This window comes from Lynx canadensis, chromosome D1 (assembly GCF_007474595.2).
Source record: "Lynx canadensis isolate LIC74 chromosome D1, mLynCan4.pri.v2, whole genome shotgun sequence".
NCBI classification, from domain to species: Eukaryota; Metazoa; Chordata; class Mammalia; order Carnivora; family Felidae; genus Lynx; species Lynx canadensis.
The window spans coordinates 16,096,960-16,229,288 of NC_044312.2; the positions used below are offsets into that span (position 1 = coordinate 16,096,960).

The 132,329-nt window shown below is 51.4% G+C and overlaps 4 protein-coding genes, 1 long non-coding RNA gene, 1 other non-coding gene and 1 pseudogene across 18 annotated transcripts in view; 3 read left to right on the forward strand and 4 right to left on the reverse strand.

Annotated features, from left to right (window-relative positions):
• IFT46 (intraflagellar transport 46) overlaps positions 1–1,520 on the reverse strand; it is a 17,449-nt gene extending 15,929 nt beyond the window's left edge. Inside the window, exons 1-2 of one of the 2 annotated variants that reach the window (XM_030330831.2) lie at positions 1,380–1,520; positions 579–675 (exon numbers count right to left, since the gene is read on the reverse strand). The gene's annotated coding sequence lies outside the window, so the exon portion shown is untranslated. The remainder of the gene's footprint in view (positions 1–578; positions 676–1,379) is intronic. The other variant, XM_030330832.1, reaches the window with a different exon arrangement.
• A 2,670-nt stretch (positions 1,521–4,190) lies between these two features.
• On the reverse strand, positions 4,191–5,217 carry LOC115525435 (annotated as a pseudogene).
• A 2,561-nt stretch (positions 5,218–7,778) lies between these two features.
• ARCN1 (archain 1) lies at positions 7,779–34,801 on the forward strand. 2 transcript variants are annotated; one of them, XM_030330823.2, is made up of 10 exons: positions 7,779–7,926; positions 20,724–20,987; positions 21,804–21,983; positions 22,094–22,299; positions 22,962–23,126; positions 25,841–26,006; positions 27,400–27,547; positions 27,869–27,977; positions 31,131–31,335; positions 33,026–34,801. In XM_030330823.2, the coding sequence occupies exons 1-10, from the start codon at positions 7,924–7,926 to the stop codon at positions 33,113–33,115; spliced, it is 1,536 nt and encodes a 511-aa protein (XP_030186683.1). In that variant the 5' UTR covers positions 7,779–7,923; the 3' UTR covers positions 33,116–34,801. The 2 variants fall into 2 exon arrangements, with proteins under 2 accessions (XP_030186683.1, XP_030186684.1); XM_030330824.1 differs by lacking the exons at positions 31,131–31,335; positions 33,026–34,801 and adding an exon at positions 30,770–31,124 and having other exon boundaries at positions 7,783–7,926.
• On the forward strand, positions 23,925–24,031 carry LOC115526568. Its single transcript, XR_003972632.1, has one exon. It is a non-coding gene; the product is annotated as a U6 spliceosomal RNA (small nuclear RNA).
• Positions 34,802–38,175: 3,374 nt separating the features above from the next.
• On the forward strand, positions 38,176–83,659 carry PHLDB1 (pleckstrin homology like domain family B member 1). Of its 11 annotated transcripts, none has more exons than XM_032594986.1 (24): positions 38,176–38,247; positions 44,892–44,972; positions 45,622–45,745; positions 46,693–46,863; positions 54,153–54,278; positions 55,720–57,065; positions 59,699–59,980; positions 60,392–60,532; positions 60,664–60,801; positions 63,389–63,517; positions 63,883–64,038; positions 67,123–67,233; positions 67,412–67,501; positions 69,826–69,999; positions 70,509–70,649; positions 72,054–72,194; positions 72,372–72,474; positions 73,523–73,817; positions 73,898–73,988; positions 75,579–75,725; positions 77,196–77,312; positions 77,572–77,674; positions 81,355–81,440; positions 82,293–83,659. In XM_032594986.1, exons 2-24 carry the CDS (start codon positions 44,913–44,915, stop codon positions 82,431–82,433), a joined length of 4,413 nt encoding a protein of 1,470 aa, XP_032450877.1. In that variant the 5' UTR covers positions 38,176–38,247; positions 44,892–44,912; the 3' UTR covers positions 82,434–83,659. The 11 variants fall into 11 exon arrangements, with proteins under 11 accessions (XP_032450877.1, XP_032450878.1, XP_032450876.1 ...); XM_032594987.1 differs by lacking the exons at positions 38,176–38,247; positions 82,293–83,659 and adding exons at positions 39,319–39,431; positions 81,563–82,032; XM_032594985.1 differs by lacking the exon at positions 38,176–38,247 and adding an exon at positions 39,320–39,431.
• Positions 83,660–83,797: 138 nt separating this feature from the next.
• TREH (trehalase) lies at positions 83,798–91,663 on the reverse strand. Its single transcript, XM_032595058.1, is given in 17 exon segments — positions 83,798–83,999; positions 84,247–84,300; positions 84,545–84,657; positions 85,025–85,136; positions 85,403–85,527; positions 85,530–85,619; positions 86,130–86,425; positions 86,640–86,692; positions 86,694–86,775; positions 86,885–87,001; positions 87,086–87,184; positions 87,337–87,437; positions 88,967–89,054; positions 89,140–89,266; positions 89,386–89,490; positions 89,766–89,821; positions 91,617–91,663. Coding segments are annotated over 17 exon segments (1,815 nt in total). The 3' UTR covers positions 83,798–83,849.
• Positions 91,664–104,842: 13,179 nt separating this feature from the next.
• LOC115525189 lies at positions 104,843–109,608 on the reverse strand. The gene is made up of 4 exons (XR_004344176.1): positions 108,246–109,608; positions 107,948–108,001; positions 107,538–107,700; positions 104,843–105,350 (listed from the first exon to the last, which is right to left on the reverse strand). It is a non-coding gene; the product is annotated as an uncharacterized LOC115525189 (long non-coding RNA).
• Positions 109,609–132,329: the final 22,721 nt, after the last annotated feature.

The following is a 132,329-nucleotide window of genomic DNA, read 5'->3' on the forward strand; positions in this document are numbered from 1 at the left end:
TCTTTGCCTCCAACAGTGCACTCACCACATTTGTCATTATGTTTGTCCATTTGTCATCTGTCTCCCGTGATTACGAGCATCGAATGGCAGGGTCAGTGTCTCTTTTAATACTGTATACCTAGTGCCAGGCAGAAGGCTGACACACAGTAGGCATTCAAAACATGTGTGCTGACTAAATGAGGGGGTCAAGTCCTGTTAACACGTTCCACTGAGATTTTGACTGGGATCGCAAGTTAAGGGCAGTTTACTGAAGCATCTTCAAAACTGTGCAAAAACAGTTCTGAGAAGTTAAAGCAAACAGACAAACGTGAATCCCTGGCCGACTGTGAGCAGAGCCGCAGCACCAAGCCACCGGAGATAGGGAACACTGGTCAGGTTGGAGGAAGACCCTGCGTCTGGGGGGCTGGGTTTTCTCCTCCCTTAACTAGTTGGAAATGACGGCCGATTGTTCGCCAAACTGGACTCTGAAAGCCAACATTTGCTATTACAGTAAAACAGGAACTTCTTGGAGACATTCATGAATCCATCCTGCTCTTTTGTTCTGAGAGCTATTTCCTTCCTCTCCCGTCCTCTCTTACCTTTGGGTCTGGGGGTTGGAGGATGAATACTTGCAACCTCTTCAGAGTCGTTAATCTCTAGACGCTCATCGTAGGTCTGGTTTTCTACAATTTTGGTCTAGGTAAAAGGAGACATAATTACATAGCTCGTATCACCGGATATGAGCTGATTCCAAACCAGTAGTGGTTCCTCTTCCTTACCCAAGACACCAGTTTTACGTGAAACCTTTACCCCCATTCAAATTTTCCTTGGCTTCTTGGCCCAAGTCAAGCAGTTAAATCATTCTGCTGCAGCTCTTGTTTAGGAACTGCTGGCAGGCTGGCTGAGGATCGAGGGAATCGTGGAGGGAAACGACAGCCAACTGAGGGGACCAGCTCCCCAAAGCTGTAAGATGCACGCACAGGGGCACAACAGTATTTGTCTTAAGAGGCAGCTCTCTCCTTATGGTCACCTTCCCCCAAGGCTGTTGGGGTGTCGGGGCTGGGGGGAGGGAGCTAGGGGGCTGTAGAGGTTCTAAAAAGAATTCTGTCTCTGGAGTCCCCTTGTTTACCGACAGAGAGGGTAAACTCCAGTTTCTCAGTCCCATCCAATAATCCCAAGCGCATCACCCCCATCTCTACCCCCTGTCTTGAAGGTCGGACCCCACTGAAGTTTCTTGGGGAAGTAAAGGAAGCCGAATGATAGCTGGCGGCGTGAAGGAAGAGAAGTAACGGTTGTCACGGAGATGGGAAGAGATGGGGGGGATGGAGGGAAGGGGAGTGGAGATTCCTCCCGGGAGGGAGAAAGGGACTTCTCTTTCTGCTAAGGTGAGTACGAATTACCTGTAGCCCCTCTGAATCCGTCTCCTCTATATGGAAAGAACCCCAGCCTACGGCCGGAGTCTCACTCCAATATCAGACGAGGCCACTTTCGGGCTTCGACTTGGAGCTGCCTGCCTTGTTGCCAGTCGCTAGGAGGCAAAAAAAAAAAAAAAAAAAAAAAAAAATCGCGAGACTTGCTTCCGCTCTCGTGAGACCTACTCCCCTCGCGCTTTGCATCTCTCCCAGCAGCGGAGGTTCCGAGGAGGATCTGGAGGGTTTTGCATGAAGCCTCTCTGGGCGGGCTAGTCGCCTGTTTTTCTATGGTTTCAGTAAATGCGTCTGTGGCGGCATCTAGCGACCACGGCTGGCAGAGCCGGCTGATGAGTATCGGTTCGTACAGTTAGCCCTCCAATCTGGAAACGCTGTGTACGTTTCTCCCGCTAGAACAAGGCAATTCGTTCTAAATCGGTCTAATCGGAATTGAGGCTGACTCTCGAGGCAGTATTCCTCGAAGCACCTTGAATGTGCTTTTATAGCACTTGTACTACATTATAGTCCGTCCCCTCCACAGTGTCTCATTGCATGGGACATGCTTATATCAAGAAATCGTTATTTATATGCGATTCAAATTGAACCTAGTTTCCTATATTTTTATTTGCTGACGACTGAGCTTCGTTAGGGCATTGCATAACTTAGGCACTTTTATTTTATTTTAACGTTTATTTATTTTTGAGACAGAGAGAGACAGAGCATGAACGGGGGAGGGGCAGAGAGAGAGGGAGACACAGAATCCCAAGCAGGCTCCAGGCTCCGAGCCATCAGCCCAGAGCCCGAGGCGGGGCTCAAACTCACAGACCGCGAGATCGTGACCTGAGTTGAAGTCGGACGCTTAACCGACTGAGCCACCCAGGCGCCCCACTTAGGCACTTTTAAAATGCGCGTTGGATGGGTGAATGAGGAATGATGAACGAAGACGTAAGGGATAAATATTTCATAACCATGGACATAGTTAATTTGGGTAATCAGTGGGGTGCCTGGGTGGCTCAGTCGGTTAAGCTGTAACTTCGGTTAAGTGGGACTTCGGCTCAGGTCACGATCTCTCCGTTAGTGGGTTCAAGGCCCCCTTAGGGCTCTGTGCTGACAGCTCAGAGCCTGCTTCAGATTCTGTGTCTCTCTCTCTCTCTGCCCCTCCCCTGCTCGTGCGTGCGCGCTCTCTCTCTGAAAAATAAATAAACATTAAAAAAAATTAATTTGGGAAGTCAGAGAAAGGGTGAGAAAAAACAGAGAAAAGAATATTGGAAACTGACCCTGAAAACCTGCCAGACAAAAGCAGGAAAGTGGCTTTAAAAAGGAAAATGAGAGACACTTCTGGCCAAAAATGGAACTGCAAAATACTTAAAAATTTTTGTGTCCTCTGTTATTGCTAATAATAACGCATATGTATTATTGAGCACTCCCCACGCAGGAGCACTCAGATTATATAGTCTTATTTATTAATGGATTATCTAACTTCACAACCTTTTGAAACAGATGTTCGTGCCAATTGAGAGATTAGATCATCGAAGTTTAGGAGAGTTAAAATTATTTGCCTAGACCCAGCTGGTAAGTGGTCAAAATGGGAGTCAAACGCGGGTCAGTCCGACTTCTAAATCCCTGCTGTGAACCATTAAGACATACTGCCCCTAAGGCACTCCTCAGAAAGCGTGTTTGCAAGGGTGCTTTTCTTATGCAGTTTAATTTAGCTGATGTTGTATTTCCAAAGAACTTGTCAGTTTGTCTTTGCCGCACTGCCCTTTTGCACTGCACTTCGGTGGTCAGTATGGAACATCCCCAGAAGTGGCCACAAGAAAACAATAATTCCAGGCAAGATTTTTTCCTATTTTTAAATTAAGAATTTGCCTTTTTAAAAATATGGTTTTTATAACCAAAATTAAAAAATACAGTTTGACTTACATCCCTCCAGGGATGTAAAATAAGTTTTAAAAAACTTTTTTTTTAAAAAAACTTTTTTTAAAAAACTTAAAAAAAAAAAACTTTAAAAAAAAACTTTTTTTTTTTTTTTTAAGTTTTAAAATATGTGAGCTTTGGGGCGCCTGGGTGGCTCAGTCGGTTAAGCATCCGACTTCAGCTCAGGTCATGATTTCACAGTCTGTGAGTTCAAGCCCCGCGTCAGGCTCTATGCTGACAGCTCAGAGCCTGGAGCCTGCTTCGGATTCTGTGTCTCCCTCTCTCTCTGTCCCTCCCCTGCCCATGCTCTGTCTCTGTCTCAAAAATAAATAAAAAAAACTTAAAAAAAAATAAAATATGTGAGCTTTGTAAAGATTCTGCCAGAAAGCCACTATCGATGAAACTGCAGTAAGAGTGAGTATTCTATAATGCAGGGTTTAAGGGCACAGGTTCTGAAGTTGAGCAGCCTTTGTTCGAATCCTGGCTTTGCTACTCTCTAGACCCAACACCTGTGGTAGAATAGTTTTCCTCTTTGCACCTTGTAAAAGAGATTATTAGAGATCCTCTTTCACAGAATTCTTGTGAGGATTATTATTATTTTTAAGATTACTTATTTATTTTGAGAGAAAGAGAGTGAGCACATGAGCATGAGCAGGGGAGGGGCAGAGAGAGAGAGAGAGGGAGAGAGAGAATCCCAAGCAGGCTCTGAGCTGCCAGCACAGAGCCTGACATGGGGCTCGATCCCATAAACCGTGAGATCACTGCCTAAGCCAAAATCAAGAGTCAGATACCTACCCACCCAGGTGCCCCTTATTATTATTTTTGACACTGGCTGAAAGAGAACTTGTTATTACTTTTCTGTACAGAAAGTTCAACAACGTCCACTTAGTCCAGTTTGGTGGCCAATTCTTTAGCCTTTGCCTTTTCCAACTTGGCAATGGGAGCCACTGACTTTGGACCCATGATGTTACCTCCCCAGTGACAGTGGATCTCATCGTATCTGTTGTTGTAATGGGTCCTGATGGCTTCCACCAGCTTAGCCGGAGCTCCTTGGTCTTCCAAGTTACCTGGCGTGAAGGTGACAGTGGTGCAGGCCTTCCTGTAGACCGGATGCCTCAGCCTGGCCTTGCCCTTGATAATGCAGTAGGGAACCCCTGTCTTACAACACAGGGCTGGCAGGAAGAAGACCAGCTCAATGGAATCCACATCATGTGCTATCACTAGCAGCTTGTTTTCCACCAAGGTGGTGACACTATTTTTTTTTAATTTTTCAGTGTTTTTATTCATTTTTGAGAGCAGAGTGTGACTAGGGGAGGGGCAGAGAGAGAGGGAGACACAGAATCCGAAGCAGGCTCCAGGTTCTGAGCTGTCAGCCCAGAGCCCGACGTGGGGCTCCAACTCACGAACTGTGAGATCGTGACCTGAGCCAAAGTCAGACGCTTAACCAGCTGAGCCACCCAGGCGCCCCCAAGATGGTGACATTATTAACCCCAGCCTGAAGGACAGGAGGCCTCTTAGTGGGGAAATCTCCTTTGCCTGAAGCTCTCTTCTCAGCCTGAGCTGACAATCTCTGCTTCTTTTCTTGCTTTGTCTCTGGTCTGTATTTGTGAGCCAGCTTAAGCAGTTGAATAGCTAGCTGTTTGGCGGTCCAAGGCCTGAGTGAACTGGTTAGTCTCAGGAGGCACTTTTAGATGTTGATATTTAATAGCCCTTTGCTACTGCAGCCAGATGTATGAGGGCCATTGGACAAAGCAGGTGAGGTCCCTTTGGGGCTGGATGTCCTGTCCAGTGCCAAAGTCCTGGGACCTTTTCTCAAACAGGGGACCACCTTCTTGGCCTCCTGTTTCTCCACAACAGCAGGGGCCAGGGCCACCTTCTTCCTCTTAGCCTTCTTTCCTTTCGGCATCTTGGATGACTGGGGGAAAGAGACTCTCTTGAGGATGAAATGAGATAATTTGTGTGAAGAATTTAGAGTAAAACCTGGCTCATTGTAAGTGTTCAGTAAGTATTAAGGAATAAACAAGAGGTAAAAAGGGGGCAGTGTCATCATGAGGAAACCGGGGGTTTCAATCCTGGCTCTATCACTTATAGGCTGTTTGATTTTGGGCAAGTGTTTAACTTCTTTGATCCTCAGTGTCCTTATCTGGATTGTCGTAAAGGACTAGAGATAATGTGCAAAGTACCTGACACAAAATAAACACTCAATAAAAGAATGCTGTTTTTCCACTGCTGCAGTGGATGAGTGCTGCAGAGTTGAGCTAGTAGTGTGGGACAAAATGATAAAGGACGCAGGGAACAACTGCTGAATCAGGTATACTCTGAGTCTGACCCTTGGCATGGGAGAAATGCCAACAGAATCAGAAGACTGGATTTGAGTTTTATTTCCATTACGTACTGGCTTAGAACTTTGTGTAAATTTCCTAAACTTGTCGTCATTTTCTTCATCTATAAGATGGGCATAAGCCCTGCTTCTCACACACTTTTTTCCCCTGCACACTTAAAAAATTTTTTTTCAATGTCTATTTTATTTTTGAGAGGGAGAGAGAGAGAGAGAGAGCGAGCAGGTTAGGGGCAGGGAGAGAGAGACACACAGAATCTGAAGCAGGCTCCAGGCTCTGTGATGTCAGCACAGAGCCCGATATGGGGGATCAAACCCACAAATTGTGAGATCATGACCTGAGCCAAAGTCGACACAACACTTTTTAAAAGATATGATTTGGGGGTACATGTCTAGTTCAGTCGGTAAAGCATATGACTCTTGATCTCTTGGTCTTGGGGTTGTAAGTTCAAACCCCATGTTTATTTAAAAATAAAATCTCAGGGCGACCTGGGTGGCTCAGTCAGTTGAGTGTCTGACTTCGGCTCAGGTCATGATCTCACAGTTCATGAGTTTGAGCCCTGCATCAGGCTCTGTGCTCAGATGCTCTGTCTCCCTCTGTCTCTGCCCCTCCTCTGCTCGTGCTCTCTCTCTCAAAAATAAATAAACATTAAAAAATAAAAATAAACAAAGATACAACTTACAAACCATAAAAATTCACCCTTTTAAAGTGTACAATCTAGTTTTTAGTATCGTCACAAGATTGTGTAACCACCATCTCTAAATCCAAAACATTTTCATCACTTTAAAGAACAAACCTCCCTCCCCATTTCTTCCCTCTCCTAATCCCTTGGAACACTACTTTCTACCTCTATGGACTTGCCGACCCTGAACATTTCCTATAAATGGAATGGACAGGTTCAGAGCAAGTCTTCCAACATAAGCTATGGTGTTTTGTTACTGGTTTCCTTTACTTAACAGGTTCATCCATGTTGTATCATGTATCATTATCTTTTTATGACTAATATGACACATTTTGTTATTCATTCATTTATTGATGGACATTTGCATTGTTTCCACTTTTTGGATATTACGAATGATGCTTCTAGGAACATCGGTGTACAAAGTTTTGTATGAACATATGTTTTTAATTTTCTTGGGTATGTACCAAGGAGTGAAATTGATGGATCATATGGTAACTCTGTTTAATTTTTGAGAAACCGCCAAACTCTTTTTCCAAAGCATCTGCACTATTTTACATTTCCACCAGCATTGGGAGAGGGTTTTAATTTCTTCACATTCTCACCAACACTTATTGTTATAGCCATCTTAGTGGGTGTGAAGTGGTATCTCATTGTGATTTTGATTTGCATTTTCCTAAGAACTAAGGATGTTGAGCATCTTTTTGTGTGCTTATTGGTCATTTGTATATCTTTTTTACTTTTTTTTAAAGTTTATTTTTGAGACAGAGAGAGAGAGAGAGAGAGAGAGAGAGAGAAAGAGAACACAAGCAGGGGAGGGGTGGAGGAAGAGAATCCTAAGCAGGCCCTGTACTGTCAGTACAGAGCCTGACATGGGGCTCGATCCCACCATCCTGAGATCATGACTTGAGCCGAAATCAAGAGTCAGAAGCTCAACTGACTGAGCCACCCAGGCACCCCTTTTTGTCTTCTGTGGAGACTTGTCTAGTTCGCCCATTTTTATTTATTTATCTTATTTATTTATTTTTAACTCATTTCTACACCCAGTGTGGGGCTCCTGCTCACAACCCCAGGATCAAGAACCGCATGCTCTTTGCACTGAGCCAGTCAGGTACCCGGATTGTCCCCATTTTTAAATGAGCTCATATTTTTATTACTGAGTTCTAAGAGTTCTTTATATATTCTGAATACTAGTCCCTTATGCACACCAGTTAGTTTGTATATTAAATAATACGGTGGCTGCGAGAGCTTTATAAACTGTAAGAGGTGTTGCTAATTAAGCGAACGCGCTGACAATCTGTGAAAGCACAGAAACAGGAGCTTTCGGAGCTGTAGCGTGAGCCTCCTATACCTCCTTGGCAAAACCTGCCCAGCAGCCGGGTACTGCACATCCCCACCCCACGGCGCCCCGCCCTCCGCCCTTTGACCCGCGCCATTTCCGGTTGGAGACGTGGCTCGAGGCCGCCATCTTGGCAAGAGGCGAAGCGGCAGCGGCTCCTGACAGGGGGGCGGCAGGTCCGGAGCGGCCGGTGCTCCCCTTCCCCTGACCCCAGCCCCAGTGGAGCCGGAAGCGCGAGTGAGCCCCATCACCGTCCTCACCATGGTAAGATCCGAGCCGGTCCGGGTTGCCGGGGTCTGCTTCCCTTGCCCGTTGTCCCTGCCAGACGGCCTGGTGCTGGGGCCAGAGGAGTCCCGCCCAGAGGGCCTGGAGCCGGACACTTCCCTCGGGGCTCGGGGAGCCGTGTGGACTTCCCTGCCCTGTGCCCGACCTCCCAGGAGATCCGACGGACCTGCCTGCAGTCCCTTTCCCGTTGCGCCCACACCCCTTCTCCCTGCCCAGCTGGGCACCCTCCTCTTCTGGGCCCGGGGTGTTGCTGTTCGAGAACCGCGTAGTGGAGTGGCTTAGACCGTCTCGCTGCAGACCTCGGTGCTAGTGTCCAGAGGGTTCCCTGGGGGCCGTGCTCTGCAGGCTGGTCTCCTCTTGGGGGGGGCGGGGGCTCCCTTTCTTCGGTAACCGGCTCTCCTCTCATCCCCGGGGTTTGGTAGGCCCTTGATACTCGGAATCCAAACCCATTGGTGTTCAGGACTTCTTTTGTTTGTTCGGAAGGGGGAAATAGAGGAAAGTTCGAAAGGAAGATGGAACAGGAAGGAGGAACTTGTGACGTTAGTTTGTAGGACCCAGGTGTCCCTGAAACCTTTCGCTACTTCTACAGAATTTAGGTGTGTCCGTTTGTCAGTGTTACCCAGTACATGCCGTGTATGGGGCGTTAGGGAGATGTGAGCGAGTAATAGAGAACACAGGCTTTCTGTTTTCAAGGAACTTACCGAAGTAAAATGTGTAGGTGGCACATCGTAATCGGAACTCTCACGGGGGGGGGGGGGGGAAGGGGTTGGACCCTTCTTCAGATGTTCCTTGCCTTCACTTCAGATGCGTGATCTTCATGTTCTCATCTATTGTAGAGACGGGGAAGATTAATGTGTTTGAGGATGGGACAAAACAGTGCTGACAGCACGAAATCTTGGCTTTATCAGTTTGTGGATATTTATGAAGTAGGAGAAATTCTTTGGTTCCAGATGAGCTAGTGACTTAGTGTACTTTATGCTCTTAAATCTTTTGAAGGATTTTTTTTATTCCGTTAATTCATTAATTGATTTAAAGCATCTTCCTACACACTTGAGAGGTGACAGTATAGTTTGGTGCCAATCCTATTCAGTTCTGTTGACAGCGTTTTTAGATGAGAACTTGGATGGTGCAGGGGTAGGATTCATGCTTGGTTTTTAAACCACTGAAGGATTTTTGTTTTCAGCTTCAGGCAAATAAATCGCACCCAGAAGGTTTGCCTCATAAACTTTACTGTTGGACATAAATGTTTCAAAAACTCCCGTTTTTCATTTCCACTAGGAGGCTCAATATTGGGATAGGGATTCTTAAATTCCTTGGCTGTTTACATCCTGGGTGTACTTAGTGCATTTTAGAGCATATTATAATTTTAATAGCAAAATTAAAGTCTTGTAGTACATAAACCAAATACAGATAGTCTTTACAAAATTGTGTTTGTTGAAAAGTTCTTGGAACTTAATATATGAGAGAGCACAAGCAGGTGAGGGGCAAAGGGGAGGAGAGACCAGATTCCAAGCAGGCACCACACCATCAGCGAAGAGCCCGATGTGGGGCTCAAACTCATGAATCGTGAGATGGTGACCCGAGCCAATACCATGAGTTGGATGCTCAACCGACTGAGACACCCAGTCGCCCTGGAACTTAATATTTTTAATTCATTGATAACTGAGAGATGATAAAGCCTTAGGTATTGAATGATAAACATAAAAATAAATTTTGCTTGTTATTTGAATATGTGCATATACATACAGTTGTGTCATATTTAAATATGCATATTTTAAAAAATTATATGGGACTTGGCAAGAGCCAGATACCCACAGATTGGTGTACTCTGGAGAAAAACTTATCTCAGTATATTCTGCTCTGCTGAGTGTTAAGAAATTATTAAGTATTATTTCTGTATAATGTTTTTGGGTCTTATTCTTTTACTAAAAGATTCCTAGATAGTAGAAATGTCCAAATAGGTCACGTTTTGTAAGATTTATTCTGTCTAAAAGTTGTATCAGAACTTCTGAAAGATGATTTTTCCTCAGCATTTTATTATAAAACTTTCAAACATCTAGGAAAGTTGAAATAACTTCACAGTTATTTCACCCACTTTTTTTTTTTTAAGATTTTATTTTTAAGTAATTTCTACAGCCAGTGCAGGCTTGAACTTACAACCCCAAGATCAAGAGTCTCATGCTCCACTGACTGAGCCAGCCAGGCGCCCCATCAGCAGCTAGATTCTATAATTAACATTTCTCTATGTTTATTTTATTGCTCATTTAATCATCCATCCATCCCTCTCTCCACCTTTTTTTTTTAATTTTTAATTTTTTAAGTGCATTTCAGAGTAAGTTGAAGATATCAGTACATAAATGTTGGTGGGAGGGTTGTAGGTATGTCATTTTCCTGTTTTTCTTTTTTTCAAAGTTTTAAAGTTGACACACAGTATTGACAGTTTTAGGTATAATAAATGTTGATTTTTGAAAAATAAATTTCCTTTGTTAATGCAAAGAAGTTAATGCAAAATGTCCCATATTAGGAAGTCCTAGTAGGGGAAATAAATGAACAAATGCAGAAACAAATGGCTTATGATGACTTTGTCATGAAGTGAAGTACAAAAAAGGGCATCTTTTGATTAGATCTTCTTTCTAGTTTTCTGCAAATTAATGAGAACATGTTCTTATTTTCTTAACATTTGTTAGATAGTATGGTCCGTTCTTTGTCTTAATAAATTTAGAATTGGCATAAACTTGATATGAAGTCTCATGGTAGCAACAGTCTGTAAAATCTTTGGTTACTTACAGAATGCTGTTTTATTCACTGAGGATAGCAATGAGTAAACTAGACTGGACACACTGAATATAAATGATGACATTCCGTTCCAAAAGTCATTAGTTATTAGAAAGCTAGATTTGGGTTCCTGTGAATGATCTGCACATAATGAGGGAGAAACTGAAATCCTACATAGTAATAACAGTCCCCAACTAGGGTGTTATTATTGCTTTTATTTACCTTTGTATATAACATAGCAGCTGCACAGCTTTTGTTTTCTTTATGTATCTTTTTGATTGTTGTTTGAGAGTACAGCAAAGAAGAAAAAAGTTCTTGAGTTTCTGTTGATTTGTCAACTGTTTATTCTTCAAGTAGAAAGTTTTTACTGCCGAAAGTGAGAACAATGTCCTTTTATTTTCATTCTCTACAAGAAACTTGGGATGAGCTTAAAACTCTCACTGAGTAACTTTCAAGTTTTAGGTTTTGTATGAGGTGTAGATTTTATTGTAATCATCCCTCTGATTCTCTCTGTAATTACCTCATGCAAACAGGAAAGACAAAGTGATCCTCTCTGACAGTTGTAGAAACTAGCCTTAATATGATCATGAATCACGGATATGTGTATATGACATCATTGCAGTCATTTACAAAGGAAAAAGTGACTGCCTAGTTCTGGGAGTGAGGAATATGGAACATCTAGAGGTTCGAGGAAATCTTCAGCTTTTTTTCTTTAGGGAATTGTGCGTGTTTATGGTGGATCACTACCTGTTATTCTCAGACCTTTATCACTAGTGGGGATGAAGACATGGTATGGCAGCTTATCTCAGACACAGCTCTGTCTGCACACACATGATTTGTTTTGATGAGGCAGTTTGCCTTTTAGCAGCTTAATATTAATGTAAAATACTGTTCCAAAGTAATTGCTACTGGAGTAGTGGGTGTAAAGTGGGGGTATTGTACACTTTTAGTTGCTATAAAATTTTCATATGCTTAACTTTAGAATTGTAAAGATGCAAAGGCACTGTAGATTTCATACAAACCTCTATTTTGGGGAAGCAATTAAGTGACTTATGCAATATATAATTAGTGACAGAGGCAGAACAGAAACTAATTCTTTAGGTTTCTTTACTCCAAGAACTTTCTGATCCATGTAGTTAAATCTGGGTAGAAGAGAGTTGTTATTTAATCCAAACACAAATGGTAATATACTCAAACCGTCTTAAGTATTATTAAGAGAAAGTTGTTTGACGAAGCTCAACTTAATAGTTTTTTGTTGTTTTGTTTTCAGCAATCCTGGAGATGTCATCTAACTTTTGGGCCCTCGGTTTTTACATCTATAAAACCACCACGGTCTCTTGAAAGGTCCTTTTAGGTCTAAATGTTCTTTTCCAAAAATGTAATAAATAAATAAAGCAACTTTATAGAGAATCATATTTATTCATTCTTCCCCAAAGAAAATCAGATCAAATTACAGTCAGAAAAATTAACTTACCTTGTTGTGTATACTGTATTTTATTTAAAAAAAATTTTTTTAACTTTTATTTTTTTTTTAATTTTTTTTTTTTACATCTATTTATTTTTGAGGCAGAGAGAGACAGAGCATGAAGAGGGGAGGGGCAGAGAGAGGGGGGGGACACAGAATCAGAAGCAGGCTCCAGGCTCCGAGCCATCAGCCTAGAGCCTGACGCGGGGCTCGAACTCATGGACGGCGAGATCGTGACCTGAGCTGAAGTCGGACACTTAACCGACTGAGCCACCCAGGCGCCCCAACTTTTATTTATTTTTGAGACAGAGACAGAGCATGAACAGGGGAGGGGCAGAGAGAGAGGGAGACACAGAATCAGAAGCAGACTCCAGGCTCTGAGCTGTCAGCCCAGAGCCTGACGCGGGGCTCGAACTCACGGACCGCGAGATCGTGACCTGAGCCGAAGTCGGATGCTCAACCGACTGAGCCACCCAGGCGCCCGTGTATACTGTATTTTAATAAATGTTAAACGTTGGGGCTCCTGGGTGGCTCCAGTCATTTAAGCGTCTTGACTGTTGGTTTTGGCCTAGGTCATCATTTCATGGTTTGTGAGACTGAGCCCTGTATTGAGCTCTGTCTACACTTACGGCGTGGAGCCTGCTTGGGATTCTGTCTGTCCCCCCCCCCCCCCCGCTCTCTCTGTCTTGCTTTCACAAAAAATATATAAACATTGAAAAAAAAATAAGTAAATGTTTGACATTGGTGAACACAGATAAGAAGGGGAAGCTTTATTATGTCAAGGCACTTAAGAAGACGAATGCTAATTTAGAACAGGTTAAATTTATCTTGTTTAGAGGTGACCATACCTTCCAGAGGTGACATGAATAACATAGTGAATAGAAACCTGTGTCAGCTTCATGGTCCCTCTGATTGTGGTGTCTTGGGTATTTCAAGGTTTAGAGCCATACTTAGTGTGGGGCACTTTGGTACTACTTCAGAAGCCTTATTTTGCTTGTATCTGTATAATGGAATGACTCAAAGAGAGTCTCAGAGTAGAGCTCTTCTGCTTAGGTCCTACCTACTGTTTTACTCTACTGTTTGTTCATATTTACACACTCAACTTCCCCCAATTAATCAAAGCATGATTTAAGCGCTGTTTCTTTCACCAAGTCATCCCTGATCTTACCAACTAGAAGTAATCTCTTTGAAATCCCAGAGTATGTTACTTAACACATTCTGCCCAGTATTACACTTATTTGTGTCTTATCCCTTGTAGGCTTTTTTCTGAAATTGAGGTATAATAGGGCGCCTGGGTGGCTCAGTCGGCTAAGCGTCCGACTTTGGTTCAGGTCACGATTTCATGGTTCATGGGGTCGAGCCCTGTGTCAGGCTCTGTGCTGACAGCTTGGAGCATGGAGCCTGCTTTAGATTCTATGTCTCCCTCTCTCTCTGCCCCTCCCCCACTCACGTTCTGTCCCTCTGTGTCTCAAAAATAAACAAACATTAAAAATATAAAATAAAATTGAGGTATAATTGATATATAACATTATATCAGTTTCAGGTGTACAGCATGATGATTCAATATTTGTATATGTTGTGAAATGATCATTACAATAAGTCTAGTTAACGTCCTTCACCATACTTACTTACAAAATGGTTTTTCTTGTGATGTGACCTTTTAAGATCCTACTAGGCTTTTGGAAGGAAGAATGCTAATCGGTTTCCTCTTAGTATTCCTGGAGAACATCTGGTGTGTATAGTAGGTGTTCAATAAATAATTATTTAGTTATTTTTATAATAATGTTAACATGGAGACCACCAATCTATAAATAGCCTTTGACAAGCCCAATTAATAAAGCAAAGTAGATGGGGGTTCCTGGGGGGCTCTGTTGGTTAAACAGCCCACTCTTGATTTATGCTCAGGTCAAGACCTCACAGTGGTGAGATAGAGCCCTGTGTTGGGCTCCGGGCTCACAGCACGGAGCCTGCTTGGGATTCTCTCCCCCCCTCTCTCTTTCTCTGCTCCTCCCCTGCTCCTGTGTCTCTCTTTTTTCAAAGTAAATAAACACTTAAAAAAAATAAAGGAGGGGCGCCTGGGTGGCGCAGTCGGTTAAGTGTCCGACTTCAGCCAGGTCACGATCTCGCAGTCCGTGAGTTCGAGCCCCGCGTCAGGCTCTGGGCCGATGGCTCGGAGACTGGAGCCTGTTTCCGATTCTGTGTCTCCCTCTCTCTCTGCCCCTCCCCCGTTCATGCTCTGTCTCTCTCTGTTCCAAAAATAAATAAACGTTGAAAAAAAAAATTAAATTAAAAAAAATAATAAAGGAGGTGACTTGCTCCTCTTCACAGCATATACCTTTCTGGTTACAAGTTGCCTTTTGTTTCTTTGTGTCTTTGTCCCTTTTGTGTTGACTTTGGTGTTAGTTTTTACCTAAGTTCTATCTGTGTGGAATGGATGCATTTTTTTTTAAATTTTATTTAAGTAATCTGTACACCTGATGTGGCCTCAAACTCACAACTCTGAGATGAAGAGTCACACACTCTTCTGACTGAGCCAACCAGGCACTCTGTATAATATTTTAATTGATATATCACACCTTTAAAATTATCAATAATTCCTTATTATCATTCACTATTCTTTTACTGTTCAAATTTTCCTGTTGTCTTACATTTTTTAACAGTTGTTTGAATCAGGAGTCACATAAGATTTATATATTATGATTGGTTGACAGGTTTCTTCAGTCTCTCTTAATCTGTGGGTTTGCTCTCCTTTTTGTTTTATTAATTAAAACAAATTTTTTAAATTTTTAAATTTTAATTTAAGTAGGCTCCATACCCAACATGGGGCTTGAACTCATGACACTGAGATCAAGAGCTGCATCCTCTATCTACTGAGCCAACCAGGCGCCCCTGCCCTTCTTTTTATTTTTAATTGAGATATAAATCACATACCATAAAATTTAGCCTTTTAAATTTATATCATTCAGTAGATGTTTTAGTATGTTCACTAAGTTGTACAACCATCACCACTATCTAAACTTAGAACATTTTCATAACCCCAAAGAGAAACCCTGTACTCATTTGCAGTCACTCATTTCCCCTTTCCCAGCCCCTGGCAACCACTAATCAACTTTCTGTTTCTGGTTTTGCCAATTGTGGATGTTTCATATAAATGGAAGCATGTAAGATGTGGCCTTTTATGTTTGGTTTCTTTCACTTAGCACAATATTTTCAAAGTTCATCCATGTTGTAGCATGTTCTTCATTTCTTTTTATGACTAATATTCTATTGTATGGATATACACTTTGTTTATCCATTCATCAGTTGATAGACTTTTGGGTTTTCGCTTTTTAGCTTACTTTCATCATTATGAATGATGCTGCTATGAACATTGATGTACAAGTTTTTTTATGCAGTACAGCTCTTTTCTGAGGGACATTTTGGAGCAAAAAATATTATTTGGACATATGTGGCATGTAAACCAATAGTGAACCAGTACAGAGATTTACCTGCTTGTCCTTATTAGTAAGCTGAAACAGTGACTAAATTTTTATCTTTTTAATTATTTTGCCAGGGGCGCCTGGGTGTCTCAGTTGGTAGAGTGTCAGACTCTTTTTTCCTTAATGTTTATTTTATTTTGAGAGAGAGAAAGCATGAGTAGGATGAGGGGGGAGGAGGAGGGGGGGAGAGAGAGAGAGAGAGGAAAGAGAGAGAGAGAGAGAGAGAGAGAGAGAGAAAGAGAGAAAGAAAGAAAGAAAGAAAGAAAGAAAGAAAAGAAAGAGAAGGAAGGAAGGAAGGAAGGAAGGAAGGAAGGAAGGAAGAAAGAAAGAATGAAAGAATGAATCCCAAGCAGGTTCCGAGCTGCCAATGCAGAACCCAACTCGAGACTCAATCCTACCAACAGTGAGATCATGACTTGAGCCAAAATCAAAAGTCAAACGCTTAACCGACTGAGTCACCCAGGTGCCCCAAGTGTCCATCTCTTGATTTCGGCTCAGGTCAGGATCCAGGTAACTTATGGGATTGAGCCCTGGGTTGGGCTCTGTGCACAGCATGGAACTTGCTTAAGATTCTCTTTCTCTCCCTCTGCCCTTCTACCCTACTTGTGCACGCTCTCTCTCTCTCCCTCTAAAATTAAAAAAGGAAAAAGAAAAAAGTAATTTTGTTTTGCCAGAAATCTGTAGATGGTTGAAATATGAACCTATGATAAAAATTAATGTGAAATCACGGGCACCTGGGTGGCTCAGTTGGTTGAGCCACTGACTTTGGCTCAGGTCATGATCTCATGGCTCTGTACTGACAGCTCAGAGCCTGGAGTTTGCTTCGGATTCTGTGTCTCCCTCTTGCTGTGCCCCTCCCTCATTCATGCTCTGTCTCTCTTTCTCTCAAGAATAAATAAGACATTTAAAAAAATTTTTAAAAATGTGAAATCAAATTTCTTGAGTACATTTAGTTTTGGCCTTCTGTACAAATATAACTCTTGACCTGGTAATAATTTTAGGTCAGTTTCATCTACAAAGAGATTAAAATATTAGCATTATTTGTGTACCAAAAATTACCCTTCCGTTTATTTAAAGAAATCTTTATTTCACACGATTAATGTAAAGACATGGAATTGCCACGATATACACTTTAAATATCTTTACAATTTTATACGTTAATCATACCTTAATAAAACCAAATTAAAAAGTAAAAATCTATAGCCAAAATAAATAAATAAAGTTAAAGACATGGAATGGATAATTGCCTTTGAGAAATGTGTCATAATCATTTTGCATTTTTTTTCTTTTTCTGGTATCCTTTACTATCTTCAGTATATCTTTTTGCCTCATATGTAGGTGATGACAAAAACCTCCCAAGGCCAAGGGGTCAGTGTTGGTGAAAGATAGATTTTTTTGAGTGCAAAACTATTTATTTTAAAATATATAAATATTTAGGGAAAAATAACTGTTTTTGGACTTTTAAGCTAGATTATTTGTCATTTAAAAAAAATTTAATGCTTGTTTTATTTTAGAGAGGGGGGTGAGGGGGGGAGGAGCAGAGAGAGAGAGAGGGAGACACAGGATCCGAAGCAGGCTCCAGGCTCTGAGCTGTCAGCACCCGACTGTCAGCCTTGACTCAGGGCTCGAACTCTTGAACCGTGAGATGATGCCTGAGCCTAAGTTGGACGCTTAACCGACTGGGCCAGCCAGGCACCCCTGCCATTCTTAAAGTAATCAACTGGAAATTTTTATACTCTGTGACTCTCTATCTAAAATATTTTTTTGAAATGGGCAGAAAACATGAATAGACACTTCTCTAAAGACATCCGGATGGCCAACAAGCACATGAAAAGATGCTCAACATCACTCCTCACCAGGGAAATACAAATCAAAACCACACTCAGATATCACCTCACACCAGTCAGAGTGGCCAAAATGAACAAATCAGGAGACTATAGACGCTGCAGAGGATGTGGAGAAACGGGAACCCTCTTGCACTGTTGGGGGGAATGCAAATTGGTGCGGCCACTCTGGAAAACAGTGTGGAGGTTCCTCAGAAAATTAAAAATAGACCTACCCTATGACCCAGCAGTAGCACTGCTAGGAATTTACCCAAGGGATACAGGAGTACTGATGCATAGGGGCACTTGTATCCCAATGTTTGTAGCAGCACTCTCAACAATAGCCAAATTATGGAAAGAGCCTAAATGTCCATCAACTGATGAATGGATAAGGAAATTGTGGTTTATGTACACAATGGAGTACTACGTGGCAATGAGAAAGAACAAAATATGGCCCTTTGTAGCAACGTGGATGGAACTGGAGAGTGTGATGCTAAGTGAAATAAGCCATACAGAGAAAGACAGATACCATATGTTTTCACTCTTATGTGGATCCTGAGAAACTTAACAGAAACCCATGGGGGAGGGGAAGGGAAAAAAAAAAAAAAAAGAGGTTAGAGTGGGAGAGAGCCAAAGCATAAGAGACTCTTAAAAACTGAGAACAAACTGAGGGTTGATGGGGGGTGGGAGAGAGGGGAGAGTGGGTGATGGGTATTGAGGAGGGCACCTTTTGGGATGAGCACTGGGTGTTGTATGGAAACCAATTTGACGATAAATTTCATATATTGAGAAAAATAAATAAAAATAAAAATCCCTGGAAAAAAATATTTTCTTGATCCTTTTAAAAGTAATTTACAAAACAAGATTTTTTTCTGAGGGTATTTATGATTTAGGACATTTTTTAAAAAAATTTTTTCCCTACTTTAAATTTTATTTACATTTATTTTAAAATATATGTGTATGTTTTTAATGTTTATTTTTGAAGGGGAGAGAGAGAGAGAGATAGCATGAGTGGGGGAGGGGCAGAGAGAGAGAGAGGGAGATACAGAATCCAAAACAGGCTCCAGGCTCCCAGCTGTCAGCTCAGAGCCTGATGTGGGGCTTGAACTCAAAAATTGTGAGATAATGACCTGAGCTGAAGTCGGAGGCTCAACCGACTGAGCCACCAGGCACACCATATTTGCACTTATTTTATACGGAATTGACTCCCAGGCCATCAGTCTTTGTTTCTTCAGTTTCTTCTGGGTTTTTTTTTTTTCTTCTGTGCAATCTCCTCTTCTGGTTTAGGAACAGTCTCCTCTTTTTCAGTAAGTATCATCTCAGTGTGGCAGAGAGAGCTCATGTATGGGTAGATCTGACCATGAGCTCTGTAAGTTCTCCCCATCTTGGGGGCTTTGTTCACCTGGATGTGCTCAGTGATCAGAGAATCTACGTCTAAACCCTTAAGTTCAGCATTTCTCTGTGCATTTTTAAGCATGTACAGTAAAAATTCAGTATTCTTTTTGGGCCACCAACCCTTGTCCAGCCCCACTGGTTGGCCTTGGGCACACCTACCAACTCTACCTTTGTGGTGACAGAGTGGTACAGATTGCTTCTGTAAATGACATCATTCAGATACTTAGTGGCTTTTCCAGTGCATACCCTGATGGCCCGGGCAGTTTCTTAAAGAGAACATGAAGATTTGAAGCCCCCCCCCCCCACCTTTTTTTTTTTAGTGTTTACTTACTTATTTTGAGAGAGAGCTCGTGTGTGTGTGCAGGGGAGGGACAGAGAGAGAAAAGAATCTCATGCAGGCTCCATGCTCAGCAGCCCTGAGCCCAGCACGGGGCTCAATCTCATGACCTGAGATGAAATCAAGAGTTTGTCGCTCAACTGACTGAGCCACCCAGGAGCCCCTGAACCTCTATAGACGAAACACTTCTCTAATATAAATTGTTTTCACCTAGCTGCTTGGAAATAAACATGATGGTAATTATCTCCCAAATAACCTAATTACCTAGTCTTGGTGCATAAGGACATTGTGTTCTCATCTAATTGTTATAGAACCCTATTGATGTACTGAGACTATAGGAATATTTGAATTGACTAAATTGTTTTTTCTTCAAGTTGCTCGCTTATTCGGCAGTTTCTGTAAAGCTGCGAAGTCTGATTAGTGGGATACTGCTATTTCAGATGTTGTATTCCAGCGTTGAGGCTTCTGAAATGTGTAAATAGTCCTTTTGTTACTTGTATTTGTGAATTCTTGGGTTCCTGGACTGTAGAGACGGTTAATACTGTACTTAATTTTCTTACTCCCCTGCTAATGGCTTTTGAGGCCTCTTCGTCGTCTTTTGGTGCTGTTTTGTTTAATGAATGCCAGACTGTGAGAAAAGGCTGTAGGTCTTGATCATTGATTGGTGTCACAACCTGTGTAAAACATTGAGTCATTCAGTTTCTCATTTTACAGATTGTTTACATATCTGGAGGTAAGATAGTGTGGGATGGGAACGTTATTAATCAAAGAGCAAAAGATCAACTTAGACTCACTAGATTGGATCCATGTTCTAGGTAAAAATGAAAGGAAAGGTCAAGGGGCTTCCTTTAAACCTTTAATCCTGGTCAGACCTGTTTTGCTGTGGAGATTTCTGTTCTTAGAAAAAGTTTTTAACTATTCTTCATGGGTCTGCCAAAGCAAAGAGCAGTCCGTTTCTGAGTTCTAGGGAATCTGTTAACAAATGTATTTGTAGACTTGGAAAAAGGTGTTTTGTTTTTTTTAACTAAGTTTTTCTTAAGCTATGGTATTGAAAAATAGGAATGATAGTTTCATTTTCCTCTATTGTAGCTTTACTTTATGAATTACATACTAGAATGAAAAGAACAATGAAGTAGAGTTTGAAGGTCACGTCACTGAATAACTGAGTGTGGCATTCTGTGTAAGATCTGAGGATGCTAAGAAAACAGATTTGAGGGGCGCCTGGGTGGCGCAGTCGGTTGAGCGTCCGACTTCAGCCAGGTCACGATCTCGCGGTCCGGGAGTTCGAGCCCCGAGTCAGGCTCTGGGCTGATGGCTCAGAGCCTGGAGCCTGTTTCCGATTCTGTGTCTCCCTCTCTCTCTGCCCCTCCCCCGTTCATGCTCTGTCTCTCTCTGTCCCAAAAATAAATAAACGTTGAAAAAAAAAAAAAGTTGAAAAAAAAAAAAAAAGAAAACAGATTTGAAGAAATAATTTGTATTTACTTCATGTATGTTCCTGGTAGGTGCTGTTGGCAGCAGCGGTCTGCACGAAAGCAGGAAAGGCTATTGTTTCTCGACAGTTTGTGGAGATGACCCGAACTCGTATTGAGGGCTTGTTAGCAGCGTTTCCAAAGCTCATGAACACTGGAAAACAGCATACATTTGTTGAAACAGAGAGTGTAAGATATGTCTACCAGCCTATGGAGAAACTGTATATGGTGCTGATCACTACCAAAAACAGTAACATCCTAGAAGATCTGGAGACCCTAAGGCTTTTCTCAAGAGTGGTAAGAGTCCTTTTGTAATGGTGGGTTATAGTTTTCTGCTTTAAATTTTCCCTATGAAACTGTTTATCCCCCAAAGCAGCTGCTACTTATCAGTTTGCATGCCGCATGCCTCCCACCCCTACCCCAGCAGTTTATTGCTACAGCTTCTTCCCTATTCATTCAGCAAACACTTTGTGCCCTCCTAGACTAAGTATCCCAAAAGAGAATGTGCAAACTGACCTTTCTTTTCACAGACCTTAAGTGGTTGCTTCGATCTGTTTTTGTGGTTCTGACACTTGTGTGTCCATATTTTTAGATCATGTTTATCAGATAAGATTTATTTATCTATTTAAATATTTATTTTAAGAGAGAGTGTGCACACACACTCTATAAAAATAAACATTAAAAAAAAAGGTTAGCTGCTTAATTCACCTAAGCCACCCAGGCGCCCCTATTTATTTTTTAAGATTTTATTTTTAAGTTATCTCTACATCCACCATGGGGCTCAAACTTAACAACCCTAAGATCGAGTTGCATGCTCTATCTACTGAACCAGCCAGGTGCCCCAGATAAGACTTATTGATATAACACAATACAACACAACATGTGCGCGCGCGCGCGCACACACACACACACACACACACACACACACACACACTTTATGCCAAAGTCTTGCTTAAAAGAAAGGGTAGAGGATCTAACAGAGGGATTCAGGATTATTGAAATCTGTGTATTTTATTTTACTTTTTTTTAATTTGTGTACTTTAAAGAATAAGAATTGGGAAACATAAATGCTGATAGATCTTAAATCTCTTTTCCATTGCTGTCCACTATTAGATACCTGAGTATTGCCGAGCCTTAGAGGAGAATGAAATATCTGAGCACTGTTTTGATTTAATTTTTGCTTTTGATGAAATCGTTGCCCTGGGATACCGGGAGAATGTTAACCTGGCACAGATTAGAACCTTCACGGAAATGGATTCTCATGAGGAGAAGGTGTTCAGAGCAGTTAGAGAGGTAAATAGGGTCTTCTTTGGGAGTTCTTGTTCGTGTATCTTTCTTTTAGGCTTTTAGTATTTTGATTTTCCTATATTCAAAGCCACATCCATGGATGTCTCTTTGTGTAGACTCAAGAACGTGAAGCCAAGGCTGAGATGCGGCGTAAAGCAAAGGAATTACAACAGGCCCGAAGAGATGCAGAGAGGCAGGGCAAAAAAGCACCAGGATTTGGAGGATTTGGAAGCTCTGCAGTATCTGGAGGCAGCACAGCTGCCATGATCACAGAGACCATCATTGAAACCGATAAACCAAAAGTGGCACCTGCACCAGCCAGGTATAGTCCAGTGTATCACCAGCAACCCTAGAATGGCAGATGAAGGCTGTATGTGTGTGTTGTGGAGTGATAACTGATTTCTGGCAAGTTGAAATTATGAATGACTTGATGAAGTAAGATGTAATATTAAATTTGGCCACATTGGCTACATAATAAAGGGATAAAGGAGAAATCTGAAGGTAGAGAATTTTTGTGTTAAAGAGTTCTTTTACAAATTATACCATGAGAGTTGCCTTATTTTGGGAAAGAAGGGGCTATTTAACTGTTCATGGAGCATTTTTTAATCTAAGTGTGAATGGCTTTCAGGGAGAATCTGAACTACCTGAAAGTACTATGTGCAACAGTTTATGCACAGGTGTAGTTATCCGGACGAAAAGTACAAAGTTTTCATCTGATCATGCATGCTTACATAAATGTACCTTTGCTCTTTAGGTACTTGAAGCTTACGTATTAATAGTGACTCGGCTGCCAGTTTGGGCAGGGAATAGTCTAATTCTCCACTAAACCCTAGGATACTTTGATTTTTCCCTTGAGATCTGCACATGCCTCTTAAAGAACAGCTTTAGGGAAAGCTTCAATGATATGGGGTTACTAATTCACTAATTTTTAAAAATCATGTGTATGTTTTTTCTTACTTTGTTATTTCTTATTCTTCCACTTAGGCCTTCAGGCCCCAGCAAGGCTTTGAAACTTGGAGCCAAAGGGAAGGAAGTAGATAATTTTGTAGACAAATTGAAATCTGAAGGTGAAACTATCATGTCCTCCAATATGGGCAAGCGTACTTCTGATGCAACCAAAGTGCATGCTCCACCCATTAATATGGAAAGGTGAGTAGTAACTTTTTCAGTAAGAACAGACCATATATTTAAAAATGTTTATTTTAGCGCATTACAAATTCTTTATGTGACTTTTAGTTTTTCTAGAATTTAAAAGACTTAGGATATATTTTAGGGACACCTGGTTGGCTCAGTTGGTTAAACTTCTGACTCTTGATTTTGGCTCGGGTCCTGATCTCATGGTTCGTGAGATTGAGCTCCGGGTTGGGTTCTGTGACGACAGCGTGGACCCTGCTTGGGATTCTTTCTCTCTCCCTCTCTCTCTGCCCCTCCCTTGCTCATGCTCACTTGCTCTCTCTCTCCTTCTCTCTCAAGATAATGATAAAATCAAAGTGTTAAAAAAAAAAAGACTTACGGGGCGCCTGGGTGGCTCAGTCGGTTAAGCGGCCGACTTCGGCTCAGGTCATGATCTCGCGGTCCGTGAGTTCGAGCCCCGCGTCGGGCTCTGTGCTGACAGCTCAGAGCCTGGAGCCCGTTTCAGATTCTGTGTCTCCCTCTCTCTGACCCTCCCCCATTCATGCTCTGTCTCTCTCTGTCTCAAAAATAAATAAACATTAAAAAAAAAAAAAATTAAAAAAAAAAAAAAGACTTAGAATATATTCCAGATTTTAGCACGGGGTCTTTTTTTTTTTTTTTTTCTTTTTTAACCGTGATTTTAACTGTGGCTCTCAGCTATTTATTTCCTATGAAGTTTAGAACTTACCTTTTATCAACTCTGCTGGCTAAATTTATAAGTAACTTGTCTTCATGCCTAGTGTGTGCCTTGTCTCTTAAAGTGGAGTTGAATTAGTGCTCTCTTGGGCAGCACATAAACTAAAATAGGAACGGTACAGAGAAGATGAGCATGGCCTCTGTGCAAGGATGACACGCAAATTTGAGAAGCTTCCATATTTAAAAAAAAAAGTGGACTTGAATTAGAGAGCTAGAGGTGTAGCAGCCCTACACTGTATTTTGGCATGTCTTCTTCTAATTAAACTTTCAGGAGAACCAATCTTTAATACGAAATGTATAAATATCTTTAATAGCAAATTAACTTCGTTTGCCTTTTCAGTAGTTAAACTCAGTATAGAATATTTCAGTACTTAAACTCAGTATAGAATATTTCTGATCTAAGGATTGGTTGGTAACATTTTTAGTTACCAAGTTCACATATTCATGACTCAGATTTCTTGTCTTGAAGCCCAGACCTTCTACTGTTGCTGATGGTTTTGGGGTCAAGTGAAAGATGAGTCTGGGAGGATACTTTTATCAGGTGTGCATAAAAGAGGAGTGTTTTGTATATCCTTTTCTGTAATGAAATGAACAGGGATACATTGGGATAAATCTCTTAAATCGCTAAAGCTCCTTTGCTATTCCTGGTGGTTGCTTAGTGTATGACACTATTTTAAAAAGATGCTGGAAACTGTCATGTATTAGAGAGGGCTCGAGGTTCTTTGCTAAATGATGAAATACTTGCTGAGCACAGAGCAGACTCTTGTGAAGACGCATGGGCCCCTGCGCTATTTGAAGATGCACTCCTTTGTGGTCTTGAGTCTCATTCCTCTGTTTCTGGGAAGACTTCTGTGGTAGAACAGAGAACAAAATAGGATGCCAGAATATTCTTCTTAGCTTCTGCAGTTCACCCAGTTAAAAATAGTTGTAGTAAAGGATATGGATAGTTTGTACTTCGTAATTGCCCAGAGAGGCAGCACTTTTTGTTTCACTTATTTTTTTGTGTTAGGTTATACATTCATATAGTTCAAAATTCAAAAGGTTCAAAGAGTGTTACAATTAAAAGTCTTTCTCCCACCCAGCCAGGCAAGTTTGTCTTTTCGGAGGCAACTAGTATCAATTAGTTTCTTCTTGTATTCTTCTGAGGAGTATAGTCTATATGTAGATGAATAAAAATATATGTATTTTTTTTCTTTTTATTTGTAAGTGGTAATAACATACTAGGTACATTTTCCAGTTGCTTTTTTCACTAACTTATTTTGGAGATGAGAATATCCTTATTTGAAGCTATAAAGATGTGACATCTAAATGTAAGACTTTATCCTAAACTGGATCTTGTACAACTTTAAGGGACATTATTAGGTCAGCTGACAAAATTGGCATATGGTTGGTAGATTAAACAAAGTATCAATGTTCATTTACGAAGTTAATGTGTACTTTGGTTATGTAAGAGAATATCCTATTCTTGCAATACTCTGAAGTGTTTAGGGCTAAAGGGCCATGGTATGTATAATCTGCCTCTAAATGGTTCAGGAAAAGAAATCAAATAATAGTTGTAGAGAGTATGCAAATGATAAAACAGACGGTGGGGCAAAACGTTAACAGCATTTAAAAAGTGTATAAATGTATTTCTGGTATAATTTTGATTTTTTTCATTGTTGAAATTATTTTCAAATGAAAAGCATTTTCAGTTGTTGCCCCCTTTCTTCACAGCAGTGTTCATTTTTGTGGACGTACCTTTATGTGTTTAAGCAGTTCCCTCCTGATAGACACTTGAGTTATTTCCATACTTCTGCCATTATAACCCTTTCTTTAGTGAATGACATTGTTTGCACAGCTGAGACTTTGTGGGCTGAATCTAGTGCTTTAAATTTTGTACGTACAGCAGTAGCACCTTAAAATAAGTTGTTGATGGCTCATTACCATTAAACCCTGGAGAAAGGGAATTCTGGTTCCTGCTTTTATGAACAGATTTTATTACTTTTTCCCTACAGTGTGCACATGAAGATTGAGGAAAAGATCACACTCACCTGTGGCCGAGATGGAGGATTGCAGAATATGGAGTTGCATGGCATGATCATGCTTAGGATCTCAGATGATAAGTTTGGCCGAATTCGTCTTCATGTAGAGAATGAAGATAAGAAGGGGGTGCAGCTACAGGTGTGGAGAGGTTTTGGATAAGGGAGTCAACTGGAGTTTCTCCTTTGAACCATAGAACACAGAAAACATTTCTTTTTTCTTTTTTTTTATATTATATATTTATTTATTTGGGGGGGAGGGGCAGAGAGAGAGGGAGACACAGAATCCGAAGCAGGCTCCAGGCTCTGAGCTGTCAGCACAGAACCCGACGTGGGGCTCGAACCCACAAATTGAGATCGTGACCTGAGCTGATGTCGGACACTTAACCGACTGAGCCACCCAGGTGCCCCTGATTTCTTTTTAAAGTTTATTTATTTATTTTTTGAGAGAGAGACTGAGAGTGTGAGCCGGGGAGGGGCGAGAAAGAGGGAGAATCTCAAGCAGGCTCTGGCACTGTCAGCACAGAGCCCATGAGGGGCATCAAACTCTGCAAACTCTGAGATCATGACCTGAGCCAGAATCAAGAGTTGGATGTTTAACTGACTGTGCTATTCAGGCGCCCCATTAATATGATTTCTGTAGTCCATCTTACATGGCCTGAATTTTAACAACTTGAGTGCTCTTGGCAAGATTGCAGCTAACCTTTCAACAGAACTTTTCCTTCTCCTGCCTGCTGACTATAAGGCCAGGACTCATATCTGACCCTGGCAACTGATCAGCATCTAACCTTAGTCTTCTACTTGGCTTGCCTGGCTCTCCCATGATGTTGCTTCCTGTGAAGTATTTTTAGAAAGGACTTGGTTGAATGTATTTAACTTTTTTCAATTACAAAGTTATTAACTTGTTCAATTACAAACAAAATAGTTTAGACTTGAAATTATTTTAATTATTACTTTTAAAATGTCTTAAATCTTTTTAAAATTCTTCAAAGAAGGGAAATTTTTCTTCAAATCAAAAGGAATTGGCGTTGTTTAGGTACTCCTCTTCTCTTCTATTTATTTATTTATAAGATTTTATTTTTAAGTAATTTCTATACCCAACATGGGCTTGAACTCACAACCCTGAGATCAAGAGTTGCATGCTCCACCAACTGGCCTGGCCAGGTGCCCCATGGTATTCTATCTTAGATATTTAGATTATGGGCCATGTAAGACCAGAAGGAATTTCTTTTCTTTTTTTTTTTTTTAACATAAATTTCTGGGTTTTTTTTTTTTTTTATGTTTATTATTTTGAAAGAGAGAATGAGCATGAGTGGGGGAGGGGCAGAAAGAGAGGGAGAGAGAGGATCCCAAGCAGGCTCTGGCTGAAAGCAGAGACACAGGCTCTGGCTGAAAGCTCAGTCTCAAGAACTGTGAGATCATGACCTGAGTTGAAATCGAGAGTTGGACGCTTAACTGACTAAGCCACCAGGCACCCCTATTTCCTGTCTCATAATGCCTGAAACTCAGAAGTTTTCTTTTCCTTCTTATTTTAGACCCATCCAAATGTGGATAAAAAACTTTTCACTGCAGAATCTCTAATTGGCTTGAAGAATCCAGAGAAGTCGTTCCCAGTCAACAGTGACGTAGGGGTACTAAAGTGGAGGCTACAAACCACAGAAGAATCTTTTATTCCACTGACAAGTAAGTGCTTCTGGTCAGTCCCACTAAACTAGTCCACACTGAGAACCACAAATAGCCCTGGCTTGTACACTCTACATTCATTGCCACAGCAGAATGCTTTTTTGACAAAATGACCTTCTTTCAAAATGGACTTAGTGCTGGGTTTTGTGTATGTTAATCATGAGCTTTCATTTTTTAATAGCTTTACTTTTGAAACTGTTATTTATAATAGTTTATGTTAGGATATTTAAGGCCTGCAGCTGTCAGTTTTGATTTGCTGTCTTAACTTTTCTCCACTCTCCTTTTAGTATTTGAGTATTCCTGGTTTGCTTTTCTTCTCAGTTAATTGCTGGCCCTCAGAGAGTGGAAATGGCTGTGATGTCAACATAGAATATGAGCTGCAAGAAGATCATTTAGAACTGAATGATGTGATTATCACCATCCCACTCCCGTAAGTGGTGTCCCCGACATAATCAGTTTTTTTCTGTGCTGGGCTTCTAGAACTAACCTTTTGGAACTTGTTTTGGAGGCAGCACTCAGTTGGCTATCCATCATAAAAATCTGCTTCCTAAAAAGATCAGTTGTAAAAGAAACCAGATACAAAAGGCTTCGATACTATATGGTTCCACTTATCGGACATTGTGAAAATGTGTCATACTCCTAGAACAGAAGTCAGGAGATAGAGAGGAAGGCAGTTGACTAACAGGGCACAAGAGAACTTTTGAGGATGATGGAAATGTTCTCTGACTTGATTGTGATAGTGCTTACGAGATTACATAGTCAAAGTGCACGGAGCTGTACACGTTAAAAGGAGTGGATTTACGGTTTTAAAACCAACTCAAACAGCCAGTTGTAGTTCTAGAGCTGTGTTTTCAGATGTTGGGCCTGTTTGTTCCTGTAGTAATGAAGACTTCCAGAAGGAGGAGCCAGTTCTCTGTCAAAAACCATTCTCAGTTTTGTTTGCTACTCAAAGAAATTGAATCTGACTGAATCTTTCACTTTGCTCTCTAAACTTTCAGCTAAAGATGAAAGTACATTTTTTCTTTTTTCTTCCTTCCTTTCTTTCTTTTTTTTTTAACGTTTATTTACTTTTGAGGGAGAGAGAGACAGAGACAGAGACAGAGCATGGGAGGGGGCAGGGAGGGCAGAGAGAGATGGAGACACAGAATCTGAAGGAGGCTTCAGGCTCTGAGCTGTCAGCACAGAGCCCGACATGGGACTTGAACTCAACAAGCTGTGAAATCATGACCTGAGCTGAAGTCGGACGCTTAACCGACTGAGCCACTCAGGTGCCCTGAGAGTACATTTTCAAGGGAACTATTCTTGCTGGAATACATATCTACATTAGTTTTAGTGAATTTCCTAACAGTTTTATTGTGGTTTAGTTGACCTACCACAAACTACACATATTTAAATTGTACAATTTGATAAGTTTTGACACATAGACACCTGTGAAACCATCACCACAATAAAGATAATGATAATATCCATCACCCCTAGAAAATCAGTTCCAATAAGTTTTTGTTCTGTGCTTAAATGGCCTACTTTCCAGGATCATCTAGAAATATTCTCTCCCTCAAGTTAATCTCACTAGCACTCACTTCCATTGAGTGTGCGCTATTATATCACCAATGAATTCCTAGCCCCTCTCCTCTTCCTCTCAGTACCTACCTCCCGTGATTAAGCATTGGGTGTCATTATACCTAATAAGCATATTCTTAATGTATTTTTATTGTTATATTGTTATTATTGCAGAGAAAATGGTACTAATTTAATTTGTAGTTTTGTTTCCTTTTTGATGTCTTTCAGACATTTATGTGGCCAGGTCAGGTTTTTAATCATTTTTTTAAATGGAAGGATTTAAAAAAAAATTTTTTTTTAATATTTATTTTTGAGAGAGAGGCAGAGCACAAGTGGTAGAGGGACAGAGAGAGAGGGAGACACAGAATCTGAAGCAGTCTCCAGGCTCTGAGCTGTCAGCCCAAACCTGATGCAGGGCTCAAACCTAAGAACTGTGAGATCATGACCTGAGCCAAAGTTGGACATTCAACTGACTCAGCTATCCAGGCGCCCCTGGTTTTTAGTCATTCTTATTTTTCCATTAAAAAAAATATGCTTGGGGCACCTGAGTGGCTCAGTAGGTTAAGTGTCCAACTCTTGACTTTGGCTCAGGTCATGACCTCTCAGTTCATGGGATCGAGCCCTGAATGGGGCTCTGTGCTAACAATGTGGAAACTGCTTGGGATTCTCTGTCTCCCTGTCTCTCTGCCCTTCCCCCACTCCTTCTCATCTTCTCTCTCTCAAACATTTTTTTAAAAATTTAAAAAATAAAAAGTATGCTTTATTACCAATCTCTTCTTTATTGGAGTAACTATCTTATTCTTCACACCATGGTTATTCTTTTAGAACAATAGATGGCTACCTTGAACCATTGTAGGGGTTGGGCGTTGGTGACAGGTGTGGGTTTTGTTTTGTCAAGATTTGTTTTACTACGCTATTTTTAGGATGCCACAATTTTTAGGCCTCTCCATCTACCCTATAATTGTGGTTATGGTGGTTTCCTGTGTCTTAGTTCAGTTTTGCAGTAGTCTCCAGAAAAGACCCTTACACAACATTTCACTCTGTTGTCTAGAACTGATTCGATTTTAGAGATCGGAATCGGAATCGGAACAAGAGCAGAGGAAGAAACATATATACAACTGGGACCATAAAATGGATAGGGAAGAGCTGATCATGTTGTATCGCCCTTAAAATGTTTGTCTTCCTTATTTACTGTGTCCCTAATACAAGCATTTAATGTCATTGGCGAATTAAAAGATGGTAAATTTAGAATGTGTAGGAGGGGTGACACTGCCGATCAGCCACATTTGGGGGTACAGAGTACATCCTAACTAGCCCTGGTTCTCTTGCAGACTAAAGAACAGCTGTGTGTCTTTTCTCCCGTCATGTTCACATTCTGGGCAGAGGAAATTGTGTTTTCACTTATCAAATAAAAGTCCGCTTACTGGATTGTAAATCAGACCCGTTGGCGTCAAGTACAAGTTTTGAAATGTTCTAAGGTCTTTTTTTTTTTTTTTTTTTTTGTTCTAAGGTCTTTTGAAAACTCTTCTCAAAGACAATTTATTTCCATTCTAAATAACCACGTAATGGTGTGTAAGGTTTCCCACCACTACAATCACCCTCTGTTCCCCCCATTGTCACCTATAAAGAGAGCTGCATTATGTTAAAATTCTTTCTTGACAGGGCAACAGACCCTTGGTGCAGGACTTTTGGAAATACATCCCCCTTCACATGTTCGTCAGTCTCAGTCCCCTGCTAGCTTCAGATCTGATCCACAAGTTGGAGCAGCCCACGGATATATCTGCCAATTACCCATGGTTGCATGTATCCATATCTATCAAAGGCAGTGAGTGGGACCCTTTGGCCAAGGTGCTAAGACTGTTTGATCCTTGCAGTTATTAGGGAACCTCGTTTTTTTTTTTTTTCAAGGATCATATAAAGTGGGCAGAATTTGAGGAGCATAATCAAATTCGGGGCTGGTTTTCCTTGGCAGAATTCTTCCAGCTCTGGACAGCTAATGTGACACAGGTGTTTCTCATGACAGATCCGGTGTCGGCGCACCGGTGATTGGCGAGATTGATGGCGAGTATCGACATGACAGTCGACGAAATACCTTGGAGTGGTGCCTGCCAGTGATTGATGCCAAAAATAAGAGTGGCAGCCTCGAATTCAGCATTGCTGGGCAGCCCAATGATTTCTTCCCTGTTCAAGTCTCTTTCATCTCCAAAAGAAACTACTGTAACATACAGGTACCACCTTTTAATAGCACGTAACGGGGAAAGTGGTGGGACAGATGCCAGATAGGCAGCATGGGATCAAAAATCAGAAAAGTTGGGCGCCTGCCTGGCTGGCTTAGTCAGTAGAGCATGCGACTGTTGATCTTGGGGTTGTGAGTTCAAGTCTTACATTGGACCTAGAACTTACGTTAAAAAAAAAAAATCAGAAGAGCTGGTATTACTGCAGATTACATTATTGACTCTCATTGAATGGTCTTGGTCAAATTCTTCTCCTGTTTTAACTCAGTTTTCCTCTCTAGATTGGACAAGGTCAAGGAATTGAATATGAATATATATAAAAGCATTTATGGATTGTGCACGATTTAGATCTCTTAGTTTCCTGCTTTTCTAAATAATCTCATATATTTTTAAAACCTTTTACCAAAACATGCAACCCAAGGTTTTCTTATCCCTTTTATATGCCACTCAGTTTGAACACAAGGAAGGAAAGTTTATTTGGAAGGCAATATTACTTCCTCTCAAAAGTGATTCTAATACAAATGGATACAATATTTGGATTTTTTGTGTTACTGCATCCCTTCATTAGTACAGATAATCATCAACCAATTCTGTTACCAACTTTGCCCTTTAGATAGGCAAAGCAAAGGAAATTTTCGAGCTGTTTCTTTAGATCGTTATTTTTAACTCCTTGTTACTCCAGTTTTTGAAGTTGCATTACAAGGGCCCGGTTCATATTGTCATTGTTCCCTCTGACTTGGTGATTTGCTTGCTATTGTGGCACTATCTTATCTTCCCAGATGGTCTCTGGCTCTCCTCTAAGTATTTGGGAGATTACAGTTTCCTTCCTGTGTTGGATCATTTTAAAAAGCAGTTCTCTCTCCACTCTTAATTATAGGCATAAGGCTATCAATATTGGGAGCATGTGGTTGAACCCAAGACATTAAATAGAAATGGTACATTTTCAGGCCTCCTGACTGGCTCAGTCGGAGGAGGAGCATGCGACTCTTGATTTTGGGGTCGTGAGTTTGAGCTCCACGCTGGGTATAGAGATTATACTTAAATTAAAACAAAAAAACAACAACAAAACAACTTAAAAAAAAAAAAGATACATTTTCCTGTTTGGGAACTTTTGAAAAACTTCATTAGAAAATATGAATCAGTGGTTCAGGCATCATGTTGATGCCATTACAGGCACTATTGTTACAGGTAATTCATTAAACTAGACATTTATAATTAAAAGGAAAAGACGAGATGTCACAGAAGGACACAGCCATGTCTAGAAAATACGTGTGATACAGCCACTTACACTTTGACAGCAAGTCAAGCAAATAAAGTTGAAGTGTTAGAATTTTGCATTTGGGGTCAAAATATTAATTGATCAACCTGATAAAATGTCTGTGAACTTCATAGGATTTATGGGGCAGGACCTGGGTAATGGCCACTCATTCTAGATCTTTTACTTGATAACCACTCACTCTAATCTCATCCCATCAGTTGTCTTTTCTGTGTGGGAAGCCGGTTAATCATGTCAGTGGGGACGGGTGCCGCTGTGAGATCCAATTGTGAATTGAACTTTGTTAGTATTTTTGAGTTATTTTTAATGCTGCTTTAAGGGAATTTGATCCATTCTGTCCTGAGAATTTAGTCGGCATCTTGGAGACTTGCCCTCCTGCTTTACCTTATTCTTTGTTTGTTTCCCTAGGTTACCAAAGTGACCCAGGTAGATGGAAACAGCCCTGTAAGGTTTTCCACAGAGACCACTTTCCTAGTGGATAAGTATGAAATCCTGTAATACCAAGGAGAGGGAACCAGAAAGGAAAAATTTCAAATTAATAAAGAAGAAGCCAACAGTGGCTGAAGAGTTTTTTCCAAATCTACAAGCCATTGGAGACCCTTTTTTTCTGGTACAATGCACGATTCTCTGCGCGCAAGGACCCTCAACTCACCCTCAGTGTTTAAGTGTCACAGAGACGTTCTTTGGCAAAGAAAGACACAAACATAAAGGGAAAGGCTGCTGATTTCTTTGGCAGATTTCACTGGCCAGCAGGAAAGCACGCTCTCCAGAGAATACCCCCAGTTAAACAGCTTCTCTGCCTTCACCTCAGTCATTGCTCCTTTGTTTTAATCCCTGAATATAGTTACATTTCGTACTTTGTTTAAAAAGTTTTCTTTCACATTTTATTTTTATTTTTTTCCCTCTTTTTCTCCACATTTTGATCTTTCAGACTCTTTAACCCTCATTTTTTTTCTTTCTGTACTTTCAATCAAGTGCTGGGATCATCTGTATATAGGCATTATATTCGGCACTCTTGGAAACAGTTGATCTAACCAGTTCTCGATCTTCAGGCTATTCAGGCGAACTGCTTAAGGGGCATGAGGTCTAGAAGTTAAAAGATAAGGACATCCTTTGTCATTTTCCTATATCCGCTCATCCCTCCGTTCCTCTGCCAAGTTGTTTTCCTTCCAGTCCTGTCCCTCCAGTTTAGAACAGTACTGTGAAGCCTACCTGTGTCACTATTACAGATAGCTGAGAAGCACCTTTCAAATGGCATAGCCCCGCTTCAAGATGCCTGAGAGGAGAATGGTTATGTCCGGTTAGGGATTTCACATCCACAGGTAATCATGTCTGCTGCTGGTGCTACCCAAGCTTCTAGTTCTTTACATTTTGAGTACTTCAGCTGAAACGTGAGAGCTCATGGTCTCTGTGATCTACTCACATTGCCTCGATTTCACCACCTCCTTCCTCTTGGCTGTTCTGTGCGTTACCCGGTCCTTTCCAACTCTCCCTGTCTGTGAAATCCTTCCTTTTCCTCCCTTGAGCCTTTTCTCTTGCGTGTCCTCGCGCCCATCTCACCCATTACTCTTGCAGTGAAGAAGACTCCATCAGCCAGCCCCACTTGGGCTTTTTAACCCAGGATTGCACTTCGTATGCTGGCTGAGCTGCTGGGCTGTAGCCCCAGGAAGGGGGCGAGGTGGGTGACTAGGTGACCTGCTGCGCTTCCAGCTGGCTGGAGAGTACCACTCCCACTGGGGACAACATCTGGCCTCCCCTGCAAAGAGTGTGCTGTCCTCGAAGCAGAGCAGCCACACACAGATGGCCATGGATGGAATTGATTGCCAAAGAAATTTCTGGCCTTTCCCTTTCCCTTAACTGCATCAGGGAAGAATCCTTATCTCTGGCTTGGTTTCCACACGAGGTTTTTCTGAGGAAGGGGACTGGGACAAGAAATCTGTCATGTAGTTAAATAGGCAAGAAATCTTATTAATCCAGTTTTGTTTGAAAAAGTTGCTTGTCCATACGATTTTTTTAAAGCTGTTTAGTTTCACAACTTTTTTTTTTTTTTCTGAAATTACTTTTGGGGTAATATTTAAAATGAAAGACGTTTTGTAACCCTGTAAAATACATAGGGAATATAACATTCCAGTGTACACAAAGAAGGAAGATTCTTGAATCAAATAAAGAGTATTATAAAATGAATGTTTATTAGACTCTTGACTCTCTCATACTTTGGTGTCTGCTTGCTGATTTGAGATGATGTAACAGGATCTAAGTTTAAAAATTAATGATATGTTTTTTTTAAGAGAAAATAATCTCTATCTGAGGGTATTCATTGCCTTCCCGCATATTAACAGTATTGTGCCACCTCGTGTATTTTTCTACATTTGAGCGCACACACATACACATGCACTCCTGATGGTGGAGCTTTTGAATTTGATGTTACTTACGGACTTTTGGTCTTAATTTTGTCAGGGGCAGTTGTAGAGTCAGAGACAGGAGGCTCCATCTTTAAAGAAGAACAATGGTTGGGGGCACCTGCGTGGCTCAGTCAGTTGAGCATCAGACTTTGGCTCAGGTCATGATCTCATGGTTCGTGGGTTCACGTCCGGCCTTGTGCTGACAGCGTGGAGCCTGCTTTAGATTCTCTGTCTCCGTCTCTCTTTGCCCCTCCCCCGCTCATGTGCTGTGTCTCTCAAAAGTAAATTCACATTTAAAAAAATTGAAATATTAAACATTCCTAATTAAAACAAAAAAAGAACAATCATTGGTGAGTATTCTCTTCCCCATCAGAAAAACAGTGGTAAGACGTAAGTGATCCAGGCGTGAGTGATGAATGCTTTGGGAGTTTTGATAATTCCTTCAGAAAAGTCTTCATTCTTTCTTTTTATTTAACTTAGAAAACTATTGAATGTCAGCGGATTCTTTGGAAGACAAATTATTCTCTAATGAGTAATTAGTGTCTGGGAATGATAGAGTTTTTATCTTCACGGTGAAAGGCAAGATTCTGGATTTTTTTTTTCCCCTTAAGAGAAATCCCAAGTATCTGGTCTGTGTTGCTGAAGTGTGGCTTGGCTCTCAGCCTGTAACCTTAATCGGGTGAAGCACACCAAACCCCTGTCACACCCCCTGACTGGCAGCTAATCCCTCCACGGCATCAAGTGGACTCTTTTGTTGGCCTCTTGTGAAGGAGACTAACAAACTAATTAGACCTGACTGAGCATTCTGTTTAATGTAGGAGGTTTGTGGTTCCTGCTTTGAATTAATTAATTCCACATAGAGGAGGTAGGGAACACACCTCTGTGGTCAGGAATTCCTTTTAAGAAAGATCTGTAATTCATCTACTCAGTAGTTTCAAACCTCCAAGTCTACCAACCCATGCATCTCAGACACAGGAAGTTTTACCCTCCAATTAATGTGAAGTTGTTCGCACTGTGTAGGATCTGAGAGATTTCCAGGGTTGGTACAGAATAGGCTTTTTAAAAAAGTTCACGTCTGGTCTGGCTCGTCGTCGTCGGAAAATAGAAGAACAGAAAAAGGTCCCCCCATCCTCAAGATTAAAGTCTAACCAGAAGCAATGGCTGTACCTACTTACAAAGCCTTTTTGTCCTAAGGTGGACAAGTGTTAACTACAGCTAGTGATACTCAGCATGGGTCTCAGTGAGGGTTGGGAACAGGGTTCTGGAGTAGGCTTCAGAACAATCTCTCAAAGCAAAAACTCAGAATTAACTCTCCTTTACCATGCACATCTCACTGCAACCCCTCTCTCCCTCCGTTTCCTCTTCTTGCCCCTTTGGTAAATATTGCACCTATCGAGCTTTGAAACTCCAAGAAGATCCACCAGTAATCGGTTGCTGTACATTGCTCTTACGTAAACTTTGACAGCATCTCTACGAGTGTCAGTCTCCCATCTTAACCCCTGGGAGTTGAGTGGTTTACATGGAGGCAGAACTTTAGGAAGATTATATTACCTTTCCAAACCGAGCTCTTGCCTACTCTCCCACACAAAAGGTCAAGCAACCAGGCAATTGTTAGAAGTTTGGGTCATTTCCCACTCCTGGCCCTCCCCCCACACCAACAGGTTTTTGTGTGTGTGTGTGTGGTTTTTTTTTTTTTTTTTTTTTTTTTTTTTTTTTGCCTTGCTGTTTATAGGGCAGGGGCTAAGTGGTTATTTAGGGCTTAGTCCAATTCTAGAAAGCTCCCACAAGCGTCTGTACGCTGTGATCGGGTTGATAGCCGAACAGGCTAGTTGAAAAAGGCATTCCAATTTCAAGGCAATGAGGGAAATGGAAACAGGTTTTGTTTCTTCTTCTTCTGCCCAAATGAATGCTTGTTCTTCTCAGTTCAGGGGAAGGTCCTGAGCTGTGGATGGGGACAAGACCAGTACCCCACCCCCACCCCGCCCCATTGCCCACTCTGCTTTGATGCATCTTAGCTTGAGGTATCCCTGCTGCCACACCTACACTAATGATGCCTGAGTTCGGGATCCACAAGCAACCAGAAAGGATGGCTTGAGCAAGTGTGAATCTACAGGGTTTGCCTGCTGTAATGAGCAAAAATCCCCTCCTTCTGGAGCTGGAGGGAGCACATTTGAAGTGACAGAGGTGGGAAATGCGTCTAGGCAAAGGCGGGAGGGGTGTGGAAATCCACCCCTGACGCTCCAAGCCAAGTGCAGAGGGCCTTCACAAATCCGCTCTTCCTTCCACACCCAGCCTTTGCCCTCTCCCCCTGCTTCCACTTCGGAAAGTCTGAAGCAAGCTTGGAAAGCTGTTTTCTGCTTTCTTCTCCTCTCTTCCTCCCCCTTTCCTGAGCTCCCAGCTGCTCGACCTCTTGCGTAATTGTGAGCGAGCACGGAGTTTTTTGATGGGCTCCAGATGTGCAGCGGGTGGGGGTGGAGGGTGGGGGCGGTAGGTCTGTAGTCCCCTGAGTGCTCTAACTGTGGGAACACAGGGCCTCAACACAGCAGGACTGAGGACACACTGCACTGAGCCTTCGTTCTGGGGTCAGCTGGTCCTCGGGCTGGGAGGGCAGAGCGGAGTGGGGTGCTGTTTTAACCCCCTGCCTCAGCATCAGCTGCCTCGTGGCAGGCACAGTCATCCCCTGAAATTCCTCCTGACCAAGGCGGTGAAGATGATCTAGGAGTTGTGGAGCTATGTGCAAAGACCCCGAGGTACCCCAGTCAGAACCCCTTCCCTCTAATGCTGGGATTTGGCACATAGGATACGATAGTTTCAGTTTGTTTCTTTTTCTTTTACCAGGATAGTCGGAAAATTACTGTTGTGATCTGCTTCCTGAAAGGTGGCCAGAGTCAAAATACTTTCCTGGGCCTCAGTATGAAGAGAGGGGGGAAAAAAAAGGGAGCAACGCTCTACCCTCCAAATCCTGAGGCTTCCTGGTACCATGATGCATGCTGGAGCCTTGCTTGCTTGACCTCTGTTAGCCACAGCTGGTGACAGCAAAGTGTCTTTCCCCTCCCCCCTCTCATCCATTGCCTGGCTCCAGTCAGCCCCAGCCTCCAGCGGGGGGGGGGGGGGGGCTGCTAACGCTGGTCCTGTCAATGAGTGACCAAAGATTCCTGCACTTCAGCCTCCTGCTGCTCCCCGGTTAGCGAAAAAGGGCACCAACTAAAGCCACTGAATCAGAACAAGGTATGTTCATCCCAAAGAGGGTGAGTTATTTTCTGCTATCTGCCCCCGCTGGAAGACTTGGGGGCTTTTTACTCCCTTGGTTCAGAGAGGAAGAGTCTCAGGGATCCCTCTAGGGCAAGGTAAAAGACGCTCAGTCTAGCCGAGTTCAGCTCCCTAGGGCCTCCCAAGTCAGTCCCCCGGGGCAAGAGCTGGCTTTGCAAGGTAAGGATCCACTGTCAGCGTTGAATTTCGGGGCGGGGGTTGAGATGACGAATGACTTCAACCAGGCTCAGTTTCTAGACTCAGGTTTTTAGTGCCTCCTTTTCCTCCTTCTTAAGCCCCTACTCCTAGAGAGACTCAAACTGCTATAGGATGGTGGGCTCAATTGTCTGCCTGTAGCTTGCCTTGCCATCGTAAAGCAGCAGGTTGTGGTAGGGTGGAGCTACCTGGATGGGGGCAGGATGATAATTCAGTTCAGGTTTGTACTTTATGGTTTGCATGGCACTTTAACATGCCTTATACCTGTCCTTAGAAAAATCTGTGAAGCCGGATGTGCAGGGTTATCAACCCCATTTACAACTCTTCATGGTAGGGCCGGGGATAGGGTGAAGAGGAGGGGTGACCGGAGGTAAACCTGGGTCCCCTCAGCAGACGTTTTCTGGAGATATTGACTAGGCTGGGGGGCTGCGACCAGGAGGTTCACGGGAGCCATGGAGGACTCAGGCATCTAAGGTTAAAAAAATAAATAAAAGCGGGCGGGGGCAGAGAGTGAGAGATTGTTAAAAAAACACCCTTTCAGAAGAGCCTTAAGGCCCACGGGTGGAGGGTCTGGGGGAGTCCGGAGGGGAGGGGAGGAAGGCGGAGGTGTGTGTGTGTGTGTGTGTTTGATGGTAGTGGAGAGCCCAGCTGCAGAGAGGAACAAAGCGGGTGCTGTGCAGGCGGGGTGGGAGTAGGGGGGGGAGGTGCTGCTATGGGAAAGGGTGGGTGGGGGGACCTTGGGCTCCAGCTCCACAAGGGCGTCTTCTCTGGCTGGCCAGGCGGACGGGACGGGGGACGGGGGCGGGGACTGGGGGGGGGGCGGGACCCGCTCGCTCTCCTCCCACTCAGCGGGCTCCCAAGGAAAAGCAACAGTGTCCTCCAGAGCCTGAGGCCGCGGCGGGCTTAGCCAGGCGAAGGAACCGGTGTCCCACTCTCCCCCCCGCGAGGTAAGGACTCGCTCTCCCACTAGGCCCGTGGGTCTCGCCGGCTGCGCGGCTGGGACTGGATAAGGGGAAGTCCCAGGGCCTGGCGGGAGCCCCCGATCAGCTCTGGGCCGGGAAGTTCAGAAGAAACCGTGGGGGAGGTGGGGGCGCCCCAGGTGAGTGCGGGAGGCCTAAAGGGGCTTTGTGGGGAGCCGGCTCCGCTGTTTTTCTGCGAGCTGCTTGCTTTTGCCCTCGCCAGCCGCCGTCCGCACAGCCGCCAGAGGGGGCTCTCGCTCCCTTCCCCGGTAGGGACACTGGTCGTAGCCCCCTCCGAACTCTCTCGTGGGCACCCAGACGGCCGGGCGGACACTCGCGGGGTCTCGTCCGCCCGCGCCGCACACCGCCCACTCTCCGGCCGACGGCAGGACTGAGAGCACCGCACCGCGGAGGGGGCTCCCCTGGGCCACCTCCGCTCCTGTCCCGGGCCGGCCGGCCCTGATGGATGAGGAGTGGGTGCGGGGTCCGACCCGGAGGCGGTGGGTATCGGGGAGGGACTCTGGGATGTGTTCAGCAGGCGGGAGGCACGTCCGGGGCCTCCCGAGCCCTCCTCCGAGGCCCCGCATCTTTAGGAGTCCAAGAGGCCAGATGGGGCTCCCTAGGGCAGTGAGTTCCAGGTTCTTGCCACGCCCGCGCGGTCCGGATTCGAATCCCTAACGGAGTTCCCCGAGGCGGGGGGCTGAGCCAGTCATCCGGGTTCCTCCGGGATGGGGAAGTGCGGGCGGGCGGGGGCGGCGGGGCCTGGGAGGGGCCGCCCGGCGCGGGGTTGCCGAGGCGCCCGCAGACGCTTCCGCCGGGGCTGGCGCGAGTGGGGGCTCGGCCGGGGGACCGCGCGGCCCGGCGGGGGACCCAGGGCGCCGGGGCGGGGCTGCATTCTGGGCCCGTTAGCTCAGCGGTCCCGGAGGCTCCCGGGCTGACTCATCGGACCGCTCACACACAAACACGCGCTGCCCACCACGTCAGGCGTCCCACGCGGCAGACCCGCACCGCGCCCCACCCCGCGTCACCCACGCGCCCACCCGCCGCACGCGCAGCCCGGGTCTCGGCCACCGTGGCGCGTGTGGCAGCCCGGCGCACGCCTGGCCGTCAGCCCGCAGTCCACACGCACTGCACACGCAGCACTCCTGAGCCCGCCGTTCACTCCGGCAACCCGTCGCTCTCACGCAGTTCCCGCCTGCACAAGTACCTCCTCGCGCGCGCACATCCCGCCGCTCGCACTCGCAGTCCCGCGCTCACACTCTCTCCTCCCGTGCACACGCAGCAACCCCCACCCCCACTTCCCGCAGCTGCCCCGCGGGGAGCGGGCGGTGTCGGAGGGGCCGCCCCTTTCCCCGGCCGCGCAAACAAGCGGCTCCTTCTCCCTGCCCGGCCAAAGAAAGGCCGCTTGTCCAGCGTCCGCGGCGGGCGGGGCGGCCCAACACTGTGGCCTTGTCCCACCTGGCGGCCCCGGGCAGGGCAGGCCGAGGGCCAGCGAGGAGCCGCGCCCTGGCGGCCGTCCCACCCGCCCGCAACCTCGCAGAGCGGCGCTTTCCAGCACCCCCATACCCCCCACCCTCCATGAGAACCAGAGCCCCACTCCACACTCCCGCCTCTCGTCTGTGACCGCCTGCAATCCCGCCCCAACTTTTGGGCCCCGGCCTGCCCTCGGTCTCCCCTTTACCTTCCCCTCCCCCGTCTCCCCGCCCCCTCGGTTTCCCCCTCCACTGCCCTCTGTACCTTTTAGGGCTGTCCCTGGCCGTCGTTCCCTTTACTCGACGACCTCCCTGTCCTCAGTCTCATCTCCTTCTTTGTCCCCCAGTCCCTCCACCTCGCTGTCCTTCCGTCTCCCTCCAGCTCTGCGTCCCCCGGGCTGTTCCCCCAACTTCTTGCCTTCCTGTCCATCTCCCCAGCTCTCATTTTTCTTCATCGGTCAGTCTCCGTCTTTCATCCCTACCCCCCCCCCCATCCTTGCGTCTCCCCTTCCCCACCCAGTCCTGCCACAGACCCCTCATTTCCCCCTCCTCAAGTTCTCTCCGCCCCAGTCTTTTCACACTCCACCCCTGCCCCCACCCACCAGGCTCCCAGCCTCAGTTTCCTTCCCGTCCCGACTCCTTCCCCTGCCGGCGGCCCTTCCTCGAAGGCGGATGTGCGTCGGGAAAGCGAAGGCGGCGGCGGGCGGAGAGGGTCCCAGCTCGGCCCCGAAGGCCTCGGGACGCGGCCATGCGACGCCCGGGGCGAGGCCTTGGCTGGCCCCCCGGGCCACAGGTGAGGGCTGGAGCGGCCCCCCGGGACCCCGGGGAGCTCCCGAGCAGGGGCGCCGCGGAGGGCCCGGCTAGCGCTCAGGGAGTAGCCCGGGACCTTTTGCCCGCGGGCCTGATTTGGAGCTTGGACTTCCTCTAGTGCCTGTTGGTTGCAGATCTTTTCGGCCCTTCCTCGGACTTCCTTTCGCTCTAGTTCGGGTGCCGAGACCCCCGAGCCGTGACTCTGGACACCCACTCGGAGGAGAGGGCTGGGGACTGGCTGATCCCTCAGGGCCCGTGAGCCCGCGCGTCCGCGCTGGGCAAGGAGGCCAGAGGGGCCGGGCCTGAGCAGGGTCACCTGCGGGAGCCCGGGCCTCGCCCGCCACGGGGTCCTCCTTGTTGCACGGCAGCTTCCGGCTCCCAGGCCTCTGCCCCCCCCCCCCCCCCCGCGTCCCGGGAGGTGCGGGAGAGCTGTAGAGAGCCCGGGCTGACCTCGGCGCCTTCTTCGAGTCCCTCCTTCCCAGAAGCCGGCCTCGAGCCGCAGGGGCCTTTTTTTGGCAGTGGGACCGGGCGGGGCGCTCCGAGTGGGTAATTACTGCCCGGGGTAGTGGGCAGCTCTGTCCACGGAAGCGGGTTGAGCGGTGGGGGCGCCCCGGGCGCAGCGCCGCTTCGCCTTCCCGGCCCGGGGTGGGGTCCGAGGAGAGGGCGCCCCCAGGTGGCGGCTCCCCGCGCCGCGGCGCAGCCCAGCCCAGCCCCTTTGTCAAAGCGCCGCCTGGGTGCCGCTGGGACGCGTTGGTCTGGTGTCTTTCCACTTCACCTGGATTAGGTTTCCGAGCTGGGGCCACAGCCTCGAACCTGCTGATCTCTACATCTTTTCTTATCTTCTCGGTCCCTCCCTACACTTCTCCCCTTATCTCTCCCTCCCCTTTCGCTTTATTATTCCGCTCTCTCCTCTAATCACTCTTGTTCGCCATCAACCTTATTCCTTTACAGTCTTTATCTCTACTTGAAATTCTTTGGTGTAAATAAATGAACACATCCCCAGCCGCCTAACTGGGTGATAGTGGCGAATTTGAAAGATGAAAAAACGGAGGCAGTTTTATTGAGGTGTAATGTATATTTCATAACATCCCTTAATGCAAGTGTACCTTTCAATGACTTTTAGAGTATATTTACAGAGCTGGGCAGCCATCATCACAATTTAGTTTAAGAACAGTTCCATCACCCCAAAAAGCAATCTCGTGCCCATTTATAGTCACTCCCCATTCTACCCTTAGCCACAGGCAAGCACTAATCCAGGCAATCTTTTTTTTTAAATAAGTATTCTACTTTTTATAGAGAATGACTTGACACTTAGAGAATTTAAGTAACTTGTCCAAGATCTCACAGCTAATAACTAATAAAGTCAGGGTTAGAATTTAAGGCTCTTGCATCCCAGTCTGAACCTCTTTTCACTAAAGGATGATGTCTTTCCTTCACCATTATTTATTTTTTATTTCTTACATCCCTCCCCGCCCCCCGCTTTTATGTAAACTCTCCATTCCCAACCCACTCTCACCTCTCTTCCGCAGAGAACACGGAGGGATTTCCCTAAGTGGAAGGAAATCCACTGACCCTGACCCTGGAAATTCTTCCCCATGGCCAGATCTCCTGAGGAGATGCCAGGGCAGCTTGGTGCTTGGTGTAGGTTAATGGCCTTTGCCTTCTCTCTTCCCAGGCAGAGTTGGGGTGGGCCCCAGGCACTATTCCGGTCTCTCTTCCGCCAGCTTGGGTGGAAATGGTGACGGACATGATGCCGTCCAGGTCCGGAAGGGTGGAAGCTGGGAGGGTAAAATTAGTAACCCTATGGCTGAGGCCCTTGGTTCCCACTGCCAGGGCAGGGTCGGACACTCCTTGGAATGCTGGGCTTCTGCCCCCACTTCCTCTCCAAGTCACCTGGTCCTGGTCAAGGGCCGGAAGAGAAAGTGGAGGGAAACCCTGCCTTCCTGGGTCTCCCTCCTACCTTCAGCCACAGTCTCAGTTTTCCCCAGTAACATTTCAGCAGCAAATGGGACCTTTTTCGCACCTTAGCCAGATGATCAGGGGATGGGCACGGGGCACACGTTAGAAACCAAAGGTCCCACACATTTCTCCGGCACCAAAATTGTGAGCCAGGGAGAAAGGGGTGGGTGGGTGGGAAGAGTTCTCATTCTGGCCCTGGAATCTACTTTACCCTTGGTTCTAAGGATCTAAGCCTCCTACAACACCAGATCAAGTTAAGAACCTTAGAAAACTGTGTTCTGGGCATTAGTCACCACTGAGGGTTTTTGTTTGTTTGTTTGTTTTTTCTGAATGTCTGGGGGTGAGATTGCTTTCTGGGGAAGAGGAGTTGAAATATATAGGTGACAGGAAGTGTTGAGTTTTTCCTGTTGTGTCTCCTTTAAGAAAACACCCTGCTGAGGGGTGCCTGGATGACTCAGTTGGTGAAGCTTTGGACTCTTGGTTCTGGCTCAGGTCATGATCTCACGGTTGGCGAGTTCAAGCCTCGCATCTGGCTCTCTGCTCTCAGCACTGTGAGCATGCTTTGGATCCTCTGTCTCTGCCTGTCCCCTCCCGCTCAGAAACAAATAAACATGGAAGGCAGGAAGGAGGGAAGGAGGGAAGGAGGGAAGGAGGGAAGGAAGGAAGGAAGGAAGGAAGGAAGGAAGGAAGGAAGGAAGGAAATACTCTGCGGGGACTCCTGGTGAGGGAAGGAGACAAAGGGAGAGGAGGAGAGGGGAAGGTGGGGTGGGGGATGGTGCTCCTACTCAGCCCTGCTGGGGGTCCTGTGGCTACCAGTGTCCCTTGGAGAGTGAGTTCCTTGGGCCTGGCTTCCCTCATTAAGGTAGATTTTCCCCACTCTGGCTCCAGACATCTAAGGGTCTTCTACTGCCAAGGCCTGGCTTCTGGGTGTCAGAGGCTAGAAAGCATAGAAATACAGGCTGGGCCCTCTTAGGGTTCTTTGTGCTCATGGTCAAGGGTCAGGACTGGCATGGTGAGGTTGAAGATGTGGCACTGTCTTTCCCCCAGGAAGCTCCTGAGCTGCCTCCACTTTTTCTTCGGCACTAACTTGCAATGAACGATGGTAGCAGGTGCTGCCCCGCCCTAAGAACCTGGCCAACAGAGCCTGCTCCTTTCCCTCTCTTCCCCCGGCCTCCCCACCTACACCTGTTCTCCACTGTGTCCCCAGGAGCTCTGGAGCCCCAGGACCATGGACGCTCTTAATAGGAACCAGGTGGGCCCTGGATGCAAGACCCAAGCAATGGTCAAGGTGAGTGGGGTCGGGGCCAAGGGGCAAGAGGGCTGTTGGAGGGAATGGGTTCCGCTGCTCTACCCACCCGTGGCCCCAGCCCAGGGATGAGGACAGCAGCTCCTCTCTGCCCTTCCCCAGGTGCCAAGCCTATTAACAGCTAAGTCTTTATCTGAATCAGGTTAATTGGTTCACCCAGAAAATACCCTTTGGAAGTCAGGAAGCATTTTACAGATTGACCCCGGGCTGTGTCCCTCCTGGATCCATGGCCCTGCCCTCTATTGTGATTTAGTTTCAAGAGGCAAGCGTTAGCCAAGTAGATCGCCACGGACAAGCGTACAGGGGCAAGTCTTCATCGGCCCTCCTCTGCAGCACCCCCTTCTCCTACCCTGCTCTCCTTACTTTCTCCTTGTTTCTGTCTTAATAGACAAAGGGGACAGTTAAGCCAAGACTTGAGATAAATCCAGTGGGACGAGTGAGTGGCCTAGATTCAGATCTAATTGCAATTTAGTGTAATAATGCTCCGTGCAAGATCTTGTGCTAAGCCTTTCGACACCCTCAGAGCCCTTTGGAGAGGGCCAGTCCTGGAGAGAGTGTCAGTGTGACTGGGACCAGGGTCTGAGACCTGAAGTCTCTAATGATGCTCATCCCCCACCCCTACTACCTGCAGAAAGGGCCCTTGGACCTGATCGAGACAGGCAAAGGGCTGAAGGTGCAAACGGACAAACCCCATCTGGTGAGCCTGGGCAGTGGGCGGCTCAGCACAGCTATCACCCTTCTGCCGCTGGAGGAAGGTGAGTCTGGAGGGGCGGTCCACCTGCCACCCCCCACATCCTTACAGACATTCCACCAGGTGTCCTCAGTGTTTGCCCCTCCCAAATGTGAGGCCATGCTACCGAACCCCACCAGCGTGTGTCCCTTGTCTTGGCCTTCTCGGACTGCCTGCCTTCTTTGGTGGATAATCTGGCTCCATGATTGGGATTAAAGATCAGTTTAGAAACAAGGAGGAGAGCACTGAAACAGGAGAGAACGTTGCTCTTAGCAACCAGCGTGGCCAGGAAGAGAGCCCCCCCCCACCGCCCTCCCCGTTCCAGGGCAGTGCCTGGCATGGGAGAAGCTACCTGTGGAGAATGGAGGGATGGGAGTGGGGGCAGACCTCCCAAGATAAGGCCCTGGCACAGCCCCCTTCACCGCCTCGCTGCAGCTTCTGCCGGTCCTCTCTGCACTTGTTGCCTGGGTGATACTACATTCCCCACATTCTCCAAATACCGGTCCCAGGGGCTCTGCCAGGGGGAGCTGTTCAGGCTGCAGCAGGGAGGGGAGAGGGGAGTGTAGGGGGTGGGGGCAAGTGTTGCAGGTGCAGAAAGGAGGGAGAGAAGACGGAGAGATGGCACATTTGGAGGAAAAGAAGGGGAGGCTTGGTGAAGGAGGAAAAGGACTTGGGGAGAAGGATTTGGAGGGACTAAAGGAACGTCTGCAGAAAAGAAGTTCCCCTTCTCTGTGGAGCCTGGATCCTCTGTGCCCTCCCGTCTCTGAGCCAGAGTTTCCTCTGCCTGACCGAGAGCTCCTGCCACTGGCTGTGTCCACCGGGCTCAGGGGCCCAAAAGGGGTGGCCAGCGGTAGGCGGCGATCCTTTGTGAAGTAGGAGGTCCAACTGTATTTCCTTTGTCACCCTCCTCGCCCCATCCCTGCCTCCTCGACCTGGACAAGCCCTCTGACTCAGTTTGCCTTCTGTCTTCAGGGAAGACCGTGATTGGCTCTGCGGCCAGGGACATCTCCCTGCAGGGTCCGGGCTTGGCTCCAGAGCACTGCTACATTGAGAACCTGCGGGGCACCCTCACCCTCTACCCGTGTGGCAATGCCTGCAGTATCGACGGGCTCCCTGTCCGGCAGCCCACCCGGCTCACTCAGGGTAAGCTTTGACGCCCCCAACCAGAGGTGGTCTCTGTTTAAGAGCCGGGGTGCAGGAGAGGTGCCGGTGCCCCGGGGAAGCCTGCTGTGGTGGTTGCCATGGTAACTGCCTGCGTGGCCACACAGAGGGTGGGGTGCTTAGGTGCCTCTGGATGTGCCTAAACAACACCCCAAGCCCCTCTAGCATCCAGATCCGTCTTCAACCTGCTTTTCTTCTCTGGTCGTCCCCAGCTTGCCTCTCCACACCTGGTCGGGGGAGGGGAGCAGAGGTTCTGATCACTGCCTCCAAAGGGCAGGGGGACTCCCCGATACAGAGGTCAGTGGCGATTGTTAGAGGACTGCGGCGGGTGCAGCAGTGGGCGGAACAATGGCATTGTTTCCTGAGGCCCGAGAGGGAGATGTTCTGAGAAGATGGGAGAGGGGGGCAGAGGAGGACAGTCCCCCCTGATGGGGATGGAGCAAAGGTGGAACGCGAAGGCAAAAAAATCGGAGGACGTGCTCACTCCTGTTAAAATGCTGTTGACGGTAGCTTTTGGGTCATGAATATGGTTACCACCCTGCTTCCCAAAGCAGCAGGCCATTCTGTTGTGTTAGGTAGCTCTGAAAACCGGGCCCCCAGTTACCATGGTGACCGGGCAGTTGAGGGGTTGGCCCAGGTGGCACTTTGACAGACCAGGTGTGTTTGCCCTGGGCATCAATTTATACAATGAATCATCACCTTAGGGGAATGAGGAAAGCAGATTTGGGTTAGGGGGTAGAGGCCGAGAGGATGGGAGCTTTGGGCCCAGCCTCGCTCCGAGCAGCACTTAGGTCCTGGCACTGTTTTCTGGGGACTCTCGCCTCTTACCGGCCGGCAGCTCCCTCGAAGTGGGAATCCCACTCATTCTTTTGTTTCCCTCTCTCCTTGTGTTCACATCCCTTAGGGTCTCTTTAGATGCTCTTCCCTTCACAGCTGACCCAGGAGACCTGACCTTGCCCGACTCCTTTCTACCTGCCCTTGCGAGTATGAGGGGCACACCCAACTTCAGGGAAGCAGGTCCCCCAGCAGCAGGCCCTTGCCTCCTCCGAGGCCTTCAAGTTGTCTCACTCCAGATGAGAGGAGGAACCCCCATAAATTGGGGCTTTGGCTATGATGCCGTCTGGCTCCCGACAGTCCCGTTAAATCCCAAAGAGGACAGCTTCCCCAAGATTCGGGTGTGTGGAAGTGAGACAGTAGAGCAGGAAGGAGAGGGAGGGGCAGGGTTCAAAGAAAGCTAGGGAGAGAGCCCAGCCCTGACTCCCTCAGCCCCAGAGCCCCCGTATCCATGGGCAAGAAAAGCCTTCCCCCCGCGTGTTGTGAGCAGGGTCGAGGAACGGGTGCCCTGTAGGCCCCTCTTGCTCTGTCTTCCCAGAGCATCACTTAGCTCCCTGAGAAGAGGGAGGGCCTGGGTCAGGATGGAATTCTTAGGCATTTCCTGTGGCCCCGGTGACCCCTGAGTCTTCCCCAGCCCAAAGCCCACTCTGCCAAGTATGCACCCTCCCACTCGCTTCTGACCCTAAACCCCTTCCCTCTCGCTCCCTCCCACACCCATAGCCTTCTTGTCTGGGCTCGCCTGTCTCAGGAGCTTGGCAGCCTGGGGAGGGGTAGGCAGAGGCACAAAGGAACGGGTGTTCTTCTCCCTAGCACTCCCCCTCCCCTGGGCTCCGGGAGCTGAGGGTTTCCTTGTCTCATCTCTGGAGCAAGGCACCAAGCCCAGCCCTGCCTGGCCCCACTCCGGACATTCTTGGGAGTGCGTTTCCCTGGAAACTGGGTGGCTCGGGGGGTGCATGTGCTATCTCTGTGTGTCTGTGTGACTGGAGTGTGTTTATATATCTCCGGATGTGTTTGTGACTCTGGGCTTGTGTATCTCTGTTTGTGTCTTTCCTTGTGTTTATGGATCAGAGTGTTCAAGTGGGGGACAGGGGTGAACTCAGGACTGATGGTCCCGAAGTGTCCGTGTGTGCACTCCTCGGTGTATTTGAGAACTCGTTGGCCCCGTGCCTGTCTGTGGGCATGTGTGCAAGAGGATCATTTTCCCGGTCTTGTTCCCCTGATAGAGCCTTGTGGAGGGGACCCTCCTCTTGGAAAAACAGAGGGCTACCCTACAAGTGACAAACAAGGAGCCTGTTCTGGCTGGGCCAGGCTTTACTTAGATGCATCATTCTGGGCACTGTGCCCAGCCATAGGCAACTTGGAGAGGCACACGTCATGATGAGTAGAGATGGCAGTGACAGGCTCTTCCAGCAGGACGATGCCTGGGCCAGGGGAGGACCGGGTGGGGTGGGGGGGGCCCACAGAGAGCACATGCCGGCCTTTTGCTAAAGCTGTGGACACGGGAGCTTGAAGTGAGGGAGCCGAGCAAGAGCCTGATTCCACATCCATACCCGGTGTTCTGGCCCATCTCACGTTGCCCTCTTCTCTACAGAGCAAGAGGCGGGGCTGGGAATGCGACCAAGGAAATAAGGAGGAATCTCAATCTGGGTCTAGGCTGCCCCACCCTGGGACCACAGTGCCAGACCACATGAAAGATCCGGGAGGGGACTAACTAGGGGAGGACCCAGAAAGCCACACAGCTCAGGGCCCAGGCTGTCTAGACAGTAGGTCCCCATCCGCTCCCAGCCTCCGCTGCCAGCCCTGTCTCCACGTCCCTTTCCCTCCCTAAGCCCCTCATTGATGGGTAGAGGCTTGCATGATGGCCAGCAGGGGGCGCTCCCTGCCACGTGACTGGGGTCTGGGATTCCTGGGCTATCCAGCTATCTCCCTCTGGGATCCCGGAGACAGAGCCTCTTCCTCTCCCATCCAGTTATCAGTTATTCCTTCTGTAAAATGGGAGTGAAGCTTCCAACTGTCCTCTGTTGTAAGATAAAGGTCTTGACTAATAAAGCTCAAAGGAGGGAGAGAAAAAGCAAAGGCTCCTAGCTCCTCACTTCTTTGTGCCTGCCTCCTGCCCTATTTCTCACTGGCGGGCATCCTCCGTGTCTGTCTGGGTCTGTCCAGCTGGCCGTCACAGTTTCCAGACCGATGAATCATTCTTCCTGAGATTTTTTTTTTTTTTAAGCCTCCCCCTATTTTGCATTTGACCCTATACGGTTCTTCCATTTTCCTTCAGAAGGGGAGTAAGATACACACGTGTGCGTGTGTGTAGTATGGCCGTGTGGGTAGGTGTTTAGCGAGGGAGGAAAAATCATTCAATTATTTCTCTATGGAGGCCGACTTTGATTTCAGAGTCTCTCCAGGGACTGAGTGGAAGGATATCTGTGCCTGAATGAGTGTGTAACTAAAGATGGGTGTTGTGTGGGTGAGAATAAGCGCGTGTGAGAGACAGGGTGTGTTTACCTGGGGATTTTGTGCGACTCAGTGTGCACAGCCAAGGTGGGGTCTGTGAGACTGAGCAAGTGTCCTGGGAATGTGTGTGAGGCCGTGTGAGCTCTGAGCGCATAGCGTGTGGCTAATGAGACACAGTGTGTCCCTTAGGGTCCTGGTGTCCAGAGGGCAGGTCCCTGGAACAGGAGGAATTCGCTGGGGCCCAGGCTGGGTGGTGGGTACTTGCCTGGCGCAGAAGCTCAGCCTGCCCTTGGGGACTCCAGAGGCAGGTGGCACTGTGTTTTCCAGACGGGAAGGTACCTCACTGGGGTGGAAGAGCTCTTTGCTGAGACTAGCACAACTGGTGGTGGTGGTGGGAGGAGGTGGGGTTGGCTTCTGGAGCCCCAGGGGAGCGGGCTGGCTTGGGAGGGGCAGTGCCTTGGTCCAACCTGGGTCTCTGGGTGAGCTGGGCTGGGCTGGGCTGGGCTGGGCTGGGCTAGGCTAGGAGTGTGGGGAGCAGGGGCAGAAGAGCAGGTGTTTCGGCTGCAGACCGGAGCTGGGCTCAGTGCTGCTCACACTGCACAGAGGGTTGCCTTGGCCTGAACTCCCAGCCCAAGAGTGACCTTGTCACCGTGGCAGATGGAGGGGCAGAGCTGGACCTCCTGACCTAGCTGGATCTCTGGGAGCCATGGAATGTCAGAGCTTAACCTTTGCTGTCGTTGAGGACAACCTCATTCTGTAGATAAGGGATCTGAGGCCAGAGGGTGTGACCTGCCAGTCGGGTCCAGGGCTGGCCCCTTCCCGGGCCTCTCAGGAGGCCGACCACAGGGGGCTTTCAGGGAGACCCTGCTTCGCCTCACTCCTGCCTCGGGACTCTTCACCCTCTGACCTCTACTTACCTCTTACCTTTCCTCCCCGTCCCCACTTCTGCTCCTGCCTCCCCCCCCCCCTCCCCGCGGAGCTCCCACCGCGCCGGTCGCCGGCATCCTCCCGCCCCGCCCTCTCCATCCAGCTCCCCTCTCCTCTCCTCCATCACTTCCTCTTCCCCTCCTCCTCTCCTTTGTCCCTCCCTCCCTGGCTCCCTTCCCCCGCCGGTGGCCGGCCCGCCCCTCCCCGGGCCCTGGCGGCGGCTGGCTGCCTGGCGGCTAGCTGCTCCGAGCCCCGAGCCCCGCGGCGCGGGAGGTCGGCCCGCCCCCTCGCAGGCCGGGGCGGGCCGGGAGCCCCGAGGGCCCGAGCTAGCGGGGGGCCAGCGCTCCTGAGGTCCGGGTTCGGCGGTGAGTGCTCCGCCCGGCCGGCCGCCGGCAGCGGGTGCCCGAGGGCTCGGGCTGGGAGGGGCGTCTGGGGGATGGGGGGCTCGACTAGGGGAGCGGGGCCCTCGGCTCCCCTTTACGAGCTCGGGGGTGTGAGACGATTGTGTGTGTGCCCTGCACGTTTCCGAGTGGGAGGTCTGGGCTCGGGGCCACTCCTCCGCCGGCCAGACTTCATCTTCCTCGGCGCGGCGCTCGCTCGGAAGCCCCCTCCACGGACCCGCCTCCGGAAGGGGCTGAGGGGTCCCGAGGAGGATGGGGGAAGCCTGTGCTGGGGGCTGAGAGGAAGGGCGGGGGGGCGGGGGCCCTTCCTCCCGTCTTCCCCTCACCCCAGCCTCCCTTTGGCCGGTCCGTTCTCTTGGTGTGGCCAGCTGAGCAGTGACTGTGGCCCTGGGAGTGTGTGAGCACGTATGCCTGTGTGTGTGTTTCTGGGAGTGTGTCTGTGTGGGAGCTTGTAGGAGAGAGTGTGTGTGGTGCATCCCCTCGGTGTCTCTCAGAGGTAGGATCCGCCCTCTTCTTTGCCTTGTTTTCCCTCCAGATGTGCAGCTTCCCCACCCACCTGCACACACACAGCTGGGCCTGGGCCCCACTGGGTCCTGGCCGGACCACAACTTTGCCTGGATGAGAAGAGGTTCTAGGGTTTCCTGAGCGGGCTGACCTTTGGAGGTGCGGGGCAGGAGCGGACAGAGAGGAGGTTTCTTCCCAGAAATAGGCTCTCCAGGCTCCTGGGGGCAGTTGGGACCCCAGTTGGGGCAATGCCTGGGGCCCCTGAGTGCAAATAGAAAGTTAATTTGGGCAGGAGCTGGGCTGCTCTCAGTCCTTGTTGCCCTCCTGCCTGCTCTATTAATACAGATCCAGCTCTCCTGCCTGGCATCACCTATTTATAGCCCAGAGGCAGCAAGGCCACACCCCCTGCGCGGAGGAGGCTGAGGGGCAGAGGAGGGGGCAGGGAACTCAGCCACAGGAGCCAGGGCTGAGGGTCCCTGGGTGCCCACAGCCTTCTTGGGTGGGCCTGGCTCTGATGGGCCGGAATCCACTCAGACTCCCCACCTCCGTCCCAGACTGGGCTGTGCAATCGGCCTCCAGATCCTCCCCCACCCCCCCCCCCCATCCATCTAGGATTGAGTGGGTCTGTCTAGACCCTGCGAACTCATCATTAATTAGCTTGTTAAAGGGCTGAGAGGAGCGGGAGGGGCCAGCAGGGCTCTTTCTGAAACAGCTGTGGTTGTAATTAGGTGGAAGTGTGGTTGGCTATTATTTATTCCGGTTATGATTACTCCGGGATCAGCATCCCTGATTGGCGGCTTGTCTGGGAAGGCCCCCCTCTCTCCTAACCACCCGTCAGTCTTCGGAATCATTGGTGCCTGCCTGTTTGGGAGGGCCTCTGGGTGTGCCAGAGAAGTGGGTGGCTTTGTCCACTATGGTTACCTGTGGTGGGCTTCTCAGCCTACTGGCCCCTTCGCCGCCTCCCTCGGCAATGCCTAGGGTCCCGGCAACAGGCTCCCGAGCTGCTCAGTGGGAGGGCTGCCATGGCATCCACGTGGCCTGGATGCCCCTTGCCCTTGTGGCTTGCCTGAACTGAACTGTCTCAGCGTCCAGGAATGTAGACTTCCCTGCCAGTCTCAGCGCAGACTGGCATGAAGCTTGGGGTGCCAAGTGGCACCAGATTGGGTAGATAGGCTGGGCGCAGCGGTGTGGACAGATCGGGAGGGTGATTGGAGAGAGCACCAGGGCTCTCCCAACGTAGCATCTTTTGCAGGAGTCCTGCAGTGTGGCCGGGAGGAGGAGGAGTCCTGTTAGCCAGGCTCAGGAGCCTCTGCACACACCTGCCGCCGTGCACACTCTTGGTGCCCCTGGCTACGTTTCTGGCTTCCACATACCCTCCCCTCTCCGTGTAGTCACCCTTACTGGGCAGGACTGGGCTTGTGTCTCCTGCCTGGGAATGTGCTTGGCTGAGGCAGGGCCCACTGGCCCTAGGCTTGGCTAGATTCCACGGAAGACCAAGGAGCAGGAAGATATCAGGCCAGAGGGTGCTTTGTCGGAGAGAAGGAAGGTGGTGGCTCTCCCCCGGCCACGTCATGGTAAGGATTTGGAGCCAGGAAACATTCTGGTTCCTGCGGAGGGGCATCTGACTGACGCATGGTTTTCCCCTGTCCCCTCTCTCAGAGCTTTTTTTTTTGATCCTGGAAATTGATGCCTCTCAAACTGACTTTTCCACCCAAGGGGCAGATAGATGGATCATTGGTACAGTTTGGGGAAGGGGGACGTGAGCGTCCATGTTCTCTGAAGAACCTTCTCCCTTCACAGAACACTTTCACAGACATTGTCCCGTTAACCCTGCAAGGTCAGTGGTATTGTCCTCACTCTTCTAATGAGAGAACGGGACTCAGCGGTGAAGGATCTTCACCTGAAGGTCTCACAACCAGTAACAAGAGTTAGGACCAGGATATTCAGAGCTTGGGACTCACAAACCAGAGCTCTTTCCACTCTGCCCTGTGCTGTGGAGCCCTGCTGGTGCTTGTCAGGTCAGGCGTGGTCCGTGTAGACACTGTGAGTGCAGGTGGGGATGGCTGTCTGGAGCACGGGGTGAGCCTGCTCGTGCTGCGGGGTGAGGCGTACCCCAGCCCTTTCTGCCCTTCTCAGCGTTTGTTTTCTCTGCAGGCTGTATGTTGTGCCTGGGTCAGTCGACCTTCCTCCGCTTTAACCACCCGGCTGAAGCCAAGTGGATGAAGAGCATGATTCCGGCAGGGGGCCGGGCCCCCGGGCCCCCCTACAGTCCTGGCTCAGGTAGATGCCCACTTGGGGTGGGGGGTCGGGTTGGTGGCTCTCCTGGACAGTCCTCCTCCTTGCCCATCCCAGCCATGCTCGTAGTGTCAGGGCAGGACAATGGCCATGATCTGGGCTTGCTGCCACCTGCCATGGGCCATTGGTGGAGAATGCCAGGCGGTCTGGCTACTGGGAGGGATCCAAGAAGTGCCGCTTGGCTGGAACTGGGGAATCATGTGCCCAAGGGACGGAGGGCTCTGCCAGCCCCACTGCCCTGGAAGGTGCCACTTCGGTGTCTCGACCCTAAAGCTCATGTGCCAACCGCTGGGGAACCTCACCCTTGAGAGGGGCCCGAGGGGGCAGAAGGAAGCATTAGGTCGAACCCCTGCTGGCGGGTCCCACCTGCCGGTGCTTAGGTCCTTGGGCCCTGCCCCTCCCCCCAGGCCATGCCAGCTGATTACTCAGCGGAACAGCTGCAGTTTGTGTGTGAATTATTGATCCCCAGAGGAGAGTCGGTGATTGTTCCAGGGAACCAGCACAGCATCCCCCTCAACGCAGCTGCCTAGGGGGTGGGGTGGGGTGGGGTGTAGACCAGGAGGCTGCCAGTGAGCCTCCCGTCCGAGGCTTTGCAACGAGGGTTCAGATGGCCGTGGGATGACAGGTGTCGGTGTGGTACCGGGACAGGTGGACATGGGTGTCTGGTGAGCCCCTCAGAAGCCCGGGTTCCCAGCCCACTCCCTGGCTAGCTTTACCCGCTCTCCCTTAGCCTTGTCATGCCACTCCTTCCCTCAGCTGTTCCGGGCACTGGTTCCTGGGACTCCTGGTTGGTCGATGAGGCCTGGGGCAGGGCCAAGGCAGGCTCTTGCTGGCGTGGCTTGATGGGCTCATGATCGGAGGCGCCGAGCTGCCCCTAGTGGCTGGCCAGCCTGGCTTCCAGAAGCCACCCGGCAGTGCCAGGCCCCTCCCTGCCTCTGATTGGGCAGAGTAGTGCGGCACACACCTTTTGCCCAGCGCTGGAGGTTTTGCCTGTGGTTTTTCCTGGGTCTCAGCTGCTGTGCTGGGAGGTCCTAATGTCCTATTAGGCTGGACCCCCCCGCCCCGAACTTCTGGCCAGTTCCACAGCATCCCCTCCATAGAATGTCCATCTGCCCTTCCTGAAGGAGAGATCTGGGAGGGAAACCAAGGCAGGGAGCAACCTGGTCTTGGGGTGAGCCCGCGATAACTGGGCCTAGAAGTGCCTGGCATCGTTACCAGCTCTGTCCTAAGTCATGAGGCGTTAGAGCCAGAGGAGCCGCACCCGTGCCCTTCCTTTCCGGACAGGGAAACTGAGGGCAGCTGATTGACGGTCGTGCAGCAGGTCAGTGGTAGAGCTGGCAGATCGCCTCCCTCGTTCTTGGGCACGTACAGCTCCCCGGCGGTTGGAGGCCAGGGCCTGAGGCACCTTTGCGTTTCCCATCCGCAGAATCGGAAAGCCTGGTGAATGGGAACCACGCGCCACAGCCCGCGACCCGGGGCGCCTCTGCCTGCGCCAGCCACAGTTCCCTGGTGAGCTCTATTGAGAAGGACCTGCAGGAGATCATGGATTCGCTGGTGCTAGAGGAGCCCGGAGCGGCCGGCAAGAAGCCTGCCGCGACTTCCCCACTGTCGCCAATGGCTAATGGTGGGCGTTACTTGCTGTCCCCGCCGACCAGCCCTGGTGCCATGTCTGTGGGCTCCAGCTACGAGAACACCTCTCCAGCCTTCTCTCCGCTCTCCTCACCAGCCAGCAGTGGGAGCTGTGCCAGCCACTCACCCAGCGGGCAGGAGCCAGCACCTTCCGTGCCGCCGCTGGTGCCTGCCCGTTCCTCTAGCTACCACCTGGCCCTGCAGCCCCCACAGTCCCGACCGGGCGGCGCCCGCTCCTCCGAGAGCCCCCGGCTGGGCCGGAAAGGGGGTCACGAGAGGCCTCCCAGCCCCGGCCTCCGAGGTCTGCTGACGGACAGCCCCGCGGCCACTGTCTTGGCGGAGGCCCGCAGAGCCACCGAGAGCCCCCGGCTGGGTGGGCAGCTGCCCGTGGTGGCCATCAACCTGAGTGAATACCCAGCTTCCGGTGCCCGAAGCCAGCCCACGAGCATTCCTGGAAGCCCCAAGTTGCAGCCTCCGGTCCCTGCTCCCCGAAACAAGATCGGCACCCTCCAGGACCGCCCTCCCAGCCCTTTCCGTGAGCTGCCAGGCACCGAGCGGGTGCTGACAACCAGCCCCTCACGCCAGCTGGTGGGCCGAACATTTTCAGATGGGTCAGCCACCCGCACCCTGCAGCCTCCTGAGAGTCCCCGCCTGGGCCGGCGGGGCCTGGACAGCATGCGGGAACTCCCTCCGTTGAGCCCGTCTCTGTCGCGACGGGCTCTCTCCCCCATGCCCACCAGGACTACGCCAGATCCCAAGCTAACCAGGGAAGTGGTGGAGAGTCCCCGGGCCCGGCGCTGGGCAGCCCACGGGGCGTCACCGGAGGACTTCTCCCTGACGCTGGGGGCACGGGGCCGTAGGACACGGAGCCCCTCACCCACGCTCGGGGAGTCACTGGCACCCCGCAAGGGCAGCTTCAGTGGCAGGCTGAGCCCAGCCTATAGTCTGGGCTCTCTGACCGGGGCTTCGCCCCGCCAGAGCCCCCGTGCCCAGAGGAAGCTGTCCAGTGGGGACTTGCGGGTCCCTGTCACTCGGGAGCGGAAAAATAGCATCACGGAGATCAGTGACAACGAGGACGACCTCCTGGAGTACCACCGGCGGCAGCACCAAGAACGGCTCTGGGAGCAGGAGATGGAGAGACTGGTGAGCAGATGCCCCGGAGGCTGCCGCCGTCCACGGCGGGGTCCCTGCCAGGGCGCGGGCAGGCCAGCTGGCAGAGTGGGAGGGGCCCTTGGACAGGGCCTGGGCTTCTCAAGCTTTTCTCCTTCCGGGATGCACCTTAGTGACCTATATCTCAGGGGGCTGGTGCCTGGAAGAACTTTCTTTGAAGTCTCTAAGGCTTTATTTCAGATGCACGTTAACTTTGCTTTTATTCTGTAACACAGCGTTTGTTTTAACGTGTAAGTTAAGTTTTGCCTTATTTATCTGATGATAACAAAGCTGTAGGAAAACACACCACCTTTACGGTGAGGTCTTGCACCTCTCAGTTTGAGGAGCAAGTCTTAATGATGAGAAGCTGAGGCCCAGAGAGGGGAATGGGTTTGTGCAAGGTCACACAGCAAGTTCTGGCAGAGCCCGTGTTGGAATTCAAGACGCCTGTCTTCTTAAGGCTTGTTTTTTAGAAAAGCACCTTGTTCTTTAGAAAAGTTGCTTCTTTTAAACTTTTTTTTTATTTTAAGAGAGAGAGTGCGAGCGGGGGAGTGACGGGGGGGGGGGGGGCGCGGGACAGAGGATCCAAAGTGGGCTCCATGCTAACATCAGTGAGCCTGATGTGGGGCTTGAACTCACGAACCTTGAGCTCATGACCTGAGCCGAAGTTGGATGCTCAACTGACTGAGCCACCCAGGCACCCCTCTTTTTGGTCTTTTACAAATGGGTGGGAGCTGCTCACCCTGGCCCAGTGAGGATCATCTGGGAATGTGGGTGGCAGGGAAGAGAAAGAGAACAGGACAGGTCGCCCCTGGCTTTATCCTGGGCCGACTGTGTGATCGTGATTGTATGCATCAGCGTGCGTGTGTATGTGTGCATTTGGGGGCCGGGTGTGGCTCCGGGCAGCTGTCCTGGAGATGGCATCTGAGCTGGGTGGGGGCCAGGATTCCCCAGATAGCGCAGGGAGCTCAGGGGGCTCTGGCTAATGTGGACAATCGAGCACACACGTACAGGAGAATGGATTCTGCGCTCTGTCCCTTGTGAGCAGAATGGGGTTGCTGGGGGGCCCAGGGCCCCTGGGATTGGTTTGAGGAGGAGAACCAGAAATGAGGAGGTTTGTCTGGAGGGCTTTTCAGAAGAGGTTGGGACAGCTTTGGGCAAGGTGAGGTGCAGGCTGGGTTGGGGAGAGAGGAGGAAGGATCACCAGTCTTCTCCTTTGCCACAGCTTCCCTTCACTGTCTTTGCCTCGACCCAGAGCGTGCTCGGACCACCCTGGGGTCTTATCCTGGAGAGGGAGCACCGAGTCTGGCAAAGGCAGAGTGACGGGCCCAGCCTCCCTCAGCTCCTCCATTCAGTCTCCCCACCCCCCAGGCACGAGGGCACACGGGCACACCTCACCGCCAGCCCTGACCTGCCCCACCTGCCACTTTAAATCTTGGAGGCTGCCCGCCCTGCCCCTCCCATCTCCAGCAGGCTGCTTATCTGGGTCCTGGGGCAGGGGCGGGGGCACTGGCCCAGCCTCCTGGGTGTCTAGGCTCCTCTGTTCCTGGTTTTTTTTTTTTTTTTTTTTTTTTTTTTTTTGACGTGGAACTGGGCAAGCAGCAGGAGGGAAGCTGGGTACGTGTCCAGGGGGGTCGTGGCCAAACTCTGCAGTGAAGGACCCCTGAGGTTGAGGTACCCTGGAGAGCCTGGGCTGGGGGTGGGGCTTCAAGGCTGGGACATGAGAGCGGGGGACACAGATTGGGGAGCATGATTGTACCGTCCCTCCTCCTGGGCCCCTGAGAGCTGTGTGGCTGGGGTTTTGTGGGGAGGGGGTGGGTTTTGTGGGGTTAGGGGCAGGGCCTTGGAGTGCTCCCAGCTGGGCCTGGGCATTGGAGAGCAGAGGCAGCAGCTCACCTTGCTGGGAGTGGAGGGCAGCCTGAGAGTGACCTGGAGCCGGGGTAGGGGATGAGGAGGACCGTGTCCCACGTCTGTCTGGCCTGGTGTATACACGCTGGGCACAACTTTGTACGAACCTGTGTCACATCCCTGTCGGCCCACGGGTCTGTTTTCCAGCCGTCTGTGTCCGTGCCCACCTGTCTGTGTGCTAGACTGTGTTTATCTGTGTGAGTGTGCGCCAGGGTGCATCCGTGCGTGCCAGGGCTGGTACCTGTGTGCGTGCCTGCCTGTCAGTGTGAGTGCAGAGCACATGTTGTGTCCTTGTGTGTCCGTGTTGGTGGGTGGGGTGTCTGCGTACCCTCGTGTCTGTAGATCTCCGTGGACGAGAGTCAGCGTGAGTACCCGAGTGTTCATCTGTGTGCCATTGTGGTCTTCAGCCTGCTTAGCAGTCCGTGTCGCTGTGTGTGCCCGAGGAAGCCCATTCTGGGCAGAGTGAAAAGGGAAAGGAAACAGGAAGCTGGGAGGGGCTAGCCATGTGGGCAGGTAGCACAATGGCCTGGTTCCTCCTGCCTACTTCTGGGGCGCCCTTCTGCCCTTTGCCTCTCCTGACTCTGGGTTTGGGGCTCTCCTGGCTTGGTTCTGGGCCCCTAGCACCTAGTCTCGTAGTTCTGTCTCCTGACTGCACACGGTGCCTCCATCAGGACCCAGCATCCTTCCCTCTCACGCCCTGCTCTGTCCGCCCTCCCCAGGAACGCCAGCGCCTGGAGACCATCCTGAACCTGTGTGCTGAGTACAGCCGGGCCGACGGGGCACCCGAGGCTGGGGAGCTGCCCAGCATCGGGGAAGCCGCCGCAGCATTGGCGCTGGCGGGCCGGAGGCCCTCTCGAGGCCTTTCAGCGGCCACCGGAGCCTCTGGGCGGGGCACCGAGGAGCCCGGGGGTGCCACCCAGCGCCTGTGGGAGTGCGTGGACCGCTCAGATGAGGAGAATCTCAAGGAGGAGTGCAGCAGCACTGAGAGCACCCAGCAGGAGGTGGGGTGGTGGTGGTGGGGGGCAGCACCTGCTGAGGGGCTGGGGGGCAGAGGAGGCAGGGGTGGTGGAGGGATGGCTCAGTGAGGGGGAGGTAATTGAAGGATCGGGTTTGGGAAGACATCGGGGATGAGAGGCTGAGATGTGAGGAGGCAAGGAAGAGGGAGGTGTCGATGCGCTTCCCAGGTTCTCCCTATACTCTGTGACCTGCCTGTCCTTAGGGCTGCCTCCAGGTCTGGCCCAAAGTGGGAAACCTTCATTCCCTTTAGCTGAGCTGTACTGCTCCCCTTGCAGGGAGGGGAGTTTGCCTCCTCTCTGTCTGGCTACCCCTTCCGAGCGCCCTGAGGAATGGGGATCCCCTCTCTTAGTCTGGTCGCGGAAGGCTCCCCAGCTGATGGCTTCCCTCCCCTCCAGCATGAAGATGCACCCAGCGCCAAGCTCCAGGGGGAGGTGCTGGCCCTGGAAGAGGAGCGGGCTCAGGTGTTGGGGCGAGTGGAGCAGCTCAAGGTCCGTGTGAAGGAGCTCGAGCAGCAGCTGCAGGAGTCCGCCCGCGAGGTGAGCTGGGAGGGCCCGTAGCCTAGGCCAGCTGTGGCCCCGTTCCTCCCCGGGCAGAGCCAAGGCCCCTGGAGGGGCCTGCGTCCGTCTGCCTTGACTGGCCTTGACGTGGACCTTGGTGTTGGCCCCAGGCTGAAATGGAACGAGCATTGCTGCAGGGGGAGAGGGAGGCAGAGCGGGCGTTGCTGCAGAAGGAGCAGAAGGCCGTGGACCAGCTGCAGGAAAAGTTGGTGACCTTGGAAACCGGCATCCAGAAGGAGAGGGACAAGGTAACCCACAGCTGGCCTGGCCCCGTGTTGGCTGCCAGTGGCCCCCGGGGAAGGACAAACGTCTTCTCTGGGCCCCTTACTTCTCATCTCATCAGTCTTCCTACAGGCCTGGTGGTCTCTGTGCCCGTCAGGGGAGGGGGGGCCTTGTCCTCTGCGGAAGGTGTCAGCTTGAAGGGCACGGGCAGGGGCCGGACTGCGTTCTGGGATCTCCTCTGTCTGGGTCTCTGTGCTGCCTCTGGGTGCCTGCCCGTTCCTGGCCCTCCTAGGAAGTGCCGAAGCTGCTCCTTGGGCAGTGAGCACAGCCTGAGGGACAGGTGCTAGGGCGTGACTCGGGTGTGGGTCCCTCTGTCTAGAGAACGTGCCCCTCCCAGCATGCCTCGGGTGCTCAGGATGTGATCTTTGGGGGATGGCCTTCAGGTCTCTGCTTCCCCTGAGCCTTTCAGGATCTGCAGCTTCCCGTCCCAGGTGGTCCCAGCTCCTGCCCCCGACCCTTTCAGATTTCGTGCCAGCCTGCAGGGGTCACTCCGTCCCACAGGGGCCGTGCCAGCTAGGCCCAAGATGCCTACCAACGTGCCAAGAGCTCTGAAGTGTGGAGAGGGGCCATCTATTTCTGGACTTGACAGTATTTTTCCAAGACTTAATTTTCTTTCTGAATTTTTTGAGAGTGTCTTCCTCCTGTCCCAGTTTTGAAACTCTTAAAGATTCTTCAACAAACCCCCCCCCCCCGCCCCAACTCCTTTTTTTGTTTTTGGAGCTTTGGCTCTGGCCCCCAAAACCACACTCCCAAATTCTGTGCCAAATTAACTCCACGCTTACCAACCAGGCCTGTACTAACGCCCCCTCTAATCACTGTCCTGGGCTCTCCGCATGCCCCTAACTGCCAGTGCCACCCAGGCAGGGCCGAGCCATGCCTGCTTTTGCACTAACTGCAGGGGCACCACTGTGCCCTTGACCTCTCCCCTCTAATTCTGCCTCCTTCCTTTCTTGGTGCGGGACTCCAGGGTTTTGATCAGAAAGGAATGGGCAGGGGGCACAGCTCAACTTGACTCAATGGTGCCTTGGCAGGAAGGGTAAAAGGTTGGGGGAAATGCGTAGCTGAGGAGCTGCCCAGCCTGAAGAGTGTCCCCCCTTTGGAAGAGCCCAGGTGCGGCCTCCACAGATTGTTGGTGGTTTTCCTGTGCAGCTGGGAGAAGCAGGCTGCCCTCCAGCCGTCCACCTCCCGCCCCTCTCTTCCTTCCGGAGCGGAGGGGTCAGGAGGTCTGGCCGTGGCGGCATGGCCCTGGGGGGTTTAGACCGGTTCCCTCTGCCACACAGTGGCCGCCCTTCTAGCTTTCCTCTGGGGCTTCCAAAATCCAGATACCCCAACCGGAGGGTGGGAATGAGTAGGCCTCTCCTCTTCTCCCGCCCCTGAGCCACCCGGAATGTAGGGGGTATCCTAGAGCCTGAGTCCTAAGAGGGCAAAGTGCTTGGAACCCAGGACTCCTCTCCCTGATGCGAGAGTGGGCCGGAGGGATGGGGCAGGGCAGGATTCGGCAGAAGAACTTGAAGTAAGCTCAGCACTTCAGAAGGAACCTGCCTAACCTCCTTTCTCATTGACCTGGCATGGCCTGGAGGCCTGGACTTTGCCTTCTCTCTGGGCCTAGTTATTTGAGGGGGTGGTAGGGTGGGGGGTGGGGAGGCAGTGGCTGCGGGGCAGGCTCACTCAGCTTTCCTCCCCAGCCCATGGCTCCGCTCTGGTTTTGGAATCAGTAATCCTAGTTTCTCCTCTGCCTGTCCTTCGGAGGGGTGACTCACCAGCTCCTCCCCTCGTCCCCCTTCCCGCCCTGGGAGGTGTCATCTCGCCCCAGACAGAGCTATCCACCTCCTCCCTGTACCCACTCCTGGGGCTCCCACTGTCATGGCAACGGCCGAACTAATTGCAACCCTCATCCCGCTGGAGTTCAGCCTGGAGTGCCAGCACCCACCTCCACCCAGGGCGGGAGGGAGGGAGGCCCAGGGAGTCGGGCCGGGGTCCCCTCTGCGACACTGCCGTAGCTTTAACATCCTCAGCTTCCGATTCATGCCGGGCCCCTGGATTTAACCCTCGCCGTCTATACCCCTCCCCACCCCCCAGGGTTAAATTTTGGTCTCTAGGCAGTGGCAGAGTCAGGGGGAAATAGGAGCCAGAGGCTCCGTGTTTGTGATGTGGGACCAGCTTTGGTCGTGACTGGTTTGGAGAGAAAACAGAAGGCTTTTCGTAGGACCCACCCCAGTGTTTCTAGTCCAGGGGACTCCGGGAGACCGAAATTTCTGCCCAAGACCCACACCTGCGCCTGTGTGACAGCTTCCCTTGCACCTGCGAGCGTCCTGTCTTCCGCCTCGCCTCCTAGCCTTTTCCACTCTTCTCTTCCGTGTTTTCCCTTTCTCTTCCTTCTCCTCTCCCGCTTACTCTCCTCTGTTAGTCCTCACCCCACCCCCTGCCGGCTCCCCAGCTCTCTCTCTCCCGCCCTGCACCCCCCATGGCCGCTGCTGCCCGCGGGCCAGAGTTGAGGAGTGTGTGTTCTGTTTCTCCCTTGTGCCCGCCCTCCCCACCCCTCCCGCCGACCAGGAGAGGGCGGAGCTGGCCGCGGGACGGAGGCACCTGGAGGCCCGCCAGGCGCTCTACGCCGAGCTCCAGACGCAGCTCGATAACTGCCCCGAGTCAGTGCGGGAACAGTTACAGGAGCAGCTGAGAAGGGTCAGTTTCACCAGCCCCCCTTCCCTGGCCCCCGAGGGCCACCCACCCGGAAGACAGGAGAGCGGTGGGACGGGACCACCTGGGCCCTGCACTTCCTGCCGGACACACCAGGGTCGGTGCTGTGGCTTGGAAGGGACAGGGAAGGATTGGGGGGATCGATTTCCACCTTTCTGCTACTCCAGGCAGCGATGCCCATGAAAGGGGCAAAAAGCCAAGCAGAGCAAAGGGGGATGGGTTGGGGGCAGGTCCCTTTCCCCAATTTCCCTGGGGCCAGCCCTCAGAACTCCCACCTCTGTGGCCTGGCCTCCCAGGCCCGGAGCGGTACCGCGAGCACCATTCAACCCCCTTGGTCACTGTCGTTCAAGGAGGCCGAGGCCCTGGAGACGGAGACAAAGCTGTTTGAGGACTTGGAGTTCCAGCAGCTGGAGCGGGAGAGCCGCGTGGAGGAGGAGCGTGAGCTGGCGGGCCAGGGGCTGCTCCGGAGCAAGGCCGAGCTGCTCCGGAGCATCACCAAGAGGAAGGTGTGCCCTGCTCCCATCCCCTGTGGGGCCTCGGTGCCAGGCGGGGCGGGGCGGAGGCCAGTGAATTGGATCCCCGCTGATGACCCCATAAAAGTTAACTTTGCCTCTCTGAGCCTCAGTTTCCTTAACTGCAAAACAGGAACGGGCTGTCAAGAGAACTAAGCAAGATGGTGTATGTGGGGACAGCGTGGGCTCCGATCCTAGTAAGCGCGGAGCGGACAACAGCTGTTGTTAGTAGGCGTGGGCTCCCAGTGGGGAGTGGACCGGGCTCACACTCGGAGCCGGGCTCCGGCCGGGCAAAGAAATGAAGGGGGGAGGTACAGGAGGAGGAGGAGGAGGAGGAGGCCGAAGAGGAGGCTCGCTGCTGCCCTTGCAGAGCTTTCTGTCTGGTGGATGTGCTGGGAAGCATGCAAGGTCCTGAGATCCGGACGTTTGAGCCAACCGGGGGTCCTAGAAAGGGCACCACCTGGCTTCCATCTGTGGCTCAGCTGAGCCACGAAATAAGGGCATTATGTGTCGTATCCTCACCAGTCCGGGAGCTCCAGATGCTGTGATCCCCTGCTCCTGATCTCAGCCAGACCAGGACAGGATGATGGGGCAGAGGTGCGTGCGTGTGTGCAGTAAATTTGGGAGGAGGTTTGTGTTGAGCACGTGTTAGGAAGAGGTCAGGAAAGAGAATGGGGAGGATGGTCCGGGCAGTTCACGTGACTCTGGCTGAGACTACCATGTCCGTGCACACACACGCATGCGTGTGCAGTTTGGAGTGAGTAGGTGGGGGGTGACGGCCACGAGATCAGGGGAGGGGTGTCAAAAAGTGGCGACTGGCGTCTCGACGGTTAGCCTGAGTTCGGTGGCTTGTGGCAAGCTCCTGGACCTCCCCCGGAGTCCGGATCCCTTGCCTCTCTCCCTGAGTTTCTCTGCCTTACAAATGCGTCTGCTTCTGGCTGTGAGACAGATGGAAGGAAGAAAGCTAGCATTTCCCAAGCGCGTGGGTGCGAGCCAGGAGGTTTTCTTGGGTTATCTTGTGCCAACCTCAGGATGGTCTCACAAGGCCAGTGCTCTCATCCTCGTTTCACAGACCAGGAAATGAGGGCTCAGGGAAGCTACATATTTGTTCCAGACCTCTCAGTGTATGAGTTTGAGTCAGCGTGAGACCCTAGGCCTGCCTGGCCCAAAGAACCTTCCCCATTCCTCTGCAGAGAAAGTAGCAGGGAGCCCTAGATGAGCCAATCCCATTCCTCTGGGGTCTTGGTGGGTGTAAACTCCAGGAAGTTTGGGAGGGGTCGGCAGTATTAGACTCCTGTTCCCACCTCCCCGTACCCACCCTGGCTCCTAGGAGGTCAGCCACTAGGACCCCAGGGGTCACATTCTTCCCCTTGCTGTTGCTTTCTTCTTCTTCTTTTTTTAAGATTTTATTTTTAGTAATCTCAACACACAACCTGGGGCTTGAATTTACAACCCCAAGATTAAGAGTTGCATGACCGAGCCAGCCAGGCGCCCCTTCTCCTTGCCTTCTCGTGAGCCCTGCTCAGCTTCTGTCCCTCGCACCCCGCCCCTCCCCTCCCCGTGTCCCACCCAATCCCAGGCTCTGTCTGCCCTCCTGCCCAATGTTCCCCTATCCTCTCCACTGTGATTCAGGGCGGTTCAGAATACTGGCTTTGGAGTCCTACAGATTTAGTTCCATTCCCAGCTGTACCACTTACTAGCTCCTGAATATGTCAGTGTTCTCATCAGTAAAATGGGTGTAAAGGCACCTGCGTCAAAAGAGGTTTAAATGAGGTCACAAATGCAAAGCGTTTAGCAGTTACTGCGTTCTAACAGGTTCTCGTTAAACAGCTGATGTTGCTGTGGGAATTCCTGCTTGGGCTGACCCCAGATTTAGGATAGCTCCCTTCTTCCCTCCCTCCTTGCTCATGTCTTGCTCTTAAAAGTGGTGGTTTAAGGCTGCCCCTTGCAGGAAGCCCTCCTGGGATTAACCCAGCCCATTTTCCCCAAACCCCATTCTTCTCTCTCACGTGATTTTCTTTTCCTTTTAGCACATGGTTGTTGAGCCAGGCACTGTGCTAAGCCCTACTGGGGACATGGAGACAGAAAAGACCCCGACCTTGCCCTTGGATCTGACAGTCTGGGCAGGGTGGTGATGGAGGCACATGTTCACGAGTACCAGTAATACGAGGCAAATGGTGACACAGAGTAATCTGAGCACAGAGTAGGCAGCAGAGGAATTGAGTGGTAATTGAGGAAGGTGTAGGAGAAAAGTTTCACTCGGACTGGTCTAGGAGGAAAAGTGAGCTCTTGGTGGTGGAAAGACAGGGACAGCTCTCCTGGGGCAAGGGGGCAGTGTTAGGCCTGAGGGTGTGCAGCTCTGTGGCTTAGTGTGCCCCACGGCCGGGCTGGGGGGGGGGGGGGGCGGGGACACAGAAGGCTGGCGGGGGGAGGGGGGCCGAAGAGCGTAGGCCCAGTCCCGGGAGCCCTCGGACGCCGTTTTCAGTTTGTGCTCTGTCCTGTGAGTAGCGAGTCAAAGATTTTGAGGAGAGGAGTGATCTAACTGTACTCGTGGAGTTTTAAAACATTATTCAAGTAATATATATATTCTTTTTGGAAGGCTTAGAAAATTCGGATAAGCAGACAAAAACAGACCTCCAGGGCCATTTTGAGAAGGTGTTCGTGGCAGTGTGGGGCACACTTAGAAGGTCAGGAGTGGGCGCAGAGGGCTGGTGAAAAAGTCCAGGCAGGGAAGGCAGCGGGCCTGGACTTGGGGGGTGGCCGTGGGAGTGGGGCAGGTGGAGAACTCTTCAGCAGCTCCAGGATTCTGGACTCGTTGATGGTGGGGAGGTTACGTCTGGGGACTCGGGTTCTAGCCGGTGTGCCTGGCGGCACGGGAGTCACTGGTTGAGGGACGTGCGAAGGGAGGAGCTGACCACACTTGCCCCGGTATTCCGGGGGTGGGTTAAGGCCAAGCAGAAGAGCCGGCCGATTCCCTTCACCCAAGCCAAGGGTCTCTGGACTGGAGAGACAGGGAAGCCTCGCCGTGGGCTCAGCCCTGTCTCCCAGGCCTGACCGACCTCCCACCCCCTCCTTCAGGAGCGCCTGGCAGTCCTGGACAGTCAGGCCGGGCAGATCCGGGCCCAGGCCGTGCAAGAGTCCGAGCGCCTGGCGCGGGACAAGAACGCCTCCCTGCAGCTGCTGCAGAAGGTAGCCTCGGTCAGGTCGGGCTGCGGGATCGGGGTCGGTGCAGGATGGGGAGTGGGAGACGAGTGCGGGGGGGGGGGCTGGGGTGGAGCTCTGCCAGCTGCAGGAGGGCCCTCCCCACTTGGCTCCCCCTGTGCTGCCACCCCCACCCCGTTCTGACTCGGCCACTCTGGGCTCGCAGGAGAAGGAGAAACTCACGATGCTGGAAAGAAGGTACCACTCACTCACGGGAGGCAGGCCTTTCCCGAAGACCACGTCGACCCTCAAAGAGGTAACGTGGTTGGGTCAGCCCTAGCTCCAGGCCCAAGGGGCTTCCTGGGAGGCCCTGGAGCGACGTGCGGCACCTTCTCCCCAGTAGCTGAGGCCGAATACTGGGGACGTTCTCCTGAACTGGAGAGATTTGAGTGCGAGTGGCCCTGAAGTCTGGGATCTGACCTTCTGTGGCTACCAGCTGCTGCTTTGCAGATACCTTTCTGGCTCCTAGGAGCTTACCGATGTTACCATTTTGGGTGATCAAATCCATCTGGGGGATTCAGGAGGCATGAGTGGGGAAGGCGGGAAGCTCAGAGGTTTGGGAAGGGCCAGGGCCGGGCAGCCTCACTTCGAGGGTTTGCACAGGAATCCAGGGGCCCTGCTCTCGGAGCTCCTCGGGCTTCAGTCTAGAACGAGGCTCTTGGCAGCATAGCGGGCACTGACAGCCCTTAGGCGGTCCTTTCCTGAGTCTTTGCCTGCTTGGGGCGTGAGGTCCAACTAGGACATGCCCAGGTTCCCGAGCTCTTTCCTTTTCTCCCCACCTCCCTGCCACTGAGGCCTGGCGTGGGCGGCCCCTCACCATGTCCCCTCTCTGTAGGCCGAACTGCTCATCTCCGAGTCCTCAGGGACTGCGAGCCTGGTCCCTTTCCCGGGGTCTTCTCAGGCTGGGGCCTCCTCTGTCCCCCTAATCCCACCTGCTTCCACTCAGCTCTGCCCCAAAGCACAAGAGGTAATCCCAGCTAACTGCCTGCCCTGCTCTGCCCACTGCCCGTCTGCCTGCTTGCCGAGCTCCTGCCTCCAGCTCCTGCCAAGGGCCTGGCTCGGGGGCGTGTGGCAATAATCCTCTGGCCAGAGTTTGTGCGAGTGTGAGTGAGCGCGCCATCCTGCTGCTCTCCATAGAGGGCCCGGGCAGGCTATGCAAAATCAGCACCGGCTTGCGTATTAATTTGCACGTGATCTGCATGCCATTCAGCAGTGCTCACAACACACCGGATCCTCCCGCTCCTTTTCCCTTTCCCTGACCCCCGGAGGACAGTTGCCCTCTGGGGCTCCGCCAGGCCGGGGCTCCCCCTGGATGGGTCGGGCTTGGGACCCTGCGCATTCAGTGTGCATTTTGGAGGCCTGCCGTGCCCCCGCCGCCTAGATCGGCTCAGGGGACTAAGGATATGCTCAGGGAGGGTGACAGTCCCTGTCCTCCCACACCGCGGTCTGATGCGCTAGTCTCTTCCTACGTACTAACCCCTGGGGGGTGGGCCCGTGTTTCCACCTGGGCTCTTAGCTGCTCCCTGCTGAGGCCTCTTTCTCAAAGCCCATCTAGCTCACCCACTTAGTGAGCCTACCCCTTCCCGCTCCCGCCCCGGCACACGGGTGCGAGGAGACCCTCGGGAATGGTGGCTGGTGCTCGATGCAGTGTGTGTGTGCCCCGCTGGGGCCCAAGATGGGGGAGACAGAAGGACTCTCTGGGAGTTGGGTCCTGATTCTCGGTGGACTCTCGGAAGGCCTTCCCTAGGCTTCTCCTGTCCCCAGCCCAGAGCAAACCCAGGGATGGGCCTTCAGAGTCTGCCCTGGGCAGGGCCGGGATGCCAAGGCAGCCTAAAAGTGCAGGTCAAGAAGTGCCTTCAGACAGTTCTGCCTGCCCTTTTCTGGCCCCTCCCTCCCCCCCGGCTGTCTCCGGTCACAGGAGACGGCTGAGTCCCCCTCCTGCACCCCCTGCCACGCTCCTTGCTCTGGATCTTGTATTGAATGGAGTGATGGCCCTGAGGCATGGAGTGTGGGTGTCAGGTGCCTGGTTGTACCCTGTTGACCTCTCTGCCCATCCCTCCCCCTCCCACCGGGCACCCCAGGAGTATGTGAGCCTGGCAGAGGTTCTCCAGCTGTGCTTCCGCTTGGACCCCCATGCTTCTGCCACCTCCCCCAGCGTGCTCGCCCAGCCCCCGCCTGACAGTGAGGTACCGGCCACTGAGTGAGCCCACCTGTGCCCAAGGGCCTCCTGTGGATGCCCAGGCTGTCCCTCAGTCCTGGGTGGGGCTTGGGGGACAGTGGGGTCTGTGTCCAGCGGTGAGGGAGAAGGGCAGCCGGCATAGGGGGGTTGGGAGTGGGTCCCTGTGTGGCCTGGGGCCTCGGGAGCTTCAGCTCCTGATGGCTCAAGGCCGGGCAGCCTTCTGCTTGGGCGTGAGGGCGTCGTCCTGCCTAGAGAGGACTTGCTTTCCTGGGCTCTGCAGGCCTCTGCTGCTCCGCGCTTCCTGTGCTCACCCTTCCCTCGCCTGTGGGCAGGGCCAGCTCCTGGGTTGCAGTTCCATTAACCTCTTGTATTCCCTCCTGCGTCCTGGCCTTTCCCCCAAGTACGTGACGCTTGAGCAGCTAAAGGCGATGTGGGGCACCTCGCCCATGCCCGCAGCCCCTGTGCCAGGCCTGCCTCTCTGGGCCCCTGCCTCCCGGGACCTGGTTCCCACCACCTGCCTTCCTCCCGTGCTGCCCTCTTCCTCCTCCTTCGCTTCCATCACGCCTTCACCCAAGGTTGGTGGCCTGTGTGTCCCTGCCACCCCCAGCCCGCTGCTGGCGTGGCTCTGTGTATATGTGTGTGTGCGTGCGCGCGCGCGCGCGCGCGTGCGTGCGTGCGTGCGTGCGTCCCGCCCCTGCTTCCTGGCTTCTGAGCTCCAGGCTGGCCCCCTGGGAGCGCTCGGTGCCTGCGGACGCTGGCTGTCTGGCATCATGGTGGGCACAGCACGTGTCTCTGGTCTGGGAGTCGTGTCCTGACTGTTCCTCTTTGCCCTTAGCGCGTTCACAGCAACTGTTTTCTCACTGTTTTTCTCCTCCTTCTCTTTATGCTGTCCTCTCTCCCCTCCTTCCCTCCCTTCTCCCTCACCTCCGTGTTTCCCTGCTCGGTCTTCCTTTGCTCTTCCTGCAACCTTCCCCTTTCTTCTGCCTTCTCTCCCGTCCTCCTGCCCTTCCTTCCCCTACTCTCCTGACTGTTCTCCTCACCCCCTCCCCACGCCCCTCCCCCCTCCCCCCACACCCCGCTCCAGATGGAGGAGCTGCTGCTCCCTGCTGTAGGCTTAGAGCAGTGGTACCAGGAGCTGATGGCCGGGCTGGGGACCGGCCCCGCTACAGCCTCCCCGCGCTCCTCTCCCCCGCCTCTGCCCGCCAAAGCTTCCCGGCAGCTGCAGGTAACCCCCTCTCTCCCTGCCCGTTCCTCCCCGAGCCCTGCTCCTCTCTGTGCTGGGTACCTCCTGCCAATGCAGCGGCCACACAGCGCCTCCCTAGAGGGTGGGGGTCCGTTGAGTCAGGGCAGTAGGTCTCCTAGTGCCATCCTGGCACTTCGGGCAGCTGGGGCCAGCCCCTGAGTCCAAGGATGACGTACAGGATTGACTGTCCAGTGGAGGGGGGTCCAGGAGCAGTGGTCAGGTTGAGATCGGCTTGGTGCCTTGAGCTACAGTAGGCTGTGGCCCTGCTCTGTCCCGGGCAGCCTTCAACCCCGGAGTTTCTCCCTGGGTCCGGGGGCCTGACGCGCTCTTGGGCCCGTGGCAGCTGGAACTCGTGTGTCCTGGGAGAACTGCCAGCACTTTGCTCTCCTGGTCTCCCCGGGGGTGACACTTGGAGGCAGTCCTGATGGGACAGAGACGTGCCCGGCCTCCTCACAGTTTCCGTGGAGGGTGCAGTCCGAGCTGAGCCTGGAGCAAGCTGCTGACTGTGGTGTGGGGGTGGGGTGGGGGGGCAGCCAGGTAGCGTTCTCCCCCAGGGTGCACGCCGCTGACCTGCTGCGGTGCCCGAGACCCCTGCCTTCGAGATTCACTCCTGGAGTGAAGGCACAGGACCTCTAAGACCCCGATCTCAGCTCAGATTCTGTGCTCCCTTTGGGAGGAGCCTGTGAGCCACCCTCTCTCTCCTTTGTGTCCAGCTGGTTAGAGACTTTCCCATGTTTTGATTCCTTTCATCGTGAGCCCAGTTAACTCTGATTTTACAGCTCAGTCACTGGGGCCCGGAGAGGATAAGCAGTCCCGTCAAGGCCACACGACTAGGACGTAGCAGAGCCGATGCCAAGAGTCAGGGATCTTGACTTCAGGCACCGGTGTTCCGCAAACACCAGGGCCGTGAGGGAGCTTGGCGGTTATTTGGTCTAGCCCTGCTCCCTGCTCTTGCAGATAAGGAAGCCCGGGCCCAGAGCTGGGAGGCGCAGGGCCCAAGGTCACACAGCCCGTTAGTGGCAGAGCTGGGACCAGAGGGAACCCTGGCTTCTAGTCGGTCTCCTGTACGGCTCTGCCCGGCCCATGTTAGCGCCTCGCATGGGTCGATTTACGAGATCTTTTCTGAGACCTGGGGTGGGACCGGGGATTGGCCCAGGGAGGAACTGCCCGGAAAGGAGGCTTGGCAGCCTCCAGTAACGCCTCTCCTCTCCGTTGGTCTGGCCCGAGAAGCTCAATGCTGTTGTCAGTTAGGAGCGGCCTCAGAGGCCCGGTGCCAGGGCGGTGTCTTGGATCGCAGCCAGCCTAGGTGACAGGGGTGGGGTGGGGGGGTGGGGGTGGTGGCCGGGGAGGAGCAAGAGTCGACCCGGCGCTCTCTCTTCCCTCCAGGTTTACCGCTCCAAGATGGATGGTGAGGCCACCAGCCCCCTGCCCCGGACCCGCAGCGGCCCCCTCCCCTCTTCCTCTGGGTCTTCTTCCTCCTCCTCCCAGCTCAGCGTGGCTACCCTGGGCCGTAGCCCCTCCCCAAAGGTCTGAGGAGAGCGGGTGGGCTGAGTGTATGGCAAGGTGGTGGTAGGGGGATGGAGACTGCCACACCGGGGAGGGGGCGGAGCCGCCCCAGGGGAGCCTCGGTGGGGGGGGGGGTCTTCTGAGCCCCGGGTCCCCATGCTCCATTCCCCACCCCACCCCCCCACCCCCCCGCCACAGAGTGTCCTCCTTGCCCAGAATGGCACGAGCAGCCTTCCTCGCAACCTGGCGGCCACGCTGCAGGACATTGAGACCAAGCGCCAGCTGGCCCTGCAGCAGAAGGGTGAGTGGCCGCAGTGCCCACCCGCCCGCTCTCCTGGGGGGCCTGGATATCTGCCACCACCCCCCTCCCTCCGTGCCTCACGTTTTGCGGGATGTTTTTGCTTTACTTGAGTTCCAGGTGAGGGCAGAAAGCATTTAGGTTCGATACTGAAAGGAGAGCTTCCTGGATATTTGTCCAGAGACTCGGGGTTGGGGGCTGTGCGGTCTTCCCAGGGAGCACAGCAAACAAGGAAGATGTTTGTTGATCTGAGTCGGGATGGACGTTGCCCTGTCTGGAGGCAGAGGGTGGACGTGATGACCTCCGGAAATGGTTCCCTAAGATACTGGCTCTGGGGACCCTGGAGTCCTTGTTGCCTGTGTGCATTTTGGTTGTTTTGAAAGCCCATGTCTGTGCCTCTCTCTCGTCTCGTCCCCTCTGTGTCTCTCTGCCCGGGGCCCCCCCACACCAGGCGAGTCGCTTCCTGCCGAGCCCCCCCCAACCGACGACCCAGCAGGTAGAGCGTTGGTCACTGAGGGCATTGCTTGGGTCAGGCAGCCCCGCCTGGGCGTCCGCATGATGTATTCTGCGCGGGTCCTCGCTGCCCCCAGGCAGGCTCCCCGGCTGACCCGGGGCCGACCTGGGGCCGGGTGTCTGGCTGGCCTCACGCCTCCCGCTGAGCTGTCTCCTGCCTTGTCGTCTCCTCCTCTGTCCCGCTCTCGTGGCTCTTGCTTCTGCATCACGGCTGGCTTTGCATGGACGCCCTGCTCACGCCCTTCCCTCTCCCCCTTCCCCAGCGGGCAGGGCAGTGCATGAGTCCTGCCCCGCTCTGGGCCGGGGCGGAGGGGGGGCGGCGGGTGCTCAGGAAGCAGGAGGAGCGCTGAAGCCGGACCGCACGGCCGCGGCCAGCTGTGCAGGCGACAGAGACCCTGGCAGGGCAGCCGGACGTGGAGCTGCGGGGGCTGAGGGGTGGGCCCGGTGCTGACCTCTCCCCGCTCGCCCCTTCCCTCTGTCTGTGGTTCTGCCGGCGGCCCCCACAGGGCCCACCGTGACTCCCCCGTCCCTCCCGCAGGGCAGCAGGTGATCGAGGAGCAGCGGCGGCGCCTGGCCGAGCTGAAGCAGAAGGCTGCGGCCGAGGCGCAGTGCCAGTGGGATGCCCTGCACGGGGCGGCCCCCTTCCCGCCCGGCCCCTCGGGCTTCCCCCCGCTCATGCACCACTCCATCCTGCACCACCTGCCGGCCGGCCGAGAGCGCGGGGAGGACGGCGAGCACGCCTACGACACCCTGAGCCTGGAGAGCTCCGACAGCATGGAGACCAGCATCTCCACGGGCGGCACCTCGGCCTGCTCCCCGGACACCGTGTCCAGGTACCCGCCCGAGGGGGCCGGCCCCGCCCCCGCCAGCCGCCTCCCGGCCCCTTGATGCCCCCACTCTCGCCCTCCCCCAGCGTGAGCGGCCTGGACGTGGGGAAGATCGAGGAGATGGAGAAGATGCTGAAAGAAGCGCACGCGGAGAAGAGCCGCCTCATGGAGTCGAGGGTGAGGCAGGCCTGCGCTGGCGGGCCCGCGGCTGCCCGCGGCCTGTGTCCCGCCCCCAAGCGCTCCCCCCCCCTTTTTTTTTTTTAAAGTTTTTATTTATTTTCGAGAGACAGAGACAGAGCGCAAGCAGGGGAGGGGCAGAGAGAGAGGGAGACACAATTCGAAACAGGCTCCAGGCTCTGAGCTATTAGCACAGCGCCCGACGCGGGTCTCGAACTCACGGGCCGCGAGATCATGACCTGAGCCGAAGTCGGACGCTCAACCGACTGAGCCACCCAGGCGCCCCGAGACCTTCCCTTGAGGAAGAGTGTTTTAGAGGTCGTGTTCGTCAGATGGAGGGGGCCTGGTGACATGGCTCTTAGGATGAGAGGAGGCAGCACAGGAACCCTCGTCCAGCCAGGAATTTCCCTTTCGGCAACGTGCAGCCTTTGCGTGTTTGCTTCTGTGGGTGTTTTGGCCGCCACGAGAGTTCTGATTTGCGTCTGCACGAGTGGCGGGTCCTTCCCCTTGGGGACGGTGAAGAAAGGCGGGAATGGGGGCCCAGTATGGGGGGGTAGGGCCGGAAGAGAAGGCAGGCGTCCAGGCCAGAGCAGAGGTTGGCAGAGGGAAGTGGGCCCGAGGTCAGGACCCTGGTTTGTCCCCAGGGCACAGCCAGGCTGAGGAGTCGGTGCCTGGGGAGGAGGGCGAGTGAAGGGCCTGTTCTGTCTCCACTCTTGGGGTGCTCTTCGTCTCTCAAGATGAGAGTGGGGTGCAGGGGGCAGGGGTCGGCAGCTAGACAAGCCAGAAAGGAAGGCCTCTCAGCCTTACATCCGCGGGGGCCAGATTTACAAGCAGCTCTTGGCAAACGGAGAGGAAGGAGACCCTGCTAAATTTTGAGCTGGGAAGAAACGGCAAGCAGGAGCCAATGGCGCGGAAGTTGTTTGTGTTGATGAGGACATTGGGCATCTCTGACACGCTTTGTGTTTGATGATTTGTTTTAATGGCTTTTAAAATCTTCTAATAATGGCTTCTGTACGTGCACTTTTTTTCTCCGTAAAATTTGAAGTTCAACTACAAATGTTTGTAATTTGACTTCAAAGGGCCTCAGGGACTAGGAAGGATTACTGAATATATTCAGTATCAAAAAAACCCAGTTGCTTAGATTATCGGTGTGTTAGGGATTGAAGTAAAAATTGTGAGAGCCATGTTTACTTATTCATTCAGTGCTTCCTTCGTGCTGGAATCAGCGATGGGCATTTACATACACGACCTCATTACTTTTCACTATAATCCCCGAAGGTGGGCACTCTTGGCCCCATTTTACAGGCGAGGCAGCTGAGGCTTAGGGGGTTTAAATGATTTTGTCAGGGTCACAGAGCTCGGACCGGTGACAGAGCCAGGATTTGAAGCCAGCCTGGTCTCAGTTTAGAGCATTTGCCCCTTACGAGCAAGGTGCTTGGAGAAGGTGGGTTTTGGGGCTCATGCCTCCTCGTGCCAGCCTGCTCTCTGAGGTGGGCGCCTCCTGCAGCTCTGCCCCAGCCTGAGGAGGGGCACCTGGAGGAGGGGAGGGAGAAGGCAGCCGTGGGCACTGACTGCTGGCTTTGGGGGCAGGAGCGGGAGTTGGAGCTCCGGAGGCAGGCCCTGGAGGAGGAGCGGAGGCGGCGGGAGCAGGTGGAACGGAGGCTGCAGAGCGAGAGCGCCAGGAGGCAGCAGCTGGTGGAGAAGGAGGTCAAGATGCGGGAGAAACAGTTCTCCCAGGTAAGTGGGTGCTGGGGTGTGCTAGGCGGGGCTGTGGAGGGGTGGGGGTACCCTGGGGTGTGAAAACTACTCTCCTGCAGAAAAGGTTGTGTTGGCTCAGCACCAGGCAGAATTCTACTTGGGACTCATTCGGCCCCAAGGACCAGACACCTGGGTGTGCGTGTGTGTCTTGTGGCTGTCCTGGTCCTCACTCCGCCAGACTCGAAGCTCCGCCCCCCCGGCCCCCTCCCCACCCCCACCCCCACCCCACCCCCGTGGGCAGATGATGTCACTCTGACTCTTGGTTTACATCTCCAAGAGAGACTTGTACTCGTTTCTCCGTGGCACCGGAGTCCTGTGCTGTTGCCTTATGCAGAAGATTTGAGCAGAAGAGTTGAAGGTAGAAGAAGTTAGGTTGTGTGGGGAGGTCTGCCTGTGTCTCTGGTCCCAAATCCTGGCCCCCCTGTGAGAGCCCATGGGACTCACACAGGCTGTTCCTTCCCACTGGGTCTTCTAGTCCCCCAACACCCCTGCGTGTCTGGTCCTGTGGGATTTATCCCGACAGGGACCAGTGACCACAGCTCCCTGGTCCTGGGAAGCAACAGCATAAACTCTAGGGGGCAGGCCACCTGGATTGGGCTTGGGAATTAAGAAACGATCGGGGGGGGGGGGGTGTGCCTGGGTGGCTTAGTCAATTAAGCGTCTGACTTTGGCTCAGGTCACGATCTCACGATTTGTGAGTTCGAGTCCTGCATGGGGCTCACTGCTGTCAGCACAGAGCCTGCTGGGGATCCTCTGTCCCCCCTCTCTCTTCCCCTCTCCTGCTCACACATGCTCTCTCGTTCTCTCTCAAAAATAAACACTGGGGCGCCTGGGGGGCTCAGTCGGTTAAGTGTCCGACTTCAGCTCAGGTCATGATCTCATGGTTCACGAGTTCGAGCCCCGTGTTGGGCTCTGTGCTGACAGCTCAGAGCCTGGAGCCTGCTTCAGATTCTGTGTCTCCCTCTCTCTCTGCTCCTCCCCGACCCACACTGTTTCTCAAAAATAAATAAACATTTAAAAATTAAAAAAAAAAAAATACTGATAAGGAAACTGAGGTCCAGAGAGGGCATGCGATCCAAACAAGGTCCAATAGGAAGTCAGAGGCCGGATTTCCTCCTGGGCTTGGCTTTCACATCTGGCCTCTTGCCTTATTTCGTTCAGCCCAGGAAGGAGATGAGGGGCAGGGACAGGACAGGAAAGGTTGTATCTTGGTCCTGGGTGGGGAAACTGAGGCACGGAGCCACTCAACAGTTGCCCAGGCCTAGGTTGCGGCAGTGCGGGCCTGCTAGGTCTCTGCTTTTGCCACAAGCCCTGTGAAACCAGAGTGACTTCCCTGGGGTGGGAGGGAGGGTTGGCATTGGTGGCGGTTCAGGACTGAAGCCAAGAGACCTTGACAAGGGGACAGTGGGGGAAGAGAGAGGCTCTGCTGAGCCTGCCTTCTGCTCCCAGGCACGACCCCTGACTCGCTACCTGCCAATCCGGAAGGAGGACTTTGATCTGAAGACCCACATTGAGTCGTCGGGCCACGGTGTCGATACCTGCCTGCACGTGGTGCTCAGCAGCAAGGTACGAGGTGGGCGGGCCCCCGGGTGCTGGGGGGAGGACGCCCCGCTCTGGGCATTTCCCGGGCCCTTGGGATAGCGGCCCTAGTTCCTGCCCTAACACCAGAGGTCTCTGTCCCGGGATCGGGTGTGCTGGCTTAAAGAGATGTTGGGGACAGCCCCCCGAAATACAGGCAGAGGGGATGGCCTTTCTGTTGCTGCTCGGGGAAGGAAGGTTTAGGGACTGCGCATTCGGGTCCCTCCTCACTCCCGCTTCTCACCAGGTCTGCCGCGGCTACTTGGTCAAGATGGGGGGCAAGATTAAGTCGTGGAAGAAGCGCTGGTTTGTCTTCGACCGGCTCAAGCGCACCCTTTCCTATTATGTGGGTAAGTTCCTGTGAGACTGTCTCAGAGCCTGGACGCTTCTGGAAGGAAGCCAGGCTTACAAGTTGGGGGCCAGGGGCTTGAGCTGAGCACTTGTCCCCTCCGTGACAGCGTCCAGAGCACGGTCCACCTTCGTGTATTTGGCAACATAACCGAGCGCATCCTAAGTTCCGGGCACTGTCCTGGTCCTTGCTGACAAGCGGGGTGGCCACAGCTCTGCCCCTCGGAGCTTGCCGTCAGGGAGGCAGATACTGAACGGAGTGAAAGCGGTGCACGATGGGAATGCTGCAGGGGACCCCGGACGCTGTGCGCGTGTGCAGTCCTGTGGATTCCTGGAGGGCCACAGGCGCCTCCTCCCACGGCTTCCTCCGCCCGGCCTCCGGCTCGGTTGCCGGTCCCTAGAATCCCCTCCCTCTCTCTGGACAGTTCCCACTTCGAGCGCAGGATGCCGTGTCGCACGCTGGTCAGCAGAGGCCAGGGCATGCCGCGGGGACAGCCAGTCCTGAGACCCCAGTGGCTCAGAACCACAAAGGTCGTTCTTACCCGATACGCATCCGTGTACGTGGCGCGTCGGTGGGGGCTCTGCGGCCCTCTGAGTCGCCGCCCCCTTTGTTGGAGAGCATGCATTTTTAGGGCACTGCTGGCCACCGTGGCGGAAGGTAAAGAGAAGCTTAACTGCGCCTTGCACTGGCATTAAATGCCCCAGCTGGGGTCTGTCCGCAAGTCATTAGCGGGGCTGCTCGACCAGTCCAGCCACCCCGCCCCCAGCCAGGAAGAGCAATCCTGCTCGGAGCCGGAAAGGTCAGGGCTTAAATGTCTGGTGCCAGGGACATCCAGGCCTGGAGTGCCTGCATCCCCTCTACCTGCTCCCTGAGTTCCACCCCCTCCAAGAAGCCTTCCCTGATTGCCTGGGGCCCTGGGTGTGCGGGCAGAGAGGCACATGCGTCTGGGAAGGGCCTTCGTGGGGATTTGAGAGAAACAGGCCCGGGGAGAAGAGCTCCGTTTTAGGCCTGTGGAGGTTGAAGTGCCCCTGGGACATCTAGGTTGAGGAGAAAGGTCAGGGTTGGAGTTGAATCGGTTGGAGTAATAGTGATAGCAGGTCATACTCACCGAGCTCTCGCCTGAGCGGGCTGCCGTGCTAAGCATTCTGCGTGCCTTGTCTCGTCTACTTTTCGTCATCGTCTTGTGAGAGAAGCACTGTTTCATACCCATCTTACAGATGAGGAACATAGGCTCCGAGAGGTTAAGTAAGTAAACTCCCTAGGGTCTCACAGCTGCTAGGAAGCAGAGCTAAGCCTGAGCGTGGGCAGCTGGACCTCAGAGGGAGATGAAAGTCCATGCCCTGGGGAAGGAGGAAGCAGAGGGACGGGCAAAGGGACGAGGGGCAGGAAGCCACATGCCAGGTGCTGGGCTGGCCCTTGGCCTCTGTGACCTTCCTTAATGTCTGTGGAACGAAGGTAGACGACTTTCAGATGAGAGGCGGGAACAGGGAGGGAAGCCAGCCCAAGGAGCAGACGTTTGCAGGCAGGGAGCGTCGTGTCGCCGGGGACGAGGGATGCTACAGAAAGGCCGAGAATAATGTGGGCTCAGGGGCTCTTCCACTCAGAGACCGGAGCTGTGTACCGGGGTGGGAGCCATTGCACAAGAGGAGGAAAGGTGGGTGGTTAGGAAGCAGAGGCAGGAGCTGTATTTCCAGTGAAGGGAGAGGTGCTACCGGAGGGGTGGCCGGGCCTGGGGGCCAGGGTGGGGCTGCGTCCCCGTCCCAAGAGGAAGCGTCGGGTGGAGCTGGGCCCATCAGCCGAGGGGCGTAACGATTGCAGCTGCCACATGTTGTGTCCCAGACACTGTGCTGAACCCTCCGAACGTGTTCTCTCACTTAGTGCTCACGACCGACCGCTTACAACGCGTAGATGCTCTCTCGGTGTTCCCAGCCGTGCTGTCAAGGTCACATAGCTAATGAACGCCTGTATGCCTGTGCTTTCCTCCCCACTGGATTGTAGGTTCCTAAGAGAAGGATCTGAGATTGCTGGTGATCCCATCGCCTAGGGCTCCTTCAGCACTGAGCACCTGCTGTGTGCTAGGCACATAGCTGTTGGTGTTGGAGGAGGGGTGTTTGACGGACGGGTAAAGAAGGGCTCAGATTTAGCATGGTAAGTTCTGTAGAGGAACATCCATGCTGTGGGAACACAGGAGAGTGCAGCCAGGCACCACAGCGGTGACACTCGCAATAGGTCTGGAAGACCATTTAGGAATTGGCCAAGGGAATGGGCTGGAGACTGTTCCAGTGTGTGCAGAGCATACTGTTAAGGGACTGGTCAGCAGCTCCACCTGGCCAGATAGAACGTGTTGGTGCAGGGGAAGGATGTGAGATAAGACCAGAGGGGCGTGTTGGCACCGGCCTGTAAGTACCCTTTGCCAAGCCAAGATGGCGGCAGGTTCCCGGGGAGGGAACTGGCCGGGAGGCTCGCGGGTTGAGGCAGCAGGATTAGGTTTGCTTTAGGAAGATCACTCCCTTGTCCTTAGCGGAGAGGAGTTGAAGGGGCAGAGGGTGGGGCCGGGGCACATGGAGGAGGCTACAGCAGTGCTCCCGGATGGAGGACTCAGGCCGCAAATGACACAGGGGTGGGGGAAGGGTGCAGAGCAAGGTGCAGGCCATTGGCTGTCACTGTCTGAGTTTAGTGACTGTGTGACCTTTCGGTTGTGGTGCCCGAGCAGTTTGCCGCAAGACAGGATGGCCCGGGCCCTGGGCTTTCCCTTGGCAGTTCCCCTCCTTCCCCACTGGAACGGACCCCTCTGCTGTTAGCTTGCCCACCTTCTTCCTGTCACCCCTGCCTCTAGGTGCTACGCGTCTTTCTGTTTTTTAATATTAGAGGCGAATAGGCCAATGCATTCATAGAGTTCTGATATCAAAACGCCCAAAAAGCTTTAGATTGGGACTTATGCCTCTGCTCACTCCAGATGACTGTTTTTATTATAAATCTCTTGTGTATCCTTGTAGAGTTTTAGAATGTAAGCAAATGCAAACATAGACTGTTACTCGTTTTCTTACACAAAAGGTGGCATACAATGCATTCCTTGTTTTACTGCTAACGTATCAGATCTGTGTGAGATATATCTACATCTGATACATTTTAAGTTAAGCTGTATTTCTGAAACTATATATCAGAGATTTCTGAATCATTTAAGAGCGGTGTAGTATCCCCTCATGTGCTAATTTATTAACCAATCTCTACTCGGGGACACTTGCGTTGTTTGCAGTATTTCATGACTACCAATACTGTTGGGGTGAATACGCGTGTAAATTTGTTACTTGTAAAATAAATGTCCGTAAGTGCAATCATTGGCTCGAAGGGCAAACACCTAATCCTGGTAGGACTTACCCGTCACTTATCAGACCACCTCCCCTGTTTCTCCAGAGCCCCATCTAAGGGGTGCTGTTTATTTTTGGCATATTTTTGCCATTCTGGTAGGTGAGAAGCGGTATCTCAGTGGAGTTCTAATTTGCGTTCTCTAATTCTGAGCAAGGCTGAGCACTGACCAGATCTTCGGGGCTCCATGTTGGCCTCTGTTCTGGAGTCCTGGGAATCACCCCATTTCTCAGACTGGGGGCAGGGGTGCTCCTTAAGCAGCACGTCACCTGAGGGACGACAGGCCTCCTCAGCCCGGCCTTATTTCCTTTGCAGACAAGCATGAGACGAAGCTGAAGGGGGTCATCTACTTCCAGGCCATCGAGGAGGTCTACTATGACCACCTGCGCAGTGCGGCCAAGGTGAGGGCGGGCCCCGTGGCGTTGTGGGACGACAGCCTCCAGCCTGCGTCCTCCAGAGACTTGGACCCATGGCTTGGTCTCTTTGTAAACTTTCTCTTCCTCTCTCCCTCTCCCCTTCCCAGAAGAGGTTTTTCAGCTTCACTGTGGTGACTGAGGTACCCCTCCCCCACCTACGTGTAACCAAAACTACTGCCCATTAATGCCCCCTGTCCCCTACTTGTCCCTGACCCTTTACTCTCCCCTCCGCCCCCCTTCCCCAGGCCTGAGGGAGGAGTAGCGGGGGGCGGCTTGCAGCCCCCCTCTCTTGAGATGACAGCAGGCTGTGTCCCTGTGGGGGGAGGGGTGGGCACCACAGAAAGGATGGCTAAAGGGAGGAAGGGGTTCTCCGGGAGGGTTCTGGCTGGGGGGACTGATAGAGGGGATGTGTCCGAGGCCTGGGCTGTCTGCCCTCATGTAATCAGCCTCCCTCCTCCCAAGCCTCGGGTGCCCACCTCAGCCCTGACCTCCCCTCCTCTGCGGCCCAGCATCCTACCTGCAGCTTTTTCCATCGGCCCCTCTTGTGCTGAGAGGAGACTCTGGTCCTCACGGGAAGGGCCCTTTGTGTCCGATTCCTGTGACACTTTTGTGCCCCCACAAGGCAGGGTACGGCCCTGCCAGGGCCCAAGGATGGTCCGGGTGTGAGGAGGGGACCGTCTCCAGCGGGGGCCCGCTGGACTGATGGGCACTAGGTTTGGGGCCTGTTTCAGACTCCGTCCTGAGCTCTAGGGTGTCCTGGAGACGGGGAGGGGAAAGGGCAGATGGGGGGGGGTCAGAGGTGAGCCCTGGCTTAGACCTTCCTCTCTCCCTGAGCAGAGCCCGAACCCAGCCCTCACCTTCTGTGTGAAGACCCATGACCGGCTCTACTACATGGTGGCCCCATCTGCCGAGGCCATGCGCATCTGGATGGATGTCATCGTGACCGGAGCTGAGGGCTACACTCAATTCATGAACTGACCGGTGTGGACCTCCTGGACCCTCGGGCCAGCCCACCTGCCGCTCTGCCCTGGAGACAGAGGTGCACACCGGGCCACACAGGAGTGCCCCCAGAGGCCTGGAAGGGCAGAGCGTGCCTGGGGCTGTTGTAGGTGACTTTGTACTGTTCTACGGTGTAAGGAGCTCATCCTGTGAATTTCTGGGCTCAGGCCCCCTGAAGAACAAGCGAGCAGATGAAAAGTGGGGAGGCTCCCGGGAGCCCAGAATCTGCAGTAACCTTGGAGGGCCCTGCCCCAGGCCTGAGGAGCTGTCACAAGAGGGGGCCTCAAGCTCTGACCTGGCACCTGCACTCCCCAGCCTGTGTTCTCTTTTGCAAAAGGACAAATTATGGTACCAGAATCTGCCAAAGATCCCTTCTTGCCTCAGCCCCCTTTGCGGGGGCCTTGGGGGCTGAGGAGAACCACATCAAGAGTGGGGTAACAGCTCAGGCGGTGTACTTCTCCAGCCCTGCTCTACCCTGTTCTCCCCTGTCTTTGTTCAAGGGCCAGAGACCTCCAGTGCCATCCTTGAGGTCCTAACCTCATCCCCTTTTTGCAGACCCCCAACCACGATCTCCACAGTGACTGCTTCATCGCCATGGTCATACACTCGTTGCCGTGGCTCCGCCCATGCTGCAGCCGTGGGCCCATCCGAGGGTACAAGGGTACGTACTGCGACCTCTCCAGCCCAGGACCTTGTGCATCTCATGCCGGGGGAAGGGACCAAGCACCCTCTCCCTGCCCCCTATGTCTCCAGGCCCTGGTGCACAGCCGGCCGCCCCCTAGTCCAGACCTCTCCCTTGCACTCGTGCCTTGCTTAGAGCCGGAAGGGACGAAGCTTGGACATCCAGAGACTGGAGGAAGGAAGCAGATGTGAGAGGCAGCTAGACTGGGTTCTACAGAACTGGCTGGGTTTCTAACAGGGACGGAGGGCCGCTCAGATGCCCGCTGGGGGAAACCTGAGCAGGAGCCGAGGGGGAGGACCCTGGGGGCTGGCTGCCCTCCCTTCCGCCTCAGAAGGATGACAGAAATGGAGAGCAGAGGACCAGGCCCCCAGCTGTCTGGCCTCAGCCCTTCACGCCTTAACACTAAGCCCACAACCCTGCTCCTCTGCCCAACATTGGGCCATGGTTGCCCGGCCTGGGCGATTTTCAGTATTTGTAAGCATCTCAACGGAACAATAAAGCATTTGGAGTATGTGTTTGGGAAGCCGGGTTGTATGCGATATGGGGCTAGGTGTTCCCCGCAAAATAGGATTTCCTCCTTCTTGGCGTTCCAGGAGGGACAAGGGCACACAGCCCAGGACTTCCAGGTCCCTACCCTGACCACTCCAAGGACTGGCTCTGGGTGGGGTATGGGGTCTCCAGAGGCAAGAAAAGGTGGGGACTCACGCAGACGTTTAATGAGGCAGACGTGGCAGGAGGCTGAGCAGAAGGGCAGTTGTGAGGCACTGCGGCACCAGGAAAGCGGTCTGGGTCCCCGAGCTCAGTCGGTGGCCGTAGCGGTCCAGGAGCATCAGGACCACTCCACTGGTCCAGCCAAAGCCCTCCTGGAGAGAGGAATGGCTAGTGGGGCAGGATCTCTGGGGAAGGCCCTCAAGCCCTATTTCAGGGGGTGTGAGATCTCCACCCAGGGGCTCTAGAACTGCCTAACCCCAGGAGGACAAAGGAGCTCCAGGCAGGCTCCTCCCTGTGGACCCACATCCACAGGAGGAAACAGGCCCAGACAGCGGAGGTCATGGCCAGTTGTGGGGACAGCAGAGCCCTGTAGTTCCTATGGGATGTGGGCCCACTCACCTGAACTTCATACTCCCCTCCACCACCTGGCTGACCACCGTTGCTGATGTCATACTGGGAACAAAAGGACAGGCTCTAAGGTCAGGCACTACCCACCCCACCCCCGCGCCCCCTCACCTTCAGCCCTCTAGGGAAAGCCAGAAATGGGAGCCCCTGTGGGAGAAGCTGCCCTGGCCTGCAGTGCCCAAGAATGGCCACCGGGTGTCACCACTGTCCCCGGGCTTTGCAAAGCCTGGCAATTCCCCCATCTCCCCATGGGGAGGAGGCCCAGGAGGGTCAGGGCTCAGGAGCAGCTCACCTTCTCATACATGGCTGACTTTCTGGAGTAGACCTCAAAGTTGGTTCGGATCCAATTCTGAGCCAGCTGGAAAGCCACTTCCTGGGCCCGAGGTGAAGGACACTTGGCCAGACCTCGACCCCACCCCGCCCCAGGCAGGACCCTGAGCCACCTGAGTCCCCAACCCAGAGGGAGCATAGGCCTGAACCTTACTCTCCTCAAGGAGGGAAAGAGGCCCAAGCCTCAAGACCTCCATCTTGAAACCACGTGAAAAGCCAACGTGCTCTTTCCCCAGGGCCTGGGTTTGGAGAGAGAAAGGAGGGCTGGTTCCCTGGCCAGGTGGGGGCAGGCACAAATGTCTGCTGAGGGGGAAGCCATGAGAACAGAAGAGCCAGAGAAAGACCTCACATCCTCCGTTCATGCCTCCCCAGTACCAGGGGGCTGACCCTCTAGATGCAAGGAGGGCAGGCCCTGGGATGTGCCCCACTGCTGCTTCCCTACCTCTGATGACCAGGTCCTGCAAGGGGGCCCAGGCACTGGGGAAGTCCCACTGCTGGCCTGCCTTCTGGAGAGAGGTCGGGATCCCGTACTGGTAGGTCAAGATCTGGCTGTCCTAGAAGGTTCCAGACATTTCTCGGACCGTGGGTGGGGACTGGATGAGGAGCCAAGGGGCCGGGCCCTCCTAAAGCCAGATGGTCCCCTTCCTGGACTTTCTCTTTTTGGCTCACTGCCGCCCCCTGGTGGCTCTGGCGGGACCTGCAGGCTCAGGCACAGGGGTGGAGCAGGAGGGAGTGGAGGTCACTAGCTCAGAGTCAAGGAGAGAGCAGGTGGTTCTGCCCCCAGTATACCAGCCCGCCCTGCTGCCCCCGGCCCCCTCACCTCCAGATATTTCAGAGCCTTGTCCACGACTCCCGGGTCAGAGAAACAGCCAGACCAGAGAGGACTAAGGTTGGATGGGTAAAACTCGAGGTTTTTCCTTCTATTCTCAAGGTCATAGTCAAACCGGCACCGTTCTCCTCATTCCACAGGATGGCTTTCATGGCAGCCAAGAGCTGTTGCCGCATATTTCTGTATTTTGTGGCTTGGAGATCGTTCCCTGGGGTGACACTGTCTTTAGACTGAGCAACCTGGGTCCCGTGCCTTCAAGAGACCTACTTTGGCCTCCTCCTGTTGTCCTTCCCAAGGGCTAGAAATCCTGAGCGCCAAGGGGACATGCATACCTGGGGCCACATTTCAGGCCTCTAGCACCTGGAATTTCCTGAGCAGACGGCCCTGTATAGCTCTCAGGACTTGCACTGGCCTGTTGCCAGGTCCCTCCTAGGAGGGCACTGGCCGTGTGTATTCCCCTAGCTCTGGCTGGACAAAGGGAATGGAGGGAGTTTGAATGTGTGGACTGAGGTGCCCTCAGGGAACCTATAACTCCCTCCTGGTGAGAAAGGGACCGTGAGTGGAGAGTGGGCTCCATTTGTACTCTTGCTCTAGCAGTACCAGGGGCGGGGTACGGACCCTTCACCCAGGGTCCTACTTCCAGCTCCATGGCCAAGGCTGAGGCAGGACCAAAGCCGGCCGAGCACCGTTCTCCCTCTCCTCCTGCTGGCGAGCTCACCCGGTCTGGAGTAGAAGTCGCTCATCAGCTGGCACAGGAAGGCATTGAGATCAACAGGCACGAGTTTGCTGGTCCAGATGCTGCTCAGCAAGTTGGGGTTCGGGCCTTTGACGAGCCAACGTGAGGAGAAGTCCCAGCCAGACTCGGCCCCAGCCTTGAGCTCAGCCCACAGAGCTTCCTGGTCCCCTGTGATGACGAGGCAGCAGCAGACCGGGGACCGGGGCCTGACACACAACATCAGGGTCCCAGCCCCACCCAGATGCCTGACCTCCCCGTCTTTGCTGTAAGACTCGGGCCTGGAGGAGGAAAGAGAGTGTCCTGGCACCAGGAAGCTCCAAGCCCAAGCTGGAGGCTGAGCCATGTTGCCTCAGCTGCCCTCGGCTTGTCTTTCGACAGCCCTGCATTGTCCTGGGCTTTTAGTATCACCACCGGAGACGTGGGGCTAAGTCACTGGCCCTCAAACCAGAGTGAACGATGAGAGACTGAGAGGCTAGCGGGGCAACTCCTTACCTGGGTCCCCCATAAGGGACAGAATAGTGATTCAGGATGTAGCTCTCTCCCCCCCCGCCCCCACCCCGAGCTCACAGAGACGTTCCTGTGCTCAGTCCAGAAGTCCAGTTCCAAAGCTAGGGTCCCCATGTTGTCCCTGGGGTGGAGCCAGATACCGCCTTAGCCCAGGCACGCCCCCTCAGTCCCGCCCTGGGAGGTCTCAGGGACGGGGGGCCTGCAGGGCAGCAGGGGGCCGGGGTGCCCACCTCAGGAAGGCGGTATCGTTGGTGTGAGCCACGTAGGAGTGCATCATGAGAGTCAGCAGGGGGGGCTGGCTCCGCCGCAGGGAGTACACGCGGGCCCCGTTGGGGACATGTCCACAGCTGCCGAGAAGGAGGCCTGCTGAGGGGCATCTGCCCAGCGGCCAAGGCCAAGGCCAATCCAGCGCCAAGCCCGTCCCCTCTTACAGTCGCACCAGGTCCAGGAAGTTCTGCAGTATGCCCTTCACGGTCTCGGGCATCTCAGAGAGGAGCAGCCCCCCCCCCCCCATCACCCAGTAGGAGTCCCTGGGGAAAGGGGCAGCTCAGGCACCCACCCTTCCACCCCCCCGCCCCCCCCTGCCCTGCACACCCAGGCCAGTCAGGGTGCCCTACCCTGCTCAGGACAGCCCGCTGGCCCCGGGCTCCCCCACTCCCGCCCTAAAGCCCCGGCCGCTCACCAGTAGTAGAATTCGACAAAGCGCCCACCAGGCACAACGAAGGGGTGTTCTGAGTAGAGCAGAGAGAACTGCTCGGGGTGGCTGAGGACCTCTGGCTTCACCTGCAGTCAGGAGAGAGGGCACAGGGAGCCCAGGACCCCCACGGTGTGGAGTCCGGAAGAGGCCGGGAGGTGGGGGGGGTGGGGGGGCCCTGGCAGCTGCCGCTTTGGAGCCAGGGAGCCAGAGCACGAGTTCTGGCTCTGCTGCTGGTCAGCCGGGTACGGCTGAGGTCAAGGCCTGAGCTGCGGGAGCCTGGTCTGCTCGGCCCCACGTGGGGGCCTCTGGAGTCCTGGCTAACCCAGCCCGGCCCTGGCAGGTGCTCACCAAACAATGGCCATTATCAGGACCGGCCAGGGGGACCACGTCCTCCACTCCCCTGGCCTCGTCTCTGGGGCCACCACCAAGCCAGGCCCAGAGACTCAGGGCCCGCATCCTCTGACCCAGGCGTGGAGTGTGAAAATGAACGAAAGGAAACCTCATTCACAACCTCCGGGAGGCTGGCAGGTGAAGCCCTCCTGCCCTGACTCTTTGTCAAGTGCAGATCCCAACTAGCAAGTGGATGCTGCCTTACTCTCCCAGCCCAAGGGGTAGGTTTCTTCCTCCCCAGCAACAGCCCAGCCAATGAGAGGCTGTCACAGCTCAGCCAATGAAAAGCCGCCGTACTCAGAACGCCCCAGTTTACCGCAAAGGGCTTGTTGTTCGCGGCAGCCTTCCCGATGCCCCCCTTCCTCCACAAAGCAGCGTTCCTGTTCTGCGTTCTGCTGACTTGCCCACGGTTTTCCTGTGGTTTACTCAGCCCAGATGGCCGTTCTCTGCTGTTCCTAAACGAACCCCTTTTTGCTGGTGAAGGAACTGGCAGTTTTATTTGTAAGGAGAAAGGAAACCCCAAACTGCTTTCCCAATGAGACAGGCGTACATGAACGTGGCCTCGGGAGAGCAACTGTAGGACCAGAGTAGAGATGGCTGCCTCCTTCAGGTACTTTCTCTGTTCATGGCCTCCTGGTTCTGTCCCAGTGAGTGTGGTTTCAGTGGGAGAGCGGTGGGCTGTCAGTTATTTTGAGGGGCGTCGTGGAACAGAGCTGGGTTTGCTCCTGTGGGACTGGGTGGGAAAGGGTCCTGGAGCACCACTCTGTGCCAGCGGGTGCCAGGGCCCCGGGGGCCGGCTGGGAGGACAGATGCTGTGCAGCCTCGGGCAAACCTCTGCCCTCTCTGAGCCTCAGACAAAAGAGAGAAAGTACATAACAGACAGTGCTGACCACAGGCCACAATCAGCAGTGGCAAATATTCCTGAGCCGAGGCCTGGTCGGAGGAGATCAGGGAAGGGAGAGCCCAGTTGGGCAGCCTGGAGGTGACAGGACAGGCTGAATTTGCCTGGGGGGAGGATGGTGAGGAGGTGAGAAGTTAGAAGTAGATGTTCCCTTCTACCCCTCCAGAAATTCCTTCTAGAGAACTCTTTTCAAGGACCCAGTGGATAGGGTACAGACTTTTAGGAAATGTCTCCCTCTCTGTGCTCTACAGGCAAGGTGAGCCCCAAGCCAGCGAAACTGTCTCCCAGCTCGGTCCCCCGTGTCAACACCCAGGGCAGTCACACCTTCTTTCCCAGTTTCTTCCAGAGCTGGTGCAGCTGTTCCCCCCAGATTCGCAGCTTGGGGTCCGAGATCTTCTGCAGGAACCGGGGGCTGGAAGAACACCAACCGAACCCTCAGGGCTCAGGGAGACAGCCCTCTCTGAAGGGCCCTGTCTTGTTTTCTGTCCAGACTGTACCTGTCCTTCCAGTCCTCGGGGGTCCAGGGCTGCAGCTCCTGCCCCGCGGCCTGGAAGTGTTCCTGGATGAAGGCGCGAAGCAGTGGCGTGGGAATGCTGTGGTTGTGGCGGGCGGCCAGAACTCGGTCTGGGGTGCGGGTGGCCAGGAGGGATCAGCTGGCGCCCAGGAGCCCCTCCCTGCCCGGCCCTGCGTCCCACTATCTTTGGTACAGAAGGTTCAGAAGGTGGGGCCCCCAGTCGCCTTACCTGGGGTCGAGGACAGTGGCATGTCCACAAACTGCTTGTCGTCCTGGTAGAGCTTTGCCATCTGAACCTGGTGCAGGAGCTCCCCGTAGCAGTAAATCCGGCTGCCTAGAGTGTTGGGGAGGGGAGCAGGTCAGGCCACACCCGGGAGGGGAGAGAAAAGACTGGACTGTGGGCATGTTCCCTGGACCGGACCAGGGCTGTGTGTGTACGCACCTATGCACATGTGTGTGCATGTGTGGTAGGCGTGTGCGGGTGGTGGTGACAAACCAGGCTGAGAGAATGAGGACACTCTGCAGTACAGGATGTAAACAGGTACCCAAGCCCACACCGGGTGGTCATTTGGAACAGTGCGGAATACCCAGCGGGAACAAGGAGACTACCACTGTCATCAGTGACTCGACAGAATGGGCTGGACGGATTCTCTGTACAGCGGGGCCTGTGTGAAAGGGATCAAAAGGGCTTAAGGCCAAATCCCGTAAGTTACACCCAGTGGCAATTGCTGAGACCTTGGACCGGAAAACCTGCAGGTGTGGGGCAGGATGTATGCCCCTTGGAAGACAACTACGGGCCTGCTGTTGGGTGTTTGTGGAAACCAGCTCTCTGACTGAAGGATGGAAGACATTCCTAAGGCCTGAAGTAGCTCTAATGTCCTGTCAGAGAAACACTCTGATAAAGAAGGCAGTGCCCATGGGTGCCCTGGTGGCTCATGATTTTTTTTGAAGTTTGTTTATTTTGAGAGACAGAGTGAGATCACGACCTGACCCAAAATGAGGAATCGGACGCTTAACCGATGAGCCACCCAGGCACCCTGTGACTTCACGATTTGTGAGTTCGAGCCCCACATGGGCTCTGTGTTGATAGCAGAGAGTCTGCTTGGGATTCAATCTCTGCCTCTCTCTCTCTGCCCCTTCCTGGCTTACTCTCTTTCTAAATAAATAAATATTAAAAAAAAAAAAAAGTGGCAGTGCCCCCAAAGGGCTCCTCAATACAGTGGAAACGTTTTATGCAGGGATGTGCTATGTGGGGCTTCGTGGGCAAGTCACCTCCTTTCCCGCAGGACCATGGGAAGCACTGAGGAGCCACGGGGAGGTGCCCTGTGGACAGCTCTCTGTGACCAACAAAGAGCTGCTTGGTTACCGATGGCAGCTCCAAGGCAGACAGACAGTATCTTGTTTGGAAGGCCAATGCACTCCGACCAACTGATGGAAATCTTTGAAGCATGAAAGAACGAATCAGCTCAGTGGGCTGAACTGCATGCTGTTTCCCTTGCAGTGATGGAAGAAGTGAGTGCAAAAAGTCCCTAGGTTGGGGTTTTTACTGACTCACAGGCAGGGAAAAACTGGACTCATCAAGGGGATGCCTGTATGGGGCATAACCCTCGGGAAATCACTCTGGAAATTCAAGGGGCATGATAAAGTAGGCTTTACATACCTGATTATAGAGGAATATGCTTAAAATACTACATCGGAACAGAAGATACTGTGCCAATTTGGTCGGCACACAGTCCCAACAATGGACCGAGAGATCATGTCAAATGGACACATCATGTGGCTTATCACCTTCGGAGTGGTGGCTCCATACAGAATCGGAACAGGCAAATGAAACTTTTCTTGTTTAAAATGGGAAGGGGTGCCTGGGTTGCTCAGTCGGTTGGGCGACTGACTTCACTCAGGTCATGATCTCACAGATTTTGAGTTCAAGCCCCATGTCGGGCTCTGTGCTGATAGCTCAGATCCTGGAGCCTGCTTCGGATTCTGTGTCTCCCTCTCTCTCTGCCCCTCTCCCGCTCACGTTGTCTCTCTCCTTCAAAAATAAACATTAAAAACTTTAAAAAAAATAATAAAACAGGGAGAAATCGGGGCACCTGGGTGGCTCAGTTGGATAAGCATCTGACTTTAGCTCAGGTCATGACTCACAGTTTATGAGTTTGAGCCCCACATGGGGATCTGTGCTGACAGCTCAGAGCCTGGAGCCTTCTTTGGTTTCTGTGTCTCCCTTTCCCTCTCATACTGTCTCTCTCAAAAATGAATAAAACATTAAAAATTAAAATGGAGAGAAATAAAAGCATGAGGGGCTGGCTTACATAGCTTCACAAGTGTGTGCTCACACTCAGCATGGGATGAGGGCCAGAGGAGGGTCCCCACTGGATATATTCCTCTGGTTTTCTGGGGGATGGGTGGAGAGGTTGCTGGTGGGTCTATACAATTCTTTCCCACACCATCTCAACTTACCTTTTGCCTACACAGTGGACCAGACTGCCACGTGGTGCCAGAAGCATGAATGATCCCTGAGCAAGAAACTGTAGCTATCTTTTCAAATCTTTTTTTTTAAATATTTATTTCTTTATTTTGAGCAGGGGGGAGAGGGACAGAGAGTGAGGGAGACAGAGAATCCCAAGCAGGCCCGAGTTGTCCGCACAGAGCCTGACGCAGGGCTTGAACTCACGATTCATGATATCACGACCTGAGCTGAAATCAAGAGTTGGATGCTTAACCAACTGAGCCACCCAGGTGTCCATCTTTTCAAATCTTTATGTCAGAATTCCCAAGGGCCTGGTGGGGCGACTTGTGCCCATAGCTCATCTGGCTAACTGGGGGCTAACAATGAATGCAGCTATACTCTCTAGTGGTGGGAATAGCCACTCATTCTGGGCCTTGTAACTCTATCCTGAACAGATGAGAGGAAACTAGGGAAGGCACTAGCAAGACTGGTATTGCTGTTGGCAATCTGGATAAGTACAGTGGCCAAACCTAATGTCTCTTCAAAGGTTGAAAAGTTTAGTGAAAATCAATGACAAATGGAAAGAAGGTAAATGACAGCCAGGGACTTAACACAGATACAAACAAGATGTCTGAACCAGAATTTAGAATCACAATAATAAGAGTACTAGCTGGGGTTGAAAAAAAGCATAGACTCCCTTTCTGTAGAGATAAAATAAGTAAAATCTAGTCAGGATGAAATTAAAAATGCTCTGAGATGCAATCTCAAATGGATGCCAGGGTGGCAAGGATGGATGAAGGAGGGCAGCAAATCAGTGACATAGAGGACAAACTTCTGGAGAACAATGAAGCAAAAAAAAAAGAGGGAAACTAAGGCAAAAGAGTACGATATAAGACTTAGAGAACTCAGTGACTCATTAAAAAGGGATGACATCCGAATCACAGGAGTCCCAGAAGATGAGAAAAAGGGGCAGAAAGTTTATGTGAGCAAATCATAGTGGAAAACTTTCCTAACCTGGGGAAAGACACAGACATCAAAATCCAGGAAGCACAGAGAACTCCCATTAGATTCAACAAAAATCAACGATCAACAAGGCATATCGTAGTCAAATTCACAAAATGCTCAGGCAAGAAAAGAATCGTGAAAGCAGCAAGGGAAGAAGAGTCCTTAACCTACAAGGGAAGACAGATCAGGTTTGCAGCAGACCTATGCACAGAAACTTGGCAGGCCAGAAAAGAGAGGCAGGATATATTCAACGTGCTGAATCAGAAAAACACACAACCAAGAATTCTTTATCCAGCAAGGGTGTCATTCAAAATAGAAGGAGAGATAAAAAGTTTCCCCAGACAAAAACTAAAGAAGTTCATGACCACTAAACCAGCCCTGCACGAAACTTTAAGGGGGACTCTCTGAGGGGAGAAAAGACAAAAAAAAAAAAAAAAAAAAAAAAAAAAAAAAAAAAAAAAAGGCCAAAAGCAACAAAGACTAGAAAGGACCAGAGAAGATCCACCAGAATCTCCAACTCTACAGGCAACATGATGGCAATAAATTCATATACTTCAGTACCCATTCTAAATGTCAATGGACTAAACACTTCAATCAAAAGGGTAATAAAATGGATAAGAAGACAACTGGAAAGAAGGAGACATGGCAGATGAGGGCAGAGAGGTGAGTAAATGGATATTCAATGAAAATGGGAAATCTAGCATGACATTAGTACCTGGAGAGAGCAAGAAGTTAACACTGTCCTTAGCACAGTTGTATCAGATGCCTGGGAGGGTGAGGCCATGAGTCTGCCATGACCACGCTGCCTTTGGAACCCGACGAAGTTGAATGGAAGCCTGCAGACGTGACTGGAATCTCTCTGGGAGGCATTCTGGTTTTAGGATACGATAATGAGCTGGGCTGCTGATGACTGAAGGGAACTCTAGTGACGTGCTAACATCTTCTGACTTCAAGTTTTTAGATTACACTTACTACGAAGGATATCAGTTGGGGAGGAATTTCCCAGAACAACTCCCCACTGGGCCTTTAGACTGTGTGGTTTACAACTCTTGGCAGATTAATTGCTGTGTAACATAAACCTTGATAATCAAATACTTGGAAAGGCCCCTGATGTCAATGGACAAAACAGAGTAGCACGTGCAGTGTGCTATAAGCACAAATGCAGATCACCCTTGTTTTTGTGAACAGAAAGCTATTAAACAGGAGAGAATAAATGGGTTTCTTGTGGGATTAAAGCAGTAGGCATCATCCAGTGTGTCTAAATTCCCCTGGGGAATAGCCCCATCAGGGATGAGAAAGGCTATGGGAGGCCTTATGGCATACTCAAAATAAATTGCATCTAGGCATGACTACCACTTATCTAACCCACCGTATCTGAGCTGCACTCAGGCTTTTAGTATCTAATGGCAACAACATGCACAGTAGATTAAACAACTTTGGACCATGAGGCATAAAAGAGCTTTGGGGGATATAGGTCCCCCACTGTTGAACAAACTGAATTTGCTTTTAATGAGGAGAGGCAGAGGAAAAATACTTATTAACTAGAATAAGCAGATAAGAAGGGGTTCTCTCTTCCAGGAGGGAAGCGAAGGATGGGAGTCAGACCAGGTAGACGATGAGGCTTTAGTGAAATGGATCAGGGCAAGGCAACACATAATGCCGGATGATGCCAGGATCCAGCACTGGGAAAGGGCCTGTACCCTCACCCAACAGGGCCTCTGGACTATTTTAATGCTGATGGGACCCAATGTACACATGCATCAGTGGCCTTCCATTGTAGCTACTGAGGCTCAAGGGCCACGTCTCTGGGAATTTAGAGGCCTGACAACCTCGTTCTCTGGACACTCGATGCACTATGACTGCCCTTGCTCCAAGAATAGATCGGAAGAAGACATACCCTGTAGTACAATCATCAGGGATAGGAACTATTCTGAATACCACCCAGGTCCTCCCATAGGAAGGAGGCGGGTCCTGTCCTGAGATGCCTATGAACAGAGACAGGGTGACTGGCTTTGCCTCCAATGGACTTGGAACCCGGAAATAACAGATAATAGTTTGTTATAATAAATAATAAAATCATGGCTATTTGTAATGATGCCTGTCCATAATAATATCTGGTATAAGGGCAAGGTTTGAGTCCAATGAGAAGGAACAGAGAATACCTCTGTAATTCTTCCAGATTTGTTCTGTAATGAAACCAAATTGTACTGTGACCATACCAGGATATGGTATAATACTGGTATTATCGGTACGATTCAACCACCTTATGTAAATTAGCCACATGGTCACACTGATACTGATGACCGAGTATGTTGGGACATTGAGTTAAAGCCTCCTCAGAATGGGAGACCAGTGGGAAATGCCTGGCCTGAGGAAGAACTGGATTGAGCTAATTTCTATGCTAAGTAGTTCTGCACAAGTTTACCTGAGATACAAATAGTGGCAGATCAAGGAAGGAAATGAGTAATCAAATCAGTACAAATATACAAAAACGTATGTAAAGGTGTTATAGGCTGGTTGTTAAAATAGTTGTTTCTAGGGGCACCTGGGTGGCGCAGTCGGTTAAGCGTCCGACTTCAGCCAGGTCACGATCTCGCGGTCCGTGAGTTCGAGCCCCGCGTCAGGCTCTGGGCTGATGGCTCAGAGCCTGGAGCCTGTTTCCGATTCTGTGTCTCCCTCTCTCTCTGCCCCTCCCCCGTTCATGCTCTGTCTCTCTCTGTCCCAAAAATAAATAAACGTTCAAAAAAAAAGAAAATTAAAATAGTTGTTTCTTTCAGTCTGTCCCTAGTCTGCACTGACTCCTCCAAAGGTTAGGCACACTTATGCCGATATACTGCTATACCTGTTACATAATTGCTATACTAAATGCAGATGCTCGAGGATGCCTGGGTGGCTCAGTCGGTTAAGTATCCGACTTTGGCTTAGGTCATGACCTTGTGGTTCACGGGTCAAGCTCCACATTGGGCTCTGTGCTAACAGCTCAGAGCCTGGAGCCTGCTTTGGATTCTGTCTCCCTCTCCTTCTGCCCCTCCTCACTCATGCTGTCTCAAAAATAATAAACATTAAAAAATATAAATAAATACATGCAGCTGCTCAAATATGACAATTATGCTATAAGAAAGCCCAAGCCGAGGGGCAGAGGGGTGGTGGACAGATTTAACTTCTGATGCTGACCATCTCGAGTTAGTGCAGACTCTGGATGCTTAAGAGCAGAGTCTCTAATAAAATTGCCCTCGCTCAGTTCACTTTCACAAGACACATAGGGAGGGTCCTCAACACGGAGCTTCTGTGTCCTCTCCCCGTGGAATCACGATTTATCACCCTCCTGGCACTTCAGTGTGTTCACCAAATAGGATACTCCATTGAGCCTTGGTGTCCAGAGTTTTTATTAGGTTTCTACCACATGGGCATGATTGACTGAATCACTGGCCATGCAATTGAGCTCAATCCCTGGCCACCTTCTCCTCCCCAGAGGTTGGGCTGATATCACATGACCCAAAGTTCCAACCCTCTAATCATATGGTCAGTCTTTCTGGCACAGTCTGCCCCCATCCTGAGACACCTCATTAGTATGACCATCTAAGGGCTCACCATGAGTCACCTCATTAATGTAAACTATCAGAGCCCAGCCAAATGCCCAAGACTCTCCCATCACTTGGGAAATTCCAAGAGCTCAGAGGTTACATTGCAGGAAAATGGGTCGAAGGACTGCCACGTTCTTTGTTACACAGCAGACTACCCTCTGATCTTTGGCAAAGGGTTCGTTTTAGCAAAATATTCCTACCTGTTTGAGCATCTACATTTGGTGTAGCATTTATGTAATAGATAAAGCAATAGTATCTATTAGTATAAATAGTATAAAGCACGAATATACCTAACATTTAGAGCTAGGGTAGGGATAGGAGGCTTTTAACTCAACTTCCCAATACATTTGACCATCAAGATTAATATTATAATCTAACCAACAACGTTAGTGTTTCACCGTATCGTACTATGGTAGATATAACTTGAAAAGAAGGTCGAAGATGTTGGCATACTACTAAAGTCTCATATAGTCATGAATAATTAGTCTACTCCATCATCGTATCTTACGGCCAAAATGTTTCCTGGCGAGGCCACTCAGGTTTGCAGGCTTCCGTTTGATCTTGTCAGGTTCCAGGGCAGGAGTGATTTCAGCAATATGTACATTCACCCTTTTTAAAAAAAAAAAATTTTAATTTTTAAAATGTTTATTTTTGAGAGACAGAGACAGAGACAGAGTGTGAGCAGGGGAGGGGCAGAGAGAGAGGGAGACAGAACCCAAAGCAGGCTCCAGGCTCTGAGCTGTCAGCACAGAGCCCGGTGTGGGGCTCAAACCCACGAACTGCGAGATCATGACCTGAGCCGAAGTCAGATGCCCAACCGACTGAGCCACCCAGGTGCCCCACATTCACCCTTTTGAACTGAGAACAGCATCACTTCTTGCTCTGAGCCTCTTTTAAAGTGTTAACGTAGGGGCGCCTCGGTGGCTCAGTCAGTTCAGTGCCCAACTTGATTTTGGCTTTGGCTCAGGTCATGATCTTGCGGTTCGTGAGTTCGAGTCCCGCATCGGGTTCTGTGCTGGCAGCGCAGAGCCTGCTTGGGATTCTGTCTCTCCCTCTCTCTCCCCCCACCCCCCACCCCGCCGAAAAGGGCTCTCTCTCTCTCAAAATAAATAAACTTAAAAAAAATTAAAGTGTTAATGTAATAGTGGGTTTCCTTCATTGCATTATTATCAATCCACTCACTCATTTCTTTACCTGCGGCTACTGTTTCTTATATCCAAACTTTTCAACCTTTGGAAAGGACACTACGTTCAGCTGCCGTGCTGGGCCAGGTTGCAGGCAGCAACGTTAGTGCAGCAAGTGCCTCCCCGCAGTCCTCTCCCATGCACAGGTGCCACACAGGTGCGCTTTGGCTGGGCCATTCCTACCCTGTTCCCGAATACAGCCGCATTCAGAGACGACCCCCATTTAGCCAGATGGGAAGGCACAACACCCCCCATCAGGCCCTTAGAAATGAGGACATAACAGTTGAAGGGTATAGTTACATTTTCTTGCTTAGGAATCATCCCTACTTCGGACACGTGGGAGCTGCTGCCTTGGTCCTGGGATCTCTGCATCGGGTGGAGAAAAGAAGGACGAAGAAATGTGGGGAAGAAAGAAAAAAGCGTCGTCATACCATCGTCTCCCTCCTATGGAAGAATCGCATGGGCATACCAGCCTCCTCTGCACCCCTCTTCCCTAGAGTCCCCCGAAAAGCAGAGCAGTCCGGCTGGTAGCCACCCTCCCGGGACCCCCTCACGGTGAGTGCTGAGCACACACTTGTGAAGCCGTGTCGGCCGGCCCTTCCTGTCTGTCTCCCCGTTTCCGACAACCAACGTTGTAACTGTCCATCCCAGCTCTCTATCAGACCAGCACTCGGAGGATGAAAGTGTGTTCCCTGTCTGAAAAAATGTAACTCAGTGGTCCAAACTGCTACAGTCTCTTCTGTTCTGGTCCTTTTACAGTATTTGGAGCATTCACAGCTACACCCAGTTCAGGGTCACTGTCTGATTGTGCCGGGTCTGCCAGCATCAGTCTCACTGGCCAGCTCCATGGGTGTCCTTCCCTCCAGGGAATCTGCCCCACAGTCTCGTGGAGCCCATCTCTCTGGTTGACAGAACAGCTCTTATCGGCATTTTGTGCCTCAGGGGGTGCGAGTGCAAGGTATCCAGATTTGGCCCACCTCTGCATCGCTGCAAACTCCCGACGTCCCCTCGGTCCGTGAACCCAAATGGCCACCTCATGGGAACGCACTGGGACACCTGCTTGCTGGCTCTGGTCACTTTCCAGTCTAGGAAGGGAGGTTTTTTTTTTTTTTTTCCTTGACGTTTTTATTCATTTTTGAAAGACAGAGACAGAGCACGAGCAGGAGAGGGGCAGAGAGAGAGGGAGGCACGGAATCCGAAGCAGGCTCCAGGCTCCGAGCTGTCAGCACAGAGCCCGATGAGGGGCCCAAACTCGCAAGCCGTGAGATCATGGCCTGAGCTGAAGTCGGACCCTTAACCGACTGAGCCACCCAGGCACCCCATAGGAAGGGGGTTTTCTGATGGGCATCGGCGGGTTCTACCTCCGGGAACCCCGCAAATTCCCATAGTGACTTTCGTAGGACCGTGCCACACAGGGCACTGTTTCTACAGACCACGTTCCCATTGCCCTTCTGCCTGGCCGTGCGGCAAGGATGGGGGTCTCTGACTAAGCACAGGTAAAGGCCCAAACACAGTGGCAAACAGCACGCAGTTCAGCCCACCAAGCTGATCTGGTTTTGTCGTCTCTGGTCAGAATGGCAGCCTTTCGCTGTGGTTCGTTCACCTCGGAACGACCGTCCACGAACCAAGCAGCTCTCTGTTGGTCAATCAAGAGCTGTTTATAGGGCACTTTCCCAGTGGCAATAGTATCCAGAGCCCCTCGGGGCACCTGGGTGGCAGGCGGTTAAGCATCCAACTCTTGATTTCGGCTCACGTCACGATTTCATGGTCTGTAAGATCGAGAGCCTCGCATCAGGCTCTGCATTGACAGCGTGGAGCCTGCTTGGGATTCTCTCTCTCTCTCCCTCTCTCTCTCTCTCTCTCTCTGCCCCTCCCCCATTCGCATGCACACGTGCTTTCTCTCAAAATAAATAAATAAACTTAAAAAAAAAAATCCAGAGCTCCTCAGGTGGTTCCAGAGTCAGTTCTGGGAGAAGGGCATCTATCTGCTCTCGAGCACATGGAGTTAACCTTACATTCCCCTAGCAGCACGCTCCTGCATGAACCACTTCCATGGCGTTACGGAACCCTGCTGGGCACCGCCCTCCGTCTTACCTCGTGTTTCCAACACCACCCAAGATGTTACGGGCATGTCAGGTTTTAAGATTATCTTCCGTCCTTTAAGAGAGGAGGTCTGAATTAACGTCTGATAGCAAGTTAGTAATTGCCTCTCAAACGGACATCCTCTAGCCCAAAGTCTGGCCGGCTGGGAGGGGCCCCAAGACTTCCACTATAACTGCAGCCTATGCTCCACAGAAGGATGTGATCTGTGTGACCTCAGGCAGTCTTCCCGGCGCCCATTGAGAATGTCCAATGAATACAGCAAGCAGTAGCATGATGGCAGATGTATATGCCTTTTGCTTTATAATCCTAGAGAGTGGAAACACTCCCCACTCAGACACAACATCCACCCCTGTAACACATTCAGGCAAAACAGATACAATCACTTCGCATGAAAACTATTCAAACACACCAACGGCACTTTCCCCATAGTCTCTTTCACCCTTGTGTTCCTAACCGTGGCTTTGCCAACAGGTTTTCATTTTACGATACTGCTCAGGGCAAGTGTTCCCCGGTCAGATGTGGAAGCCATTGCGAGACAGCATTCAGGGGAAGGAGAAACAACCCCCCAACGTAAAGTCTGTCTGAACATTGCACTTTCCATCCAAGCATTCACCTTGATCGCCAAGGCTCGCATTTTCACGTCCTCCGAATATGACTCACCAGTGCTCCTGCTACCGTGGCGCATGGGACCCCATGTCACAGACTCCAGGACCTTCCATACCCTCTGACCATTTTGCCCACTCCCAGGCAGGGGACAGAGCTAAGGGACCCTGACACTGTCACCAATCTTTATCTTAACTTGTGCGGCCACTGCCTCAGTGGATTGGAGGTCAGCTTTCTCATTACCTGCTTTGCCTTGCAGTTTTCTGAATTCCTCCAGAGTGGGGTAAATGGAGATGAGTTTAGGTCCCTCACATCTTGGGGGGGGTGTGCAGCAGGTCCAATCGGTCCACTCAATTTCTAAATGCTGCATTAACAACTTTCTTTGGACTGTAGCCACAGCTGCTTTATTCACCCCATCTTTTTTAAAGTTTATTTATTTGAGAGAGAGGGAGAGAGGGAGGGAGAGGGAGGGGGGGGAGGGAGGGAGGGAGGGAGGGAGAGGGGCAAAGGGAGAGAGAGAATCCCAGGCAGGCTCTACACTGTCAGCACAGAGCCCGATGCGGGGCTCTATCCCATGAACCACGTGATAAGAACCTGAGCCAAAACCAAGAGATAGACGCTTAACTGACTGAGCAGCCCAGGTGTCCCACGCCCCACTTCTTAATAACTATTTAAAGACTCTGCCCTGCTGGGATGGGCCCACTGGCTCTCTCCCCTCTATCTATCCTACTCTCTTGGGAATCAGTCTAATCTTCATTCTTTGTCATTTTAGAATTATTTTTTTCCCCTTTGGAAATGACTCTGAGTCCAGGGCCACACCTAGGCCAGCCAGAATCAGGATCTTCCCCAACACATTCCTTAGGCGGGGGCCCTGAGACGAGAGGCTATGGTTTGGACTGGCCAGAAGCAAAGCCTGGCCCATCTCTCACTCTCATGTTTGCCATTAGAGGATAATAGTAACAAAAGGATTGCATTTTTTCCCCTTATTATTCTGCATTTCCTTAGGCATCCGGTGAGACAACACCCTGGGCCCTGGACCCATCATTTCTAAATTCCACTGACAACTTTCACCTCCAGGAACTGATCCCAATACAGCTGCTGTTCCAAACCACGGGTGACCTGGCAGCCACCCAGGAATCAAAGGGTCCTCATCCCCTGTCCTTTCGTCTTGCTTTTCCCGAGCCACCTGTTCCAGTGAATCGAGGTCATTCTAGCAAATGACACGTTTTGTCACATTGACGACAGTATTGCAATCTAATCTCAGTACTAACCAACTAGCTCAGGCCGCGGGCACAGTCCCCAACAAGACTGCCCTCAGCTGGGGCTCCAAGTTCAGGGCTTCCCAGGCTTCCACTACTTCTGACCAACTGGTTACAAATTTGGAGGTTCCCTAAACCCATCAGGTTCAATAATGTGCTAGAATGACTCACGGAGTCAGCCCTATCCTTATTATTACAGTTTTATTCTAAAGATACAAATCAGGATCAGCCAAATAAAGACACACGGAGAAAGAGGTCCAGGATTGTCCTGAATGCAGACCTTCCCTGTCTTCACCTCAAAGAACCCAGACATACCACCCTCCTGGCACATCAAAGTGTTCACCCAACAGGACACTCCCCCGAGCTTTGGTGTCTAGAGTTTTTATACACACCATTGGTTCAATCACTGGTCATGTGACTGAACTCAATCTTCAGCCCCCTCCGCCCTCAGAGGTCAGGAGGTCAAGTTGACATCCTGTGACCCACAGCCCCAACCTTCCAATCACATGGTCCATCTCTCTGGCATGGCCTGAGACATCTCATCACCATGACCACCCAGGCGCTCACCACGAGTTACCCCATTAATGTAAACTATCAGCACCCACCATGAATACCAAAGACTCTCCTATCCCTTGGGAAATCCCAAGAGCTTAGAGGCCATATCCCAGGAACCCAAGACAAAGACTAAATACATTATTCATTGTAGAACAAGTAGCTTGTGCAGCAAAAAGTTGACTTAATGGGTTTGCTGTGTTCCCACCCTACACATTTCAAAGTCAGCACAGCGTGTGCCCAGCTCCTGAGAAATAAGCCATAACCTACTGGATTTCTGTCTGATAAATCTTTATGTGGGGCCTTGAGCCACACCAGATATTTTATACTAATAATGTGATTTATGGTGGGGACTGAGAGCCACCCAGTATCCCTCTGACTTAGAGGCCTGGAGACTGAGTAATTAAGGTCAGACATACAGATACTCCAAGCCTCTATAACTGAACCCCAGTGAAAGCCCTGAACACAAGACCCAGGGGAGCTTCCTGGTTGGCCATACTTCACGCAGGTTGTCACACGTGCTGCTGGAAAAAGTAAATGCTGTTCATACAAGTCCACCGGCAGAGGACAACTGGATCTCATATCTCTTCTCTCCGGGACTCTACCCTATGTGCCTGTTGCCTTTCCCAATTTTAATCTGCATCCTTTCACTGGAATAGACTGTAACCATAGATGTAACTGTGTGGTGAGTACTAGCAAATCGCCAAAGCAGTGGGTGGTCTTACTGACCCCTGACACAGTCTTCTTTCCATACTTTTGGCAACCAGCCTCGCACTTGGCAAAACTCTTGATCACACAGCCTCTCTGAAATCCTTATCACAATTGCTCAGGACAAAAATCTCTGCATCATCCCAGGTAATCCCCTTCCCTTTATATTCCACGATCATTGGCTCCACCCTCAAAATACATCCCAGACTGAACCACTTCTCACCTTTCTGGTCCTACCACTGGCGCCCAAGCCCTGGTCCTCCTCTGTTCCCACCCCTGCCCCAGCCTTCTTCCTGATCCTTGAACAATGACCTCAGAGCCTCCTCACTGCCGTTTCTGTGCCTGGACGGTCTTCCAGATCTGCACAGAGACGGTTCCATCTACGATTCTGTTCAAACGTCTCCTCACAGACGCCTTCTCCCTGCATCCCTCTGCACTGCTGTGCCCTCTGCTGGCCCCGAGCAGCCCCCTCACTTCATTTTACTTTTAGTTGTGCTTCGATCGGCACTCTCCCTGCTAATTATGTAAGGTCCAGGAAGATGGGGATCTCGATTCTCTCATTTGCTGCCACAGCCTGAGACATCATGAGAGCGCAAGAGAGCCATTGAAATGAGAAAAGGATGATGCCCTGTGAGTCTAGGAGGCAGGACAGGGCCACTTAGGTCTCTTATTTGGGAAATGGGAGCTATGGCTCTACAAAGAACTCTGACCTGCTCTAGGTCACAGAGGTCAAACCTAGGAGCACTTTTCAGGTCCTTACACTGCTGCTCACCTCCAGGCTAGGGAAGCTGGGCAGAGAGTTTCCCAGAACAACCCTGAGAAGAGCATGGTTTGGGGAAGAGCCTGGAGGGAGGGGTTGAGGGGAGGGAGGACACTGGTCAGCAGGTGCCTGGGTCGGGAGGCAGCACCCTCCTCCCCCAGCCTGCTACACAAGGAAAGCTGACATCCTTCCCTCCCCTTCCCTCGGAAGGACTGACCCTCAGCGCCTGAGATCCCACCCCAACCTCCTTCCCCAGCTGCTTCCCCACTCCTACCTGTCACAGGGCGGGGGCAGGGCACCCTGGGACCCCAGCCCCAGCAGAAGCAGCTGGCACAGCATGAAGGCCCTCCCAGGCATGGTGACTGTGGCCTCAGCCAAGGAGTAAGCCCAGGTACCTCTTGCTTGCAGGGGCGCAGGCTGACTCACCTGCCTACCAGGGCTGCCAAAGTCCACAACTGAGGCGTGGCCACCCTGGGCGCTGTATGTCAGGTCTGCGCGGCCTTGCTGTCCCGGCTCAGCTTGCAGAAGCCGACCCCTGCTCCCCACTGTGGACTTTTCCTCTTCGTTTCTTAGTCTCAGCGGGTGCCACCTGCTCAAGCCCTTCCCTCATGTGGTGGGGTGGTGGTGGGTGACTGGGGTGCCCCGGTGTCTGGGGCACAAGTTGGTCCCACATCTGTGACCCAGATGCCAATCGCTCTGGTGGCTCCAAGATCACCACGGCAGAGAGTTACCGTTTCCTTTAACCTCTCAAACAGAATGGCTCAAGTTTCCATCCCACGTGTGGATCGATGGCTTGGGTCTGAAATGACATTGGGGTGGGGGTGGGGGGGGAAGGGCACATGGGAAGATATACTCTGGAAACCTGTCACCATTTGAGATTAGTGACTGCGTGACCCTCCCTTTAGGACTCAGCCTCACTGTCCAGGAGGTCAGTTGTGGTGCCTGAGAACAGTATCTGTCACACGACAAAAGGGCCCTGTCCCTCTCCACTGCCCTGGTAGCGTGCCCCCTTCCATCCTGCCTCCAGATGCTACATGCTTCCTTCCTTCCTTTTTATAAGTGTTTTTCTTGTGGTTAAAACAGATATCACATAAAATCTGCCATTTCAGCCATTTTAAAGTGTATAATTCAATTTATATTACATTCACAATATTTCGAAACTATTGCCACTCTTTATTTTCAAAACTATTTTTTTTATCATCCCAAAGAGGGGTGCCTGGGTGGCTTGGTTGGTTAAGCGTCCGACTTCAGCCCAGGTCATGATCTTGGGGTTCGCGGGTTCAAGCCCCACGTCACACTCTGTGCTGACAGCTTGGAGCCTGGAGCCTGCTTTGGATTCTGTGTCTCCCTCTCTCTCTGCTCCTCCCCTGCTCGCACTCTGTCTCTGTCTCTCTCTCTCTCAAAAATAAATAAAACATTAAAAAAATTATCATCCCAAAGATACATTCTGTAACCATCAGGCAGTAAGTCCTCTCTTCCCATGGCCCCTGGAAGCCACTATTCAACTTTCTGTGTCTATAAATTTACCTATTCCAGACACTTAATGTAAATGGAATTTATTCCTAGGTATTTTATTTTTTAGCTGTTTTTGCACATGGGATTGCTTCTCAAATTTCCTTTTCAGGTTGTTCTTGGCAGATGTGTGGAGACACAACTGATTTTTTTGACTGGTGATTTGCGTCTGCAGCTTTGCTGAATCTGTTTATTAGACCCAGCAGCCTTCCTGTGGATCCTTGGGATTTTCTATATACAGAATCATGTCATCTGGGAATAGAGACGCTCTTCCTTTCCAATTTGCATGCTTTTTTTTCTTGTTCTTGTTCTGTTGTTCTGCTAGAACTTCTGGTACGACGTTGAAATGCATTGCTGGTCTCTAGGAGGAGTTAGGAATGTTTCCTCCTCTTCCATTTTGGAAGATCTTGAGAAGGGGTGGTGTTAATTCTTTCGATGTGTGGTAGAGTCAGCCAAGGAAGACATTGGTCTTGGACTGTACTAGGATTCTCCAGAGAAACAAACAATAGAATGTGTGTGTGTGTGTGTGTGTGTGTGTGTGTGTGTGTGAGAGAGAGAGAGAGAGAGAGAGAGAGAGAGAGAGAGAGAGGGACACTTATCTTTAAAAATTTGCTTATGGGGCACGTGGGTGGCTCAGTCAGTTAAGTGTCCAACTTCAGCTCAGGTCATGATCTCGCAGTCCATGAGTTCGAGCCCCACGTTGGGCTCTGTGCTGAGAGCTCTGTGCTGACAGCTTGGAGCCTGGAGCCTGCTTCGGATTCTGTGTCTCCCTCTCTCTCTGCACCTCCCCCCCCCTCACTCATGCTCTGTCTCTCTCACTCTCAAAAATGAATGTTAAATTTTTTTTAAATATGCTTATATTAAAAAAAACAAAATAAAATAAAAAATTTGCTTACGTGACTATGGAGGCTGGCAAGTCCAAAGGCTGCAAGTTAGATCCTCAGGCTGGAGGCCCAGAGAAGTCTAAAGGCAGTCTCTAGGCAGAATTCCCTCTTCTTTTGGGGAGGTCCGTGTTTTTCTATTAAGGCCTTCAACTGAAGAGATGACATCGACTCACAGTAGTAAGGGTATGAAATGAATAAAGGAAACTCTCATTTCAAATATAGTCAGGGGGCGCTTAGGCGGCTCAGCTGGTTAAGTATCCCCCTCTTGATTTCAGCTCAGGTCATGATCTCACAGTTCCTGAGTTTGATCACTGCATCAGGCTCTGTGCTGACAGCTCAGAGCCAGGAGTCTACTTCGGATTCTGTGTCTCCCCCTCTCTCTGCCCCTTCTCAGCTCACGCTCTGTCTCTCTCTCTCAAAAATAAACGTTTATTTATTATTGAGAGACAGAGCATGAGCATGGGAGGGGCAGAGAGACGGGGAGACACAGAATCCGAAGCAGGCTCCAGGCTCCAAGCTGTCAACACAGAGCCCAATGCAGGGCTTGAAACTCACGAACTGCGAGATCATGACCTGAGCTGAAGTTGGACACTCAACTGACTGAGCCACCCAGGAGCCCCATAAACATTAAAAAATTTTTTTAAATAAAATAAAAATTTCTGAGACTTGTTTTGTGGCCTAACATATGATCTTATCCTGGAGAATGTTCTGTGTACATTTGAGAAGAATATGTTTTCTACTATTGTTGGGTACAGAGTTCTATATATCTTAGGTCTAGCTATTTTACAGTTTTGGTCTCCTATTTCCTTATTGATTTCTGTCTAGTGTTCTATCCATTAAAGGGGCACTGAAGGCTCCGGCTATTAACAGAACTATTACTCCCTTCAGTTCAACTTTTACACACACTCTCACCCTGGGATGACAGTGGTCTTAGCAGGCCTCTCTTCCTCTCTTTCCCTGAGCACACAGAGCTGATAAAAGAAGTGTCACTATGCCTGTATTGTTTTCCAAAGTTCCCAGGGGCATAAAATGATCTAGACTAACACATTTCAATTCGGACTCCTTTGGAAAGGACAGTTCAGGAAAACAGTGTTTGATGTTTGTTCTGATCCCACCTTCGGGCCCTCCTTCACAGCACTTGGGGCCCATGGCAGCTGGGACCCTGGGGCTGGGTGATTTTCAGTATTCGTAAGCATCTCCACGGAACAATACAGCATTTGGAATATATGTGTTTGTGAAGCCAGGTTGTGTGGGTTATGGGAGGGGGTATGAGGGTAGGAGAGCTACGTGTCGCCACAAAACAAGATTTCCTCCTTATTGATGTTCCAGGGGGATAAGGACCCATCCCATGACTTCTAGGTCACTACCTTGACCCCACTGCACTGTGGCCAAGGATTGGCTGGGAGGGTAGAGCAATTGCTCAGAACAAAAATCTCTGCATCATCCCAGGTAACCCCCTTCCCTTTATATTCCACGATCATTGGCTCCACCCTCAAAATACATCCCAGACTGAACCACTTCTCACCTTTCTGGTCCTACCACTGGCGCCCAAGCCCTGGTCCTCCTCTGTTCCCACCCCTGCCCCAGCCTTCTTCCTGACCCTTGAACGTGACCTCAGAGCCTTCACACTGCCCTTTCTGTGCCTGGATGGTCTTCCAGATCTGCACAGAGACGGTTCCATCCACGATTCTGTTCAAACCTCTCCTCCTCACAGACGCCTTCCCTCTGCATCCCTCTGCACTGCTGTGCCCTCTGCTGGCCCCTAGCAGCCCCCTCACCTCATTTTACTTTTAGTTGTGCTTCGATCGGCACTCTCCCTGCTAATTATGTAAGGTCCAGGAAGATGGGGCCCTGGTTTCTCTGGCTCATTGCCATAGCCAGTCGGTCGCCGTAGCGGGCCAGGAGCATCAGGACCACTCCACTGGTCCAGCCAAAGCCCTCCTGGAGAGAGGAATGGCTAGTGGGGCAGGATCTCTGGGGAAGGCCCTCAAGCCCTATTTCAGGGGGTGTGAGATCTCCACCCAGGGGCTCTAGAACTGCCTAACCCCAGGAGGACAAAGGAGCTCCAGGCAGGCTCCTCCCTGTGGACCCACATCCACAGGAGGAAACAGGCCCAGACAGCGGAGGTCATGGCCAGTTGTGGGGACAGCAGAGCCCTGTAGTTCCTATGGGATATGGGCCCACTCACCTGAACTTCATACTCCCCTCCACCACCTGGCTGACCACCGTTGCTGATGTCATACTGGGAACAAAAGGACAGGCTCTAAGGTCAGGCACTACCCACCCCACCCCCGCGCCCCCTCACCTTCAGCCCTCTAGGGAAAGCCAGAAATGGGAGCCCCTGTGGGAGAAGCTGCCCTGGCCTGCAGTGCCCAAGAATGGCCACCGGGTGTCACCACTGTCCCCGGGCTTTGCAAAGCCTGGCAATTCCCCCATCTCCCCATGGGGAGGAGGCCCAGGAGGGTCAGGGCTCAGGAGCAGCTCACCTTCTCATACATGGCTGACTTTCTGGAGTAGACCTCAAAGTTGGTTCGGATCCAATTCTGAGCCAGCTGGAAAGCCACTTCCTGGGCCCGAGGTGAAGGACACTTGGCCAGACCTCGACCCCACCCCGCCCCAGGCAGGACCCTGAGCCACCTGAGTCCCCAACCCAGAGGGAGCATAGGCCTGAACCTTACTCTCCTCAAGGAGGGAAAGAGGCCCGAGCCTCAAGACCTCCATCTTGAAACCACGTGAAAAGCCAACGTGCTCTTTCCCCAGGGCCTGGGTTTGGAGAGAGAAAGGAGGGCTGGTTCCCTGGCCAGGTGGGGGCAGGCACAAATGTCTGCTGAGGGGGAAGCCATGAGAACAGAAGAGCCAGAGAAAGACCTCACATCCTCCGTTCACGCCTCCCCAGTACCAGGGGGCTGACCCTCTAGATGCAAGGAGGGCAGGCCCTGGGATGTGCCCCGCTGCTGCCTCCCTACCTCTGATGACCAGGTCCTGCAAGGGGGCCCAGGCACTGGGGAAGTCCCACTGCTGGCCTGCCTTCTGGAGAGAGGTCGGGATCCCGTACTGGTAGGTCAAGATCTGGCTGTCCTAGAAGGTTCCAGACATTTCTCGGACCGTGGGTGGGGACTGGATGAGGAGCCAAGGGGCCGGGCCCTCCTAAAGCCAGATGGTCCCCTTCCTGGACTTTCTCTTTTTGGCTCACTGCCACCCCCTGGTGGCTCCGGCGGGACCTGCAGGCTCAGGCACAGGGGTGGAGCAGGAGGGAGTGGAGGTCACTAGCTCAGAGTCAAGGAGAGAGCAGGTGGTTCTGCCCCCAGTATACCAGCCCGCCCTGCTGCCCCTGCCCCCCCCTCACCTCCAGATATTTCAGAGCCTTGCCCACGACTCCTGGGACAGAAAAGCAACTGTCTCAGAAAGAAGTGTGGCTGAATGGATAAAAGTCCAAAGTCTTTCCATGTTCAAGCTCATAGTCAAACCAGGTATCTTTTTCCTCATCTCATAGGATGGCTTTCAAAACAGCCCAGTGCTATTTCTGCAAATTTCAGTAATTCATAGCTTTGGAGGCGTATTCTTGGAACTAGTTTAGATAGAAAGTGCATACCCTTGTATTCTACTGCAGTTTTCTAGAAAGAAATTGGCGGGGGGGAGGCGGTAGAAGGGGAAAGTTTACTTCTAACTCCTCATTGCCTCCCTGAAGCCCTTACCAGCCTCCTCCCAGGTAAACTCACGCAGACCTGCTTCTTATACCTCTAATTGCTCACTCCCCAGCTGGGCTCTACCTTCCCTGAGCTAATCAGCTAGGCCTCGGCTCAGAAATATTTTCCACTGCTGATTGTGGCCTGTGGTCAGCACTGTCTGTTATGTACTTTCTCTCTTTGTCTGAGGCTCAGAGAGGGCAGAGGTTTGCCCGAGGCTGCACAGCATCTGTCCTCCCAGCCGGCCCCCGGGGCCCTGGCACCCGCTGGCACAGAGTGGTGCTCCAGGACCCTTTCCCACCCAGTCCCACAGGAGCAAACCCAGCTCTGTTCCACGACGCCCCTCAAAATAACTGACAGCCCACCGCTCTCCCACTGAAACCACACTCACTGGGACAGAACCAGGAGGCCATGAACAGAGAAAGTACCTGAAGGAGGCAGCCATCTCTACTCTGGTCCTACAGTTGCTCTCCCGAGGCCACGTTCATGTACGCCTGTCTCATTGGGAAAGCAGTTTGGGGTTTCCTTTCTCCTTACAAATAAAACTGCCAGTTCCTTCACCAGCAAAAAGGGGTTCGTTTAGGAACAGCAGAGAACGGCCATCTGGGCTGAGTAAACCACAGGAAAACCGTGGGCAAGTCAGCAGAACGCAGAACAGGAACGCTGCTTTGTGGAGGAAGGGGGGCATCGGGAAGGCTGCCGCGAACAACAAGCCCTTTGCGGTAAACTGGGGCGTTCTGAGTACGGCGGCTTTTCATTGGCTGAGTTGTGACAGCCTCTCATTGGCTGGGCTGTTGCTGGGGAGGAAGAAACCTACCCCTTGGGCTGGGAGAGTAAGGCAGCATCCACTTGCTAGTTGGGATCTGCACTTGACAAAGAGTCAGGGCAGGAGGGCTTCACCTGCCAGCCTCCCGGAGGTTGTGAATGAGGTTTCCTTTCGTTCATTTTCACACTCCACGCCTGGGTCAGAGGATGCGGGCCCTGAGTCTCTGGGCCTGGCTTGGTGGTGGCCCCAGAGACGAGGCCAGGGGAGTGGAGGACGTGGTCCCCCTGGCCGGTCCTGATAATGGCCATTGTTTGGTGAGCACCTGCCAGGGCCGGGCTGGGTTAGCCAGGACTCCAGAGGCCCCCACGTGGGGCCGAGCAGACCAGGCTCCCGCAGCTCAGGCCTTGACCTCAGCCGTACCCGGCTGACCAGCAGCAGAGCCAGAACTCGTGCTCTGGCTCCCTGGCTCCAAAGCGGCAGCTGCCAGGGCCCCCCCACCCCCCCCCCACCTCCCGGCCTCTTCCGGACTCCACACCGTGGGGGTCCTGGGCTCCCTGTGCCCTCTCTCCTGACTGCAGGTGAAGCCAGAGGTCCTCAGCCACCCCGAGCAGTTCTCTCTGCTCTACTCAGAACACCTCTTTGTTGTGCCTGGTGGGCGCTTTGTCGAATTCTACTACTGGTGAGCGGCCGGGGCTTTAGGGCGGGAGTGGGGGAGCCCGGGGCCGGCGGGCTGTCCTGAGCAGGGTAGGGCACCCTGACTGGCCTGGGTGTGCAGGGCAGGGGGGGGCGGGGGGGTGGAAGGGTGGGTGCCTGAGCTGCCCCTTTCCCCAGGGACTCCTACTGGGTGATGGGGGGGGGTGCTGCTCCTCTCTGAGATGCCCGAGACCGTGAAGGGCATACTGCAGAACTTCCTGGACCTGGTGCGACTGTAAGAGGGGACGGGCTTGGCGCTGGATTGGCCTTGGCCTTGGCCGCTGGGCAGATGCCCCTCAGCAGGCCTCTTCTCGGCAGCTGTGGACATGTCCCCAACGGGGCCCGCGTGTACTCCCTGCGGCGGAGCCAGCCCCCCCCTGCTGACTCTCATGATGCACTCCTACGTGGCTCACACCAACGATACCGCCTTCCTGAGGTGGGCACCCCGGCCCCCTGCTGCCCTGCAGGCCCCCCGTCCCTGAGACCTCCCAGGGCGGGACTGAGGGGGCGTGCCTGGGCTAAGGCGGTATCTGGCTCCACCCCAGGGACAACATGGGGACCCTAGCTTTGGAACTGGACTTCTGGACTGAGCACAGGAACGTCTCTGTGAGCTCGGGGGGTGGGGGGGGGAGAGCTACATCCTGAATCACTATTCTGTCCCTTATGGGGGATGCAGGTAAGGAGTTGCCCCGCTAGCCTCTCAGTCTCTCATCGTTCACTCTGGTTTGAGGGCCAGTGACTTAGCCCCACGTCTCGGATGGTGATGCCGAGGGGGTGGGTGCCTGTGTTGTCAGAAAAGCAGTGCCAATGGGAGCCAGGGGAACAGCGTGGCCCCCCCCACTGGCGCAGTTCTCTCCCAGCTCTTTCCTACCTGGCCAGGCTGTGTAGCGACCACATGAAGGCTGCAGAGGAAACTTGCCCCAAGGTACTGGCCATGCAGTGGCTGCGTCCCCCTCTGCTGGGCCATCCCTGGGGAAGGAGAGGCCCCAGAGGACAGAGACAGCAGGCAGGGCACCACCAGGATCGCGGGCAGTGGCACGAAGAGAGGACCGCTGGGGGTGAGCTCTGTCCAGGCCAGAGGAGAAGGAGAGCTGGCAGAGTGAGGATATGGAGGACAGGACGACAGACCAGGAAGACCACGGTGGGGGCTTTTCTCCTCTGTAGCATGGCCACCAGCCTGCATTGCAGGGTCCCCCTGCCCTCCTCCCAAGGCAAGACCGACCTGCTCGCCAAGGCCTGGAGCAAGACAAGGAGCCTCTCGGCCCCTCCCTCTGCACTCCTGCTCAAACCACAGCCATCTGGGGACCAAAAACACCTGTCTCTCTTTCTTTTTAACCCCGAGTTGCCTGAAACATATGCGTGGTCGGGCTGGGCCTGTGTCACGAGGGCCGCCTGCATACACGGGAGGGCGGGGGACGACTCCTGGGCACTGGCTCTCAGACACTGCACGTTTCTCTATTTCTGCACATGGCAGCAATTTTTGCAGAAAGGGTGAAAAGGGCGCATCTGGGCCCAGGCACCAGCCTGCTGCAGCTGCCTGTGGCTGCCTCTGCCCGCCTCTGCCCACCCAGGGCAACCTCTTGTTCTCACCTCAACCACTGTGACTTCCTCTCCCCGTGGGAACAGGGTCAGGGGCTCCCACCGCACCCAGACTCCTGGGCATCTCCCTGCCCGGCCAGGAGTCTCACAACCACAGCTCAGTGTCAAAATTCAGTGCTCCCAACTCATGGCCCTGTAAGCAATGTGATTAGCAGTGTTTGTAAGTGTCCATGAGAGATGCTTTAAGTCAGAACCGGGTCCCAGGAGACCCTGACTGAAGACCTGACTATGCCATTACAGGCCCTGTGCCCTGGGCCACTCACTCTATCATCCTAGGCCATTGCTACATAAATTGAAGGCTTTGTTCTCCATTAGGGGTTGCAAACTCCAATTCTAAATTTTTTTTTTTAAACGTTTATTTATTTTTGAGACAGAGAGAGACAGAGCATGAAAGGGGAGGGTCAGAGAGAGAGGGAGAGCTGAGCTGTCAGCACAGAGCCTGACGCGGGGCTTGAACTCATGGACCGTGAGATCATGACCTGAGCCGAAGTCGGATGCTTAACCGACTGAGCCACCCAGGCGCCCCGCAAACTCCAATTCTAGTAACACAAATGTGCAGAAATATGTGGGGGCAAGGGAACTAACAGTACAAGACCATCATCTTGGGGAGTTAGGAGAACTAGGGTGAGAAAATGCACTTTACTCTATAAAGAAGCTCTCCGCCTCAGAAGGTGGTTGACACAAGGGAATGTGGGCTCCTTATTTGCTAGATCTTCTGATTTAAAAAAAAAATTTTTTTTTGATGTTTTTATTTATTTTTGAAGGAGAGAAAGAGAGAGACAGAGCATGAGCGGGGGAGGAGCAGAGAGAGAGGGAGACACAGAATCCAAAGCAGGCTCCAGGCTCCGAGCTGTCAGCACAGAGCCCGATGCGGGGCTCGAACTCACGAACTGTGAGATCATGACCTGAGCTGAAGCCGGACGCTCAACCGGCTGAGCCACGCAGGCGCCCCTAGAACTTCTGATTTTTTGAAGTAGGGTGGGACCCGATATTTTGATGCAAAATATCCCAATTTTTAAATGTCTCAAATGTCCCAAATTCTGACTGGGGATGGTTCCTTGTGGGTGTGAGGAATGGTAAGGAGGAGATTTGACCCGACTACGGCACCCCGTTCTCCCCGAAGCATTCAGGGCCCTTTGGTCCAGTTAAACCTCAGCCTGCATTGTTGACTCTTGACCGTCAGTGCCCCTTTATATTGAGATACTCTGTATGTATTGAGATCCTTAATATGTAGAGATCCCTTACAAATCAAAAAGTAAAAGAATAATACTGTCACGGGGCACCTGGGTGACTCAGTCATTTAACCATCCGACTCTTGATTTTGGCTCAGACCATGATCTCACAGTTTGTGAGATTGAGCCCCTGATAGTGCACAGCCTGCTTGGGATTCTCTTTCCCTCTCTCTGCCCCTTCCCCACTCGTTCTCTCTCCCTCCCTCTCTCTCTCTCAAATTAAATAAATAAATAAAAACTTCAAAAAAAACCCCCAATACTGTCACGCTTAGAAAACATCTATAGATGGGCGCCTGGGTGGCTCAGTCGGTTGAGCGTTCGACTTCGGCTCAGGTCATGATCTTGTGGTCACGAGTTCCATCCGCACGTGGGGCTCTGTGCTGACAGCTCAGAGCCTGGAGTCTGCTTCGGATTCTGTGCCTCTCCCTCTGCCCCTCCCCCCCACATGCTCGCTCTCTCTCTTTCAAAAATAAATAAGCATTAACAAAAAAAATAATAAAAAAAAGAAAACATCTATAGAATAACTATGGATAGTCGATAAACATAATGCTCTGATTGTTCTTCTCTGGGTCTGGATCGGGCCTCAGCCCACAAGGATGCAGCCTCTGGCCGCCCTCGGGGTGTCTTGGCTTTGACCTTCTGGGATGCCCTCACTCAAGCTTTACCACTTAGTTCGGCTTAACGCATTTACAAGCAGCCTCATCGGTGGGGAGACAACACTTTAAAGTATTTATTCAGCTTTGATTTTGTAGTGAGGCTGCAGGCTGTGTAGGAGAAGGACCGAGAAAGGGACCCGAGAGGCAGCTTAGCCTTTTCTAAATCCTCAGTAATTCAGCTCTGGGCCCAGACTTGCACCCTCACCGATCAGAAGTCCGGCTGCTACTTACTGGACCCACCGAACCTGGGAAGCAGCTGGCGGGGGTGGGGGTGGGGGTGCCTCATGGCTCCAAAGTATTTCTTTGAGGAAGCACTCCCAGCTTCCTTCTCAGTGTCTATCCTCAGGGTAGCAATGTGACCAGCCCTTTTTCAAAGTTCATTTCCCAGGCTCCCCTGCAGTTAGGGGTGGCCAAGAAGGCAGTTCTGACAAATGAGAAGTGGAGGTCACTGGAAGAGGCTTCTTGAAAGGGGAAAGACTCAGCTGCCTTTGCCCTTTGCCCTTCCCCTTCCTGCCCGCCTTCAGCACGGATGAAGTCCTAGGAATGGCAGAGGCCAGCCACCCTGCGACCACGAGACGATGAAAGCTGAAAGCCTTCGTGAGGCTGAAAACCACACACTGAAGATGGCGGGGCAGAAAGTTGGAGACTGTTGTCAGTGGCGCCTTTGAGTCATGAGAGCCCTGGGCCCCATTGTATGTATGAGGAAAACAAACCCCTCAGTTGTTTAAGCCACCGGTTCTCAGTTTTTTGTCGCTTGTGGCCGATTAAAGCCTCTAACAGGTCCTTCTGCTGAGGCCTTTCGGTCACTATAGTTTCCTTCATTCCCATCACGCGTCCAACCATGTTCTAATGTCCCAGCGATATCGTGGGGCTCCTGCCTGCCTGGCCTAATCTCAGGTGGGAGGGGCAGGCCGATCCATCTGTGTGTCAGTCTGTCTGTCTACCTACCCACCTGGATCCATATGTATCAGGTGAGGCCGAGCAGGTGCATGGACCACCTTCCTCACAGCTTTGTCTCGCGGCAATCAGCTCCAGGCCCCTGGACTTTTCACTAGCATGCGTGCAAACAATTCCTGGAGTCTCCAGGAGCAGGAAGGCCAACCTGGGGAGTGACTGCCAGCTGGAAAGTAACAGGTCCAGCTTCCGGGGTGCTGTGAGTTCCATTTCATGTCCCCATTACCAGCTGTTTGCTTTACAACCATCTGTACCCTGGCCAACGTGTTTTACGCACTTTCCTGTATGGTGCTTTAGTTCGTAATAAAATCAGTTGGACGTTCACGCGAGAGTCCATCGGCCGGCTTGGTCTGGCCCACTTGGACAGGAGGGCAAAGGGCCTGTGGCGGCCGGCGCTGGGAGCGTAGCAGCCTCCCGGCTGAGCAGGCGGCAGCTGGGTTGACTGATCCACCCCAACGCGAAGAAGCCACCGCGTTGGAGCTTTGGAGCTCTTAGAAGAGCGGCACACCGGGGCGCCTGGGTGGCGCAGTCGGTGAAGCGTCCGACTTCAGCCAGGTCACGATCTCGCCGTCCGCGAGTTCGAGCCCCGCGTCGGGCTCTGGGCTGATGGCTCGGAGCCTGGAGCCTGCTTCCGATTCTGTGTCTCCCTCTCTCTCTGCCCCTCCCCCGTTCATGCTCTGTCTCTCTCTGTCCCAAAAATAAATAAAAACGTTGAAAAAAAAAAATTTAAAAGAATAGCGGCACACCTGCAGGTAAGCAGTTTCTATTGTGGTGAGGCGTTAAAAAAAACAAAAGGGCAGGCGAGGAACAAGTTCGCCTTTAAAGCGACAGCTGTGCGTGACTGCCTGCCGGGCCGCCTCGGTGGCCCGCCCACTCCCCCTGCAAGCTCGGTGCTAGCCATGAGCTGGGCCTGGGGAGAGGTGGGGGGGGGGGGCTCCCGGCACCTGCGCCTGAGCCCCGCCCTCGCCCCCCCACCAGCCGCCTTTGACCGCTGACAGAGGCTGCCTCTGAGTGGGGGTCTCGGAGATACTGACCTTGGTTCTGCCACATTTGTGGCATGAGTGCAGGCGAGCCGATGGTCCCTCTTTGAGCCTCAGTATCTTCATTTGTGAAGTGCGGATGGTATCTCTTCTAGAGGTCGTTGTGAGAATTAGAGAGGACGCGTTTCAGGCACGCAGGGAGCCAGCCAAGGGTAGTGCCTATTTGGTAATGGGTGGAGACGCCCCAGTTAACTCCATCCCAGCAGCCCAAGGCGGGGGGAGAGACCGTGCTCTCCACTCCACCAGGCAGGTCTGACGTTGCACAAGCATTTCCCAGGCGTCCGAGAAGGTGCATTTAAGGCCAGGCCTCCACCGGAGGACCTCCTTGTCAGCCAGTCACCGCAGGGCTGCTCCTTCGGGACCCTTCATGCTCTGAGCCTCGTATGACACAAATCTGTGGCCTGAGGTAGGGCGCCAGCAACCACCTGAGCCTCACAGACGAGGACCACTGGTGCTCAGAGAGGCAAAGACCAGCGTCAAGGCAGGCCTCACGGCAACACAGTCAGACTGTCCTTGGGCCGGAGTCCAGGTGAGCCTCTTGGCACAGCCATCTGCATGGCAGTGAGGAGGGACAAGAGGGGCTCCTCAGAGCCAGCCCCCCTGCAGAGGCCTTCAGCTCGACACACGAGGTGGAAACCCTTGTCGGAAACATGGGGATTCATCGTAGTCAACACCTCTGTCTCAGGCTGAGGCTCACGTGGGAAGGTTCTCATCATTCCTCACGGGGAAGGCTAAGCCCTGACATCGACCACCTTCCTCACAGCCTCATCAGTGTGGAAATCGACTCCAGACCCCCTGACCCAGTCCCTACAAGCTCTCATGAGGTGAGGCTTGCATGCTGTGAGGCCACCCACTGGCAAGTAACGTTTCTGCATTTCCCCACAGAAGGCGTCTTTTAGCTCACAGCTTGTCGGTAGCTTGGATTCCTCCAGCGGTTTCTCTGTCCTCCAATTCCCCGGGGTTCTTGCAAGAAGGATGTGCTTTGGCCAGCCTGGAGAGGGTGGGCCTGGAAGGATGTTCTGACGTCACAACTTCCAGGCTCTGCTCCAGACTTGGCAAATAAGTGGAGGCTGCTCAGGCCATGTGAGGAGGGTAGGCGCTTATTCTTAACTTTTTAAATTTTTATTATTATTTATTATTGAGAGACAGAGCATGAGCATGGGAGGGGAAGAGAGAGAGGGAGACACAGAATCCGAAGCAGGCTCCAGGCTCCGAGCTGTCCGCACAGAGCCCGACGCGGGGCTCGAACCCACGAACTGTGAGATCATGACCTGAGCCAAAGTCGGACGCTTAACCAAATGAGCCATCCAGTTGGAGCTGAGCTCCCTGTAGGAGCTTATTCTTAAGGTCGGGTCTCTGAATGACTCCTACTTACCAGGCATACATAATATCTTGTTCCTTCAGATTATGAAAAACTCAAAGCGTATTACAAAATTTAGAGTATAGGGCCCCTGGGTGGCTCCATCGGTCAGGTGTCCGACTCTTGGTTTCAGCGCAGGTCACGATCTCACGGTTCATGGGTTCGAGCCCCAGGTCGGTTCATGGGGAAACTGAGGTTCAGAGAGTTTAAGTAACTTGTGCAGAGGTAGCACCTTTAGCAAGTGGCAGGGCTGGGATTTGAACCTACCACGGACTCCAGAGCCTGTACTGACCTCTATCATCCTCTGGAATTCTTCCAGGTCATTAGTGATCCGTAAACATGGGGAGTCCAGACTGGAAGGCCAGCCTCAAGACTGACTCAGACTAGGGGCGCCTGGGTGGCTCAGTCGGTTAAGCGTCCAACTTCGGCTCAGGTCATGATCTCACGGTTTGTGAATTCAAGTCCCACGTCAGGCTCTGTGTTGACAGTGTGGTGCCTGCTCGGGATTCTCTCTCTCCCCTTCTCGCTGCGCCTCTCCTGCGTGCACTCTCCCCGACCCGTCTCTCTCTCAAAATAATAAATAAACATTAAAAAAAAAAAAAAGACTGTAATCTAATCTGTATCAAAAGCCTAACATCTGTGAATCCTTTGACCTTGAGAATGCCTGGGACTCTCACTCGGCCGTAAGAAAGAATGAAATCTTGCGACAACCTGGATGGACAGTGAGGGCATTATGCTAAGTGAAATAAGCCAGACACAGAAAGGCAAACGTTGTGTAATCCCACTTACATAAAGAACCATAAATTCCCAGTGACAGATAGTAGAATCGAATGATGGTTGCCAGGGGCTGTAGGGAAGGGGATCGGAGTTCAATGGGCACAGATTTTCCGTTTGGAAAGATGAAACAGGTCTACGGACGGAGAATGGTGATGGTTGCACAACACTGTGAATGCAACTTAATACTACTGAAACATACACTTAAAAATGGTGGAAACGGTAAACTGTACGTTATGTATATTTTCCCACAATAAAAATAACATGCAAAGCAATACTATACATAGCTTGTAGGTGTATACAGCAAAAGCATAAAGACACGCATGAGAATGGTAAATTGCGAAAGGAGGAGAGCAGTTACACTGAGGGGGGCAGGCATCCCAGTAGGCATGAGTAGAAAGAATGCTTCAGTTGCATCTGGGATGTTTCCATTCTAAAAACAAAATATGAAGGAAAGAGGACAAAGCTAGTTGGTAGGCATACGTCGGTTTCCCATAATTATACTCTAACTTTTTTTAAACAGAGAGTTAAAATTTTTTTAAAATTTATTTTGAGAGAGACAGAGTGAGTAGGGGAGGGGCAGAGACTGAGGGAGAGAGAGAATCCCAAGCAGGTTCCACACTGTCAGCACAGAGCCTGACCCGGGGCTTGATCTCACAAACCGTGAGATCATGACCTGAGCGAGCCAAGACCAAGAGTAGGACGCTTAATCCACTGAGCCACCCAGGTGCCCCCCCCACCCGTGACATTCTTTTTGAATAACAAAGAGTTGAGGCCTTTGGCCCGGGGTGGGGGGTGGGGGAGAGGGGGTGGGGGGGGTGGAGGGGGGTGGGAGGGGGTGGGGGGGGTCGCGTAGCTGAGGACAACTCTTGTGCCATAAAGTAAAGCAGCGGTTGTCAGAGGTCGTGGGGAATGGTTGTTGAGATGTATGAGTTCTCACTGGGAAGTCAGATAACTGCCAGCGTTCTGGAAGGTGCGTGCCTGCGGCCCCGGGCCCTGCCCCCGTAGAAGCTGGGGAAGAGTGCCTGTCGCACGGCATGGCACACATCTGCCAGAGGCCCCTATTCTGGTTGGATTCATCCAGGACGCATGTGGCTTCTGTTGGTGTGAGCTGACAGTGCCCCAAACAGAATTTCAGTGTGCCCCAGGGAGGACACAGAATGTAGTATCTTCCCCGCAGGGGGGATCTCCAGGTTTTGTGGGGCCTGAAGCCGAAACAATTTGGAGGGCTCGGACCATCAAGGGGCCTCATGTGCGCGAGGGGCCCTGGAGCTTAAGTGTCATTAACTTGGTAGGAAGTCTGCTTGCCTGGTGAGACTGGGTTTGCCCTGCCTACAGCCCAGTTTTGCTTCCAAATGACTTAAATTACATGTTTTCCCTTCTTGCCTTTTGCAAATGCATTAAAATTTACGAATTGAACAATAAAATCGTCATTCAATAACGTAGTCATTTTTGGCAAAATGGCTCGTTTAACCCTCCCCTACTCAAATTGCTAACAATGCATGACGGAACGAAAGAGGCCAAACCCCACGAACCTCGTCTGCAGTGTGGAGCCGGGTAGGGCGGTGGGAGGTGGGGGGATTCTTCTAGGATTTATTGAGTCTGCCTGTACAGACATCGTGCTGGGTGCTTGCACTGTATTATTTCACCCTTTTGCCTGCTATGGGGCAGCAGACCCTCCCAGGGGGCTCAAAACAGCTCCCCTATAAGGGCGTGGGGGGAAATGTCAGGACACCACGAGTTGAAGTTCAAATAATGAAACTGTTAGCAGGGTAATTTTGGCAGAAAACCCACTGCATCAGCCAGTCTCCCAACAGGAAACAGATGGCACATTCAAAATAGGATAATTTGAGGAGGGTTTATTTACAAAAACGATGTGGGTGTCAGGGAACCACAAAGGATAGGGCAGCAATCCAAGTTCGGTAGCAGCCAAGCATTGCCACCATGATGTGGGAAGGGACGAGGGAGGGAATGGCCACTGGCCTCCGCAGGGAGAGAAAGGCACCACAAGGCCCGTGAGAGAAGACATGATCGTGGTTGATCACAAGAGGAAGTAAGCCACCTGACCTCTGCCTCTGTCTCCGATCTCCTGTGGGGCTCCACCAGGACACAGAAGATACTGGACGTGGGCCACAAGGGCGGCCTCCTGGGGCAGAGGGCTGAGTGGAGAAGGTGGCAGGGGCGGAGGTGGTTCTAAAGGACAAAGAAATGTAAACGGCACAGGCTACCTCTTTGGCCCCTCAGCATCCACCCTAGGCCTTTTCCCAGGTGAACATCTTGTCTCTCCTACATAGCGGACCCGGCATTTCTCACCAGCTATCATACCACCGTGGGGTAATGTTAGCTGGTCATACTCTCAGCCGAAATCACCAGTGTTCCTCAGATAGAGTAACAGGCCAAAGGGAGAAAAAGAAACAAGAACAGCTCACGAAATAGGGACACGACGGTCTCCACTCCTATGGCTGGCCGCAAGGCCAAGGTAACCCTAGATGCCTTCTTCTCACTTCCATTCCCTTTCACCTCTGCTGGCACTTTTTGGGATAGGGTTCTTGACCAAGCAGGGTGGCCCAAATCTTCACGTTTGAGGGATCTGAGTCCTTGGTTGCCTTAATTTTTGGGTTCCCACAGTTTTCATGAAACCAGAATCTCCCAGGGGTCTCAGTGAGACTGGGCACAAAAAGCTAATCTCCCTGTAATCAGTCAACAGTGCTAACAACCAGTACCAACCTCCCTGAAAGTCACGAGAGCCATAGTTGTAAAGCAATACCATTAATCGTTATTTTTCATGCCTTCACCAAGGATCGGTGCCATGCAAATACTTTAGCTAAACCAACAGCTCAGGCCAATTCCAGGCTTGCTGGAATTGACCTTCACGGCACGGTCCTCCTCCGTCCGTTACCCGGTCATGGAGGAACACCCCGAGGCATTAGGTGTCGTTCGGCAGCACTCGAGAAGGTTGTAGTGTTAGTAGAGACGCTGTGGTCATCTACACGCCCACGACCACAGATCCACACGGTTCAAAACACTCGATGACCATTGTTGACCTAAATAAAGAGGTAATCTGAGGTAAGCCAGGACAACAGTGTGTTCGGGAATAGCAGAGGAATTGCAGTTGAGGGCAGGCAAACAGCGAGCTGCTGGTGAGTCTGTTGAGGGTTTGGCTGTACTCATGGGCAGGGACTACGGAGAGGGGGGAGCTCAGTTAGAGCCCGTTAAAATAAAACAACAAATGGAGAGGAGCCTTCGACATTTTCCTAAGCAGATCAGATCAGTCACCCAAGCAAACCTCAATTCAGCCCACTTGGTGAGACCAGCCCAACCTGGGTCATCTCCTCTTCCTGCCTCTAGCAAAAGCTCCCGAGATCGATAGGAGACATCCTCTCATCAGCCCGTCATCACCCAAGAAAATTCCAACGCTATCTATTTTCTTCAAATCAGACATTTACTGGAAACCAGTCCTTTAGTCCTGAAGCTTTGTCTTCCTGACGGCACATCGGATTGTCTATATTATGTCCTCCGGTTCTATTTTATTTTATTATTTTTTTTTTTAATTTTTTTTTTTCCAACGTTTATTTATTTTTAAGACAGAGAGAGACAGAGCATGAACGGGGGAGGGGCAGAGAGAGAGGGAGACACAGAATCGGAAACAGGCTCCAGGCTCTGAGCCATCAGCCCAGAGCCTGACGCGGGGCTCGAACTCCCGGACCGCGAGATCGTGACCTGGCTGAAGTCGGACGCTTAACCGACTGCGCCACCCAGGCGCCCCCCGGTTCTATTTTATTTTATTTTTCTTTATTTAGTTTTAAAGACAAATGGTTAGTTTATTCAAATTGTTTAACCTCGTGGTTACAGGCTTCAGTTCAAGGTACATATTGGTTTGAGAGTGATGGGTGGTGGTAAAAATTACCCAAAATAACGAGTCATGAGATACCTGAGCTTGAAAAAGATACGGCACTCCTAAAAATACCAATTTTTATCTTTTAGAAGTTGATCAAATTTAAATACATGTTTTACATTATATGTGTCAGTCTACCTAGTTTATTTCTCATAATAGTTTCTGAAAACTACCACCGTAACAGGGTTCATTTCCCAGAGGGACTTAGACAGTGAAACCACAGCCATCAAGCACCTCGGTCACTCATACTCATTTTTATGTGGTCTATGGTCTCTCTATCGCTCCATCTGATCGCCACACTCTCCACCCTTAAGAAAATTCATTTTCGGGGGCACCTGGGTGGCTCAGTCGGTTGAGCGTCCGACTTCGGCTCAGGTCATGATCTTGCTGCCCGTGAGTTCGAGCCCCGCATCAGGCTCTGTGCTGACCGTTCAGAGCCTGGAGCCTGCTTTAGATTCTGTGTCTCACTCTCTCTCTGCTCCTCTCCCACTCATGCTCTGTCTCTCTCTGTCAATTATAAATAAACACTAAAAAAAAATAATAAAAAAATAAAATTCGTTTTCATAACTAATGTCCAGACTATGGGATCTATCAACCTTCGGCACTCCTGCTGCCCCAACCCTCCCTCCCCAACCCCACCACACACACTTCATTACAAATTGGTACATGCACAGAGCAACCTTAAGGAATTTAAAATCTGCTGGTCTAATATCAGGTCGCTCTTTAAAAACTTTAGCAAGCATAAGGTTACACAGAATTTGTTACTCAAGGCAGATTTTCATGCCTACTCTCAGAGCTTTTGTTTCATTTATTTTAAAGATTTTATTCTTTTCAGTAATCTCTACCCCCAGTGTGGGGCTTGAACTCACGACCCTGAGATCAAGAGTCGCACGCTCCACTGAGGGAACCAACCAGGTGCCGCCCCAGAGCTTTTAATTTCATAGTTCTCGGTGAGGAATCAGCATTTTTGACATTTTATTTTATTATTATTTTTTTTTAATTTTTTGAAAGGAGAGAGAGAGAGAGCGAGCAAGCACGAGCAAGGGAGGGACAGAGAGAGAGAGACAGAGACACAGAATCAGAAGCAGGCTCCGGGATCTGAGCTGTCAGCACAGAACCCGAAGCGGAGCTCGAACCCACCAACTGTGAGATCATGACCTGAGCTGAAGTCAGACACTCAACAGACTGAGCCACCCAGGCGCCCCAGTTGTTGCCCTTTTAAACTGCAGCTTTTCTTCCGTGCCCCAGGTTAGGTCCCTCAGTCCTATTCCTCCCAGCTGCAGCTCACAGCTTGGAGTGGGGTTCCCTTCCTTACTTGCCTCCTGCTCTCTTGGCCTGCTCGGTGTGGTCTCCCTACCTTTTTTTAAGCAGAAGGTGTTCCGTCAGCCCTCAGTTCTTCCTCAGGAGGACTTGCTCTCAAGTCAGTGTAGAGTTGGTGTGTCCGCGGAGGAGGTGAGTTCAGGGCCTTCCTGCATCGCCGCCATCTTGCCCTGGAACAGAGCCCTCCTCCAGTTCTGCGTCAGCCTGAGACTCTCTCACACCACCTCGGCTCCGGGGCTCCCTGTGGTAACGAGGCTTACCTTGTCTCTAATGGTTAAGCAGCTGGCCTTTGCCAATGAGTCTCCATTATTCCCGCTGAAATTAGGGAACCGATCCCAGCACCTGCTGTCACCTCCAGTGGCCATCACAGGGTACTTCGAGGAGGCTGGCCCTCGCCTCACCAACTGACACCTTAACGAAGCGTGAGTCTTCCAGCTCTCCCAGGGAATCCAAGTTGGATCCAGTTCCAACATAACTCATTACCTGGAGCCTTAGGAATTCTTTCCTGATGACCTTATGCTGGGGAAGACCTGGCATTTCGACCTCAGGGATTGCAGGCCCGTGGTTCTCAACCTTCAGTGTCCATCACAATCACCTGAAGGGCTTGCAACACACATTGCTGGGCCCCTTCCCCACGGTTTCAGATTTGGGAGGTCTGGGTTGGGGTCGGTGATTCTGCATTTCTAACAACTTCTAGAGTGGTGTTGGTATTGCTACTCTCGGAACCCCCACTAAGCAGGTCCACGCTTTCATTAGCCAATTTAGCAAATTACGAATACTACTCAAGTCTGCTTCGGTCAAACCATTAGTGGCTGCACCCGTATCAACGGACGTGGCTGGATCAAGTCTTATATTCTATCCCTTTCGGTCTGATATGCCTAGAATTCACTCCCATGTGTACCCCCCAGATTCTTGCTAATACAGATTAGCAAGACATTGTAACTCTTTGGTGTACAACCAGGCCTTCTGCCTCTCTCACTGAGTTATTTTGGGGTCTGATGGTCATCATTGGCCGAGGGGCGATGAGAGGTGGAGCCTGAGGAGAGTCATAGCAGCTTGTGAGATAATTAGCTCTTGGGACATGGCCATTTAAAAGCCTTTACACAGGGGTGCCTGGGTGGCTCAGTCGGTTGAACATCTGACTCCAGCTCATGATCCCGCAGTTCGCGAGTTCAAGTCCCATGTCGGGCTCTGTGCTAACAGCCTGGAGCCTGCTTTGGATTCTGTGTCTGCCCCTCCCCCACTTACACTCTGTCTCCCCCCCCTCTCAAAAATGAACAAACTTGGGGCACCTGGGTGGCGCAGTCGGTTAAGCGTCCGACTTCAGCCAGGTCACGATCTCGCGGTCCGGGAGTTCGAGCCCCGCGTCAGGCTCTGGGCTGATGGCTCAGAGCCTGGAGCCTGTTTCCGATTCTGTGTCTCCCTCTCTCTCTGCCCCTCCCCCGTTCATGCTCTGTCTCTCTCTGTCTTAAAAATAAATAAACGTTGGAAAAAAAAATTTTTTTAAAAAATTAAAAAATAAAAAAAAATAAAAATAAAAAAAAAATGAACAAACTTAAATAAAATTTTTTTAAATAAGTAAACATTAAAAAAAATAAAAGCTTTGGGGCGACTGGGTGGCCCAGTCGGTTAAGCGTCTGACTTCGGCTCAGGTGATGATCTCACAGTTTGTGAGTTTGAGCCCCGCATCGGGTTCTGTGCTGACAGCTCAGAGCCTGGAGTCTGCTTCGGATTCCGTGTCTCCTTCTCTCTCTGCCCCTCCCCCACTTGTGCTCTGTCTCTCTATATCTCTCAAAAAATAAATAAATGGAAAAAAAAGTTTTAAAAAATAAAAAAAATAAAATAAAAAAATAAAAGCTTTTATGTAGAGAAAAGTTTACTTCTTGGCAGGGCAGGGTTAAGGAAGGTTGGGAAAGCATGTGTCAGGGGGTGCATTTAGGGGAATTTGGAGGCTCAGGAATTTGTTTATTAAGACTTTGAGAGATTTCATTGGCCTTAGAATTTGAAAGTCTCCCCACACCCACCTAATTCCAAGAGAGAGGCATTTGCGAGGCTTTTCAGTTAAAAACAAAAAACACTTAATTTTAGAATCATTTTAGATTTACAGAAAAGTTACAAAGATAATACAGAGACTTTCTATACACTCTATATCCAGCTTCCCCTATTACTAACGTTTTACATTCATATGGCATATTTGTCACAATTGATAAACCAATACTGATACATTATTAGTAACTAAAGTCTATACTCAGATTTCCTCAGTTTCTCACTTATCCCTCTTTTTTTCCAAGATACCATCCAGGATACCAGTTTGTATTTAGTAGGAATGTTTCCATAGGTTCCTCTTGGGTTCAACAGTTTCTCAGACTTTCCTTGTTTTTTGTTTTTGTTTTTATTTAATGTAATTTACTTTTTTTTTTAATGTTTATTTATTTTTGAGAGAGGGAGAGAGAGCAAAAGCGGGGAAGGGGCAGAGAGAGAAGGAGACACAGAACTGGAAGCAGGCTCCAGGCTCTGAGCTGTCAGCACAGAGCCCGACACAGGGCTCGAACTCTCGAACTGCGAGATCATGACCTGAGCTGAAGTCGGCCGCCCAACTGACTGAGCCACCCAGGCGCCCCTCTAATTTATTTTTTTTAAGTAAACTCTACACCCAACGTGGGACTCCAACTCATGAGCCAGAGATCAAGAGTAGCATGCTCTACCAACTGAGCCAGCCAGGTGCCCCAGACTTTCCTTGTCTTTTGTTGTTGTCGTTGTTTTTTTTGTTGTTGTTGTTTGTTTGTTTGCAACCTTTACTGTTTTGGGGGTACTGGCCAAGTATTTTGTAGAATGTCCCTTAATTTGAGGTGTCTGGTATTTTTCTCATGGTTATACTCGGGTCATGGTTTTGAGAGAGGAAGAACCACAAGAGGTGAAGTGCCATTCTCATCATGTCGTATCACAGTACATAATATCAGCATGACCTTTCACATGATCCTGACCTTGATCACCTGACCGAGGTTGTGCTTGTCAGTGTTTATTGATTTATTTTGAGAGGGAGGGAGGGAGAGAGAGAGAATGAGAGCAGAGGAGAGGGACACAAGGAGAGGTAGAAACCCAAGTAGGCTCCACGCTCGGCATGGCCAGATGCAGGGCTTGCTTGATATCATAACCGTGGGATCATGACCCAAGCCAAAATCAGGAGTCAGATGCTCTGGGCCCCTGGATGGGTCCGTTGGTTAAGTGTCTGACTCTTTTTTTAAAAACATTATTTATATTTTTAAATTTACATCCAAATTAGCATATAGTGGAACAATGATTTCAGGGGTAGATTCCTTAAGGCCCCTGACCCATTTAGCCCCTCCCCCCTCCCACACCCCCTCCCATAACCCTCTGTTTGTTCTCCACATTTAAGAATCTCTTATGTCTTGGGGCGCCTGGGTGGCGCAGTCGGTTAAGCGTCCGACTTCAGCCAGGTCACGATCTCGCGGTCCGTGAGTTCGAGCCCCGCGTCAGGCTCTGGGCTGATGGCTCAGGGCCTGGAGCCTGCTTCCGATTCTGTGTCTCCCTCTCTCTCTGCCCCTCCCCCGTTCATGCTCTGTCTCTCTCTGTCCCAAAAATAAATAAAAAAAACGTTTGAAAAGAATCTCTTATGTCTTGTCCCCCTCCCTGTTTTTTATATTATTTTTGCTTCCCTTCCCTGTGTTCATCTGTTCTGTGTCTTAAAGTCCTCATATGAGTGAAGTCATATGATATTTGTCTTTCTCTGACTAATTTCGCTTAGCATAATACCCTTTAGTTCCACCCACATAGTTGTAAATGGCAAGATTTCATTCTTTTTGATTGCCGAGTAATACTCCATTGTATATACACACCACATCTTCTTTATCCATTCATCCATCGATGGGCATTTGAGCTCTTTCCATACTTTGGCTATTGTTGATAGTGCTGCTATAAACATTGAGGTGCATGTGTCCCTTCGAAACAGCACACCTGTATCCCTTGGATAAATACCTAGTAGTGCAATTGCTGGGTCGTAGGGTAGTTCTATTTTTAATTTTTTGAGGAACCTCCATACTGTTTTCCAGAGTGGCTGCACCAGCTTGTATTCTCACCAGCAGTGCAAAAGAGATCCTCTTTCTCCGCGTCCTCGCCAACATCTGTTGTTGCCTGAGTTGTTCATGTTAGCCATTCTGACAGGTGTGAGGTGGTATCTCATTGTGGTTTTGATTTGTATTTCCCTGATGATGAGTGATGTGGAGCATTTTTTCCTCTGTCGGTTGGCCATCTGGATGTCTTCTTTGGAGAAGTGTCTATTCATGTCTTTTGCCCATTTCTTCACTGGATTATTTGTTTTTTAGAGTGTCTGACTCTTGGTTTTGGCACAGGTCATGATCTCATGGTTTGTGAGTTCGAGCCCCACATCAGGCTCTGTGCTGACAGTGCAGAGCCTGCTTGGGATTCTCTCTCTCCCTTGCTCTCTGCCCTTCCCCAGCTTACACTCATTTCCTCTCTCTCAAAATAAATAAGTAAACTTAAAAAAATTAAAAAAAAAGAGTCAGACACTCAATTGACTGAGCCACCCAGGCGTCTATATTATCTTTCAAAGGTATTAAAATAATAATAAGAATGTCATGTTTACCCATGTAAATTACCCTTTTTAGAGATTTTTATTTCCTTTCTGTAGATCCATATTTCCACATGATTTTATATCATTTTGGCTTCTCCTTTAACATTTCTTATGTTGTGGGTCTGGTGATAATGAATTCTTTTAGCTTCTGTATGTCTGAAAATATTTTATTTAGCCTTCATTTTTGAAATGTATTTTAATGGGTATAGAATTCAAGGTCAATGGTTTTTTTTTTCTTTCAGTACTTTAAATGTTGCTCTACTGACTTCTCACTTGAATTCTTTCTGATAAGAATTCTACTCTCATTTTTATCTTTGCTCCTCTGCACATAGTGTGTGTGTGTGTGTGTGTGTGTGTGTGTGTGTGTGTGTGTTTCTGGCTGCTTGTAAGATTTTCCTTTATCATTAGTTTTGAGCGATTTGATTGTGATATACCTTATAGTTTTCTCCATATTTCTTGTGCTTGGGGTTTATTGAGACATTTTGGATAGCTTCTATTGTTGTGTCTTCAAGGTTACTCATCTTTTTTTTTTTTCTGCAGTGTCTAATCTGCTGTCAATCTGTTCAGTATATTTTTCATCTCAGACATTGTAGTTTTCACCTCTAGAAGTTTGCATGGTTTTTGTTTTTGTTTTTAACTTCTTCTGTCTCTTATGTTTTGGACCATCTGGGACAGACTTATAATTGTTTTAATGTCCTTGTCTGGTAACTCTAATATGAGTCAATTCTGACGGACTGATAATTCTCCTTATTCTGGGTTTTACTTTTCTGCTTTTTTGCATGCTTTTTTTTAAAATCAGCTTCTAGATATTATGAATCTCACTTTGTTGGGTGCTACAGTTTTTATATTCCTATAAATATTCTTGAACTTCTTCTGGGGTGAGTTATTTGGAAAGTGTTTGATTCTCTCAGGTCTTGCTTTTTAAGATTTGTGATAGCGGGACCATATCCATGCTCATTCTAAGTCTAGTTATTTCCCACTACTTTCTGAGTACTCTATCCCCTACCCCTCAGATCATGAGGTTTTCCGGTCTGCGTGGTGGGAAGGGGCACTATTCCCAACCCCATGTGAATGCTGGGCACTCTTCCCTCTAATCCTTTTGAGTGGTTTTCTTCTGCCTCAGCTAGTTTCTGCACATTCTTGGGCTGATCAATACCCAGCCAAATACTCAAGGGGACCCTCTGCACATCTCTGGAGTTCTTCTCCTGTGCAGCTCTCTCCTTTCTGGCACTCTGCCCTGCAAACTTGATCTGTTTCATCTTCTCAGAATCAGCTCTGTTTCCTCAACTCAGTTTGTTGGGCTCCACCTGGGTTCCCTTTTCCACATCACAGCTGGGGAACTCTTTCAGGGCAGTAAGCTGGGTGATCATAACCATACTACAATCAGCAAGCTGGCTCATCTCATCTTTCTCATCTTCAAGTTTCACTGCCTTTCATTGGCCGGTGTCCAGCGGTGTTGAAAACTGTCGCTTCATATATTGTGTATCGTTGGTTGTTGGTCATTGGCAGGAAGTGGAAGATAGCAGTCCTGCTCCCCAGTGGTCACTGGCATGTCCCTAGTTGCACGTTAATAGTTTTTAATTTCTGTTCTTCCCCTATGTGCTCTGGGGTTCCATGTTGGCCAGAATTAAGTCAAGGAATGCAGAACTACAATAGATATTATAAAGAGTTTATTATAAGAATTAGATTTTACTCCAGTGTTCTCAAAGTGCAGTCATTAAACCAACAGCATCAAGAAGTAGCATTACCTGAGAGTCTGTTAGAAATGTAAATATCCAGGGGTGCCTGGGTGGCTCAGTTGGTTAAGCATCCGACTTGGGCCCAGGTCATGATCTCGTGGTTCACGACTTTGAGCCCCGTGTCAGGCTCTGTGCTGACACCTCCGAGCCTGGAGCCTGCCTCGGATTCTGCGACTCCCTCTCTTTCTGCCCCTCCTCCATTCGCACTCTGTCCCTCTCTTTCTCAAAAATAAATAAAAACATTTAAAAAAAGAAAAGAAATGTAAATATTGAGGCCCCACCACAGCCCTACTGACCCAGAAGCTCTGAAGGTGAGACTCAGCAAACGAGTGTTAATAAGCCCTCCAGGTGATACAGTTGCAGGTTGAAGTCTGAGAGTCACTGCTTCACATATTGGAGAAGAGACTGGAGAAGTAATGGTTCAAATAACAGTGTTGGAAAACCAGCGGGGAGGGGGGGAATCACTCATAGGCCCTCTTCAACACTAGCCTTGGTGAGCAAGTTAGTGCTTTCAGGGAAATGTGGAAGTGAGGCACATCAGCTGCTGGAATGGGATCACAGAGGGGACTGGAGTAGACGATGGAAGGCTGTTGTCTCTTCATAGCTACACTCTGTGAATTCACAGCAGAGTGGTCTGGTAACGGGTCTGGGATTGCTTCTTTAGCAGAACTAGCAATAAGGAAGGAGAGTTGGACAAGGGAGAAACAAGAAGAAGGATGCACAACAAGGAAAAAGAACAAGGGGAAACTAGAACTTTCTGGCACCTATCACCTCTGACCATGATGACCTTTATATTGTTAATGCAAGCTGCTTCAGTCCCACCTCCCAGATCTTGTGCAAATTTTCTTTGGGCCAACTCTGATCCCTAGCCAAACAGGGAAGGGGATTCTGGGAAAGGCAGGTCCAGATTAGCCCAGCAAACAATTTACAAAACCACAACCCTCCACCCTATGTTAATCTGACATTCAGTCACACTTCTTTTAACCATAGTTAACTTCCAAATAAACAGCAAAATCATGTTTCTGGTTAACATACTCCATTGTTCATCAAAAAATCAAAAGCATACTCTTTTCCCAAAAGAGGATACAAATTCTTGTTTTCTATTTTGAGAAAGAGAGAGAGAGAGAGAATCCGAAGCAGGCTCTGCACTATCAGCACAGAGCACGATGATGCAGGGCTCAAACCCACACAAACCGTGAGAAATAGACGTGAGCCGAACCAAGAGTCAGACACTTAGCTGACTGAGCTACCCCAGGTGCCCCAAGGATACAAATTCTTATGTCACATTATCTTCAGATGATGTTCAAGCCTTTTCTAAAGTAGGTCAAAATTCCCTCTAATCTTTATTGATACATCTTAGATGGTAGAATGAGAAGAGAGAAAAAGAATTAGTTAATACATACCTAGTAAGCTTATAGTAAGAAATATAACTATTATACTCATTTCTACAAGTGGTCATGTGGTCATAAATGGTATCTATAATTTCTTTCTTGCTTCTTCCACCACCCATTCCATATTTTCTTTGCCCTCTGCAAGGACCTTTGATAGTCCTGATCCCTTGCCTGGAGGAATGACCCAGACCTTCATTCCTGAAGGGTCTGGGCTAGCACTAGTCCAGCCTGTACTAAGTTGTGGTTTTCCACTTTTTGTCACATTATATGGTAAAATTAAGAGTAGCCCCAGAAAATCTGCCGCATTCCGTTCATATTCTTCCTTACCTTCTTTGTGTGATCACAACCCAATTTGCCCCTTTCAAATCTGGATCAATCACCACAAAGCAGCCCGTTGGTTTATTAGCATAAGAAGCCCAAAGTAGGCAGAAGCCCATGTGGCAATCTCAATTTCCAGTTTAACGGGACTTCTGCCGAGTTCTCTGGAGGGGCATTCCTGTCTTGGGAGCTAAGACTGTTGGACCAGCAGAACCCAAACTTGCCTGATGGCTTGCAGGCAACATCCAATTCATGATGGGCAATTCAGGTAACTTGGTAATGCTTGGTGGTCAGCATTCAGTCCTTCCTACGGCCCAATAGCAAGCTAGAAACTGTTTCTCAAAGGGGGGAGTAGTTTTTGTCACAGGATGACATAGCTTTTCTTCAAAATCCTAAAGGAGTCTGCCAAAGGCTCCGTACAAGCATCCCTGCCATAGGTACTTCAAGGTCACTGGATCTGCTCGATCATACAGTCTAAGAGCCACCTGTACTGCAGCTTGGACCTGGTGCAGAGCCTTCTCGTTCTGGGCCACAC

Bases quoted from the DNA above. Each gene is read 5' to 3' on its own strand.
- ARCN1 (XM_030330823.2), top strand. The intron at 20,988-21,803 runs GTAAGAGTCCTT...GTCCACTATTAG, and splicing joins TAAGGCTTTTCTCAAGAGTG to ATACCTGAGTATTGCCGAGC. The intron at 21,984-22,093 runs GTAAATAGGGTC...CTCTTTGTGTAG, and splicing joins TGTTCAGAGCAGTTAGAGAG to ACTCAAGAACGTGAAGCCAA.
- PHLDB1 (XM_032594986.1), top strand. From the start codon at position 44,913: ATGGACGCTCTTAATAGGAACCAGGTGGGCCCTGGATGCAAGACCCAA. The intron at 54,279-55,719 runs GTAGATGCCCAC...TCCCATCCGCAG, and splicing joins CCCCTACAGTCCTGGCTCAG to AATCGGAAAGCCTGGTGAAT. The intron at 63,518-63,882 runs GTCAGTTTCACC...CTGTCGTTCAAG, and splicing joins TACAGGAGCAGCTGAGAAGG to GAGGCCGAGGCCCTGGAGAC.